Source organism: Mchenga conophoros, linkage group LG3, assembly GCF_057382185.1.
Source record: "Mchenga conophoros isolate Kocher_MC1m ecotype Shallow Benthic linkage group LG3, M_conophoros_male_GT1.1, whole genome shotgun sequence".
Lineage (NCBI taxonomy): Eukaryota > Metazoa > Chordata > Actinopteri > Cichliformes > Cichlidae > Mchenga > Mchenga conophoros.
The window spans coordinates 74,977,029-75,094,689 of NC_140528.1; the positions used below are offsets into that span (position 1 = coordinate 74,977,029).

Sequence of the window (117,661 nt, forward strand, 5' to 3'; positions counted from 1 at the left end):
GGGAAAAGGTACAAAACAAAAAGCAGTTACACACTGAGGCTAAACTAACCAGAACTAAACTGGGAACAACTAAATGCTAAACAGAAGAGACAAAGAACAAAACCTTGAACATGATAAAAACCTGAACATGAAAAAACCTGGAAATATGACGAGAACTCAACAGACAACCTGAGACCGAACAAAGGAAGACAGGACTTAAATACACAGAACGGTAATGAGGGAAGTGGAAACACATGAGGAACATAGCTGACACAAATTAACACAAGGGAAACAAAACTATACACACTGAACATGGAAACACGAGACTGTCAAAATAAAACAGCAAACATAATGAGACGAAAACTGTGACGACACGAGCTTGACAATATGACATGGAAAACACAGACATGAAAGGTATAACAGACTGGGGAGACAGAATGATACACAAGGAGAGGAACATGGAACCAGATAATGGGAACGAGGCACAGACATAACTAAAAATCACATTTAGAGGACAAGAGACTTACACAGGAAACAGAAAACAACAGAAGGGATCATGGATGAAACTTTAACTAAACAAAACCTAATTACACTGAAAAAAAGGCCATGTTGGATTTACTTGATTCAATAGTGGACATTGGTTGCACACAAACGTTTTGCTTTGGCAGAAACTTAAACAACTGAGTTAAATCAACACAACTTATTCATAGTCAATAAACCTGTGCATTTTGTGTTCATAAAACGTGATTGAAACATGTTTAGATTAAGTAAATTGAGCTCTTGGAATATTTTAATCCTTCACAATTTTGTCATTTTATTTCAACACTATTCAATAACCTTTACCACAGTACTACTTGATTACTTAAACACTACATGTTGTCTTCATATTACATAATGTTCAAAAAAGTCCAGAGTCTGGTTATCATAAAAGTTGAATGGATCTACAACAACTAACATCCTCCTGTCTTTTTCCTGGTTGCATTCACGGTGAATTTAGAATCACAATAAGTTAACTCTAATAACTGCATGACTTTTAACTGTGGGAGGACACCAGAATACCCAGAGACAAACCAGTGCAAACTAGCCAGATTGTGGATTTGAACCCAGGACCTGCTTACTGTGAAACAACGGCGCTAACCACCATGTCGCCAATCCAGGGTTGACAAAAGTAGGAAAGCTATGATTGCAAGGCTTGATGCAGAATTTTCTGTACGTTTTTGTCCTTGACAGGTTAAACCACAATAAAAAGCAATAGCATACACTTTGTGTGTGTGTAGTTGTCTGCCTCTTATTACTCCAGTGATTTTCCCGCAGTTAGAAATCTCATGTGATCTTGTTAATTTCATGAGTCCAGCAACTAACCACTCTTACTAGATTGTATCATGTCATCTCCACAAGAACAAATTAAGTTGTTGAATTTCGTACAGATCCTACATGATTTTATTACGTTCAAGATAGAAACATGAAAATTTTGTGTTCAAATTACAAAGTAGACTTTTTTAATGTAACAACCACCCAATTTACTTCTTTCGGTATACCAAAAAAAGTAGAGGTGGCTGTTCGACTTGACTGAGATGGATGCCTTCCTCAAACCACGATCCAAAGAGTGCAAGACTGAAATCCCGTGCAGTGTCGCGAGATTTAACATTGCTATATCATTGACTTACTTCACTCGAACATGATATGAACAATTTAATCTACCCGCTCTGCATATCATGTAGTTTTTACACTATATAGTTACACTTAACTTTAAACCATGAGGCAATTGTGTTAAATACACGCAAGTTGCTTACATAAATCCAAGAGCTGGCCAATCCCTTTTTTCAGTGTAAGACATGCTAATAATAACACTAGAACTTACCATTACTCTAATACATCATAAGAAATCAGGCATACAAAATAAACTCAAAATGCTGGGTCGCGCCCTGACAGTCACTAACTGTACCTCTTCAGAGCCCTGGAGGCCCTTGTACCAGGCTGTATCTCTATTTTATTTATTTTTTTAAAGGACAACCCACCATTTTTCAACAAAAGATGCCAAAATGGCATCACCGGCTTACTGTGACTCAAAGAGATTTGTTGTGCTTGATTTGAGTTGCATCAGCTTTGGTGACGTTATAGTTAATAATCCAACAGATTTATTAGCAATAGTGCTTACTGACCCAGTGCTTTACACTGCAATTTAGGCTACAAAGCTGAATAAGTAGAAGTAAACGTGTCAATATGTACTAGAGCTTTTAAGTAAAAAATGTGCTGGACAGCTAAGGTGTAAAGTTTGAAATGAACAAAAGACTCAAAAGCAAACTTTAATTTGTCAGAATCAGAATACTTTATTAATCCCGAAGGAAATTAGGGCTAAAAGCAAAGTCCAAAAAGGAACCAAAAGAAACCCACAATCTTCATAAGAAGCCAGAAAAAGAGAAAATTCACCTGGGAAGATACACTGATGCTATATGAAAAAGACTAAGAGGAAGGACAGGACTGTAAATACACACAGACGATACACTGGGGCTTGGAAATAAGACGGAAAGAGACAAAGTTTAAACTAATCAAGGCAATCTGACAATCTGGAAATAAAATTCAATACCAGAGAATAAAAGAAAAGATGTTACCAAACTAAAACATGAAACTAAAGACAGACAGTAGATGCAAACAAGAAACCCCAGATTAAACATGACTCAGAGAAACCCTGGGGAGGATCGAATAACAGAATCGAGGGAGAAAACAAAACGTAAAAATATTACAAACCTGAAGTGACTCACAAGACTGACAAAGCCCAAGCAGGAAGTCAAATCCTAAAGAGTGTTATAAAAAACCCAACTCAAATAAAGCAACAACAGATGTTAAGCAGAAAGTGACATACTAACAGCATTAAACAAGAATCCAGACCTCAAAAACACAACCAATCCCAGATCCCAGCTGTTACTGGGTAAACTTTAGGGTGTTTTTTTTTTAGTTGAAAAAAGTCAATATTACCCAAAAAATGAGGAAACCTAAGAGCTTGCCTGAGGCTCTTCAACTTCTAAGAGTGCATGAACAGTGGCTGGATCGTTCTGTTCTCTAAATATGCTAATATTATTAAACTGTGTGAGCCACGTAAGAGTCAAAAGCTGGCCATGATGCTTTTTGTGTTATTTTTTTACTTTTTTTTATTTTAAGGGTTTGGATGAGTTGCACCCTTTTGCAGCTTTCTAGCCTTAAGCTACAGTTTGTGACTGGTACTGGATAAACTACCTCTGAGTTAAGCTGATAAACCAAGGAGGCTAAATCCATTTTTTCCACCTTAACAACGCTTTTGACCGTAAGAAAGGTGTCTCAAAAACTGAATGTTGTGTTTTTGTGCAGTTTTTCAGTAAATTATGCCCCAAAGCAGGGATCCTGACTATCTTTGGTGACTAATTTCCACCGGCATCAGACTGGAGTTTTGCATCAGTCAATACTGACACTAAATCTGCTGAGTGCAGTCATGCTCCTAACATGGCTGATAATGGATGTCAGTGTTAGTGCTTCTGCGTGTGTCTTTTTAAGTTCATCTTGTTGTATCACAGTTTATACTAAGGCCTGGAACCTACTTGTGGGGGTTTGAGCACTACATGCTGAGCACAGAGCCTCAGGAAATTAACACCTGATCTGTAAGCAGAGAGTGCTTTAGGTAAAAGGTAAAAGTGATGAGGCCTTGAGACACGGCTGCATATCTATTATGCAAGAGTTCCTAATTTCTTGTGCACACGATGACATTGCAGATATACAGCAGGCCGAGCTGTGCAGCAGACACTCCAGTGATGTTATTGTCCTTTTAAACTCAGCTTGAATTTACATACCCTGATCCATTTCTGTCGCAAACCGATGAGGCCTCATCGCATTTCACCGTGGCACTAAAACGAGCAGAAACATTCAGTGGTCCTCCAGTACAACGGCAGCTACAACCAACCTCGGCAGGAAGAATCCTTTCTATCGCATCTGATTCTACACCTTGCATCTCTTGAGATCAGAGAGACTCGGGGGAGTCAAAGGAGGAATAGATGGAGGGATGGGAGTCAGGGGGAGGAGGGGGACTGAAGACTTGGGGAGATAGTACGGGAGACACGTTTTGCCTCAATGGAAGAGAGAAGAGCACACAGACTGACAGATAGACGGGCTAGGAGGAGAAATGAGACAAGTGGAGAGCTTGGGTGTGTGTCTGTGTGTAGGGTGGGGGGGGGAGGAGGTGGAAGAAAGAGTGAGCTAAAAAAGAGAGTAGGAGGTACACTCGGCTCTGAGAGATCGAAGAGAAACCGAGCGCGAAGAGGAGGGAAGGTGGTGGGGGGAGATGGAGTGACAAGTGGAGGGGAGGACTGAGGATGAGGAGAGGAAAGGACAGAGAGAAAAGGGAGGAGGACGGGTAAGGGGAGAAGGGCTGAGGGGAGAAATATAGCAGTTGTTCATTAGTGAGGATGTGTTAGGGACTGGAGGACTGAGCACGAGGAGAGACAGTGGAGTGGAGGGGTGAGTTATGGACACTGACTAATGAGAGGAGAGGAGGGAAGGGAGACACCAGGGGAGAGGAAAGGAGGGTAGAGGAGGTGGAAAGGGTGTAAATGAGACTGGAGAGGGAGGAAGAAGAGGGAGGGAGGAAGAAGAGGAGCAGGGGAGGGGAGGGGGGGTTAGAAAAGAGCGAAGCGAAACTGATGGGGGAGGGGAAGAATTTGCACGTACGCACACACAGAGTTGAAAACTGCAAGCGACATGAGAGGGAGACACAGGGGAGAGGAAGAGGGTAAGGAGGAGGCTGAAGAGAAGGAAGGAGGGGAAGGGAGAAAGACAGGAAAAGAGTCATTACTGGAAGGTAAAGGGGTGAGGAGGATGTGGAAGAGCAGAAGAGGGGAGGAAATGGAGAGAGGAAGGGGGAGAGGAAGGGAGAGGAAGGAGGAGAAAAAACAGGGAGGGGGCACAGAGAGAAGACAAGAGATGAGGGGGGAGGAGAAGGAGAATTAGGGCAGATATTTAGGAAGGAAGAGGGAGAGGGGGAGGAAGGAAGGCAGGAGAGAAAGGGGGTAAAGTAGTGAAGAAGAAACAGGAGCAAAAACAAGGAAATGGAAAAAGAGAGAGAGAGCAGCAGTGAGGAGATAAGGTGAGAAGTGAGAGGAGGAAGAGGAGGAGGAAGTGGTGATGCCACAGAGAAAGAAAGAAGAGAGAAAGAGCTGGAGGAGTTTGTAACAGGCTGTTACATGTCAGCAGCAGGCACTGGTGACGGGAGCAGTGGCTTCTGTGAGAGTGTTACTGCGAAGGTTAGTGGGTTTATTCCCAGCATCAGGTGAGAGAGCTCCTGCTAAAGCTAACACTGAAACATCCCCCATTCTGCTCACACACACACTCATCCACCTGTGAACTCACACGCGCACAGGCTCGTGCACACAAACACATCCAGGTCGCAACTCTTTGAACTGTTCTGTTTTAAATAAATAAATAAAAACGAGCACACTGAGGCTATTCATCTGAGTCACTGTCAGTTTATGCACAAAGTAACGCACGCGCCTGAAGACACGTTCGCATACTGACGTACTCGCGCGCGCACACGCACGAACACTCGTTTCAATTGTGCTCCGCTCCTGCCCTTTTCTCCACCAAGCAAGTCTGGACAGCCTGCCTCAGTACAGAGATGCACTGAATCCCTCCGCCGACACACTGGCAAGTAGTCCCTAATTTATGGGATTTTGATAGATAGCGGATTAAGACTCTCTAACACCTATTGTTTTACAAAATGAAATACCGACACGTTTCTCTTCCATTTAAAGGTCATTAACGATGTAATGATCAAGACGTGAATTATCAGGCAGGCATATTTAAAAGGCAAAATATTTTTAGGACAAAGATTTTAAGTATCGCGCACTGACGTGAGCACGCTTAAAAGTCAATTCACACACATGGCACATAAGGTAAAATCCAAAACCAAGACTGAGATAAAGTTAATAGTTAAGGGACTACTTCTTGTCAATCCAAACGGCTCCAAAGCTTGGGAGAGGCGAACGCATCCAAGCGGATGTCCACCTCACTTTTCTCCGGGTGTTGTCCGTCTCCCGGCGCACATACACACTCACAGCTTCCATCTATCCGTGCAGTTCTCATCATTGTAGTGTGACTGTGCTCATCAATTAGGCGAGAGTTCAGGCTTTTTAGACACACTAATTGCCTTTGAGCGCTTCGGAGGGGACTGCAAGCTGCAGACAGAGGCTCGGAGAAGTTTTGGCTGCGGGGAAGCGGAGAGAAGCGAAACACAGGTACAGTGTGACTATTATCTCCACTTCTAACTACTGGCGTTACTAATGTAACGCGAGGGTACTAGCCGCAAGCTAACTAGCTAACGTTAGCATCCCAGCGACCAACTAGGCTAGACTTAAATTGCACTTTGGTGATGAGGACAGATGTCATATATATATTTTCTAGTTTCCAGCCTTTTGGAATGACTTGGACCTTGGAAATTGCTACTATTTTTAGTTTAAGGACCCTAAACATACCGGCAAGTTGGGCAATTATGACATAAAGAGCGAGTTTTTTTTTTCACTCCAGGGCAGCAGCAGACAGTAGCGTTGGTAGTAACAGCAGCGTACGCGTGGGGAAAACAAAAGGACTTCAAAGTGAGACACAGCGTACAGATGACTGTACAACGAAGCTGTTAAAAATATTGATTTTTTTTAAAGCTAGTAAACGGGACTCAAATTTGAGAATCACCCGGTGCGAGTCCGTCGTCTCTTTTTATTTTTAGTGGTGGGATCTCAGGGTTTAACATATTATAAAACAGTCCGCCTATTACAATGTTAACTTTAACATGTAATGTCCCCCCCGCTTTAAGGTCATCCTGTGCTGACTCTTGCGAGCCATGAGCACCTGACTAGTCACTGTAGGAGTACTATTGTTTTTCCTTTTACCACTGTGAGTCAAAAAGTGTTCATCATCAGACTACCCACTTAAAAATTGCGGTGAAGAACCTAAATAGATTTTAGACATATTACCCAAAACGAAACGATCGAATTGCTCGTGGTATTGTTCACTACAGTGCAAAGCATATCTGATGACCCAATATTGTGTTTAAGTGAGGAAAAGTTTAGAAATCTGGCCATATGAGGGAAAAGGATGTAGAAGAGGAAAGCCTGCATGTGATCGCGTAGTTGAGTATTATGTATTACTACGAGTATCCAGTCCTTGTCGAGGTTATCAGTTAATATGTTGTAGTTATAGCTCTCGTTCTTGAAACGGTTGATAAATCTGCCAGTGATTGAGGCTACCGCGATAGAGGCTACCACAACACTCCCCCCACCCCCTTCCACCACGAAACTCGCTGAAAGTGAAGCGGGGCGGTCTCACGCAGCCAGTTCTCTTGTAGATAAGTAAACTTGAGTATATCGACAAAGACGAAGGGATGTGTTGAAGGTGGCGATGTTTCCAGTGAAGCCGGACGGGGGGCAGCCGCTGTAGTTTCCGAGGCCACCGGGAACAGCGATAGACAAAGACCACCAGAGAGCTTCAGACACTTGTATTGTCTGCTCGGAGTTTGGTGTGTATGGTTTTTAATCTCGAGGATCGTGAGGGTTGCGACTCGTTTCCCCGCAGAGGCTTGACTGGCTCAGTATGTTGTGCGGTGGTGGTGATGTGTATGCGGGGGTACGGTAACTACATCGGTCACCCAACTTCGAGTCCATGCTTTGTTCTGGCCGCGGTTCAAGTTGACAAGTGAAGTTGCGGGTGAGATGGTGAATGAAAGCACGCGCCTTTTAACGTGCGTTTGCACTGGGACTCGTGCCCGGTGTCGCCAGTCATTGTTTTAGGGGCTCTTATCGTTTGCGCTTGAGGAGGAAGAGGGAGTTTAGATAGGCTACTTTCTGCAATATTTCATTGGCCCAGAGATGTAGAGACATCGAGAAGACGACAAATATCATGTAATAGTATAGTAATGGCTGTGGATCACACTTCGTCTCTTAGAGGAGGGTCTTATTTATTTATTTGTTTGTAGATGTTTCTTCTCATCAGCGATTATATTCTTTGTTTACTGATGTTGACGTAGATCCCCACTGAACGGGTTTTACCTTTGCTTTGCCTTTGCTGTTGGAGGGGCTCATGTAATGGATTTCTCTTTATGTGTGATTACTTGCAATGTAGCAACCAGCGCCTTTCTGCACCAGCAGATGGGTGGTGTACTGGTATCAGCCAACAGCAGCCTTGTTGACTGATAGGAAAGTAAAATTTGCATCTCGGTGGATAATATTTACTTGTGTCAAATCAGTTTTTTAAATGTCTATTTGCATCCTTGTAGCAAAAATAAGATGCATAAAAGTTACAAAAAATAAACAAATATGTAAAATATTGGTACCAGCTATTATCAGCCTAACAAATAAGGGATTGGTATTGATATCAGTATTTTGTGCCAGTATTGAACTAAAATTTGGTTCACCCTTTTTTCTGTTTTTTTTTTTTTTTTTCTGAATAGACACAAAGGTAGGACCACATCTAGTTAATTACTCACTCATCTAATCATTATATGTTGGATTAAAGAAAGCTACTTTCAGCTTCTTCTTTGTCACAAGGTGTTGACACAGCAGGTAGCTCTGGATGTTTGAGTTGGCAGAGTTTTACAGCGGACTTTCTAAAAGGATTTGTTTTGTAAATGGCTCTAAAAATGTGACTTGTTAAACTTTTAGCTGAGAAATACTTGATTATGTTAACTGCAATCAAACTGATTTGATCAATTGCTTATTATTATTTATCTTTAATATTATTATTTATTTGAGCGTCATAAAGAAATTGTCAGATTTTGGTCCAGAGCTCAGTGCCGTGTCCTTGATGGCTCTTACAGAGCGACTGCGGTGAGATAACAGATGTTCATTTGGGAAAAAATGGGATGTTGACATGTCACTTGAACTGTAAACAGTGGGTAAAATAGGCCTCTGTTCTGTTTGTTTGTGGGTATTGCTCCACCCAGACAAGAAGACATCTTTAATCAGCTGGAGCGACAAAGGAAGACTCCGGTTAATCAGTCTGGCTCTTTTGTTGAAGATGAAGTTGTTCCTGTTGATTTAGTCGGGATTTGCTCTTGATAAGTCAGAACCTGAGCAGAAAACTTGCATTTAGAGATTCAATCGTAAGTAGTTGAGGTCTTGAATGAGTTGTTGTATAGAAAGCTGCTTTTTGGAAAATAAACTCAGCTCCAGGTAGATAATGGGATTCCCTCCAAGGTGGCAACATAAGGGCCCATTTTACTTTACAAGCGTGAGTTGGTTTTTATAGGGTTGCAAGTGGAAACAAATAGCAGCCAGTACACTAATGAAACAAGGCATAACTCATAGTTTAATAGGAGATTGAATCGCTTGGGGCAGAAATGTTGATGAATGGTGGATTTTTAACTAGTGACATGTTATGTGTGTGTCTGTGTGTGTGCAGTCATGCCCTCAGTGATGGAGCGCTCGGGGGCTGGGGTCCTGTCCAGGAGCAGAGCCAAAACCGTAACCAACGGGAATAGCCAGCCACACTCTGAGGAGGAGAGCAGCGATGAAGAGCATGCTCACGGTACACACGTACACACTTTTCGTTATAGTGTTTGATTTATCAGATATCACGGTAAACGTTCTAACATGGAGCATTAACCTACATCTGATACTTGCAGGCATTTTCTTGCCAGCTGTTCCTGTTGCATGCATTGCATTGCTGCAGTGCTCTCTGTCATCCCCTCTCTTCATCCTTGTCCTCTGCCCACATACGTCTCTCCTTCCTTCATTCTCTCCTTCACCCACTGACTTCCTGTTGATCTTTGAGGAGCCCATTTTAAGATAAGAAATGGCAGTTTTACACAACTAGTTTTCCTCTCTGTTACCTTTCTTCCCTCCTCTGTTCTTTCTATCAAGCATCCTTCTTCTTTATCATGCTCCTTCTGGCTCCATTCATTTCACCCATCTGCTCATGTTTCTATCATCCCCTTCTCCTCCCTTCCTGTCCTCTGTCCCAGAGGAACCTGTAATCTGTCTCTTCCTCCTTCAGGTTTGCTTCCCTGCATTTCTCACAGTCTCTTCACTCCTCGCTTTCCACATTCTCCAGCTTCCTAGTTTCCTGCTAGCTTTACCGCAGCGATAATTACCTGATGTCTGCCACCCATCGATGCTCTACCCGCTCGTCTTCATCGGGTGGTGAACAATATCAAAATGTTAAATGGCATTTCTGGATTATCTTATTTATTGTTTTTACTTAGTTATTAATGGAAGTTGTACATGGAAGTTTTTCTTTATTTAAATGTTTTCTTCATATACCAGTGTTTTCCCCCCACTTGTTTTTTACTGTATTTTTTACAAATGTAGTACAGTTTTGTTCTAATGGTTAATTAGAAAATATGTAGCTGACCTTATGTACGAATAGATTAATACATAATAAAATAAACAATAGATGCATTTAAAAACAAATTGGTTTGTTTTGAACATTAAGACTATATTTAAAAGTTAGATTTAGCCTGTGTGTCTAAAAAAATGAAACAAATACAAAAATGCCTGAATGAATTCTTTCTACTGCCCTGAAGACTCTTCTATGCCAAAAAGACACCTGGTTGTATGGAAGTTTATGCGAAAAGAGAAGTTCAGATTCCTCAGTAAACACGTTCTGAATGAATTTATGGTTACAGATGCTAGTTTGAAGTTTTAGTGACAACTGCGTGATGTTAGACAACTTGACCAGAAGGCATCTTTGTGAGATACGTGAAGCACTCTCCAATGACTGAGCTCCTCCTGTAAGGGAGAGCCCAGCCATCCTTTACATAAAGCTCATTTCCACCGTTTGCATCTGCGATCTCATTCTTTTGGTCAATACCCAGAGCTCGTAACCATAGGTGGGAGTAGGGACATAGATTGGCCAGTAAATCAAGAGGTTTGCATTTATGTTCAGTGGTGTGATCCACTTTGTTTAGTTTTGCAACTTGGAACCTTTTCTGGTGTGTTACACAAATGTTTTTGCCCTGCATTGCAGCTCTTGAAATATAAACTTATGTACGCTTGTCTCTGCAGACAGCATGATCAGAGTGGGAGGAGACTACCAGGCTCAGATCCCAGAGTTCAAACCAGGTGAGCTGGGAGGGAGAAAAGCTCAACAAAAGGAGACGACAGAGGGCATTAAAATTGACGATAAAAAGAGAGAGAGGGAGGGAATAACCTCTGTGTCTCCTTCCAAGAGGAGACACAGAGGTTGAAGAGAAGTGTGGAGGAGACTACGGATGAATGCAGATTAGTAGAGGAATGAAGGTCAAAAAGAGTTATTTTACAATAGAACAAAAAACAGGAAAATGAACAGAAGGCTGGAGGGGAAAACGAGGAGCTGTCATCTTTGTCCAGTAATGCAGACGTCAGAGTGACGCTTATTTGTCAGTGTTTTAGTGTTATTGAATGCAAAATCAGAAGGTTCAAAAACATTAAGTGTCCTCCATGAAAGAGCCCTTTTGCTTTGCTTGAGTAGATGAAAAATGTTTTGATGCTGAGGAAACAGTCGTCATAACCTTCACGGAGGAACGGCGGCATGCTTCAACAGCTTGTACCAAAGAAGGGGACAAGCAGGCAAACCAGCATAATCTGTTGTACGGAGTGCACAAATGTTGACTTCCCAAAGAGTTCAGCTGATGAAGAGGGAGCTTTAGCCAGATGGAAACATGCAAAGATGGGTAGATGGATAAGAAAAGAGAGATGCTGGGGATTGAGAGAGCTTAAGTGGTGGATAGGAGGGACATGGAGTTGACATGAACGAGTAAAAGAGGGATTGACAAATATGTATAACCTCAAAGTGTGGATTTAAGTGTTCGCTTTGTGTTGTTTGTTTCCATTTTCAGACAGCCCAGCCCGCTACAGTGAGAAGGACCAGAGGAGCATGTTGGTCTGGTGTCCCAACAGCCAGCTCTCTGATGCTATGTGTAAGCTCCACACACCTGCCTTACCTTGTATTCATGTGTGCGAGCTAAAAAACTTGACCTTCAGTTTAATGGATATATGCTGACTGGAGGGTGGCAATTAAAACTCTCGACTGTCTCTTCCTGTGCACTTATGGTCTTTCTCTCTCTTACCCTTTTCCTCTTCATCTCTCTGTTTTCTGTTATTATGCAACCCCCCTCCCCCCTATTCATTTTTTTAGTCTTCTCTTCATTCTCCTTCACCATCTTTAGATTATTATGTATTATTTTAACAGTTTTTCTATCTTCTTCCAGTGGACGAGTACATCCTCATGGCTAAGGAGAAACACGGATACAACATGGAGCAGGTAAGGGCATCAGAAACAAAAGCTCAGATGTTTATATTTCTTTCTGTCTTCTGACCTAAACTTTTCCTGGTTTCCTGACTTTTGGCTCCATCAGGCTCTGGGCATGTTATTGTGGCACAAACACGACGTGGAGCGCTCACTGGCCGACCTGGCAAACTTCACCCCCTTCCCGGATGAGTGGACAGTTGAAGATAAAGTGCTGTTCGAGCAGGCCTTCAGCTTCCACGGCAAGAGCTTCCACCGCATCCAGCAGATGGTGCGTGACTGAGAGAGACACACATGCACTTACCACCCTAAATATTTAAAACGAGTGATGAAAAGTAAATTTTCTTTTTTTCGTGTTTGTAGCTTCCAGACAAGCTGATCTCCAGCCTGGTAAAGTACTACTACAGCTGGAAGAAGACCAGAACCAGGACATCAGTCATGGACCGACAGGCCAGGAGGCTGATCAACAAGAGAGAGAAAGATGACAGGTTTGAGATGCCTTCACCAATCGTGGAGAAACAACTGCTCACCTGAGATCTGACATTTGGAGAACTTTTTTGTTAAATGACACTCAGTGAGCGCGGCATCTTGGGAAACTAGGCTCATGAATATAAATAAGACAGGCTGATATTATTTCTTGTCTTTTCAGCTGACATTTTAGAGCATTTCAGACGTGTGTTTGATGAAATTTCAACAATAAAACAGCACAAAGTTTAAACACTGGTGTGCTTTGTGTAATTTATGTTTTTTGTCTTGCAGTAATGATGAGATTGAAGAAGGAGAGCAGGCCAGTGACAGTGATTTTGAAATTGATGCCAAGAAAGAGGTGAGAAAGTGTGTGTGCGCACATTCAGAGAAACAACTTCTGTGAGGTGAGGACCGAGCTGCCTTGACACTTGAATGATATTTGTGATTCGATGTGCACACAGGCGGCAAAACAGAACGCGAGCAGCACCAGCTCTGACAAAGCCACGCCCAGCCGCTCCGGTCCAGTGAAGAAGGAGAACATCGGAGCTCAGTACAGACACCACCCGCTCAGAGCCCGCCGCAGGCCACCCAAAGGCATGCACCTGGAGCAGGCGGACATCATGTCTCTGTCGGCCTCTCACGATGCTGGAGTTCTAACCATTCGCCAGCTGGACACACAGCTGGTTTCACTCAAGAGACAGGTGCCAGGGTTTTCAGTGTGGATTTAATGATGTCTTTGGTCATCAGATTATAAATGCAAAGAGTAAATGCACATGAATGTTCTCAAAGCAGGTTTTAGCTGCAAGAACTACCAGCTAAAAAATAACCCTACCTCACTGCCCCTCCTCTGTCTCAGGTCCAGTCTATCAAACAGAACAACAGCAGTTTTAAGCAGAGCCTAGCTGAAGGTGTTGATGGCTCCAGACCTACAGACGTAAGTCTTGAAACTCCCCTCTCTATGCCCTTTCCCTCCTTTCCATATCCCTTATTTACTGCCTCATTTCTTGCCTGTATTCAATTTTCTCCTCCCCTGATCTCGCTCCAGTTTGTTCCTTTCCTCATCTATTCACGCGGCCCTTCCTCAACTCCCTCCAGACAGTATTTCACCCCTCGTGGGACTGACTCTAGTCTTAACCTGCTCATTGCTCTCTTACTGCCATCTTCCTCCCTCTCTCCCCCCCTTGTTTCCTACCACCTACCTCACTCTCATTCTAATCTCTAGTTCTTTCTCTCCTAGCCTGCCCCTAAGATGAACTCTCGTTGGACCACAGAGGAGCAGCTCCTTGCAGTGCAGGGTGAGTGAAGGCTGTAGCTTCCTCCCCCTCCAAGAGGCACCTCTTGTCATCAGCTCTCCTCTACCTGCCTCCCATTCACAGCCAGATGTCTTATTAGACATTCATATTGATATTCTGCACACACAGGAGCTGCCTGTACTCATGTGTTGGTACGGTACAAGCTCCTCGATTATTTCTCCAGGAGCTACTTTTGGATATTTTGCAATGGGCTGATGCTGGTGGGAGTTTTTGTCTTCAGGGATGGTAACGTTTAGAAAGCTTAATTTTGCCCCTAAAAGAGATTTTTTTTAATTTTTTTTATTTTGACATGAAAAGTGACGAAGTCCTATTGTGAAGCCTCTGGGTGTATTTGCCCTCATTATATTAGTTCTTTCAAAGACAGACATGAGTATGGGGTGATCTGACTGTGAGTGAAGCACTTACAAAAACTTATCATTAGCTCGTTCCCAAAGTGAGGGCCGAGGCCCCCTGGTGGATCGCAGTAATAACAGAAATTCAATTTGAAATTAGTGGTAATAGGAGGTAGTTGGGTTGTGATGTTACTCATTACTCTATCCTTGTGTTGAAGTCTTTGTCCCAGTGACAGGAGGGTCACACATTGACCTCATCACTTTGCATATAATATAATAATATTAGCCATGTATAGCCAACCGCCTGCACTGTTTGATTTTGGATCAAATTTCCTAGGAAATGCATCACTTCTGTTTTGTATTTTGATTAGCATGAAGGTTTAGGATTGGGTGGGCCTAGTGGGAATTTGTTTTTTAACTGGGCTGCACCACTCTTGACTTTGGGAATGGTTGTCCTGATTAATCTATAGCTTTGTCCTTGATGGAGACCATAACTTACAAAATTTGTCATTTTATTTGGTATGAAACAAGCATTTGAGCTCAAAGTCATTAAGAAAGTGCTCACTGAGGTCAAAGCGCAAGGGAACCAGGGACTGTTTCCCAGTATACCTCTAAGACCTAAAATGCCCTTTTTGCCCATAGATGAGTCCTCCTGCTGGTCATTAGACAGAATGCAAATTTAAGGCACTTCTAATCTACTCAGTTCTGACGTTTAACTCCATCACCAGTATACAGTCTATAGGGGGAGAGCCCTGTTTGTTTCAGTTTTTCATGACACGATGGAGCTACAGGGTGCAGTTGGACTGGAAAGTGCCGTAAACTTCAGGTCTGTTCATCGTGTGCATTATTTCAGCTTTAAAAGCGAGCACGAGGAGAGAAAATCAGAAGTTGTTAGGAGCGTATCAGCCACAAAAGTGGAAGGTAAAATTAGCAGCTGCAGCCCGTGTGCCTTTGAGCAAAACCTGTACCTCCATGTGGTACAGCTGCTCCAACAGAAAAAACAAAACAAAAACCCTGAAAGTGTGCAGTGAAGCAGGTCAGGGCGGGAAAAGAGCAGGTGCACTGAGCCAGCTGAGCTCAGATGGAGGTTAACTGTAAACATGCTCACCATACGTGACTCTTCCTGTCCCTCCTCTCACATCCTCTGCCACACACCCCTCACTGAGCGAGAGGAAGCTGGCTGACTCTGTTGCTTTTGATTGCTATATGCTGCTTGGTACAGGCAGGACATTAACCCGACTTCTCTTTTCCAGCTATCCGGCGTTATGGTAAAGACTTCACCGCCATCGCTGAAGTGATCGGGACTAAGACTCCGGCTCAGGTGAGCTTCCTCTTTCTCACATGTTGAAAGTGTGTGAAGACCACCTCTCGTCTTATTCTGACCTCACCCAGCAGTGCACTTGAGCGAGCTGCCTATCAGCTTTTCATCTCTTTTCCATTTTCCCTTTCATCCTCCGCCTAACGGTTTCCTCTATAGGATCTCTGTAATCTCCATTATCCCTGCTTTCATTTGTCTTCTCCCCTCTAACGTCCGCCTCTGTGTCCTTGAGATCGGCATCACTTTGTCCTCATTCTCTTCCTCGCCAACTCTCCATCTCTCCCCGGCTTGCTCAGGTGAGCTCGTTCTTCGTGAGCTACCGGCGCCGCTTCAACCTAGACGAAGTGCTAAGGGAGTGGGCGGCGGAGCAAGTGGCCACCAGCCGAGACCAGAGAGACCCCAGGAGGAGTGGTGAGGAGATGGCAACGGCTACAGATGGCGGCGTAGAGGAGGAGGAGGTGAGGACAGTTAATACCCAAGAGGTGCCTGTAAGAGTTTCAGATTTTGTTGTCACGTGAAATCTGTTTAAGAGAAGTTTTACATGAAACTGAAGCAGGTTGTAAGAATATTATTTGTATTTAATATAAAGCTGTCAGCATGTGAGTGCTGCACATGAATCTGTACACCTCTGTTCTATCTTAATTGCACCTTCTGCTTTTTAATAAAGGATTAAACACACGACAAAGGCTGTAAACAGATTTGTATCTCTGTAAATAATTATTAGTTTGATGGAACTACTTTCAGCGGTGGATTAACACGTGTGCTGCAGGAGAGCACATGACTGAGTGTAGGACATGTAGCTTCAGTAATATTTGGAAGTAGTAGGACTGGGAGCTTTGCCATCTCCACCAACCCTGTCCTGTGTCTCACTGACAGATTTAAAACGACAGACCTCGTAATGCAACTTTGAGTGATTCACAGTTCAAACTCATCCCTATGTATCTCACACTGGGTGTCGGTGTAACCCCTCTGTCCGACCCACCAGCAGGTGGGCGGGGCCTCTGTGCTCACAGACACACTATTTGCTCACTCGGTGACAGCACACAGAGCCAAACGCAGCATCCGATTGCAAAACGTAAAGTTTTTATCTGCCCACTGCTTTTGTTCCTCTCTACATCCTGTTTGCACCTCCTCCTGACGCTCCTCCATCTGTCTCTTTCCTCCCCCTTCAGGTCAAAATGGAGGACCCCCCCTCAGACGCCACAGGCAGCTCCTCTCCCCCCTCCTCCGCTCACGCCCCGTCCTCTTTCTCCCAGCCTCCCCCGCTGCTGCGTCCAGCTCCTCCTTCAGCACCCCCGAGCCTCCTCCGTCAGCCACCTCCTCTTCAGACGCGCCCGCTTCAGAACAGAGCTCCCCACAACCACCCCCCACCTCCGCTCATCCGGCCCGCAGTGACCGCCACCACCACCACCTCCTCCGGGAGTCTCAGGGGTTCTCCTCCCACCTCGTCCTCTTCCTCCGCTGCAGTTCAGATGCCTCCATCACTGGTCGGGCTTAAAGTGGAGCAGCCCAACTCACACTGATAGATACACGCAGCAGTAGGAGTAGACGCAGACACGCGCACACACATAAAAAACACACAAACACAAAGCTTCTCTTCCTTCACCCTGGGACCATCACACGCTCAGGTCCCCAGTGTGACATCAATCGTCATTAGTGACGTGAAGCTCCTTTACTGTACTGACAAACACCTACCTCCAACACAGTCCTCCAACACACACACACACACACACACACAGAGCTAGGAACTCCAAACACTACCTGCACACAACACACAGAAGAGACACTGGATCATGAAGCCGTTAAAGAAAGCCACAACCACAAGAGTGCAAATCCACCTGCACGTCTCCATGGCAACTCTTGAACATCTGGAGGACTGTGGATGAACACTATGTATATCTATATGCTGTAGTTGCATCGGTCTAGTCATCCACACAACCATCAGGAGAAAGAAAAGGAATAAATGAGGGAAAGGAAGAGTGGCCCACAGCTGAGCCAGACGTGCTGCTCCTGAGAGGGCGTCTGCGTCACACGCAGCATTTTGTTTTCTTCTTTCAGATTTAGACCCTCAAAGGGGAGCGGAGGTACTTCTGCAAAAGCTTTGTGATCAAAGCTGAATCTTTTAGTTTGGTTTTGAATTGTTGATTCTTTTCGTTCTGCGTTGGGCGAAATCTTCCCTCATAGCCATGTATTGCTAGTATTAACTGGAGTGGTGTTTTGGTTTTTTTTTTTTTGGTTCAACTAGAATTTTAAAAGGTGTGCCTGAGGTAGGCAGTTAGTTACTGTAAGTAGATTAGATGGTGTACTTTGATTACTGAGCGTAAAGGAGAAAAAGAGCCCGTTAACATGCTCCGTCTCACCTTTCTGGAGCTGTTCATTTGCTCAGTGTTCAAATCTTGTTACTTTGGAGGAATATTTGAAGTGATCAATCCCCAACATCTGCAGTGCAGCTCTAAACATCAGTCTGTGATGTTTCAATAATGGTGTTAATATTCTCTAAATAAGTGATGTTTGATCTTTGACAGCCGCGCCTGCCAAAGTGTATTGTTGCTTTAAACGCAGAGTTAGGCACGGAGCGTCAGAGAGGAGTCTGACATTTCACATGGTTGCATTGTTTCTTACACAGGAAGAGTTTGACATTTTTGGAAACACTCGTTTGTGCTCTCGCAGGGTCTCAGTCTCCGAGCGGCAGCCTCGATTACCACTTCAGAGTGGTATCTCTCTGCACTCGTCAAAATGCCAAACAAGTCATTTAAACCCAAAATAGTGCAAGTTGCGACTTTCGGTTAGTGTGTCTGAGTAATTTATAGAAGTGACTTTACAAAGAGGTGATGACTTTGTGTTCCCCCCCCCCCCCCCCAAGTCCAGATAAGGCAGCCTCGAGTCCTGTGCTGTCCTGGCGCAGAGGTCAAAGGAGATCTGGAAGACATCTTTGCTGCAGCGTCAGCCACTTGATTCATTTATCCAATAAACTGAGTGCTTCTGAGTTGTGCAACAGTGCAGTTTTCTGTTCATGGCTAGTGCTTCCAAAAGTGATGGTATGGCACAACCTGATGAACAAATGCAGATGATTGAAGCATCTGTCTGGATGACCTTTGTTGTTTATTTCTGTTGCTAGTCTTAGACTACTCTTATCCAGCTGTCTGCATCGCTGCCTTTTTATGCAGATCTGAGGTCAGTGGTTAAGCTTCCTTAAACTGTGGTGTTGCCCCAAGTGTAGCCTCAAATCACCTACTTTTGTTAGCAGAGGCCTTCAGCGTTCAGTTGAACGCGGCACTGAGGAGGAACGGAAACTGCATCGCTACGTTTGGCTTTAATAGAAGTTTTGCCTTTTTCACCTGTTTTGTTTGTTCCTCCAAAAAACCCTGCTTGTGTGTACTGTATGTACCAAGGTGTTTACATTGTGGAAACTGAACTGTTTGAGGCGTTTTTTCTTTTGAATAAACAAATGACCAAATTCTTCATGATGTCGGTTTTTGAAGACATTTCTCCAGCTAAGCTATATTTTCTGTCATAGATAGTTCAATATGAATAAAATTACTATTTGTTAACGCAAATCAGTGCATTTAGGCATGTTCAAGAAGTCCTGCTGAAGTTCAAACAGAATGGTGAAGGCAGGTGATTTAAGTAACTTTGAATGTGGCATGCTTTTGGTTCCAGACGGGACTGTCTGAGTGTTACAAAAAAATACTGCTCTACTAGGATTTACGATAGGGGCTTAGAATGATCCACAAGACGTGCAGGTAACAGTAACTCAAAACCACTTGTTATGACCAAGGTGTGCAGAAGAGAATCTCTGAATGTACACATCAAACCAGATGGGATACAGCAGCAGAAGACCACACTTGAGTGCCACTCCTGTCAACTAAAAGCAGGAAACTGAGGACAACTCTGAGCTCACCAAAAACTGGACAGTGAAACACTGGAAAATGCTTCCTCGTCTGAGTTTTGAATTCTGCTTCAACGTTTAGATGTTTAGGTCTGAATTTAGCATGAACAACATGAACGCATGGATCCCTCCCACCCTCCTGGTGGTGTCATGGTGCACGGGACGTTCCCTTGGCACATTTTTGGGCCCCTTAGGATCAAGAGGCTACCTGAGTGTGGTTGTTGACTATGCAAATCCTTTTTACCACAGTTTTCCCACCCCCTTTTTGGATGTGGTGCAATTGGAGAATCCCATCAAGACAAAAGTGCAGAAAGTCTGCCATCTAATCACTGGAATATGGAGTGTGCCACGAAGAATTGAGGCAGCTCTGAAAGCAAAAGGACATCCAAACTGGTGTATGTAATAAAGTGGCCAAAGTGCTGCAGGGGAGTTTCATGACTTCGTAATGCCAAATCATCAAAACCCTGTTTAGTTCTAACAGGTTGGATCACCTGCATTCATCACATGCAGGGCTGCAGACACCAGCCTGCTGAGCTTGACCTCTGTGACTTTCTGCAGAACGAGAAAGAAAACAAAGCATATTCTGATAAATATGCAAACTTGAACTTCAAAGCTTTCATAAAAATCATAATGAAAACCAAGATTCAGTCACGTTGGGAAGAGCCGAAAGAGAAAGAAGAAAAAAAAAAAGGTCTCACTCCTGTACAACATCCACTTGCCCAAGTTTGAACACAAACATCTGCTCAGGTGATGTGACATAGATTCACAGCGGCTACTACACTAAACCTCAACTGCTGCTCATATAATGGATTTTCAGAGTCCGGCTATCATTATATCATTGTTTTTATTACTATCATTGTAATTTTTCATCATTTTGTCTTTGCACAAAAAAAAAAAGAAAAGAAACAAAAAAACAAAACAAATAATACATTTTTCAGGAGTTGATCACCCCCTCCCAACCCCCCAAAAAACCCACCACTACAGTTACAGTTCGCTCAAAACACATTTAAATCAATGTAAATTACAGCAATGTAAAACGAAATAATGTCAAATAAAATCAACCCTGAAAGAGATAATATAACAGCAACAGCCAGAATAATTAGAATCCAATACCCAGCACCTTAATACAATGATCAACGTTTTAAAAGGAAAATCTGACGTATTAAAAACTGAAAGAACTAAAACAATAAAATTAAAATAAAAAAATAAAACGACAGTGTGTCATTGTGAGAGAAAGAAGGAAAAGTGTTCAGTTAGGTACAACCAGCTGACGGGCACCAGCCTTACTCCGACCCCTGCGTCTGTCCGTGCGTGTGTGTGTGTGTCTCTCTGTGTGTGGTTTCTTTTTCTGCACTGACAAAACCGGAGCATCAAACGCAACGAGAAAACGAGTTAAAGGAAGTGACTTCTTCTGCTTGTGGTTTCGAGAGTGAACGTGTGCTCTGAGAAGTCTTTCCTGCTTTTTTTTTTTCCCCCTTCCTTTTTCCTCTCTCTGCTCCAAACTACTCTGGACCAACGAGTCCTTTATATATATAAAAAAAGAAAACGAATTAAAATAAAATAAAAGGCCAAAAACGAACGAGCAGTAGTCGTCAACACCACCACCATCAACATCATTAAATACATCGACATGTCCTGCACCGGAGAGGAGGAGGGGGGCTGGGTTTGTCCGTGTGTTGAAGGTGCGCTTATACTTTGGGAGGGGGGGGGAGACAAAAAAAAAAAACTTTAAAAAAAGGCAGCGATGATGTGATCTGACAGTGAGCCTTCACTGCGCCCCAAATCTGTACAAACTCGACGACACAAAAATATATTATCAAATCAAAAGTAGAAGAAAATAATTCACCATTCTTCGTCAATGTCGTCCTTAATCGTTTTTGTTGCTTTTTAGTTTTTCCAGTGATCTCTTACAACAGTCTCGCACACATACCAACAACCACGACTTGTGTGTCTGCTCTTTGGGAACACCGGGCTGGGGCGGGGGGCGTATAAATGCGTCGGTACTGGGTTGACATTCTGGATATGAAGGCGTGATGCCAACCAAGAGGTACCAAAGAAAACCACAGGAAACCAGAAATCATCTGAGCGTTTATGTGCTGACAAATGGCAATGAAAACAAACGCCCAGATTTGATTCTTCAAAAGAAAGGCAACTTTAAAATGAAAAGAAAAATTCCATCATCATCAGTCCTCCCCTCTAATAAGATGCTGATCTTTTTCCAGTGCACAACTCTTTAAAAGCCGATAAAGAAATTCAGTTTAAAAAAAACAAAACAGAACTAAAAGTACGGACTTACAAAGCTGCAGCCCGCAGGATCAACTGACCTCCTCGGACGTGACTGTGTGAAAGATTTAAAAAAAAAAAAAAAAACATAATGGGGGGAGAAAGGGAGTGAAAAGGTGAGAAGATGGATGTGCTTGTGCTGACTTCAGTCTGAAGGCGGAGGAAGAGACAGCGAAGAGTGTGTGAGGGCAGGAGGGAGGTGGATGGATTAGATTTTTCTGTGTGTGTGTGTGGGGGGGGGGGGTGTCCTTTAATCTTTAACAGCAGAGTTTGTCCATCCAAAATCCGTGTGTGTGTGTGTGTGTGTGTGTGTGTGTGTGTGTGTGTGTTCTGGCTCAGGCTCTAGTCCACTCAGGTTTGGAGGAGAATCAGAGCAAAACTTCTTTTTGAGTTTTCCAGCAAAATAAGGCTCCACGATCCATTCTGAACTTTCTGTCAATCATTCAGAGCAAAGATCCCCCCCCCCCCCCCCCCCCACAGCATCCCTCTGTTTGCTTTGATCTCCCATCCACCCGCCTGACCCCACCCCACCCTGTCCCGTTCTGGCATCAGAACCGTGCAGAGAAAACGGAATAAATAGCAGGAAGAAATGATAGGAGTGGTCAAAGTGTGCCTCCTAAAAAACAGAGAAGAAGAAGATCGGACATGCAGAAGAGTGGAACGTCTAAGTAGAACGTGACAGAAACCCCTCACCCTACAGGGGGGTGGAGAAGAAGAAGACCGGCCTGTAAGTTCTTCACAACTCAGAGGAATTCGGCTCCGGTTCTCTAATCCGAGCGCCTCGGGGAACTTATGGAACAAACTTCTAAGGAAAAAAAAAAGTTTTCTAGTCTCAGAACTGGCAGCCCGACGTCAGACCTGACGTAACAATCGTGTCGTTTTTAAAGTGATCCCACCCCTTAGCTTACGTCCTAACCCAACCTACAGCATCATCACTCCTCTCGCCCTCATCCTTCACCCTTGCATCTCTTCTTCGCTGCTCCTCTGCGCTCACAGTTTGAGCTCGTTGGCGATCTTTGAGGCAATGTTCTTGAAGGCGATGGACGTGCCCGAGATCCGCTTGAAGCGCACACCGTTCAGGGAGAGTCGCGGCAGCTTGCACACCTCCATTTCCCACTGGACGAAGTCGTCGTGCGCCGGTTTCCCGGACATGCACAGCAGCATGTAGCGCTCGCGCAGCTCGTACTCGCAGCTGTTGGAGTCGAGCACCTTGCGGATCTCGCGCATCATCTCCGTGGGCTCCATGGACGACGTGGTCTTCATGGACCAGGTGAAGCGCAGCGAGCGCGGCTTGACAGGGTCCTTCTGGCTGGAGATGGCGGGAGGGGTGCCAGTGCCACCTGGAAGAGTGGAGAAGAAGAACAGTGAGAGGAGAAAGCAATAATGTCTAATTTAAAACCTCACTAACCCTGGAGAACCCATGGGGTCAAATTTGACCCCATGGGTTCTCCAGGGTTAAGACGATTGTCTACAAAGAAATGCTGACCTCAACAGCACCAGAGGTGGATTTAGTGTGCCTGAATGAGGAAACTTTAAAATCCTGGAGATGATCAATTTTCAGGAAATGTAGCAACTTATCGAGTCTGCCATATCTGATCTCAACAGCGCTCTCTAGTGGCCAAAAGTAGAGTTTCTCTTATAGCCCGTTTCCACGAGTACCTACTCAGCTTGTCTGGACTCTGTTTTTAGGGTTTTCCATTAAGTGGTAGCACCTGGTACCAGGTACTTTAGTTCCTGCTCGATCAGGGTTCCAAGCAAGCCGAGTTGATCTGAAAATGTGATGTAAACAGAGAGCATGCCGCCGATTGGCCACTCAATGGCATCACTCTGAGTCATGAGCTTGTCTCCTCCAGAAATATCAAACCTGCCATTTTTTAACCTTTGCAAAAAGGGAAGCGGCAGCAGAAAAAACACCACCCTGGTATACTATCGCCTAGATGTCCTCCATTGCTGTGTTGTGTATCTGTCACATATAAAATGACCAAAACTGAGTTGAGAAGAGTCAAATTGTCATGAACCCACCAGTGTTTCCAGATCCTGGAGACGAGTTGTTCTCATCGTTGTTAGAAGAGGAGGACAAACCACCGGACGTCTTCTCGGACTTGTCTACAGTACTGGTCAGCACAGGCCTGTGTGGAGCGATGGGAGGGTGGAGGAGGAGGAGATAGTGCGAGAGAGGAGGAAAGATAAAAGGGAAAAGAGAGGCCAGAGGGACAGATGGGGGAGGGGCAAGAGGGGTGGAGAAAAGGAAGGAAGGGGAGAAGGCAGGAAAAGGAGGGAGGATGGGCATAAGCAAAGAGAGAAAATGAGGATAAAAGTGTGAGAAATCAGAATTATTTAAAGAGCAGAGACAAAAAGGTGGAAGGAGGAGGAATGCAGAGGAAGGAAATAATGAGGATTGTGGAAATGAATGAAGACAAAAAGAAAAATTTGAGCACCCCTGTGTGCGTTTGTGCACGCGACTCGCCGGGCAGCACGCGGGTCGATCAGGCCCGAGTGCGCGTTTGCGTTTCGGGTGTGCGAGCGCACAAACGCACATCGGGGGCGCTTGGATTCTGATTTTCCCTTCACACACAGGCACCACCATGCAGCATCACCCTCCGCACCATCACTCTCAGTCTCTAAGATGCTACCATTCACCTCTCATCTCCCATCCCCTGATTGGTTAAACCGTTACCACCATCACCAACTAATTACACATCCACAGCTCGCCCCTCACCCCGGCCCCCACCATTCACAACAAGCTCAGATCATCTACTCATTTCTTCCACTCTACTGATTGGCAGGCGATTCGGTAGCGTCTGGGAGGTTTGTGGGAGGTTTTTTGTTTGTTCTGTATCTCACCTGCTCCCCTCATCATCACCCTCTCCCTCATATGGACCCCTCGAAAAAAAAAAAAAATCAACACAAGTTTAGTCTTTATATTTTTTTAAGGGCTTATGGCAACAAGTGGGCTCGTACACAGACAGGAAACCAGCTGGCTGAACACAGTCACGCCGCTCACCATGCCCGCCTCAACCTTCCAAGCCAACCACTTCAAGTGTGTGCCAAATATTGAATTCCACTCCAACTGCCTAAAAGGACTCCACAGCCCACAATGCATTGCTGTTGCAGGTGTTCCAGGTAATACCAGTCCACTGTGAGCAAACACTATCATAGTACCACCACTCAGTGGAATTTAACAAGTTCAATTCAGCTTATCTAAACAACGCCAAATCAAAACAGCAGTTGCCAATATAAATAGTTGTATAATGTAAGGCACAGACCCTACAATAAGACAGAAATCCCCAACAGTCAGACAGTGGGAAGGAAAAACTCCCTTTTAACAGGAAGGAACATGTGGAAGAACCTCGCTCATGTAGGGGAAGCCATCTGCTGCTGCCAACATTAACATGTATTTACTAACACTAAAAAAAACAACAACCCAACGACAACAAAAGATTCAATGCGTCACTATGGACTTGTTCAACCTGTTTTAATGTTAGAAAACTCTACCTAGAAAACACCCAAAGTTATAAGGTGGAATTTAAGGAACTGGTTCAACTCGCTCTGGGATGGATGAGAAAATGTTTGAGTCGAAATAAATTAAGAATGAAGCGAGTCCGAATGAAATAGCTAGACACAAATGGAACGGCTCACTGTGGACCAGAAAGGGGGTAATTTGAAGAGTATGGAACAGCACGGACTTTCACAGAATGGAACGGTGGGGTAACTGGTGTAACACTTTGGAGTGGAGTGGAATCCAACAAACATGGAAAGTTAGGAACACATCATGAAGTGGAACTGTTTAGATCCCAAACGGAATGGTTTGGAAGAGAATGGTCGGCATGGTGAGGGCGAGTCCTGTTGCTAGGAGGAGGTTAGGAGCATTAATAATCCCAGCACTGCGTTAAAACCTGTATTAGTAACACTTGATCTACACGAAAGCTGTTTACCTCTCTCTCTCACACACACACACACACTCCCTGTAAACAACACATGAACTTGCAGCCCATCTAACATTCGACATATGCACACGCATCCCCTCTCACACCTGCAAACAACAACGAACGCACACAAACGAGACTAAAGCAAGAAAAGCAGACGACAAACAGAAAAACACAGACAACAGCCAAACACGTGCAGACGATGCCTGGAAAGTGACACAAACATGGAAAAAATTCAACACATGATTTGCAATTCAGTTTGTTTCGGACAAAGACAAAATTCGTGTTTTACATTATTGAAAAGAAAATGGGGGGGTGGGGAAGAATGACCAGAAACACCATGTCAAATACCTTCTGCAAAAGAAGCCATGGTTAAAAATATAGCACAGTGGAAATGACGAGGAGGAGCGTGGGGTGTGGGGAGACCCCAAACAAACTGTAGATGAGGAATTCTGTAACAATGTAAAGTCATTGTGCCATTTTGCATCCCATTGCCATTTAACTTGATATGAAGGGATGCAAAATGGCTCCCAGAGTAGGAACACCGTGACCGTGATCAGTCTTTTGTTTTCCCGTGGAAGGGAAAACAAAAGACTGATCAGATGATTCATTGATTTTAAATACAGCTTACTCAGTCCCAACATACAGGTATGATAATCACTGGAAATATGTGACTACTATTTAGTCATGTGTTTAGCAGTGGCTTTAGATTTCACCCTATAGTTAGACATTTTCTACTATTACATTTTCAATTTGAAATATTTTTAGAGTCACTAAACAGCTTAGAGAAAACACAGCTATAATAATTTCACCGTGATAATAAAGTAACAGCTTTAAGCCAGCAGGTGGAGCAATGGTCCACTCTAAGACCTGCTGGTTAAAATCATCCAACACACTAATCAGGAGACATGTCCAGTCTGGTTGTGTACATACAGAAATGTAAAATGTGTCAACACGTGTCTTTCATTTAGACTAAATATGTAGATGGACATGGAAATAAGGTGTGTGTTTTTATCTTAATGTACACACACAGACACACTGAGCTCAGTGTGTCTGTGTGCGTACATGTGAAACAAATGTAATTGTGTTTATATATTCACAGCATTAAAAAAAAACAAAAAACAAACAGCTTCTTTTCCAGCCACTGTAGGTCAAAGCCATCCACTTGTGTTTCTGCTGCTGTTAGAGAGCCAGTGCTACAGTGAGAACAGAGCAATGAATGAGTGGAAAGAGTGCAGCCTCCAGGAAATAGTGCAGCCCCGTCCCTCCTGGGCCCTCTCCTCCTCCTCTCTGACTTCGTCCACAACTACAACCGTATGCTGACTTATTCCAAGCTACCTCCCCACTGGGATCTAACAACAGGACACCTTTAGCCTGCGTGGCTAAGGCAATTCAGATTACGGAGGCCAAACTAATGAAAGCAGGAAGGTGAAATGGGTGATGGTTTGGTTAGCTGGGATAATGGTTAGCCACACTTTAAAGAGACTACTGGTTCTATTGCTGTGCTTCTGTTATTTCTACACCGAGTTATTTATTGTAAACCGTGGTCAGCGACATGACACGTTTTAGTATTGCCTCACTAGTTTTACATTTTACTATGATCCAGAGTAATAACATGACTGGCACCTCAAGCTATGAACGGGTTAAATGAGGGAATGGATGAGTTTGATGATGGATTTGTCATGACCTAAATCTGGGACTCTACAGGGAGATGCAAGCTCACACACAATCTAACTGGAAAACAAATGTGGGGTGAGGATGAAGTAGAGGTGGGCGGGAGGGACGATGGAGGGACGAAGAGGAAGATGAGTGAGGTGTTAATGTGCCACGTGATGATGGAGTGAGTGAGTTAAGTGAGTGGATGGCTGGGTGAGGGAGGGGAGTTAGTAAAATGAAATACATTTTTAAAAAGAGAAAGAAAATGGACCAAAACACAGCACTCAAAATCAGAAGGCTCAAAAAACAAAGGGGCCAAACCACAGAGAAACAAAAAAAACAACAACGAAAAGGTGAAAAGATAAAGGCTCAAGGCACAAAAGGAAGATCTCAACAAAAAGCTGCACGAAACACCAAAAGGGGAGGAAGTATTTATATATATATGCATATATATATGTAAAATATATATAAAGAAGAGACGTGTGTTTATATAAATCAAGGGGTTATATTTAACGTTGGGGATGTTGCCTACCTTCTCGGAAACCTGAACGAGAGATTTCTACAAAAACAAAAGAGGGATAAAGAAAGAGAAAAAAAACGTATGTGTAAAACGCATATATCAATGACGTTCTTGTAAAAGACAAAGCTGCCCTCTGAGGAGCCAACTTCAACAGAAAAAAGAAAAATCAGTCCAGACTCACTTGGGATTGAAACGGCAAACAACACCACAGTTAACACAAAGAGAAGAAGGACAACAACAACAACAAAAAGAAGAAGTTACTGCACTGCTGTCGACGTGCAATCTGAACGTGTTTAGATGTACCCTTTATTGGTGTGAATGTGTGAACAAAAACACCTCAGAGGGATTTAACGGGCTCTCTCTGAACACACTCCCCTCCCTTACACAAAGATGTCCGGGATGATCCTGAAAAGAAGCGTTTGTGAGGTGAAAAGTTCAAATGTGATAAAACTTTAAAAAGAAAGAGAGAAGGCGAGAGAACGGCTGCTATAAAAAACACAAATCACACATGTACAAATGACAAAAAGAAAAGCAGACGTTAAGCAACAACTTTTATCTCCTTTAACACAGACAAACCATCGCTCTCCAGACCAGGGAGCTTATATGATACGGTAACAAAACACACAGATTTACCGTGTGTGTGTGTGTGTGTGTGTGTGTGTGTGTGTGTGTGTGTGTGTGTGTGTGTGTGTGTGTGTGTGTGTGTGTGCGCGCGCGCGAGAGAGAGACTGGTCAAAATGTACAAATGCAACACAATCTGTCTGCCTGCTGTGCTACAGGCACATAACTGTCTGTGTGTGTGTGAGCATGTGTATCAAGGTGTCCCCAGTAGCGGTATTTATAGTTGAGGGAAAAGTGATATCTCCGGAGTAACCATGGATACTGTCGCCACGGAGCTACAGTATCTCTGAGTGGGAGGCCTGGAGAGTGGCTGTGCCTGTACCCTACACACAGACAGACTCTACACCATGCACGTAGGCTACACATATGATCATTTTTTAAGCAGACAAAAACAACTAAAAATACAAGCAAACATATTCCCTCCGCACACACACACACACACACACACACACACACACACACGCAGGATAAAAGAACAAAAAAAACCTTATATGGTGGCTGTGGCACATTGCTCACTTGGAACTTTTCTCACTTTTGTCAGAGGTTTTCACTTCCTGTCCTGAGCACCTCTCATTCTAGCATTTGTTCTCACTGTGAGGTAGCTACATTAAAAACTCCTCTTATTAAGTATATGATATCTTAAATGTAACATCTTGATCAACTTTGCCGAGTGTAAAACAACCTGCAGGCCATGCATCTAAAATCAACTGTGTTCATGTGGTTTACGGTAGTTCACTGGAATGAGTCAGTCAACAAATCTTCTAAGACCAATAAAACCAATAATAAATCCACTAAAATCTGCATTATTTACTCAGAATGCTATTCTTCTTCCTATATGACAAACACTGACAGTGCAGTTCATTTGGAGTCAGGTCCAAAGTCCACATACGCAGACCTGCTGCTGGAAATGCTAAAGTAGGAAACATGCGTGAATACCCATCAAAACAACACTTTAGATCACATTAGCCTCATTATTTGATTACTTAAACATTTTTTAACATCAGCAACATCAAATTCTCCTGAAACTAAAACTTATTTATTTGACAAATGTAAAAATCAGTATCCTGTATTTACCCAGCAGAGTTAGACAGCCAGGAAAAGTTCACTTTACTTCCAGAGAAAGTTATAAATATCGAAATAAACAGTGCTGGCTTTTATTACAATCAGGTACCCTGATCAGCGGCTTCACTGCTGCAACCTGCACTACAAGACTGAGATGAAAACTAGGCCAGACTGGAACCACAACCAAAATTACTCCTCCGTCACCACTGCTCCAAGCAAAATTATAGAGGACGCACAGCTGTTCCCTTCCTCTCCCTTTCTGCTCTGAGCACAGTTACAGATCAGCGCGTGGTTAGTGACAGACGAGACCAGCCCCTTTAAAAAAGTACTCAGTGATGATACGGCCACAGAGTACAATGTTCCTCGGAGAACATCAAAATGACTTGTAATGGAAACTTAGTCATTTTCTGGTTCAAGCTGAAACCTCATAGACTTTAAACTGCACTGGTAACTGGATAATAAAGAGACTAGCTGTTATCACAACTGCTTTGCATTTACCAAACTCCACGCTTCCTCCTTCTACCACACGTCCTCTCCTGTACTTCAGGTTTTTCGACTTCCTTCCTTCCTTCCTTCCTCTCTAACGCTACAGAATCAAACATCAACTAACCAGTGTTTACTTTTTGTGTGCGGCTTACGCCCGTTACTCACTTGCGTACAAACTTGGATGTGAACTTGCTGAAAATCCCCGTGGCGCCATGTGTTCTTCGGGCCTGGCTGTTGCCATGCGACAGTGATGGAGAAGCAGGCCCGCCGGGGTAGGCGGAGCCATGCTGGTCCCGGGCACTACGCTGCTGACCTGCGTGGAACGTGCTGCGGATGCCCACCCCTCTGGAGAAATTGGTACGGTCTGACACGGCGGCGCTGCTGATGTTGTGGGCAGAAGGCGAGGCGCCGGGTGCCCGCTGCGCCGGGGCACTACAGGAGAGAAGGTGGAAAGACAAGAAGGAGAAAAAGAGAAGGAAGGATGGTAAAGAAAAGGCGACACAGAGGAAGGACAGCGGAGACGTGGTCATGAGGAGGAGGAAAGAAGTGCGAAACGTTTTTTGTGAGCAAGAAAAGGTTTGAAGGTGCGATAAGTAAAGAGGTGGGAACGAGGAGGTGAAAATGAAAAAGAATGGTGATGGATATGGGACAGGAGACAACAGAAGAGAGGAGATAAAGGAAACGCGGAAAGAGAAGGATGAAGGAGACGAAAGTGAAGTGTGGGAGGTGATGCAGGAGGAGAGAAAAGGGATGAAGAGAGAGGATTGCAGTGGAGAAGAGTGTGGGACAGGAACATAAAATTAGTCCAACAGTTAAAGATTAAAAATCACCTTCTGATGTGCTGTTAACTTCAGCGCAAGGTCGTGTTTCATCTAATCCCTCAAGTCAGTATTTAGAGCCACATGAGGTCAGTGGCCCGTGCACATGCACGCACACAGACACACACGAGAACGCTTTTAGCTCAGTGACTGGTTGCAGTCACTGAGCTAAAAGGCTGGATTTGCTTTGTAGGGATGTGCATCTTCCATGACAGTGTGTGGCTGCGGCACGCCTGCAGCAGATGGCAACAAACAAGCACAAATGCATGCACACACACACACACAGATAAACACCAACACAGAAGAGCAGCAATACAAAAATGAACACTTATTGGCAATGTAGCAAGTCCGCTCGGACGCTTCAGGTACCCATCTTAACAGTTGCCTACCAGCTGAAAGTTGTTGCCAGTAACTGGTATGATCACAGTCTAGCTCGAATGATTGCTGAGCTCTTATGAGAGCAGGTGGTGCTGATCAAAAATGCAGTTTCTCAAGTGCAACAGAAACCAAAGGGTTCTGCACAATCCCACTGACAGCTTCAAAATCAAGAAAAAAGACCAAAGAAGGGGCTCCATTCAAAGCACCAGTGAGACGAGCGAAAAACAGCTCGAGGGTGTCCTTTAATTTGATGTAGATGTGATCATGCTGTCCAGTAGATCAAAGGTATCCAACACACACACACACACACACACACACACACACACACACACACACACACACGCAAATTCAAGGAGAGAAAAGCTGGATGAGGCAGATTAGTAGGGACCAGTATCCAGTGTTTTAGTTGAAGATGATAAACTTAATCAGACTGGTTAATATTTCTGATTGGTTTCAACCTATTTTCCTTCTCATTGCACATTAAGTGAAGTAGTGGAGAAAAGGCTTATTCTAAGGTGGTTCAGGGTCATATTGTAGTCTGCTCCTACCCTATATACGTTTCAGCACCAACCTGCTTTATGGCAGTACTGTTATGAACACGTCACTCAGAAAGATTTCAGACTAGATGTATCAAACAGGAATGGATGTGAGTTAAGGGTACAGATTATGTTCTGGAAAAAAGGTGCCTAATCATCACTCAGGGTACAGTCTACGTGTTGAAGCGGTACCTTCTCTCCAGCGTTCCCAACCAGGTTCTGAACAGCCCAAGCTGACTGCTGAACGACGCATGCAACAGAACAAGACTTCAACATAGAGCAGACAAAACCACATACAGCCAAAAAGGGCCACCTTAACACGTGCATGGGTGGAATCAGTCAGACATTTAGCAGTCGTCTTTTTTTGTTTTAAAAAAGGGTCGAAAGCTATCAGAAAAATGGCTGGAGGGTCTGCAGACTGAAGTTAAGGTAGCTGAGGGACACATGCAGTCCTTCCACCTTGTTCTGTGAGACACGGCTGTCTGAACTAAAGCCAAAAAATGTTAAAGTAGCCCGTGAAACAAACACTGTGAAGCAGGGGAGCTAGCCAGCAGAGCAACATATACAGACAAACACACATGGCAAATACACACAGGCATTTCACACACATATGACCAGTAGGATCCTCGGGTCATTACTCCATTTCACTGACTCACAGAAACAATGTCAGAGCACAGTTAATGCTTAATAGATGAAAATGGGGTTTTCCCAGGCAAATTCATAACTGAAGGAGGATTACACATATCAGAAGGAGACTGTATGAGGGGAAAATCTTCCTCAAAGAGCCTTTGGGAACAAAACACTGAGGCTGGGAAACCTTAAAGGTGGATAAATTCCCACAAACAGCTGAAAAGCATTTCTACCAGCCGGGGAAAACCCTCATCAACAAACACAATGTGTGCCATAATATCAAATCGGGGACAAAGGGAAAATACCTATAGAGGACATGCAACAGATAACACAAAGGTGTTTTCACATAAACAAAGTAACACAGCTACATCTGTAATTTGTCTGGTTCTCCCCAGAGCAACTGCACATTCTTTTACTTCCTCTAAATGACACAACGCAGGGATTGTCCGCTCCTTCAGCTTTTCTATTTCATACGCTGGACTGAGAAAATAGATGTAGGATTATCAAACCAAGATTCTTATGCAATCTATTAAGGCTTCTGAGAATAGAGACATAATTCTTGTTAGTCCGCAGATGGTTTATGCTGCGAGGAAACAAAAACAAGTAGAAAAACAGCTCTGGCCTGTCAGAGGTACAGGACAGCTTAAAAAAATCAAAATAAAAAAAATGAACCTGCTCATCTTGTTCTCAAATCCTGCCTGCTCAGTTATGTCTCCACTGATAGATGAGAGCTTTGAATGTGAGTGACTGGCCAAAGACGAGCTATGTCAACATCTCCACAATTGTGCAGCTTTTCTGAGCTCCGCGATGTACTTCCTGGCCGTTGCTAAGTAACTGGTGAGCCTATGATTGCAAGCCTTAGAAATGTTGACCATCTCACTATGGTGATGTTATAGTGGAGAATGTATACATGCAGACAGTGCATATCACAGCAAGAATAGCAGCAGCAGAGCCTCACTTATGGCAGTGTTACTTAGTGTGTTTGCTGCTGCACGTTTCTTCACAGTTCTGCTTCGTCATGGGGGGAATAATTGTTACCATGAAGTTATACAGTGACCGTAAGCTTTATGCAGGATATCCATCATAAGAAAAAGAGGATTTTTTTCTGATTACTGTACACTTTACTGTTTTGTGATGTTTGGTCCTGTAATCAGCTGCATTTTTTTTTAGAAGCTTTTAATCAATTCTGCATTTAGTGTAGATGAGCAGGTGTAACACAATCTGAGGACCTTTCTTGGGATAAATCACTTTATCCCATCTTCATCTCTTCTTTTTCTTTTGTGTCCATTGCAGGAAAGATGATGATCTGAGCAGAGAGGTGTGTGTGTGTGTGTGTGTGAAAGACAAAAAGAGTGTGAGAGACTTGCCTGGGCCGTGGTGCGTGCAGGTCAGAGGGGCATGGATGATTGGAGGAGGACAGGGACTTGTGGTGGCGGGGACGCGAGGATGAGGAGGAGGAGGAGAGGACGGCAGCGGCTGAGGCAGTGGAGGCGCGGGAACCCGGAGTGTTTAGGCTGAGAGGAAGGACGGGGAGGAAGAGGAGGAGGAGGAGTGCCCCGCCCAACACACACACACACACACACACACACGTATATGCAAACACACCCACAAACGTGAGTAAGACAGGACAGGCACGCCAAACAGAGACACAATCAAACATCCACCCCAAAAAAAACAAACAAAAACAAAACACAAGCACACCGGGCGGGGTTTGTGTGTAGGTGGGCAGGGAGGTGAAGTGGAGTATGGTTAGAAGCAGCACTTATCATACACTGTAAGGGGGGGGGGGGGGAGGAGGGAGGAGGGAGAGAAGAGCAGAGAAAACAGGACACAAGAGGAAGAACAGAGGAAGTAGAAACAAAGAGCGACAGAAAACGCGCGCGCGCACACGCACACACACACAGGAACAAAGGAGGAGGGCCAGTGCGTTGCTGTGAACATTGCTTCATTGTGAAACCTCATTCAAAAGGCTGCCTGTCCCTTTAACTTTACATATAAAAATGTACGTGACACAGAGGGCAGAGCACAGGAGACCAGCTTCTTATCTCTCACACACAGCACAGCAAAAAGTCAAATTATGCGGATAAAGTCAATAAACACAGTAAAAACAAAGTTTTGCCTATAAATTAAAGAGATAAATAAAACAACCATCCGTGCCTTCATTTCGGTATAAAATCTGCCAGATCTTCCCTCCATGACAACGCGAGGCTTTAGTGTAATGTAGCTTCTATCTTTAGCGCAATGCCCCAAAGTCCGTTCTGACCACCTGCACTCGTGCATCTGTGAGTTCAACACAGACGTCAAACTGGCACCGAGAAGGCATCAGCCTGACAAAACCTCTGAACAGAGCGTTCAGCAGAGATTGGCCAAATTTCCCTTACGTGTATACATCACTGGGGAAAAACGAAAAACACACTCGAAAGCTCGACATCCTTTATGTACACAGTAAAATAACAAACAATATTTTTCCTGTTAAGTTCCCCCGTCAGTGGATAAATGTGCTTTGTTGCCTCTTTTAAGACAAATTTGCTTCGTTACATTCTCAAAATAAATACTACTGATAGAAGCAAAATGTGCTATATTAAGTCAATTCTGACAACAAACTGTTTCCTTTGCAAACAGTCATGCCAAAAATGCAGATTCCAGCAAATGATACGTTAACAAGTTTAGTTTCTTACAGTAAACCAGCTGGGTAGGAGATCAGAGCTTGCAGTTCCTGACTTACCACTTTCACATACCTCCTCAAATGTAAACAATCCAAACTTTTTCCATCTATTTTATCACCTACAAAGTTGCACAACTGACATTTCTTAAGAATTACTTAAGAAAACAAACAAACAAACACAAACAAACAAAATGCTGAGTTCCTCTTTGAACCCTCTGCTAATCAGGAGGCTGCTACAGCCTACAAAGCTCTGCACATTACCGACGGCGTTAACTTGACCTTATCCACATGCACAAGAGAAAACAAACACACACACACACACACACACACACACACACACAGAGTGTAAGGGACAGCGGAGAGTGGTACCGTGGAGAGACAAGAGATATCAAGAGAGTGTGGAAGAATGAACACAGAGAAAGAGGGACATTTACACAGAAAACAAGCACACAGCTGAGAGAAACACAGGGATTAGCATGGCTGGTGATGGAAAATATTAACTGGATAACCCAGTGTGTAGTGAGTGTGAGCGTGTATGACTCGTGTTGAAATTTGTGCATGCCCAGCCGCCTCTCTGCATGTGAGTGGATGTATTTGTGCATATGTAAGCCTATTAGGAGGTGAACGCGAGGACCATATAGTGCTACTAAGAGTTAATATTCCATCACAAGTCTCTAATCTCCTTAGAGAGAGGGGAGGAAAAGAAAGAAATAAGAAGAAAGATTAATATAAGGACAAGAAGAGCGGGGGAAAAGGAAGCTCGAATAAAGCAAAGGAAGGAGGTGCCAAGAAAATGTGAGCGACTCCAGAGGGAGGCTCAGCAGCAGATAAAAGAAGCCAAATTAAGGAAATTAGAAAAGGACAGAAAGGGGGGGTGGTGTGGGTAGGGTATAACAAGTATAAAAGCCCAAACTTCAAAGCATTAGTGATGATCAAATAAAGTAACTTTAAAATCAAAGCAGATGACAACCACTGAGTTAGCAGAGCCTACCATAGTTAACAGACCCACAGTACTAAAAAAAGCAATGCTGTCTCAAATGACCGTTTCCAACAGTGAACGCAGAGGAGACTTGATTTTACAGCCTCTACTTGGATTCAACTGAATCTGCCATACTGTAGGTGGTGCGCCACGTTGGGAACAATGGGGTCATTTGAGACGGACACATGAACAGGTAAACAAAGCAGTATGAACCATGACCATGAATGCTGCTTCCTATTAGGGATTATGGTTTGGTTTTATGTTTAATGCTCATGAAAAAGCCCACAAAGCACATGGCTGGGTTAAGCATGAGTGATGTGCGTATAGCTGTATGCGGGGACGTGTTATGAGCTGCTTGACACCAGAAGTTAGCACGCGCAGAACCGTCAGAGGGCAACAAGATTTGGACCGTTCTTTTAAAAACCGAAAGGGGATCCAGGATGAGAGGAGAGCCGGGAGGATGAATCACACGCAGAAAGTTTAAAATGAGAAATTAGAAAGTGGAAAATAGGGGGAATACTCCATAAAACTCCACAGTAGCTCGTTCCAGTGAACAAGGAGGGGGGAAAAAGATGGAAGCTTGACTTAAGGCTAAAGAAAATCAATTATTTAACTTAAATGCTGCTTTTAGCCATCTGTGATTTTATAGGATTAATGTCACTTCTGCACCTTCTTTTACCTGGGTGCAGCATGGGTGTGACACCTGAAGGGACTCTGGAGGGACTGGAGGTGTCACACTTCTATTGTGCGTTTTTATAGCATTTGAAGATCGCGTACGTAAACCTGCACACTTGGATGCTTCCACGTCAGGGCTTTCTCCCGGCCTCCATCAGGCCATCACGAGTAATCTGTAATCTTCTGGAGGTTTGGCCTAAATTCCCGAGAGAGAGCCCGATTTCCATGTCCAGCAGAGCTCACCCCACCCTGGGGGAAGGCTGCGGGCCTCCCTGAGCCAGCTGGCAGAGCTCTGGAGAGTACCAGCCAAGGTCTGGGATTCAGTCACTGAGACAGCTGTGGGGCTGCTTCATTCACAAACCATGGTGAGTGTGTGTTTGTATTATGTGTATATGAGTGAAGACGCGGCGCTGCCTCAAAGCAACTAGTTGGGCTTTGAATGACGAGAAAGAGTGCCTGTGAGAACGCCTGAGTGGCTGCGTTTGCCCTTGTCTTCTCTCATTTGTAATTCTGTGTGTGTATTTAGTGTGCGTGCGTTTGCGTACCTGTCTTTGCCGTTCTGAATGCTCTGGTCGAGAGTGGCTCTGTCGGTCAGAGGAGAATTCCGACTGCGGCCGGTACCGGTGGACAGGATGCTATTCTGAAAAGGAGGAGCATCAAAATAGAAATGTTAGAAAAAAGGGACAAAGGTTTGATTAAGGGTTGATGACCCCACCAAGGTATCCAGGGAACAGCCTTTCAGCAAACTTCTAAATGGAAAAAGGACAAGCAGCTTAAACAACCTAATATGAATGAAAAACCGCCGTAATTAGCGCTCAAGAGAATTTCCCGGATCAAATTAATTTTCATGCACCCTCGTCCAAATTATCTGTGAATGACACAAGAAAAAAAAACCCAATTCATTTTCACCTTGACATGTTGAATAGTCATTTGAAACCTCTCCACTCCCACGTGTGCACTTTCCATGAGAATGACAGTTAAGCTCTGCTTGAGGTTGGGCAGAGCTATAATACATGTCTGTTATGTCACCAAAGCCCACAGATAAATGATTAATAAATGTCTAAAGGCGTGTCGAGCTGACAGGTGCAACAAACCTCAAGAGAGAAGTCCATCGAGCAAAGTTTCTAAACACCCACACAGTCCTACCAAGAGGTCTGTCCAGGGGCTTTAAACCAAAACGGGTGGACATGAAATTTCCTAAAATATTTTTCATATGCACACTCGACCTTTACAGTTACGTTTTAGTTTAATGGTAGGCGTCAAATACAGATCCCTGTCAGGCACTTCCTGTGTCAGATGTTAAGGTTATAAGACTCCCTCAGGGTTCTGCCAATTGATGCCAACTGAGCAGATGAGAGCAGGTGACTGCACTTAAGGCATGTGACACGTGCTTATGTCGTTAAATGAACGAAGCTGTAACCAATGCGGGCGGATGTGCTGTGGAATGCATGTTCTCTTTGTTCAGGGTTGTGTGAGTAACCGGAAAGACGAGCTTCTGAGCTCTCGTTCTCGGAGGCCTGAGCCCGGCACAAGGCTGTGAAACATCGAGTTCTTCATCAGGTTTGTGGACGCTGCTCTCATCCCCGGTGAGACGTTTTGGGTGTACATAACTTAAAGATAAAGGCCTTATCTAACCATCTTCTAATGTAAAAGCAACTACATAGCACGGCAGTGTAACAGCTTCACACCCGCACAGTTTCACTTTCGCAGAGCAGTTAAGATGTTCATAGTTTAAAGGCCACTTGTTTTTATTTAGTTTGATAATTAACTAGGAATTATTTTGATCTTTGGACCACAGCATGTGAGTAATTATGGCTGATGACAGCATACACTAAAGGGCAAAAATTACAGCTCTGCAGACGCAGCAGTTACTTGTGCGCATGTTTGGGAATTTGTGTGTGTACCAAGCGATGACGCAAATACAACCCTTTGTGTTTTTGATACGGCTTAAATGCAAATATATCAGCAGCATGGGTATTAGGTCTCACGGTGGAGGGTGTGCCACTCTTCTTGCGGTCGGACGAGGCCAGAGGACTGGCCGGCACCTTGGTGGTGGAGCTGCCTGATGAACCCTTCCTCCCAGAATCCTCCCCTGCTGACCGGTTGTCTGTCTGACCTCCCCTTTTGGAGTAGGAGGAGCCTGGAAAAAAAAAAAAAAAAAAAAGGAAGACAGTGCGTCAGACCAGCACTTAATAGGCTTGAACCTTGGACCTTTCTTCTGCTTTGCCTGCTGGTTTGTCACTTCCTTTTTTACTTTAATCAATCAAGAAGCAGTCATAGCAAGCCCTCTACTCATGCACTCACTCTTCTACTTCCTTCGCTTAACCTTCTCTTCCTTGTTCATTCTCCTTGTTAACCTTTATTCCAGCCTAAATCTTATCCTCGTCTTGATCTTCCATGTCTACAACACAACTACAACTATGTCTCCAGTGTTCCCGTTCCCCTTCAACACACACCAATCTCACCCTGGTCGGTGGTTCGGCGGTTCTGAGGCTTCTGGTTGGATGACACGCTGCGCTGTACCTTAAAGAGAGAAAAGATACACAAAAGGTCAGAGCAGCATTTAACATGCTTAAATACACAATGGGATAGTTTAATGTAGAAGCCATGACCTATGTGTATGATTAAGAACCTCAAACATCAAGAGCTTTTGCTACATGTGTGTGGTCAAGTCAGTGTATCTGTGTCGCTTGCTGGAGTTGGGGAAACCTCATTAAGCGCTAGCTGAAGACATTATGTGTTCTCATTATACCTTATGAAGCGGGGGGGGAGCATTTATGTTGCTTACATCACTTCCCGGCCGAGGTTTGATGCCACCTTCATCAAGCTGAGGGAAAAACCAAAACAGACGTCTTAATACAAGAGAGAAAGAAACTGGTATAGGTCACGTAAACAGAAAGGACTAAAAAAAAAAAAAAAAAAATCATATACATATTATTAAAAAGAAGATATATAAAGATAGAGTCACTTCTTCATAAAGGACAGCTCAGCTCTGACAAACAGTACCTTGCATAGTTATTATGACTCTGGTATTACAGGGTGAAGCATGATTTAAAAAAAACCTGAGTAACCTCAGAGTTCCTATAGTCCAGAAGCAGGTATGTGGCCATCACGTCGTTGTACTTCTGGTTCACCAGCGAGTCCTGGATCTCCTCCTGAGAGAATCCCATCTGCAGCATGATGTCTGCACATACAGTAAAACCATGTTATAAATAGAACGGTGAGCTGACACCAACTTTATATAACTCCTAAAGATTAAAAAAGAAGACGAAGAGAAAGAGAGAATGTATACAGGCTTAGGTGTTGCTGTGTGTGATGAAGAAAAGGGGGTTTAGAGAGTCATCTTTTTTTCTTTTTTTTTTCTTGCCTACCTGTCCTCCTGGGGTCCTTATAATCTGGCTGAGGTTCGATGTAGGGTTTGAGTTCCTCTTCCTCATAGCCCACATTCATCCACCGGTCTCTCATTATCTGCTGCTGGTAGAAAGCCAAACAAACAGATAAAGGGAGGCATGAGTTGGCAAAAAGGACAAATGGGCAGAAAGGAGTGTGGGGAAGGATGAAAGATGAACAGAGTAGTAGTAGTTCACCCATACTTTTCTCCTGGGAAACTAACGGTGTCACAATTCAGATACTACACTGACAGAAGCATTTAGACTTTAAGGATGAAGCCCACAATATCGCTCATACGCTGCAGAGTCCACGATGATGAAAATGGACATTATATAAAGACTGTATGTCTGATAAAAGCTGAGCGCAATCACAGCAGGGTTCAGTTAAGAGTTATTGATCCACTGGCTTCTTAAAGCAGAATAGACTGTACGTTCATTGTTTGAGCGAGATGCACTTTGCCGATTGAAACAAGTGCGTACAATCTTAAGTGGGTTTAAACGAACAGGCACATGACTCATTTTTAAAAACATTAAACTGAATTTATGGGGTTGTTTTAGCATGACCAATCAAGGATCGGGAATAACTACATACGCTGACAAAACCTACAACCTGACAAGCCAATGCAAGCAGCAACACTTCCCCCCTCCCTGTCACCTTAGTAATATTTTTCATCCGAGCAAGTTACCTTCCATCCACATTCAGCGCAACCAAATTAAATTACTCTTAACAGGTATTTACTAAGTCTTTAAAAAGCACTTTGCACCTCAGCAACAAACTCACATATGGCTGATGAAGCAAGTCTAACTTTACAGTCTTATACGGGCTGTAAACACCATTCTTAGCAACGAGCTACATTCAAAACATCTGTAGGACTCACGCAGTTACATATAGGTGGCTGAAATGATCGTTTCATTCACAAGGAAACAAATGCAGTAACTGAATTAAAGGCATTTTGTGACTTGTGTGTGTGCGTGTGGCACTGCTGTGCGTTATACCTCGAGGCTGCCTCTTTTTGAAGGGTTCAGGATGAGGAACTTTTTGAGCAGGTTCTCACAGTCAGTGGACATATAGAAAGGAATCCTGTATTTACCACGTAGCACGCGCTCTCTCAGTTCCTGGAGATGGACAGGTATATGAAGAGTCAACAGTAAGCGCAAACAATCAGCAATTTTAAACACAAACACACACACAGCTTTGCTTTGAAAATAAATTTGGGCAAAGCAAAGCAACTAAACATCCAAAGGTTTATGTAAAGATTAAACACTTTATGATGCGAGTGAAGAGGAAATCTCATCAGTATTCTCCTACCTCAATCAGATATGGCTCCACATAGCCAAGCTAAACATTATCTATGCTTACAAATGAATTACAGTTTTATTAAACAAGAACCATATTCATATAAGCTGGTTAGCATTTCAAAAAGCTCTGATTCAATCAGAGCTGCAGCACAGGACGTGGGTGATATAAGCATTAAATGAAATTCACTGACTTGTGGGTATTTCTTTAGCTTTAATACGAGAACGCACTTCCAGTTCCCAGGCACAGAGTACCATCGCAATTTATTTATTTATTTATTTATTTTTTTTTTAAAATCACCACCGTTCAGCTCATTTATCAACTTTCATGTGCTCAGACACGGAGCAGGTTAATGCACGTAGTAACGCTTGTTAACTCAGCTGTAATGAATGTGCTTATTCTGTCAAGCACTGCATTTTCATAAAACTCAATAGGAGGTAGAGCAAAAGGCATGCTCAGCAAGCCTAGATTATATTTCTCTGGCATTTTAATATCAATACCATCACATTCAATGTCATATCGCCCACCCAAAATGTGTCTGCACTTCCAGAATGACTCATGTGGGTACTGACTGAATGCACAGTGTGATAGGTGGTGTGAATGATTGGTAGCAAAAGCAGTTCAGGAAACATTAAATCTCTCTTTAAACACCGAACACATATCATCAACGAATGCAAATTTGGAAAGTCAATACAGGCAGAGAGATAATAACTTTCACCCATTCTAGAGTTCAATTTCTGCATTCTGCAGGAAGAGGGAACAGAAACCAGCATGACAAATACTACAACCACCCACAGAATACAGACTTCCACTTATGTAATGCGTGCACACACACACACACACACACTCATCCTTCTGACCTTGAGGTTTTGTCCATCGAAGGGCAGCGAGCCGCTGACCAGTGTGTAGAGGATCACTCCGAGGCTCCAGACATCCACCTCAGGCCCGTCGTACTTCTTGCCCTGGAAGAGCTCTGGAGCTGCGTAGGGCGGGGAGCCACAGAACGTGTCCAGCTTGTTCCCCAGAGTAAATTCATTACTGAAGCCAAAGTCGGCTATTTTGATGTTCATGTCTGCGTCCAGCAGCAAGTTCTCTGCCTGCAGACAAACGGCGAGGAGAGAGGTCAGAAGAAGGGGCATTTACTATGTTCAAAATACAGGAGCGCAAATAAAGAGGAGGAAAGAAACCACGCCATACCAAATGTGCCAAAAAATGAAAAACACTTAAGATCTGCTTTGTGGGCTCATCAGATCAGAGGCACAAAAAGTATAAATCTGAGCTGCTGACAAAGTGGAATTAAGAAACTGACTAGCTTGGGATCAAATGTAACATGATCTGACATGCAAATGGCTTTGTAGGTAGCACATTCATGGTACAGATGGATTTCTAAAACACTTTTCTTTGGGTTAAAATAAACAGCTGTGTGGGAAAGAGAGCTTTCACAGGAATCGTCTGTGCCGTTCAAGCAGCGCACAATGGGTAAACGTGAGAGACCACAGTTTTTCCCTGCGTGTTTGTATCTTTAAGCTTGAAGTGAACCAGTGAGCAAGGAGGCTGGGGTTGCCTAGCAACAGGTCCGCTCTCCTTTTCACTTGCTCTGAATACTTTGCAGCTTCTGTGCGTTTGAGTGTGTGAGAGTGTGCATGCACACATTAAATACAATACGGACATCATCTCTAACCTCTGAGCTAAAAAAAATAAATAAAAAAAAAGGAAGATCACAGGTTTTTAATGATTTGTTGTTGATATTAATCACCTATTAGTCATCCACATCAACCTTATTATCTCTCATGAAAAGAAGCAGAGATACAGTAGAGCATGACATCAACGATACAGTATTCATTTATTTTTTTAAGTCTTGGCACTCAAATGGGGTCATTTTAGTCTCCGTGTGAAAATGCACACTCATCAAAATTTGCTCTCACTGTAAGACCAAACAGCAGCCCTGAAAAATGAAGCCATGGCATTAGTGCCTAAACCTGCAGTTCATCTTGTGGCCACTTGAGGCTGGCTCTAAAAGTAGGTCAATCTAAGTATGAGGGTCTAAGATCAACATGTTTACAACCTTGCCAACCAATTTCCTTATGGCCAAATATGGGTGATACCAGCAGGTCTACAGCCACCCTTTTGGAGCACTTCTTAGAAATAAGCCTGTGCTCGATTTTTATTTTATTTTACAACCCTCAGATCAACAGTGATTGTGTTAATGTGAAGGAAGGCAAGCGTTATGATAATCCTTCTGTCTCAACCAGAAACGGCTTACTTCTAAGCCTGCCTTTTATTGTGTGTGTGTGTTTTAAATGACAACCATTAGTAACTGTTATCCGTAGGAAATCCAACCTTGCTAAAAGCTGCTAAAATTTCATTAAAAACCCAAAATAGACTAGAAACAACTTTGAAATAGGAGGTTTCTGTCCCACTAATCATGATAATGTGTTGACTACAGGTCTGTCTGGTGGGACAATAAGAGGATTTACAACTTTGAATAATACTATGAACCAAACTGACCCAGAGGCCTTGGATCTGTGTGTGCATAATGTGCGCTTTGGTTTTTGGGATAATCTAAGATGAGCTGGCAGAAAGGAAAAAAATAACAAAAAACAACAAAACGATGACATAGGAGGAGAAATGTATACAATACATGTTTGCGTTTAACAGACTTTGTGAATATCGTCTGGGTGACTCGTTTGCAGAGGTGGGATTTCAGCTCAAAGAGCCAATTGTATGAAGATTAAATGTGGAGGTGAGGAGAGGGGAGGAGGTTGCTTTGACACCAACTCTAATTCAATAATGCCTTCGAGTGTGTTCTCACCTTGAGGTCTCTGTGTACTATACACTTCTGATGGCAATACTGCACAGCTGACACAATCTGGAGAGTGACAAAGTGAGCGAGAGAGAGGGAACGGGGAGAAGCAGGGGAGAGGAGGGATGACAGGATGGAGAGGTTCAAACAGTGAGCTCTTCATTAGGAGTTCATCCAAAAAGCAATTTCGGGATAGAGCTAGTGATGCAAGACTTAGTACAAACTGTACACTCTTAATATCAGTCCAAACTGGCTTGAAACATACGACGCTTACAAAGTTGGACTAGTTTCTGTGAAAGGAGGGGGGAAAAGCCGTTTTCAACCCAACACACCTGTCTGAATTTGGCACGGGCTTCCTTCTCCTTCATCCTGCCATGAGCCACCAAGTAATCAAAGACCTCTCCTGGGAGACGACAGAAAGAGGAGGAGAGCAGATTTAGTGCTGGAACTGGATACCTGCCTCCAGAATAAAGGGTCAGGAGTACTGAACTGAACGTTGTCGTTTAGGAGTTTATTACTGATACTCTGTTTTATTACAGACTTGACTTATAATGATACAACAGCAGTACCAAAATAAATAAATAAAAATCTGGTCATCACATTGACTCAATAACATAAATAGATTATTATAACAACATTTACAGTGGCATTCTTTTTCAGCAAATTTATCAATAATAAAGCTCTTTGCAAATGATCCTGCTTATAAAGGTCTTTATTTTTTTCCTTTACTTATGGTCTATCACAGAATGACAACTTTTAGGGGGAATCATTTCACAGTGACACGCACTTACCTCCACTAGCGTACTCCATTACCAGGTACAAAGTCTTCTCTGTTTCTATCACCTCAAAGAGCTTGACTGCAGGTGGAAAGAGAAAGGCAAAGCAAGAGGAATGGAGGAGGAGGGAGTGATGGGGCAAGGGAATAAGAAGAGAACAAAGGGAGAAGCAGAGCAAAGAGCAAGAATGAAAGCAAAAAGGGATAAAAAAACCAAAAACAAATAGCAGGATTAATATTATCTGGCTACATGGCCTTAAAAACACTGGCTCCCAGCAAGTGACGACACACTTGAACCTCATGTTTCAGGGTGACTCACCTATGTTGGGATGATTCAACATCTTCATGATCCTCACCTCCCGGAAGAGCTGTGAGAAACGAGACAGACCGTCAAACACGCCATCAGACTGCAGAGGGAGTTGTTCTTGTTGTGACACTCATTTATACGGTCATTTCTCCAGTGTAAATGTCTATCACTTGATTATGTGCATTTGCTCCAAATGACAGGGAGCGAAAACAAACGCCAGTATTGTAATTTCTGTGTGATTACAAAGACTCCAGAGTCTCTGTTTGTGGTAGGTAAATTGACACTGACACACAACCACTCACTTCCTGTTCAAGAGGAGGAAGGAAAACAAAAACAGTTAGTGATGATATACCAACAGAGATCAAAGTAACTCAGCTACCAATCTAAAGTCTGGTGCAATTTAGAATTGCATAATTGAACAGAAATGAGTTAAAGGCGACTATTTAGCGTTTTCTAGACAAGCACTTCCTGCAGGTAACATCTGAACATATCAGCTCAATAACTTTTCTGTTAAAGTCAGAACCGTAATCTTTCTAGATCAGACCCAATAACACTTCTGTCTGTTTCCGCACGGCCAAATTGACAGCTGCTGGTTCCAGATGTTTCTCAAAGTCTTTCATGTGAGTTTATTACATGCCTCCAGCATCGTGCAGCAGCAGTATCTATTCATAAGCTTCTCCAAAATGAGAGATTGTGTTCTCTACAGAGGCACAGTTTATAAGCTGTAATAACCTGCATTCCCATAAATGCATAAAGGGAGTATGGCCTTTTTAATAACCACAATAGCCAAGTATCAAAATACAGACCCCAAATTTTAAAAGGTTCTGAGTCCATGTATTAGACTGTAGTGTTAAATCGTGCATGTAGTATAAAACATTGCATATTTCATATCAGGAAAGGGCGTAAAGATGCGCTGCTCCCTGCTCATTATATTTCTTCTGAGTCAGCAGATAAGGTCAAGCGAGGCCGACTGAGCACTTTATGGGCACATTAACTATTTATCCATATAAAAACTATGCAAACCAGGAACTATTAAAGTTACCAACAGCCCTAAATGCACCACTAAAGCAGCATCTCAGTGTAAAATATTTATTGCTTTGTTACAAGTGTTACCTTCTTCAAAGACTGCTGTCCTTGAGCGTAATCTAAAAACGACATCAAAACATTAAAGCTGAGTTTATGCTTATGTTAACATGAAAGCGGCTACACTGTTGCACCTATTGTGTGCTATGCAGCTAGAAGAAAAAATACACAAAAATACAGCCTCTTAGTTTGGATTGCAATCCAAACTAACTTGTATTAACTGTTTGATAACCCAAATAAAACAGATAAATGAGCCACATTGCACTGGAGTGCAAACGTGTACTAATCCGCCACATTATATAGTCCACAGTAAACATATTTAAATCTTATGCTGAATGAAACTAAAACTGCTTGGCTTTTTTTTTTTTTTTAGATTTAGAGACTTGAGGCTTCAGACTGACGTATTCTTAGTTCGGCCTTTATATAAATCAATGTTTAAAAAAGAAAAAGAAAGAAAAAGACACTTCAAGATATGATAGCGTATTTTAACTAGCATTCCCTGCCAATTCCTGTTCTAACTTCCATGTGACCTTTTCCCTTCGTCTTTACATTTCCTTATCATCTGTGCGTCGGCGTTTATAGAAGTACATACTCTATGTTATGTTATGTTATAATATATATATATATATATGTCTGTGAAGTGGTTGGTGTGTGCATTCAGTGTGCACGTATACATGGTTAGACAGTGTGTGCGTGTAAGTGGACAGACCCCACCCTGCCACGATCAAAGGAAGTAATTGCAGCTTGTTTCCTGTAATTAAAACTCTCTCCGAAAACTAGACCACTTCAGAAAGCCAGAGAGAGCGAGGGAGAACGAGAGAAAAAGACACTTGGGGCAGGGAGAGTGGCTTAAAATGACTTCTGAGAAAAGGGATGAGAAGGACTGAGGTTTAAATTCTGTGCTGGGAGTGTGTGTGTGTGTGTGTGTGTGTGTGTGTGTGTGTGTGTGTGTGTGTGTGTGTGTGTGTGTGTGTGTGTGAGAGAGAAAGAAAGCAAGGTAACTCACCTTTTGCAAACTGGAGGAGTTGAGCTGTGTCTTATCTATGATCTTTACAGCCACCTAGAAGCAAGAATGTGCTCACTTGTCATTACACTTTGATTCATTTATTATGGCACATTTTGCTCACGCAAACCCACAAAACCACAGCCTGCGACAGCCACGCACAAACACAAATGTCCACACACTTCTCTCTTTTTGGGACACATCTCACACACACACACACACACACACACACACACACGATACAATTTCACAGCATTAAGTGATAAATACACAATCGCAGCAGGTGATAGTTGCATAATAGGATAGAAAATAGGAGAGAGGCACACACACTCTCAAGCTCAAGCATGCTTTTTATCCATGCCATTTTAAGGGCCTACAGCTCATAATCCAACAGCAGTCCCCAGCAAGGGAGACTGAAAAACAAAAAGCCATAAGGGCAAAGACAAATAATCAAAATAGCCGCAGAGGAAAAAAATATATATAAAGAGAGAAATGCACAGATGGGATGGATTCAAAGTGAGAGCTGTAGGAAAAAGAGGATGACGCAGAAAATGAGGAGAGAGGACATGAAGGCAGGGGGAACAAAGAATCGTGTCTTCAAAGGGACATGGGAAAGGGAGGGCTACTCCTCAGTCCAATTATTGTCTTTCCCTGTCAACTAACGTCTTTCTTTCACCGTTTCTGGTCGTGCTCGTCTATCTGACTCCTTCGTGCCCTCTGACTATCCCTTGTTTTCGTTTTGTGCGAGAGTGCGTGTGCGCCAGCCAGCAGGTCACATGGCATGTTATCAGGGTGTCAGGCACAGAGTTGTCACACATTGACAGAGCACGCCCACCCCACTCTCTCTCTCTCACACACACACACACACACACACACTCACAAACATGCACACACACACACAGTTGGAGAGCCGACTTGACTGGGCAACAGACAGAACCAAGCATGGGCTCACTGCAGTCCCAGCTTTTCCCTTAAAGGGACTGATCACCGGGTTACATCACATCTGGAATTCAAAGTAAACCGGAGACATTTAGGGCGTCTCTATTCAGGCTGACAATGGTGAACTAATCTCCTGCAGCAGATGCACTGTCTCCAAAGCCATGCAAGCCTCAGACCAAACTGTGTAGCACAGCATGAACCCTCCCCTACACTCAGCAACCAGGAAGACAGATTAACACTTAGCAGCCATTTTTCCTGCTTTTTACCATCTTTGCTAACTGGAAAGAAAAGGTTGAGGCTTCTTTTCTGTCAAAGTCTAATTACCAGGTATACTTGTATTGTCAATAAGTACACTATTATTACTATTTCTGTTATTATTACTATTACTACTATTATTATTGTTATTATTATCACCACCAGCAGTGATCATCAGGTTTCATCATCACAACATGACAGCATGTCTCAGCAGTTTCCCTAGCATAGCCTGTTTGTTATTGAAACACTGACGAGCCTGTTTCTGGTTAAATAAAGAGTCAATACTAGAGCATTTCTCCTGAATGTGATCGAAGCAGCTAAAAATAAAAGCCAAGTTCACAAAGTCAGAACGACTCTGTAAGTGGAACCGCAGGATAAGATTAAAGCGTACAGTCCAATCTAGCCTGTGTGTGTGTGTGTGTGGGCGCGTGCACTCATGCCTACCTCTTTTCCGGTGAGGACGTGTCGTGCCAGTTTGACCTTGGCAAAGTTGCCTTTGCCAATGGTTTTCAGTAACCGATAGTTACCGATGTGCGGCTGCTCGTCTGATGTGGTCGTGGCCACGGAGTTTCGACCTCGCGACGTACTGGAGCGGACAGATGATAACTTGGACTCCTGTGAAAGAGGGAGTACAGTTTAACCATAAAGACAATGTAATGACTTGTAAGCAAAAGGCTAAAGAAATTTAACTAAGAAACATGACAGAGCACAAATTACAGGGCATTTAAAAGGTTTGTGATTCGCTGACTTTTTAGTGCCACTGACCAGCCCTATTTCCTTAAAACTGCAAGAACACAGAATCAGTGATTATAAAAAAAAGAAAAAAAAAAGGACACGACTTTAAAGCATTTGGGTCAGTGATTATATAACAATTACCCAAGTGAAACAAAATAAGCATCACACACAAACACACGTTTTTTTCTGTGAACTTTTGGAGGAAGACAGTAATAACGCATTTTAAACCTAGAGATGTAATTGGAAACCGTCCTCATCCGACAGCTGTCACCATTATAGAGAAAACGCCACATCTGTTGCTTCAGATGTAAGAAAATCTGTAAATAGCTGGGAAGCAAATGCTGATTAAAAATACAGCAAGAAATGGAAACTCCCCTTTTTTCTCCTATTAAAACTTGTATAGGTTACCGGTTCTGCTGGTGGACTGCTCACATTACACCCTTTCTAACATTTAAGATTCAAATTCACAGTTTTCCCTGTAGCACCTACCACATTATGACAGTGCTTATTATTTAGGCATGTGTAGACGTCAGAGAACTGCTGAACTCTAAAACTAAGCTAACAGTCTGATAAACTGGTTCTCTTATGTACTGAGGATAGGCGCTACCACTGTGGGCTTAAGCCTCAATTATCCTCTGTTGTGGTCACAGGCAGCTGGAGACGTGACGGCCGAGTAGTCATTCCTGTTGCACTTCAGAGGTTTTCTTCAAGTCTGTTGCCTAGCAGGTACGCGGATATCCCCACAACACAAACCTGTGCGCTCAGTCTCAAGTTTACGTCACTAGGAAAAGCAGACCCTTAGAGGTTGGTTATAATCTAGACATGCTGACCCTGTTTTTAAGCAACAAGTTTTTAGTTACCAAGTAGATTTTTTTTCCTCAAAGCCAAATATTTTTCCCCAGTCTCAACATGTTTACATATTCTCAGCTTTTAACAATTTGGGGCCTTGTGTCCAACTGGTGACAGGTCTGGACTGTAGGGCACCCAGACCATTACGCTAGCCATACATGTGGTATACATTTAGCATGCTATTAGGACCCGATGACGTATGCAAGGCCTTCCCCAAAAAACCATGAACATCAGCATGTGGCACTGAAATTTGTAAATATGGTTCAGCATAAACTGTGCCTTACAAGACGTATGAGATAGTTGTGGCTTTTGCACTTATCACACAATATCATCACAGAAAATGGCAATTCTCTGCTTTACCCCAGAGTCATTTTAATTGCATTTACTCATACAGAGTAGAAAACCAGGAAATAAATACTGATCCATTTAATAAAGATGTTCCAAGTGTTTCTGAGCCGATCCATCGAGTTCGAGTACAGAAACATCATTTTTTAGTGCAGTCCCACATGAAGATCATCTAATATTAGGTTTTCGGATTTGTCTCTTGCATACTGAGATTTCACAAGCATGTTTACATATTACTAAAAGATTTAATGTAGCTGATGGACTTTATGAAACACTGTTTTTCAGCATATTTTCAGTGATTTAGGAAAAGTTTCTGAATTGTAACATTTGATATTTTGTGTAACTACTGTTTAACTCAGCTACTGGGCTTTTTTGGAAAAAAGCTTAGACATCATTTAAGTTCTTTGCACGACTCAGTCCAAGGTCAATGTGTACGTGTTAAGTCCTTTAACATGGTCGTACTGAGCCTTCGTTCATCTCAAAGCAGACAGTAAGTTGTTCGAATCAAACACATACACCCCCCAACATTTAAAAAAAAAGAAAAACACAACCTTGCTGTGCTGGCAAGTTTTGTATGGCTGGCAACTGCGATTGGATTTCAGCTCCAGGAAAGGGTCACAGCAATTGTGTGTCTGTGTGTGTGATCTGAGCAGACAGGTGACGGGGATCAGGGTCAGAGGAGAGAACGACTGGCTCCAGGGTGACGAGTCTCACACACACACACACACACACACACACACACACACACACACACACACACACACACACTAGAATACACACAAAGGTGAGGGTGTGAGTTGCACACATCTCACAGAGATTTGATACCAACAGAAGAAAGCGTCAGGTGAAATTCACACTGCTGGTAAAGAGTAAAGATGTCAGTACAAACTGACCCTTTCTTTCGTCGTCTCCCACTGACCGGTCATTTAATCACCCAATTATCTCCCCTTGGCTTGCGCGAATGAGAAGCTGCCGTTGGGTTGCAAAATACCCTCAGACCACGTTTTTATCAACACCGTCTTCACCGTTAGCAAATCTTGTGCCACGGGAAAGAAAGATAACCGTGATTACTTCACTATGGTTGCGTGTTCCTTGCTCCAGATGGTATGATCTAACGTCTGCGTCCCGACAAACCCCCGCGCACACATGCTCAAGCATCCTCATCCTGACAGTGCAGACCTCCAACACAATCGGGGGAATTGAGATAAAAAAAACAAATGACAGCTACATTAAGCCCAGAGGACAGGAGAAGGGGGCTTATGTGCACTTATGTGAGGGGCGAAGCAAATGATTTTTATTTTTGGAACATGTCGGAGAGGGAGACAGACAAAATGTCCAGTGTGGGCATTACTTGAGACAATGAGGCCCAATCTGACGGTGCAAAGCTTCTACATCAGTTGGGCTGTCCTCAGAGTTCGTAACACAACACATTATAAAAACCACAAAATTTAACAAATTAGCTCTACTATATATAAACAGCTCTAATTACAAATATCCCAGTATACGACATAAAATTGCTGTACTTCTCTTATACTGCAATAACGTTCCATGTGTACATAGGAAATCACATCATGGCTTTTTCTTCTCAGTGCACTTTCAGCTAGACAAGAAACTGTACATTTCCATGACTGAACTGTTTGCAGGAATCAGTGATGTGTGCTTTGACTTCACTGCAGCGGATATGACTGAAATGACAGTACCAGCCAGACTGACAGGTGAAGCTGTCGCTGTCAACAATGACTAAGAAAATAAATCAACCATTCTGTGTTAAATAAATAAAGACAACTGCACACAAACAGACCGCATTACAATACACGAGTGGCGATGGAGACACTGTAAATCATGGGAAGAGTCGAGACATTTCCAGTGAACCGAAACCTACTCAGCTGTCAGCCTCAGACTCTACAGCCAGATAGAGAGAAAAACAGACATCGCGATGTTCCACGTGTCAAATATTTGAATGCTTCAGAAAAGAAACACTATGAAGCGATCTAAGATTTCAGTGTGGACGCTAATCTTAGGATCAGGACTTTATCACACGGCAACAAAGAGTGACTAACCTTGTGTTGTGGATAAGGTCGTTTCAGGTGTTTTGTCTGTTTTCTGTCTACTTCCTGTCACATGATGGCATTTGCCTGCCTCTTATTAGGAACAATTTAACCCCCATCTTACATGTTCCCTAATGCGGTTATAACGGCCTAACCACAGCTCTGCAGCTACCACGAGGAAGTGCATCAGGTTATGTCAACTAACCAAACTTCAGTAATCCTCCACACATTGCATTACATTTTTATGTTTACTTGCATTAAAGTTATAGCAACGCTGCCTGTTTGAGGGCTGCTCTCTAGTCTCCAATCTGCATTTAAAAAAAATCCCCATCAGAGATACACTTCTGAAGATGCAGCAAGAGGAGATAAAGAGGAACAGCTCTGTGAATCCAGAAGAAACTGCATCGAGAGCACAGGTGCAGCACAGCACTGCCACTGTTCAGCTGTGCACGCTTTGGGGTCAATACAGTGACGGTGTAAAGTTGAGAACAGTTTGTAATCACGATTGCTGAGCAGTAAAGGAACTGTCAATTTGTGTCTGCCAGAGCGACAGCAGCAGGAGTCATTCACGCTGTTTAATTTCTGGGTGGCAACTTTAAAAATAAAAGACAAGCGTACACTGAACTGAGACTGCAAAAGTTTAGTCTGTGGGAGTGTGAATCCTTTAGTTTCCTGCTGAAGGAGAGGAAAATCTAGATGACTATAAGGTTAAGACTGGACAATTTGTCATTAGGATGCTTTCCCACACTTTAAGCCAATTTTTCACACGCGCGCTGAAGACCTGAACTCTTGCCCGATTGCTGGATGTTACACTTCTAGCTCCCTACCACAGTGCGATTGTCCATAAAAGCATGTTAGACTCCAGGGACAGCCCCTTTCTAAACACATAGTATTTCAGGTAACAACAAGGTTACTGAACAATATCTACATGTGAATGAGCAACTCTGCATAATCTTTGGGAGTTGTAAAGATGGTTCTATTTTTTGTATTAATTAACATTAGTTCATAAACAATGACTGAATGTAAATGTGAGAGACACTTCAAAGGGCTAATGCGTGCCTGCTGTCACAACGCAATTTGATACATTACATTAAAACAGAAACTGACACACGAAAACAGAAGCCAGAAGAACATTAAAGCATATTTAAAGTAAACGGGCTAACCGAGGCAGTGTAAAGTATGAAACTTCACTTCTGAGGGCGATACCATCTGAAATTCACACCCAGATGAAGAGAGAGAGTGCAGGGGCATTGTACCACTTCATCTAGTTCTCCCTTTTTTCGCCTGTTTACTGTATTTGTGGCCTTTTTCATGTGAAGTGCACAATTAGCTCGGCTTTTTAAACAGTATCGCATCCTCACTGACTCTGTGATAGCCGACTTTTCGCTCGGCCACTGGACTGTGGCTGCTCTAAACAGCTACAATCAGTGGAGATTCCTGCTGGGATAGCACGTCCTGCAAACTAGTTCTGAGGGCAAATACTGGTCTTTACAATTCAAGTGCGTTTCCTCCAAGTTCCTTCATGCTTCCTACACCTCTCTGCTCTTTAGTCTTCCTCCTCTCCTATCCTCTTTCATGTCTGACTATTTTTGTCGTCTGATTCTTCCTTCATTTTTGGGCAGCTGCAGACCATGCAAACCCCCTCCCCCAGTATACACACACATGCATACTCACTTCCCCCAGTTTTAATTATAGACGTGTCGGAGGACAATAAGTGACATCATTGTTTTCTACTCATATTACTCTGAAGTTGATTCTGACTCATGAATACCAACGTGGAACTGGTAATATACACAGTTTAGACAAGAGTTTAACCACACAAAGACTCAGCGTAATATACATTTTCATGTCCGTCAAGACCATCAGAGGTCATTGGAGAGTTGATCCTATTCTCAGTGGAAAAAGCTTAGGTAGTAAATTGGAGACAAAAATCCCAACAGATCTACGTAGCAACGCTAAAATAAGGACAGAAATTAAAGGCACAATTCTAAACCTTAGTTAATACCAGCACATTAATGAGGGACATTAAGGATGAAATTGAAAAAAAAAAAAAAAAAAAAAAAAAAACCTTTCCAGTGAAACCAGCTGCATGCTTTTAAGTCTTAATTTTCAAACTGAAATATTCAATTATGCTATCTCAGAGGTCTGAGAGTTAATTTAGTCCAGATTTTACAGACAACTTCAAGTCAACTCATTCTCGTGTCATCTCATGAAATAGTCACAACCTACAAAACTAATGATTAGAATTTTTGGACTTTAAACATCCCCCCCCATGCTCCTCAAGAAAGATTTACCACCATTTACTTTCGATGCCTGCACATGACTTCTCTTACATATACATGAACAACTGACGTTTTTCCACTTTCAAATAAAAAATTCTAACTACTACAAACCGAAAACCACACAAACCATCCATCAACCAGCCATCAGTGTGAACATTTGCACAATTTGGAGGTTCTGGTGGCAGAGATGGCTGTCTTACCAGAGACCAAAATTCAGGTCATTAATATCTCAGATTTTTATCATTTTTAAATACGCTAATAATTAAAATGCTGTTGCCTAATTAAGTTCTTGCATTATCCTAAAACAAATTAGTCATGTGTATGGAGTACAGAGGGCGTGTTTAGGTTTGAAAGTGAAAAACAAGTTGGTTATGTTTAGGCATCAAAAGCTGCTGGGTCAGGTTTACCAAACCACAAGCTTGGGTTAAAACTTACAACAGCTGCCACTTCTTTAAAAACTTCACTTTCTTGGTTGCCATGGTGACTCTTAACTTTCTCTGGACCAACTATGTGCTTCTGTTCCAAGACAGTACTTGGAGATTCATGTTGCTGACATGAAAAACAAAAAACGAGTCCAAATATGGACTGTAAAACTTTTATTTTTATTATCTCTTAGTTAAACACTCCTGTGGCGATTGCATTGCAGCATCTATAGAATGCTTAAAACCAAAACGTGCACATTGTGCACATGTCTTGACAGCTTTGTAAGCCACTTCCTTATAGTAAACACACAAACATTAACATGTTTACACAAGTTTCTGGTTTGTATAAAGTAATGAATTTTAAAGCAATACATGATACCATGGGGTTATTTTAATTATCTTCATACACTTTGCAACTTAAGACTGTGGGGACACTGTTAAGGCATACTAAAAGAAACTGTGTGCCTGTGCAGTAAGGGTGACACAGGACACTACTCAGATGTACCCTTTCCCCACTATAAATAAATGCCCATATTCAAAGTTATATTTAAATTTTAGTGAATTTACAGTTTAGTTCATTTGTAATTTGGCCGTTTCATATTGTTGTTACTTAATACAAGGTTGGCTGTGAAAGTTCACAAGGTTTACCAACCTGTTACACATCTGCAGTACAATGAAAAGGAAGATAAGCCACCCGCAAAACTCAGAGCCACACTTTTTTGGCTACCGCGTCTCAACTAATCTGCAGTGAGGACAGCCCTGTTCTAAAACAAATATAATGGCAGTATAGTGTTCAGACCCAGTCCAACTAAAACACACCTCCCAGCACACACTCAAGATGGAAAGTCACTGACAAGATGTTTGCAGCTTAAATCCACTCTCTGTTACACTGTAAGCACAAGCATTTGCAATTGACCACAACACAGACAAAGCAGTCGAGCTAATCTAAGGTACTGCCTGTGTTTTGACTTCCAATCACTGACCTTTACTAGTCTGAGTTCTGGGAGAAAGGCAATCAGATTCAGCCTTTTTTCTTTTAAATACAACAGTGCAGTTACGAAAGTAAGGGAGGGCTGCACAAGAAGTACGCGTTATGCACTAATAGTAGGACAGCCGAAACCAAATGTGAGATTGGCCTGTGTCAACTGACCTCAACAACAGAGGGCTAACCTAAGGTTTAAAAAACAGGGAACAGGTGAACTTTAAACACACCAAGAAAAATGATCATTACAAACTGAGCTAGGGTAAGAAATTAAAATTACCCAACTTGCAGCACATTAAGAGAAACAGACACTGTTCATTCTTTCCAGTTTACCACTACCAGACGCCAGTTAATTATCAACTATTAAACTGATTAAGTGTTAAGTGTACATTCAATTGTAATCACAACTGAAAGTTTTAGTTTTTATAAGAGAAACGGCCTGAAATTGGTATAGAAGGATTATTTTTGTTACATCTCTGTAGAGTGTAACAAACTGTGCGAGTTTAATTCTAAAAAAGCGGCATTATGACAAAGACATGTCAACTAATGCAATTACACACAATTAAAACCTTGCAACTTTGTTGCCAATGTTGGCAACAACTAACATGGTACACTGGCAGCTACTATTAGATGCTGTTTTTCTTTCCAAATTACATTTTTAAATTGCACATCCCAAACTGCTGTTAACAATTAAACATTCTCGCAATGTTCCCCCTCATTTGAAATGATTAACTAAAAATTTGTGACTCGTTTCATTCTTGTCTAAAGACAACTTCAGTTTGTTGTTGAAGGCTCAGAGAAAGCTTGAAACAACACACTGCACTGTAGTATTTCAGACTGAAAAGTAACTGATAAACAATTTTTTCATTTTTTTTTTTTTTAATGCATGAGTAATGAGCTGAGTTTCCTATTTGACAACACATCAATATCTGTAGTTTTACCCTAAAGCAAAAACCTACAAATCAGCTGATAATAAGCAGGGAGACAATCAGCTGTCTACACAACGAGCCATGTCCTCAGTGTTAACAAAAGTAGAAAACTAGTGCTACTTCATCGCTAGTTTTAATTGCTTATTTCTGTTCATTATATGTAGAATGCACTTTTATTTGCTTTGCAGTGAAGAGTAAAGAGCTGAGTATTTTCTTATTGACAGTATGGAGCATTTAAGTGATTTAGCCAAGAAATGTACCAAACCATGGCAGGTTTATACTGAACCGTGCTTTCTAGGTATCATTACTCCTTCATAAATTTGTAATGAATATAACCTTACAAATGAAGAAAACAACAGCTGATAATTAATCAAAAAATAAAGCTTATAACTTATAAAGAGGGCATGGAGCTGGACAATTTCCAATTAAATCCAGAGTTAAAACTCAGAATTTTCGCTTTTCTTCAATTTTAAAGACCGTTTACAACAATACTCAGCTGTAATTGAAAGCCTGTACATCCAAACAAGAAAAATGGAAAATTTTCAAGCCCAGCCAGATTCTCTGACTTCATTAAAAGAGCTGCTGCGATGTCAGTTACATGTGATCTTACTAACAGGCTTGTACGCTGCCTTCAAATAGCCAATTTACCATGTGAGGAAATCTGAGGTGGTCTGTAACGAGCCTCTTGCTGTAATTTGGCGGCAAGATGTGTAGTTGATGAGAGCAGTCCTCCTTAAATACACTTGTCCAAACTTAATCTTATTTAATAAAAATTAAATTGGGCTTAATCAAGTGCAGCCACGCTGCTATAAAAAGAAACAAAGTTATTAAGCTATAGTTTATTGCCCCCAATTGCTCACTACCAATGTCCTTGAATGCTGTGCAGTAAGCTAATGTCCTATCGGTAGGGCTGCAACGATTTGTCGTTGTAATCGATGATGTCGACGCTGAGTTATATCCTTAAGTCACATAAATGCGTTTTTGTAACCGCAATACACTACAGGAAGCTATGGGGTCAGTAACGCCTGTATCGTCTGTCAAGACCGCACGCAATACCAATGAAGAAGAACAAAGGACGGAAGAAAATGGAAACAAGATATATATATTTTTTTCTTTTTAAAAATGTGAAAGCATTTGACAGAAAACTAATTTAAAGCAGACTGTGCAACGTGGACATTTCCTTCCACGACAGCAGTGCTGCAGCACACGAGCATTTAAAACGTCATCACCCTGGAGCTGTGACGTTTCAGAATGAATAGTTAAATTAGTTTATGTTAATGTTTGTACAGTAGTGTTTATGTTAGCTTACCTGTCAGAAACTTGTCCGAATGATGTTTGCTAAGCGAACACCATTTCAATTTTGTTAGCTAGTAGTAAGCCATTAAACAGGAGTGGCTACAAATGGCTGAAGTCATGAGAGAGAGCATCGTTAGCATGTCCACTGTAATTGTAAACTCATGAACTTTCAAAGCTTTTTTTAGTTTCCCCATTTGTACATTAGCTTTTGCTTAAACATTACTAGCACTTTCATTTTTGCTATTTTTATTTATTTAATTTTTATTCTGACGGTCCTATTAAGTGATGTTAAAATACTTTTGACTATTTTCAAATTCACGTGTTTCCTGGGTCATTAATTTTATTGCCTGTGGGACCAGACAACAGGGTGATATTCACAGTTGGGCAGACTTGAGCAGGTGAGGTACTGGAACCTGGAACAGGAGGTTTGCCCACAGAAAGTGGTGATAACAGTTACTGAAATAATCATTGACTAATCAAAGAAAAATTTGGCAGATTAGTTGACTATCCAAAATAATCTTTTCTTGCAGCTCTCGCTACAGGTGATACTTAAAGCACAGTTTGTTTTTCATGGCATCAACACAGGCGCCCTGTGAAAAAGCAGCTGAAAGCAGCTGCTGGTCCCCATTCGTGTGCGATTTGAAAACGTTGATCATATTCCTATAAGCACTTTTTGGCATGCATATGCCACGTCAGTTTGCCAAGGGTTGGTCTAAATGCCAGCACCAGCAGCGTTCTTCATGAATAGAATTATGCGATGCTTCTACCAAGCGGTTATGTCAGCTTACTATGACACAGGCTACATACCACCTTTGGTTTTCTAGATCAAAACAGTGCAGAAATGTGCTGCTTTTCACAGCTGTAATCCATCACAACTTTCCACCTAGCAGAAATGCAGCTCCAATAGGAGGCTGCTGCAGAGCATCTTAAAGCCAGCAAATGATGCAACAAAAATAATCCTTCTATTCCAAAAAAGAATATTTAGTTTAACGAGCATTTCTGGTTCTGACTAGCAAAGGCAGCAATGTTTACATGTCTAGCTGACTAGTGCACATTTCTAATATGAAATTAGGTAATATGGGGACAACAGTTATAACTCAAGTCTTAAAGTCATAAAAACTTTGCTATTGCATCAAGGATTCAATCCCCCAACAACATTTGGACTCAATGTGCAAACTTACTTTACTACACACAGAACAACTACAGACAGAAGCTGCATTACTTCTACTTTCTGAGTGAGAGGGAACACACACACACACACGCACGCACGCACGCACACGCACACACACACACACACACACACAAACACACACACCAAGCTGAAGTCATGATGGCTGTGTTGTCATGGAGATTTGTCACTTCCTAAATCCTGCCATCTATCTTAATGCTGGTTTCTTCTTCATACTTCTTTTCTTTTATTACCCGTTGTGCTCTCTTCCTTCCCGTAATTCTTTTCTTCAACCCAAGATCAGAGCACATAAAAAGTGTACGTGACAAAGAGAGTTAATTGTCCTTAGATGGCAATATTTTGTGTATCATAACTGTCAGAAGTGTCAGAAAAAATCCATCTGAACAGAGCACACTGTTATTATCTAATCACCATAGTCAGGGTTTTCCTGGCTCAGAATGGGGCTTTGGTACTAAAGGCAACCAGCCTCCAATCAATCCTGGTTGTGTTATTTGACAGAAATCTATGCATTTCTTTGTTATTTGTGAATACTACAAAATAGATTAAACAAATTCTACATGATAAAACGCAAGGAGCTGTGGGCCATCTTAGACAAGGATTAATAAGGCTTCGTTATCAGCATTATGCATGACTTACAGGGCAAAAATAAACTGCTGTACAAGTGTAAGAGTTACATTTTACACTCATCCTCGTCAACCAAGCCTTCTGAACATCTGGCATTCGGTGAACTGGACCTAGGGCTGCTCAATTAATCGAATTTTAATCACGATTACGATCTGGGCTTTCAACGATCATTAAAAATGACTGAGCCGATTATTAGCCCCTCCCTCATTTATCCGCGACACCTTAAAGGCCGTCTGTGAAAATATTGTCGGGCATAAACCGTCCGTGGCGCAAAAAAGGGTGGAGACCGCTGATTAAGAGGACCCGAGGGAAGCTCGGAAAGCTAAGCAGGAGTTATTTGGAGAGTGACTGCCGTTGGTTGAAAAGAGTTTAAAAAAAAAAAAAAAAAACTTCAGTGGTGTTGCACACTATTTTATATTATTTTTTTAAAGTCATTGTTAACCCTTTAAAGCCGGTCAGAGCAGCACGCTCCGTTTTGCGTAACTATTGTTAAATCCCTGTAGAACCTGAACCGTGTAAGCTAGCGCAATAATTTGTTTTGCATATGAAACCGGAGGAGTTGTACTTACATCTGATGCCATCAGCTTGTCCTCGGTCACGGTTTCGTTCCACATATAGCTTTGCAAAAATTGCATAAAAAGCGCTTGCAGGAACAAAAACATAATATTCCAGAAACACGCTTTGCCGTTCCTATCAGCTGTTCGTAACACTTCCCACAGTGAAATGATGCACATGCTGTTTTCTTTGCAAATTTGCATCATAGGATTGTTTTTTGTTTTTCCTGCAGTATATAAAAATTGGTGTATCTCCAAAATAAAACTATGAAGACACTCAAAATAAATTTCCTGTGGTGGGAAACTATTTTTTTGCAACTTTATTGTATTTAAAGTTTTGAGGGATAAACCTCTTAAATTTTTCCAAGTAGAAATATATGTAAACAAAACAAAAGCGATTTTCAATTTTTTTTGTAGTTTATTGCACTTTTTTGCAATTTATGTAATTACTATGGACTTAATGCATACATATTATTAAAATATGGGCTATAACAGTTGTATTGATGTATAGCAACTTGAAATGCTCCCACAAATGGCACTACAGCATGTAAAAAAATAATATAAGCTCTGGTGGACTTGGTTCTATAGTAGGTCTTAAAGGGTTAAATAAATATCGTCAAATAATCGTGATCTCAATTTCAGTGAAAATAATCGTGATTATCATTTTTGCCATAATCGAGCAGCCCTAACTGGACCTTTATACACTTGGACTCATGTGAACAGGAATTTTATCAGACAGCTTCTTTGTTGCAAAATCAGGGCTTTAGCGGTGAAGTGGGTTAGAATAATAGCCTAGAAATTAGTCTTAGTGGGCGGCATGAAAAGAAAAGGAATATACAAAAGAACGGCTTTTGTTAAATGTTGCAAAAACAGTTCAGAAAGTTGGAGATCGGTAAATAGATTTAACGTTAGCTGCAGACAATTCTCATTCTAAACAGACTGACTTCCCTGCTGCTGTGGGGACATCGCTAATGGAAATAAAAGTTAATTCAAGTGGTCAATCGCTCAGATACTGGAGGGCATGATCTGGTGCTGAAATGTGGCACTTGACAACGCAAAGGCGTGCGTTTGTCTCTTACACACTCACACACACAAGGGTTGGCTACTCTGTAATAAACTACTGCTAAAGCCCCTGGGAGAGTCTGGGATTTAACAGAGTGCTTTCTGCTCAGCTTTCAGACCATGGACAGTATAAACATTTCATTTCTTAATATTAGTCTGAGAGAATCCGTATGCTTTATGCCTGAATGAGCAGCCTGGCCGTGTTTTTGTAACAGTCAATGACTGGAACGTTTACGTAAAACTTTCAAAGCAGCAGTATTACCTCATGCACACACAATACCCCGACAGCATGCATCTCTGGTGTCCACTTCTAATTTACAGTAAGATTGAAATATTAATCTACAATGAATTTTTGCTGTTCAAACTCCAGAAGAGGGATCTGTATCTCTGAGCCCATCAGCCAGCACCGAGCTCACACAGACTCACAAATCACTGATATGATATGTCTCAATGAAGTCACGAGGAAAAGAAGCAGGCCATGTCTGAATGGGAGACTTTTGCAGAATGTTGATGTTACATATCGAGTGTCTGAAAAATGCCTCACTTAAGAGCAGATATGAAAATGCACCGTTCATTTGATTAAAATAAATAAATAATGGACAGTTTTTAAAATACAGTTAGACGCCAACACAAAGGAGAAATAATTTTGATAGCAAGTGCCAAGAAATGTGCCAATGCATATCAGCTTGCACCTTCCTTCGGGTGTAGGGAACAATGACGTGATTAAGCAACATTTCAGCTGAAGCAGTAATTCATAAATCCAGGTGTAGCTCCATCTCAATTTGAATTCAGGACAAAAAGCGATTGTAATATTAGTACACTGGTTAATGTTGCTTCTTTGTCATGCCTTCTAAAATCCTGCAGGCTAACATGTTATGTACAGTACAGCTACTATATAGCCATACTAGCCAAACAAACTTGACACCCCGCATGAGGCCAAGTAAATCTTTGAGAGGCCTTAACTTTAACAAGGTGGTGTCACGCTCGATCTCAGTTTGCTGTCAATGTAGTGTTGTGTGTGTTCTCTTACACTGAAACTCCCTAGATAAGTGAATGTGTGTGTACATGTCAAATCAGTTCAGAGTTTGTGTTTGCACTACTGCTGTCACAGTTGGGACACACTGCATAACACTTCCTTGTGTGCCCTCCTCCTGCTGCTATGTAACACTGGGTGTGAGCAGTGTGTGCGAGCCACCAGAGTAAACAGGTCTGTGTAGCTCTCGCAGGGTGGAAAAGCTGAAGGTTACATGCGTGTTACATGCAGATGAAGCACCACGACCGGCCACCTCGCTTTGAACAAAGATGCTCTCTGACAACCCTGTAACACATTTACTTGCCCATTCTCAAAGCTCCACTGCAATACTTAGGTCACACAAATAAGTAACAACTGATACAAATGCACAATGTGGCAAAAGTCGACGAAATTTGTCGTGTGGGAATTTATTTTTCAAACAATCAGTCTCACAAACAGTCATTTGAACTTGCGGATCCAAACTAACAAATTAAACCAAAAACATAACCAATGCAGGCTGTAGACAGAGCAGCAAACTCACTCATCATGCAAAGTAAAATTACTGTCGATTGAGTTTGCTTTGATGATGGTGCATAACGGGTTTTTGATTGAAAGTAAAGGCCTAAAAATGTTCTTAATATAGCATACACTTAGAGAGATTGATTTTTTTTGTAGGTTACTAAAATCCATTTGTAGATCGCCTGGCTTCTGTGCTGGTCAGTACTCCATGATGCGGAGCGTACTGATTTCCATCGTTTTTTGGAAACACTGGATCAGAACCTCATACATGCCAACTCCAAAAACTTTGAACTATCCCCAACTGAGGGAGCCCAGTGACAGTTAAAGTTATTTACATTTTTATAGATCTCCAGGTTTTCTGAAAGACTTTCAAAGTTTTTCTTTGGATACTGGCTGCTGTTTAACTCACTTTCAGTCCTGTCCTTGTACTTGAATGATTTCTGGCCGCAGCACCCAGCCCTAAGCAGAGATGACGTCTCTCTAAGCCTATAACATAGCCTGAGCAGGTGCCTGACGCCGTTCCCAGCATTTAAACCTGTGCGGGCTGCAACAACACAGTCAAAATTCTAGGGAAGTGTCCATCAGGTTATGACACAGGTTACACTGTAAGGTTTTGGATGGGTTTGTGGTAACAATGTACCTGTAGTGTTTAATCCACACAAATGTTATAGTGATGAGTGCAGTATGAAGTTAAATATTAAGCTGGGCAACTAAAACCACTTTCAAAGACAGTCAAGTAGGCAAATCAAGTTCTGGCACAGCCCGTCTCAGCCTTGGGAAATATGTTTTGGATACTGAGCTGCACCACAACAGCATGAATGTAGTCAAGAGAGCAAAAACAATAGCACTTCGGATGCATGTTTGAAAGCCCTCGTTTTAAACTGAAACTAAGATGTTTGTTTTTTAAAGGTCAAACTACATAAATAGCTTTACTTCAGGAAACAATTATGAAGAAGTTAATACTCAAAAATGTGACAATTTAATGATGTTCTCAAGTTTTTAACTTTTCCTTGACACAAAAACCAGGCACACTGGATTACAGGAAGAAATCCAAGTATTCACAGCAAACTGATATCAAGCGACTGAATTACATTGAAGTGGTGAAAGAAACCCACACCTTCACCTAAATGACGTCAGGCTCTTCAAATCGCACATCTACAGTTGGCCGCCACACCTACCACTCTGCTCAACTGGTAGGGCCTGTTTTACCCTGTTCCCTCAAGACACAACACACACACACACACACACAGACTGAGCACTGAATTTCAGTGCATGTCGGTCAGATCCCTCGGTAGCACCTGCACCCGGACCTTCAGGTATAAATGCACTTGCAGTTGACTAACTGAACGTACCCAGTTGTAAGGGGAAAATGAGAGACTGCTTGTGCTCGTGTGTGTGTGTGTGTGTGTGTGTGTGTGTGTGTGTGTGTGTGTGTGTGTGTGTGTGTATAGGCAGGAGCAAATCCGAGTGTGAGGAAGTAAACGCTTGTGTGTGTAAGGCAGGTTCTCTGTTGCTAAGGCCCTGGCCAGCTTTGTCTCTCTGTTCATCTGCCTAGTGATGGCTCTAATAAGGAGCGGGAGAGACATGGTTTATGGTTTCCTGGGCATTACAGCAACTTGTGTGTGCATACATGTGTCCTATAGCTCCTTTACACGATGACTCATCCAAAAAGAGCATGAATGTAGAGATGAAAAAAAAAAAAAAGAAAGGTGAACACAGATCAAGTAAACACACTCACACGTTCAGTGCTCCTTTCTTATCTATATTACATTTCCAGCTCCCCAGCTTGGTGGGACATTCTTGCCTTCTTTCATACGCCTGAGGTATCGAGTGAAAAGCATCAAACTGTGCTCAGCTCTACTCCTATTTCCTTCATGTTTTCTGTTGTGACGCTCAACAGGATTTTGAATCTGCAAGCATCACTGTTTCAGTTCTCGTGGCGTTTACAAAGGTCAAGCTAAAATAGAAACTACTGCTGATGAACTGTAACAGTTCAAGTTATATTAACCATTTTATAAATCAATAAACTGATTTAGATCAATGAACTACCATGCACTTCATTCTAGGGCTGCTCAATTAATCGAATTTTAATCACGATTACGATCTGGGCTTTCAACGATCATTAAAAATGACTGAGCCGATTATTAGCCCCTCCCTCATTTATTCGCGACACCTTAAAGGCCGGTCCGTGAAAATATTGTCGGGCATAAACCGTCCGTGGCGCAAAAAAGGTTGGAGACCGCTGATTAAGAGGACCCGAGGGAAGCTCGGAAAGCTAAGCAGGAGTTATTTGGAGAGGAGAGTGACTGCTGTTGGTTGAAAAGAGGTAAAAAAAAAACAACTTCAGTGGTGTTGCACACTATGTTATATTATTTTTTAAAGTCATTGTTAACCCTTAAAATCCGGTCAGAGCAGCACGCTCCGTGTTGTGTAACTATTTTTAAATCCCTGTAGAACCTGAACCGTGTAAGCTAGCGCAATAATTTGTTTTGCATATGAAACCGGAGGAGTTGTACTTACATCTTATGCCATCAGCTTGTCCTCGGTCACGGTTTCCTTCCACATAAAGCTTTGCAAAAATTGCATAAAAAGCGCTTGCAGGAACAAAAACATAATATTCCAGAAACACGCTTTGCCGATCCATCAGCCGTTCGTAACACTTCCCACAGTGAAATGATGCACATGCTGTTTTCTTTGCAAATTTGCATCATAGGATTGTTTTTTGTTTTTCCTGCAGTATATAAAAACTGTATCTCCAAAATAAAACTATGAAGACACTCAAAATAAATTTCCTGTTGTTGTAAACTATTTTTTGCAACTTTATTGTATTTAAAGTTTTGAGGGATAAACCTCTTAAATTTCTCCAAGTAGAAATATATGTAAACAAAACAAAAGCGATTTTCAATTTTTTTTGTAGTTTATTGCACTTTTTTGCAATTTATGTAATTACTATGGACTTAATGCATACATATTATTAAAATATGGGCTATAACAGTTGTATTGATGTATAGCAACTTGAAATGCTCCCACAAATGGCACTACAGCATGTAAAAAAAATAATATAAGCTCTGGTGGACTTGGTTCTATAGTAGGTCTTAAAGGGTTAAATAAATATCGTCAAATAATCGTGATCTCAATTTCAGTGAAAATAATCGTGATTATCATTTTTGCCATAATCGAGCAGCCCTACTTCATTCAATGACTTTGTTTTTTGGTACACAAGTTACATTTTCCACTCACTAACTAGAAGTAACCTGGTGTCTGCCAGTGACCAATGTCAGGGTAAACTGCAACCCTGACCAACCTAAGCCTGGAGAGTTCCACATCGACTTTGTAGGTATATTGCTGGGAACCCCGAGTTCATGTTGATTATGGTTTCCACAGGTAAAAGGATCAAACTATCCATAAGATTTGGGGGGGTTGTTTACAAAACCTGAGCTACATTCGCATCTTTTCATCAGGATACTTTTAAACAGTTTTTAAGTAGTTAAAAAAGTATCCTGCTTGGAATAGTTAGTAACTATTAAAAACAGTCAAAAGTAACTATCTAATACAGTTTAACCCTCAGTTGTCAAGCTAATATCCATCCACTCAAGTTCACCAATTACCATAGGCTCAAGGCACTGCTGTCAAGACTGAAAGCAATGGCAGACGTGGTCGACGACCTTCAATCATTCACTAATTCGGTGAACTCCAATCAGTCTGATGCAAAATGACGTTGCACCAGTCTCAATCACACTAAGCGTCAGAAGGATGCTCAATGATTAACCCAGCACTGAAACACACTTGACAAAGGAGGTATGACGGGAGAAATGACGGTTCATAAAAAGGCTTACGAACTGCACTTGTCATTAATAGCCGTTTAAGATAAAGCATATGAACATGCCTTAAGTTTGAAATTTTCCATAGTCCTGTGTACACGACAAGAAAAGAAACCGATATACCGATGATGATATTCTGTACTGTAAAAATATCTGTCTGCCCCAGAGCAATATAGATATTTGTTTGCTTATCTTGTTGTTTATTCCTTTGTTTTTGCTTGAAAAAAACAAAACAATTTTAAATTCTTTCAGGAGCTAAAGTGGAAAAAGCCAGTGCAAAAGTGGAGTTACACAACAAATAAACAGACAACTAGATCACTATGTTCCATCCCATTGTGCGTGCCCACCACCTCATATCAACCACAGTGAGCTACACAAAACATGTTTATGTCTGATCCGAAGGTGAGGAAATTCTCCCCACACATTTTATAATGATTTTAATAGGAGTGTGTGAGGATGTAACATCTGTATGTACTGTTATATACATCTGGCTGGAGGTGGGCAAGTGCTTTATCTCCTATTGTGTTTTATTTCCTTGTTCCTTGTTGCAAGTCCTTTGGGAATAAAGACTTGTGTAAATAAACCTCATGAAAACTCAAAACCTCTAACGCCACTTCCAAATCTAGTTCAGTTAGTTTTACATTTTCTCCCAATGACCCAATAAGGAAATGTCTCAACTTTGACAAATTAATGGCTTGGCTCTATAATGTGCGGAAGATCCGGCATAGTGTGCAACCATCCAAACAAAGAAGGATGAACTGACAGACCTGAAGAGCCATACCAGTATTTCTAGCTATATTAGTGGGTCAGAAGACGTGGCTTAATGAATAGAGGGAGAGCACTGTAAAACAGGAAATCAGACAGTTCAGTGATCATGTCTAGGGAAGTGGACAAACTGTGCAAACTTGTTAACAAGATGACCTGTGCCAAAACCTATTTCAAACTGCACTCATGTAATATTTTAACACCAGGTAGTTTAAACACAAAAATACAACCTAACACGTAGTAAACATGCATTTATCCTGTTATTTAACACTGAAATGTTGTTACACTCATGTGGACCACAAATAAGTTCCTCAAACTAACAGCAGGCCTGAACCCTTGCACAACGTGAGAACGTGTCCGATCAAAGCCACTCAACATATCTGCCATTTCACACCGTCAGAAAGATGTCATAAGTCACTTCTCTGTATTTGACAGCTCTCTAATTATATGTGCGCAGCAACTGTTCATGATGACTGAATGGAAAACTGTGTTGGTCAGTAACTTTACTTCACAATCCCCCCAGACCTGTAGAACCATTAACTCACAGATTAGCTGGCAGTCATGTGTAAAGAAGGAAAAAAAGAAAAGCTTGCAAACTCTGAAGCCAAGTCAAGCAGCTCCCAATTAGGGTTCCTCAAAATATTAAAACAAACCACTGCAATCAAGCCGTCTTTAGCAGATACAAGCGGATCATAACCTGCTCGTGGGTTGAAAGGATCAGAACCTAGACTTAAATCTCTGACGGGCACAGAGAGACTCGTCAACACTTAGCCTGTCCTCATGCCCGGTGCCATTTTGTCCCGTATCTTGAGACCTGACACCAAAGGCTTTCTATACATGGCCTTTAAAGACAGACTGGACTTGTGTGGGAGTATTCATCCATGGCCTTTTGCCTACAAACCTAGTTAAGAATTTGCCATGACCCCAAACTTTTCTCTTTTTTTACCCCTCAAATCCAACCCTAAATCCTCACTGGATGCTGTGGGACGAGAATGGACGCATTCAGAACAACAGCAGGATTATTTCAAACCGACATAAGGTTAAGGCCGCACAAACAGCGTCCGACAACAAGTTCAGTTTGAGGGGTTATTAATCGCCAAGGTACCGCAGTTAGGTTTTACACTCTTATGAGCCTGACAAGATATCACAGGAGCACTTATCTCCCTTCCTGCTTTGTGTCTCCTGTGCTACAAACTAAACACTGCTCCATATTCTGCCTTCAAGTATTTGCCTATCAGAATGGGCAATGTTTGATTGTCCATTCTAGATCTGGCTAAAGTGGAGCCAGGTCTGACATTTTAATCAACCGCTTCTCTTTCGGCAAGGTCCTGTGCAGAAGCTGTCACACTGAACACAGTGAGGAAGCTTCTGCTCATGACTTTATACGTGTCTCTCTTACAGCAACATGTCCAAAAGCGCCCAGCTTTCACTATGACGTCAACTTTTAAGATCCCACTGGAGATGGAAATGCCCTGTCTGTTTGTACTGTGTGCGAAAGGCAGCTACAGTGGATGACTCTACTGCCTTACTGCTGACCTTTGTTCCCATAAGGGTGTAGCTGTGTACGCATGTCTCATTCTCACTGTGTCTACTTATTTGCCTACATATGAATATAAGTGTATGTCCACTTTTCTTTACACCCTGATGCTGTTTTTAAACAACAACTCAGAAAACAGGTGAAAAAGTCTAAAAGTTTTTGTTTGGGTGAAATCTGACTGATCATGTGGACTCATTAGGAAGCTGGTAGGTTAAAGACAGTTTGTCTGATCAGACATTTGCATTCTTGCACATATGTCCATCAGGTAATAAATAGAAGTTGTTTCCAGCTGCACTGCATGTGTAAGGAAAAAAAAAGTGGTTTAACAGAAGTGGCGACAGGCAGCGGTACACGTGCGTTGTATCTACTGGTAAACTTATGTCAGCATTTTGCTTTTATGGGAAGTAAAGACAGAAAAAAATATCTTTGAACCCTTCAGTGTTTACTACCAAGACACACTCCTATTGGCTAATAAAATAAGTTCTGTATTTTGGTAGGGCCATGCATCAGCAGTTCACACTTAAGTTTGGGGTTTTCGTCGTTTCTGTTTAGCTTGACAGAGTGCACTGTAGCACTCCCCTTATTGTGTTTCTTTTGTGTTACATAGCCACGCATCTAATTTTTCACAAAGGTTTCATTAAAAATACTTTGCACGTCGGAAACAATAGTTCTAGTTAAGTTCCCACGCTCGTCAAAACTGCTGATCAGCTGCTAAAAGCAAATCCTCACCACAGATGCATTCGTAGGACAGCACCGCAAAGTGGGTTTAGCTTCAAACGCTTGCTGACATCATCCAGTGGCTACACTGTCAATACCTAGACAATTTTCCTTCCCCATCAAACATTCAGAGATTTTAATGAGGAGGCAAATACCACGTGATGCTGAACATGGACTGCCCGAGTCACACTCTTCACTAGAAGCTATAATAGCTTTCATGTGAGCAAATGCGGCTTTCTCATAATGGAAAGATAAAACTGTCTGCAAGATTAAGACAGATGCTGCAGATATGGAAGCTTATTTCCAGCGATCTAGTATGGATTTGGAGCACATACCTCAAAGAACTACTAATCAAATGTATAGACAAAAAAGGGTTCTTGAAGCGGGAAACCATATCTGCACAGCCTCTGCAACTGATGAATCTCAATTTTTATTGGGATTTTTTGGAGCTCTTTCACATATGGATGGGGGTTAGCAGGCTTTTACTAGGTCAGAAGATGCGTATTGTTTGCACAGCCTGAGTGCCTTCAGTCACCCCCTATAGCCCTACTTGCAATCCAAGTTTTACTTTTTTCCCCTTGAACAATGATCTGCAAGGGTTTATTGTTAATAAACTGAGGATATATCCAAGCGCAAACCTCCTTGCAAGTTCCCATTTGAAATACAAATTCTTATTTCCATTTAAATGCCACTTCTTCTGTCTGATAGCTTTGTGACACATTTAAGGTTGTCAAATAAAGAGTGCAACAAGCAACTTTCTTCCAGAAGGACAGGTAAGTTGCAAATTAGCATAAATAAATAAAAAAGAAATCTACATGTCTTCATCAAACTTGGTGATAAAGAAATGTGTTGAAAACTGACTTTCAGCTTTATGATTGCCTGTATTGCAGAAGGTCAAAAGTGACAAAAAGTCAAGTGGGAGGACATGTCTAAACACAGACTAAACAGAAACCTAAATTTGCTCTGCTATCCTGTAAGGAGTGGGAAATCCAATGTGAGTGCGTAGGCAAGCTGGTGAATCACTGCTCTGTGGCAAAGACAACAGAGACACAGGAGAGGAAGGAGAGAGAAAAAAAGCAACCAGAGACAACCAAAGCCTGTAAAAGGCCAACAAAGGCCTCTCTCCCCAGCAGATGAGAACTTCAAGTAATTTTGTGGACAAATATCACAAATAATTACATTTTTAAGAGTCATTTACAAGGACATCTTACCTGCCCGGCCGAATTTTCAATTACTTGAACCAGTGGGGGCCTTGTTGACATTTTTGAAGGAGTCTGTGTTGCCAAAAAAATAAAAATTAAAAATGGAAAAAGGAACCTTGAAACTAGTACGATTCGTCAGTCTCTGCTGAGCATTTAAAACTTGTGTAGTTGATAGCTGAGGAAAATCTCCAACAGATGTCCAGTGCTAGCCAGCTAGCAGCGCGACAGACAGCCTGTGAATCAACAAGTTGAATCCCACCATCAGCGGCTAGCCGAGTTAGCCAGCTAGCTCGAAACTAGCTAGCAGCAGCAACCGCAGGTCTCATGTTTGTCAACAAGCAGAAAATGGGAAAAACTAATGTTTTCTTCAGCTCCGGCCTGGGTGTGAAGGCATTCAGTTCCCAGTTCAAGTTGATCTGCGTCGATAGCGAACAGTGAGGTATAGCACGGATGTAAGACGCGAGCTAACTACCTGCTGCTGTGACGTTTTGATCAGCTAGCTACTTATGCTAGCCTGAAGAAAAAGTTGGGCAATGGTTGTATTGAAAGAAGACAAGGTTCAGATAGGTGGCTATCGTGCTAACTTGTAAGGTTGCCAACTGAGGTTTGGGGAAACCAATGACCGCTTGCCAAAATTTACAGCAAATGTTGACACGGCGTCGTTTTCATCGCGCAGTGTCGCCGTTTGTCTTTCTCCTTTTGTGGCAGAGATGTTTCCTTTTAGGTCTTCAAACCAGCTCCGAGGTCTACAAACTTTCGGGCCAAAGTTATTTCCCGGCGAGGTCTCGACCTTCCCACCTCTCACAAAGCAAATTCAAATATTCCCAGTGAGTTATCCGGGGCCAGGGTATCCTAAAAATAAAAGCAGCACCTTGTGAAATGGTCACATGGCAGGTGAGAATCACAAATTAATTTGTTCCGCTAGCTAACTGGTCGACATTAGCCCATGTAGCTAGCTAATTCAGGATTTTTTGAGGTAAGGCTAGCTCGTTAGCTTATTCCCCAGCGACCGCAGTGGCGGTGACTGCCAGAGAGCAACCCACAGAGCTCAAAATCCACGGAAATCACCGGCGCTCTTCCTTGTGTTGCGTGATTGGAATAAGGTCGTTCACCAGTGCTGCACTGCAGTGTGGCGATATACCAGTTCGTCCTGTCGGTACACCGACTAATATTCCAGTCACCAGCCGACCGAAGGAGGAATCATCAAGTTGTAAAATCCATTATCAGCAAAGTGGGCTTTTCTTGCTCGGAGGTGCGTGTCACGGGGAGGGGGGAGAAAAGCGAGGAGCTGCGCCCGAATGCAGTCTATGCGCACGATCCTGCCCTCATACCGGAACAAGCTCGCGGCAACATGGCTGCTTGCTTGCACCACGACTTGAAAGGGGAGGGAGGGAGTTCTGAGTTCGGCTTCACTCGATTTTTTCCGAGCCTTTACTGCTGAATGACCGCAATTCCTCCATGCTGGTAAATGGCAGGTGCGGGAGACTGTAATTGTTCTCCTCAACCTGGCAAGAATGAAGGCTCAACTCCAGACATAATGGAAGAGAGAAACTTGGAGCCTCCGGGGTGCAAAAGTTCACCGGTCTTTCAGTTAATTTCCTCTTTTTTTTTGGTTTATTGATTTATTTAAGTATGCCGATGAATATTTTATCGGGCTCTTTGCCTCCTGCATTGTTAATATTGTGGCAAAGTCTTTTACAGAGCGCTCCTGACAAGTTAATGTGCATGTTTCTGCTTCCAGCTGTGATGGAATTTAACCCACCCAAGTAAGTCTACTATCTTACAAACATGAGAAGCTTTACTCGAGTATGTCGGATTTATGTGACTGTACTCCACTACATTTCAGAGGGAGCGATTGCACTTTTTTTACTACACTAATCTGCATTTAATGGTCATATTCAATACTTATAAATGTGCTGATTGGAGGAAGTTTCTGATCTTTACAGATATTACCAAAAAAAAAAAAAAAAAACCCAGAGAAGTGCCTACAGCATGAATGCACGTAGTCCCATGAACCCTTTCAGTAAAGCCAAAGAGAAGCTGGACTTTCGTTCAGTGAGTAACTAGTATTTCCTCATTATGTCTGCACAGATTCATTTAATCTGTAAACAGGCTTATGGACACACGCCTCTTTCTGCTCATCCCTGGAAGCTCCAGTTCTGCAGGCAACACATACAAGAGTTGCCAGATATTTTTACCACTGAGTCACATCCCTGTTTCCTTTCATCTGTCACACGTTTAGCTTATTCCCATCACACCTCTAAGAATTCCAGTGCTCATTTAGTGAGGCACACTGTTACAGTGCAGTGCAACACTTATGGAGAGCACATAAACACTTCGATCTTTAAGCCTAAAACTAGTCTATTGGCTAGGATTTGATATTTTGGACTAAAATAATAATACTTTGGTTGATATACAAATCCATTTGAAGACAGATTTTTTTTTTAAGCCAATTACAGAACAGTACCTCTTGGCAGCCACAGCTGTAAAAATAACATGTAACTAGAAACTCATGCCATCTTAAAATGTGAGATGCTGACTGCAGGTACAGACATTTTCAAGTTACTTAGCAACAGCCATAGACTGACAAAGGTAATATGACTTCCACTGGAAGTAGTGATGCCACAAGTCTGTCAGCTGGGAGGTCGGCAGAGGTGCAATATCAAAAAAAAATCATCATTTGAACAATGTGAGGATGTTGTGCAAAATAAAAAAGAAGAATTCAGGATATGAACGGGTATGAAAAGGTTGTTGGGGACGACCGGGAGAGCATCCAACTGGCAGGATTTCCCGATAAACGAAGGGGGGAAAAAATCACCCCCCTGATGATGGAGGGAGAGCACTCCAGGGTATGTGCACTGGGTATGTTCCAGGAAACACACACACCTGCTTTTAGCATATCAATCTACCCTCTATATATTTAATAATGAACCTTGTTAATGCAGAATCACTGCACCTTTCACTCAGTGCATAAACCTGGATCATGTCCAGTTTCATGGTGGATCAAAGTAGAGGGATGCCAGTTTGGGGGGGAAATGTCAGAAAGCTATAGCAAAACAGTAAATATGTAAACTCAGTGACACCACAGTCTTTTTTTAGACTGTACATGGACCATTTTAGCAGGAGACAAGCTGCTTACAGACAAATCTGTGCTGAAGTGTCGCCATCTGCAGGAGGCTTCCTTATATTACATCCATCCATCCATCCATTTGCACTGAAACGCATTTTCTGGCTGCAGTAGAGAAGAAACAACACTCTGTGTAGGAGGCTGAGTCGCAGACTGAATTGCACTAATCTAAGCATATTTTAAGTGTCACTGGAGGAACATTAAATAAAATATATCAGCCTTTGAGTCTCCAATTACTATTTCCATGTGCCAAATGTATGTGGTTGCTTTGAGGATGTAATATGTAACAGTTATTTTTGATATACAGTCAATAGTTTTCCCAGTAGAGCAGATAAAAAAACCCAAAAAAAAACCCCCCATGAGCACTTTGATCTGTGATCGTCACGCTTTTCCAGCAGTTGTGCTTTTCAGCAACTCCCCTCTGAAATCCACCTCAGCCTGGGTGTGTGTAAGTCAGTGGAAAAATACAGATCTTTACTACTACAGCACCTGATTAAAGCAGCACCCTTATTTAGTTATAAATCCACTGGAGCATGAGAAAAATCAAAATTTTAAGCAATTATTAACTATTTTATAATTTTGATATTTCAACACTGTTATATAACCAATGGCTCAAGTCACTGCATGCATGACATGCATGTATTTGGAGCTACTGATGTTGTAGTTTTGTGTCATACTTTATAATCTCCTGTTCTCTGACAAATTCAAGCATTATTAACACCCACATATGTTTCAAATAGTTCTAATTAACACCTGTATTGAGTGTAAAGGTATGCATGCTGGAGTGCTTTGGGCCATTAAAGTGTAATATTGCTTATCCACCATGTAGAAGATTAAATGAAGTATCACAGGGGTGGCTATAAAACAAATGGAGCAATCCAAGGAAGCCAGGAAAAGAGTGGAGGACACAAACATAAAATTAGTGATTCCCTTAGAACCATTATTCTTTCTTCAGCAGTCCGCTGGGTGAAAATCCTGCCCTTAACCTTAGCAATTTAGAAGCTGCTGACTCGCAGCGTGGGCAAAAGTAGTACGGAAAGAACCAAAGCCAAAAACCAGGCTTTTTATCCACACTGTGCTATAATCACAGTAAGTGCAACACCGTGTAATTAGATAAACGGATTGAAGCACATCACCGTTAGTTATGATGAACATAATAAAGACTTGTTTTGTGGCCCATTAAGCACGATGCATAGCAACACGTTTTGTTTTTTTTCCAACAGTCTGTGAAAATAATGAAGTGAGGACGGTTTTATATCCACAGGTATAAAATAAAATATGTTGAGGAAGTCGGGCTTTCCTTTGTATCGCCACAGGAAATACCATGGAGTAGGTGAAAGCAGTTTGATGGCCTCCAACTGATTGGGACCAGTTTGTTTTTGAGTTTTTAAGGTAGAAAAATTGCAAATGTCTGCCTCTCTCAGCAGATGTGCCGCCTTCCAAGAGACACTTTGACAAAGATATCTATAACATACTGAAGTCTTAATTGTATGTAAAATAAAGCAGAATTTTACTGTTGAAATATTCAGTTGGATGGTCATTAAACTAAAGGTTTGATGTACATGTAGCAGTCCTAGAACATCCTGTCTCAACGATGCTGAAAAGCTATTCAACGTGTTACTTCTAGGCTGAATTTATGTAATTGTTTATCAGGTTTCTCTAAAACAGGGGTGGGGAACTCCAGGCCTCAAGGGCCGGTGTCCTGCAGGTTTTAGATGTGTCCTTGATCCGACACAGCTGATTTAAATGGCTAAATTACATCCTCAACATGTCTTGAAGTTCTCCAGAAGCCTGTTAATGAACTAATAGTTTAATTCAGGTGTGTTGACCCAGGGCGATATCTAAAACCCGCAGGACACCAGTCCTTGAGGCCTGGAGTTCCCCACCTCTGCCCTAAAAGATCTCAGGAAAGCCTTCAGTTGATCCAAAACACTGCAGCAAGAATCCCGACAGGGACTAGAAATTGTGATGATATCACTCGTATATTAGTTTTTCAAGTCGCATGTGGTAGTTGGAGGTGTTAAGACTAAAGTACCATGTTAAACAAACAGAGCACTTCACTGTGAGAATTCAGGCTGACTAGAGTTTCTAAAACATGAATTAGAGGGAGTCTTCAGCTACCAGAATCCAGACAGCCTCTCTACTTTAAATATTAGGCTTCAAACTGTACTTTTTGATAAAGCTTATCGTTATGGCTGGATCAGCTGACTCTGGCATGTTCACCATTCATCACATATCAGATAAACATGCAAGTTTGCTAACTTTTGCATTAAATACATTTACAGCTGGGGATGATGTGGATCGCATTTCTTTTGCAGGTTATGTATTAAGGTACGTAGAACAGTTGGCCATGACGATGACGCACGCTTAAAACTCTTTCTTAGTGCTGTGAGAACGAATCTCTGTTTTAAATTAAGTGTGTATTTACTGACCTCTGTTAATCTCAAGTTACCCAACGTGGGGCTGTCTGTTTAATCCAGTGAAAAAAGTTCAAACACAGCCACAGTCATGACACCGTTATCAGGAACCGAGCGGATATGAACTTAATCCCTCCCACGCTCCATTAATCTTTTATTAAAAAGTCTCCATTTAGCTCTGGCTCTCTGAAGATAACAGTGTCACGCTGCAGGTCTCACGTTAGCTTGCGTTACTATCAAGTGACCACAGCAGCATGAACGGCCTTTTCTGTTTAAAGCTGTCAAACCTCTTTTAATTGATGTTGGTTTGATTTTGTATTCCCATGCAGTAATGCATAGACTGTACAGTCTACTCTACATACTATCCATGTAGAAAATAATATGCAAGTGGGTTTAACTTGATATAATGTTAATATTGAGCAGTTATTATGCAGCTGCGTACTTTCATTCTTGGGACTCTGCTAGAGTAGCTTTGCATGATTCATAGTTCAAAATAATCCTTGTTTATTTTATGTAGGGCGTCAGGTGCATCCATCAATTCATACTGTCTGATACAAGCCATTATAACTCCCTTTAAACCAGCTTCCACTGGCTGCAAGAAGTTTTACACGGCAGGTAGGTGGGGCATTCTGCCATAATGACCATATTAAGGATATCTGCTCTTTCTGACATCAAACTGATCCAAGAGGTAAAAAAAAACAAAACAAAATCTGAAGCTGAGTGTATATACATTGAACCAGTATATGCACAATCTAAAAAAAAAAAATATATATATATATAATAAGGGAAAATACAATAGTTAAACAATAATTACCTTTAAAAAGCAAAATGGTACAGCCCAGTGACATGAATGGAAAATTCCCCACCGCTGATAGTTTGAAGATGATGACAAATACAAACAAAAGCAGGAATAAACATTGTAAAAAATTCTGATGCACTTACATATATCTGCAAGAAAAAAATAAATAAATTCTGAACTAGCCTCAGTTTTTAAAAAACACAATCAATATAAACCAACATTTTAAAAAAAGTACCTGAGGAAAACAAACATATTTACATCATCAAATCTGCCCTTTAAAGCAGATATTGTTTTTATGAGTGGAGCTCCATAATGAGAGAAATCTTTCTTAATCCTGCTCAGATGTATCAAATAAAACCGGGAAACCTTTTAAAGCGAAAGAAGAAAGGAGACAGAAAGGGATAAAAACCCACAGGATTATAAATAACAAAGGGTGAGGGTGTTAAAATAGCTTTACATCCAGCGAGGCAGAGAGGATTCACCTCTGACTCGCTCTCTCTTTAAATAGCACCGAGCAGCTCCTCCACGGCGACAGTCGTCAGGTCGGAGTAGAAGTTGCCCTCGTTGTCGCCGCCTCCGAACACCAGCAGGGTTCTGCCGCCGTTCATATCCGCGTCTTCATCTTCCTCCGAGAAGCAGCGGTGACCGGCCGTCTCCATGGTGATGATGGAGTGCCCCGCCCTGGGTACAGACAGCTCAGGCGCGCTCACCTCTGTCCAGCTGTTGGTGTCTGAAACCGCAAAACAAAGGCACGAAATTTGTATTTTTCCGCTAATTCTCGTTTTTACACTTTATGTTCAGAATAAACTCAACAGTCAGGTGAAGGTGGCGGTTAACACATTGTTACTTATGTAAGCTACTTTATTGCTTATAGGTCTGTGGCTTTTATTTTAAATATTAAGGACGTGAAGGAGATATTTTTTGGGCACAGAACCAACCGGACCTACAGTATGGATTGTGCAGGAACAGTAGAATAAGCAGTGTCTCCTACCTAGTTTGGGAATTACGTTACCAAAACCCTAAAATAATTCTGTCTTGATCTTAAATCCTCTATCAGTCAGACTCTGTCATTAACAACAAAAAAAAAAAAAAGCTACTTTTCAGAAACCAAACCTCTGCTCACCTATATCAAAGACGAAGGCGTCACTGAGGGCATTGTTTCCGTTGTAACCACCGTGGATCAGGAACTTTGTGTCTGACAGCACAGCGCTGCCGTGCCAGCTGAAACACACGAGCACACAATGTTCACATTTAACTTCAAGTTGCTTAAAGGTTCTTAAAACGACTGCAGACGATATTGTAACAATCTCTGCTCTCATTTTAATCTCCTGTCTTATTAAAATCGTATTAAACCTTAATTTGAGGAACGTAAACGTCTCCATTTAGCCCCCATTTGTCCCTAAATGTTACTGCTTGTGTTATGTTTATAATACAGCTGTGCCTACATAAAAGAAAAGCAGCTGGTCTCAGAGGCTAAAGTGTGGAATTAACCGAGCTACCCACAAACATCATCGGTCTTTCCCCATCACAGTACATGATGTCCCCACCTGGGTAAAGACATCCATTATAGCACATGTTTCCAGATAGTTTGTAGTAAATTGCCTCAGTAACTACAGGCCAGAGGCTGTAACACTAAGAGACTGATCCTCAAATACATCAAGCACACTCCCACCTACTCTGGACCCACATCAGGATTTATACAGAACCAATAAGCCAACAGATGTTGCCATTTCCAGTGTCCTCCACACCACACTATACTGTACCACCATCTGCCCACTGACTCTAGCTTTCTTGAGAACCTGGCCAAAGTTGATCAGGATGGGTCCCCTACCACCCCTCCATCCTCTCCAAAGGAGCACCACAGGCTGTTTTGAGCCCTTGATACCATCTCACAACACAAATGGCACCATTAAGTTTGCAGACAACACAAAAAGAAGACAGGAATGATCACTGGAGGAGACACAAAGAGCTGTTCATTAGTTTCAGGAGAAATCAGAATGACCATCTGTCACTGAACATAAATGGAGAGGACGTGAAGAGTCTTTAGTTTTGGGTTTCTGGGATCAAAGAAGATTTCCATGGACACACAGAAGGCACTGCCTCATTTAGGGGGAAAAAAAGTCTGTTTTCTGAGAACTGAGGAAATTAAATCAGCCTCAAAACCTGGTGTCTTTCTACCTCTGCACAACTGAAAATGTCCTCACAGCATCCTGACACAGTACCCAAATGGCTCTGCAGCGGATAATAAAGCGCAGCTGCCTGCTCCTTAAGACACATAAAGAAAGTATCCCCAGAGGATGCCCATCAGCTGTTCATCAAAGCACGCGTAACACGATCAGATCCATCGTCACACTGAACTCAGCTCTGTCGTCTCACACGCTCACATAATATTTTGAAGTGTTATGTGCGATACCTTCGAGGAGAGGGGGGATTCCCAGTTGTTTTGACTGCAGAAAACTCCATCAGACCTAAGACATAAACACGTTGCATTTTAATAATGCAAGCATGGATGTGTAGTTGCACGTTTCCCCTGATTTAGATACTTTGTGTGTGTGTGTTGCTCACCAAGGTCCAACATGTACATGTCATTGTAGCATACAGGAGTGTCCCAGCCACCAAACACATAGATCTTCCTCTCCTGCATCACACATGCAGAATGACTGCAAGACAAAAACAACAAAGAGGAGGTTAAAAATATGGAGCAATTATATTTAAAAAGAAAAAAGTTAGAAAGTGTGCGTTAAATAAAGCTTTGGACTGAGCCGTGTTACCCTGAGCGGGGGGAGGGTTTGTCTCCGGTGACGATGGGCTGGTACCAGATGGAGAGGCGGGGGTCGAAGATATACAGAGAGTCGCTACAGCCATCGGGCTCTGGGTTGGGCCGAGGAAACACCCCTCCCAGCACGAACAGCTCACCCTGAAACATACTGCAGCTGTGGTAGGCCAGGGGAGGAACCTTACCCTGAGCCTGAAGAAGAAGAGCAGGAGGAAGTCATTTAAAAACAAAAACAGAAATAAAGCGAGCACAGCGTGTGGACACAGATCACCACGCACCTCTACCATGGTCCACTTCCAGCTCTGCGTGTCCAGGATGTGCACGTCATTGAACCACTTCTTGTTTTTAGAGCCCCCGAACACAAAGATCCTTCTTGAGTCGGGGTCGTAGATGGCTGTGTGGCCGATCCTGGCCTCAGGAGTCGGACCCTCAGCCAGAGTCTCCGCGGCCACCCAGGACACGTCCTCTGTTGCACACAGAACGTCCCCTTAAACACGGCTCTCACCTGAGCTGTAGTATCAACGAGAGTCTAAAATGCTGTTGAACTGACTGACCTGTGCAGAGCTTCCACATGGGATCTTTGCAGAACTGCATCCTGGCTCCCTGGCCTCCAATCAGAATTGCTGTTTGAGCATCGATGGGACATAACGTCTGACCCCAGCGACCTGACGGGCTGGCCAACGGAGCTGCAAGAAAACACGACATGTCATGTTCTGTTGGGAGTAGCCAGACATGATCATCACTCAGATCATGTTTCTGAAACACTCCCAGCAGCCTGCCTGTCACCAACAACCATGTCAAAGTCAGCTAATTCAACTGTATTCCCCATTCCAGCGCTTGGATGTTTATCATATAAATCCTGAGTACTACAAGCAGGATTGGGGGCTTAGTGACTTCACTTTAGTGTTACATTACTGGCTTACATCTCCATAGTAACCTGATTTGTAGAAATAACCTGCTCTGGACCTCCATGTGCAAGTTTTGTAGAGTCAGGGTCAAACTGACTGAGTTCTCAAGTGAGCTCGACCAGTTAAACCTGTATTTTTAAGGTGAAAAAAAAAACAACAAAAGCCCTAAAACTGTGTCCACACTGGCAGTGATGTGACAACCAGACACCACAGAAAGTGATATTCAATGACTTTAAGCAGCTGGAGGTGAAAAAGCCAGCAGCGATAACAAGTTGAGCGACTCACAGATAACAAATAAACTTTTCTCAACTACCAATGAGAGCACAGGAGACTGTTGACTGGCTTATGACTACATTAGATGTTTACCTAGACAACTTGACCCTGAAACTGGCTTCAGCTTTAAAGTGACATACGAATCATTTCCTGTGTGGATGCAGCTCTCATTTCAAGTTTGTGTAGTAATAGTGACATTGTATGGCCACACAGTAATGGTGACATAAAAAATGACTTGACTGCAATTTATTACACTTTGCATAGCCGTGCAGAGGGCTTGCTCTCGTCCCCTGGCCGCATGTTTGACGGCCCTGCTATATTCCCCCATTTGTGATGCCAGCTGCAAGCAGTTCTCATTAAGCAGACTAGGGCTGGGCGATATATCGAGGTTTTTAAAAATATCGATATATTTTCATACGAGATATAAGATGTGACAATATCGTTTATATCGATATAGTCTATGTTACGTTATAATTATACTTGTGGAGCCGCAGGTTTGCCTCTCTTTCGTCCACTTTTGTCTCTACTAGGGCTGAACGATATATCGCATTTGCGATAATATCGCGACATGATCAAGTGCAATTTTCTAACCGCAAAGGCTGCGATTATACTCTGGACATGTCCAAATTCATGGGCTGCATCCTCCTGAGGCCGCATTTGTAGACCGATTACGTCACAGCGACGCGCCGAAGGCTGTCCAAATTACTACCATATCCCAGAATTCATAGCGCGGCCCAGCCAAACTCCAGTTTCCAGCAATGGCGGCCGCTACTAAGTTTTAAAATTACTCATACTAATCTTTCTGGGTCACAAAATAAACTTTTAACATATTTTCAGGCGAGAAAGTAGTTGTGTAAACATCAAATATCTGCTCGGTTTATCAAGATATCCCATATTTGCAAAAGTGCTTCGACGTTTTCAGAGGCGTCTGCTACCCACCAGCTCGACAGCTAGCCGGGAGCTCGAGGGTTACTGATGCGGCCGAGAACGGCACAACTCCCGGCACATCATTTTCAGATCACCGCGGAGTTTCGCTGCTCGGGTTAAACGTAATATATAAGTCACTTAGACAACCTAAAAATGTTATTGTTGGGCTTTTTTCAGTGTTTTGTTTGTTCGTGAGTAAATCGGTTTGGCTGAGATTAAAGTTATTAGATTAGATAAAATAAAACTTTATTAATCTCCCGGGTGGGTTCCTCCTTGGTTTTCACACAGCTGACTAAACGTCAAACAGAAAACTTATTAAACAGAAGTATGAGACAGTCGAGAATTTACACCAGTGTCTGGTTATATTTTAGATAGCAAGAAGCAGACGGCCGAGTTTAATAAACTCCACCGAGACAGCGGTGACGCTAATCAGAAGGCTAGACCGTCCAATTTCACGCCTTTAAATTTTAAAGGCGTGTTTGTGTGTGTGTTTATACAATTGCTATTATGTTTGCACTTTATGTGTAATGTTACTGACTGCAGAGATCAGTAAGATGTGTGTATTTTTTATTTATTAGTTTTATTTATTTAATATTATTTTTTAATTGAATGACTGTCTAGTAGTTCACAGATGTCGAAAAACTGAGTGTGGTAAAGCCACTGATTTTGTTTATGTATATTTCTGCAATCTGCACATTGTACTGACTTTCATTTTAATGTTTACACCAGGGTTCCTTGTCAGCACTTTATGCTCAGATGTTTGTAAGCTAAAAATAAACTATTGTGTATGTTCAAATATACTGTTGTGATTGAAGAAGTTAAATAAAAATGTCAGTCATCAATTCATGCATCACCTTATGTCATCATAACAGAGGTCTGTCTTCCAGGAAAGAACAGTTTAAAATTAATGTAATATAGTATTGGCCATACTATATGATGTATTGCTTGTCTTTGTTTAATAATACAGAAGACAAAGACCTTAAAAAATAATCGCATATCGCATCGCAATCGCAATATTGGGGCAAAAAATCGCAATTAGATTATTTTCCATAATCGTTCAGCCCTAGTCTCTACGCAACGTTACTCGGCCTCGCCTCTCCTGCACTGAACACAACTCCGCCTCCCCCATAGCTTCACCTGCAGGCAATGACAAGATGAAAGCGGAAAATCTCCGTTAGCGAGTTACCGTGCCTGGGGCTGGATGGCGTCAACGTGTTAGCGAGCTAACCACGCTAACGACATGCAGCCCAGAGGGGCTGCACGGCCTAAAATCCTTTCATTTTCTCAAAAATCGACAGTGCGCCTTATGTATGAATTCTGGTTGTGCTTACTGACCGCGAACCGATTTTATGTGGTACACAGCGCTCAGCAATCTGTCAAAAAATGTTTTAATATGACTTTGCTAAGCTACGGAGCTGCACCGCTTGATGGATTGTCGGAGAATTACGGCTACAGAGGAGGAGCCTCGCGGAGTGATACGTACAGTGTGTGTATAAGGACCACAAACGGCACCTGTTCAGAGACGTGGAGCAGCTGTGAAATCTGTCTCTTTGTTATTGTGCTCAGCGTCTATTAGTTTACATTTTGACTGCACAATTGTGAGCTTTTTGTTATGCACAAAAACAACATTATTTTCTTTTATTTATGGACCATGATTATTTAATATATGCTGATAATTTATTTTTGAGTAATTTCTACGCTGTATGTAAATAAAAGTGCCCGTGTGACTAAGAACTCTCTTTTTGTTCTTAACTTATGGCTTTAAAAAGAAAAATCGAGATATATATCTTATATCGCCATCCAGCTAAAAAATATCGAGATATGAATTTTGGGTCATATCGCCCAGCCCTAAAGCAGACAGTCTCATTATTCTACAGACATATGGCAACATAGCCCTAAAACTGCAGAGCCTTGTTTGTAATTGCAAACAGGTCTCATATTTGTTGTTTATGTGCTCACACACAGTCTGACACCAGCACTTTACACTACAAGCCACATTCACATATTCGACTATAGCTGCATACGAGGTGCGATTGGTCACATGCTCCCAACATTGCCTCTTGAATGCAAACTCGCTCACTGCTTTACTGGGAAGGCCTGGTTTGACCTCTTGGTTTGATGGCCACCTTAGAGAGGCCAAATTCGAATTTCTGGCTGATGAAACACAGCAGCGCTTCAACATGCTGATAATAAAGTGAGAAACGCTGTCTAGATTAATAATTCCCCAAATGCTCTTCCAAGTGATTCATTTGTTTGACTTGCAGGAATACCGATACAACGCCAACAGCGCAATCTAAAAATCAAACAGTCGGAGGGAGCCGAGCCCCGCGTGAGTCACACGCCCAGGTTTATGTTACTTTCCTGCAAGTGAGCAGTGAATGGAAAACATCTATGCGTGAATGCGGGATGGGCTGTGTCAGCTGCTGGGACAGAAGAGGAAATAAATATGACAGAAAAAGGAAGAAGAAAAGAAACAGTACCAGTGTGTGTGGGAGCCTTGGCCTGCCTACTCTTCGTCCGGACTGCACTCTGAGGAGGCGTTCTTCCCACAGTCCCCTGCATCTCTGCTGCTGTGTAGTGAGGACAGAGAGAAAGCAGGTTTGATAGAAGAAATAGCACCTAAAGAAATTTTTTTTTTTTTTTTTTTTAAAACACAACGAAAAAAAAACAAAAAAAAAAAACACCTTTTCCACCTGCTCCCTTCAGCTTGGTGGTTTCGGCACCACTTGCAAACAGCTTTTGGCTGCCTTTGGCTTGACCTCTGACCTTGCGCACAGGTGTGGTCTTCTCAGTAGTTGCATTTGGACACGTGTTCTCTTCTTCTTCTCTTCTCTTTGTCCAGTCATTGCCTTCTTCTTCTTCTGCAGTTTGCTCTCTTTTCCTCTTGCCGTGGAGCTCTCGGGCTGCGGGTGGAGCAGCCGTGTCCTGAGATGCAGCACAATTGAAATAATGTCATTATCGCTATCTGCTTTCACCGACAGCAGCAACATTTCTTTGTGATATTATAAGACACAGTACATCCTTATCAGATTACCTTTGGAGTGTATTCCTTCACGGCCATGATGACTTCTGGTTCTGTTGACTAAAGAAAAAAAAGGGAGATTATATACATTAACCTGTGACATCTGTCCATATCTTAAAGTTTTAACTTAAGAAAATCCTAATGTTTTCATAAGCTCTTTAGATTTCCTTAGTATTTACCAGGTTTCCTCCCTCCAGAGAGACGTTCAGTGTCACACTGTCTATCCAGGTCTCCTCTTCCCACTGCTCCCATGACAAACATCTGAAGGTGAAATATGCATCATTCACAGAAAGGCTGTTAGAGTGCATTACAAAAAATAACAAAACGGATAAATAGGGCGAACCTACTTATTATAAGGAGTCAGTTTTCCAATAGTGATGGGCATCCGATCAGAATCGCTGAGCTCTGCGTTGACGCAGATCCGCTCCCCCCACCGGCCGCTGCTAAACAGCACCACCTGGCGGACGCTTGGTGGAACTGCAACACGGACCCTGCTAGAGCCTTCAGCGCTGACACGGCAAAACAAACGAAGAAACAAGCAAATAAAGGCACACTGCTCGATTTACATGCAGAAAAACGAGAGGCGAAAAGTATTTACTGTTTTAAAGAAAGAGAAGTTAAGCGACTGTGTGTAAACAGGTCTAATTCAAAGAGGCGCCAATGAGGAGCAATAAAAGTGTAGCGACAGAGCTGTTGAGCCCAGCAATTTTAGCTGAAGGCGACTGAGCTATTTAAAGACACATATGAGCGTCTCACGGGTACAAACGAAAAACAAATACATGACATTATGTGCGAGTCGAAAGCCTGCGTTACCTCAGCAGCTTCTGAGGCGGCCCGTTTACTCCGAAAACCGCATAAACTCCGAAATCATCCATCCTCGCGAAGTCCTCCTGAAAAACACAAACATCCACCCGGTTCCGACTATACTCTTTTATTTAAAAGTACGATTTTAAATATCTCAATAAATCACTCTTTACCCAATCTCCCGCCACCGCTGTTTGTACAGTATCTGAACTCCGCGCGAGCTCTGGGGTCAGTTTAGGTGCGCGTGTTTTGTCATCACAGTTTCTAGTAGACGCTGAAGGCTACACAGCAAACCAGTTCTCCGCCCGCACGGCAAACGCGGATAAGAATTTCAAGCAGACTCAGGGCTGCAACTTTGGGGGCTCCAAGCCAATCGCAGGCCTGATTTCGGAGGCGCTGCGAGACGCAACAGAAGCTGCGTTCAATAACACCTTCAACAAAACGGTGAATTCTACTTTAATTAAGGCATTACTTTTATTACTAAGTTAATTCTATTTACTAATTAAGAAAACCTATCCGGTATTTAGAAATTAAAACAGCAAATTAATAATAGAAACATAGACTATACAAATTATATACAGTGGGTGTACATAAATTACAACCTTTATGGGACCAAGTGGTGTGCAGGAAGAGTGTTTGCAATGATGATGGACAGGCTGACAGATGATGAAGGAGGAGTCTTTGTGGACTCTAATGCTTGCAGATGACATTATAATCTGTATTGAGAGCATGGAGCAGGTGGAAGAGAGCCTTGGGAGGCTGAGGTATGCAGAAGAGGAATGAAAGTCAGTAGAAGCAAAACAGAATGTGTGTGTGAATGAGAGTGAGACAGCTGTAACAGTGGAGATGCAAGGAGCAGACATAGTGAAGGTGGATGATTTTACATACCTGCGGTCAACCATTCAAAGGAATCGACAGTGCACAAAAGAGGTGAAGAAGAAGTGCCGGCAGGGTGGAGATGAGTGTCAGGGGTGATTTGTGACCGAAGGATAGCAGCAAGAGTGAAACTCAAGATGGTAGTGACCTTTGTGCTTTGGAGATGGTGGCTCTGACAAAAAGACAGGAAGCAAAGGTGGAGATGTTTTACTGGGAGTGAGAAGGATGGACAAAATTAGAAACATATACATCAGAGTAACGGCTAAGACTGAGTGGATTGGAGACAAAGTTAAAGAGGTAGGATGGTTTGGACATGTGCAGAGGCCGCGTATTTGACAACGAATGCTGAAGATTGAGCTTCTAGGCAGGAGGAAAAGAGGAAGACCTCGGAAGATCATTGGATGTAGTGAAGGAGGACAGAGGAGGATGCCAGGAATAGAGTGAGATGGAGATCTGCCACTGGGACCTCTAAATAAAGCAGCCAAACGAAGACGTTTATTGCATGCTGCTTATTTATTTATTTTAAACGAGACACTTTGATGCTGCAGATAAATAATTTACGCTCATATCACCAACACTTGTTTTATTTCAGTATCATAACATCCTGAAATAGTACATCTCAAATCGTTGATAAACTACTGCTGTTTGTTCTTGAACGTACCCCCACCAACAGCGCATGCTTTCGAAAAGCATTCTGGGATCCGATGCCGGTGGAAAGCTTCTCGAAAGAACTGCAAAGATGATGGTGAGTCAGCTAACATCATGCACCACACTCAACATCTAATCCATCTCCATCCTGTAGTTTATCAGAGAACATGGTCTCCCGGAGTGCGCCTGGTGTCGGTGACGGGCCGTTAGAAGTCTCGGAAAGCTCTTATTTTATGAAATAGCTTTTAAAAAGGTTATTATTTTTAGCCAGACAATGCTAGCATAGCCGCTATCAATGGGCGGATACGATGCTAACGGTGATGCTAAACGGCTTCCTATAAACTAGTGTTAAAATTTGAGCTAGCGTCGTGTAGTTACATATTTATCTACTTCACGTGGATTCGCTTTCAGCGTTTGAACATATTTGATTTTAATACCGCCCTCCACCTAGTTTGTGATGAGCTGAGCTGCTGTGTTTAGCCTCTTTGTACGGCTGAGGAGCTGCACCGGCTTGTGTGTTGTTCTGCTTTTAGCAGTAAAAATCTGAAAGCTAATGGCCCGGAAAATAATGCGAGCTGTACAAACCTACATGCATGCACTGACACCACTGACAAAAGCTATTGCTACAACGATGTCGTGTATAAATAACCTAGGCATTTGTACTTTGACACATTGTTCATCCTTATGAGTGCCTACAATGTGACATCAATCCTTCTGGCAATGTGGATGTACAATAGATGTTTGCGCATCGTCACTGTCACAGTGCTTTTGCAGGACTTTTTCCTCCTATTCTTGGATTTGTGTGATGTCAGAGTGTATATGTCTGTGTAGGTTCTCAGTCATCCGGGTCATGATCGTCTTAGGAGCTTAGAAAGGAGGCGAGTGGACTTCTTTAGGTTGGTTGAAGACATTTAGCCTCTTATCCAAGAGGCTTCTTCAGTTCTGAACTGAAAGTGAGAGGGGAAACATCACCAAATTTAAAGAAATCTGTTTGCCTGCTTTTTAAGCACCTGAGATCAGCATGCATGTACTTAAAATAGCACCAATGTGAGCAAATGAACCACAGCCACCTTCTATTTGTGAGGTACAGTCAGAAGAAATTTGAGACTGAAGTGTGTTAAAATGGTTTGTTCCAGATAGTGGACAGACTGAGAGGCTTTGTTGCAAAGCTCCTGTAGCGGAGTCCAAAAACACTAACGTTGTGCTGGAAACGAGCAGAATGATGGGATTTCTGAGGTGCCCAGTCATGATGGATGCTGCTGACAGGTGTGAGCAGATTATCAGTTTGCTTACCCTCTCTTCTTGTCTTCCTGTGTCTCCCTCTCTACTTCAGCCCACACCGGTTATTCTGCTTAAGGAGGGGACGGACACATCTCAGGGTATTCCCCAGCTCATCAGCAACATCAATGCCTGCCAGGTCAGAACAATAACTCATCTCTTTGTAGTTCTGTGTCTATTTTTCATTTGCTCTGAATTTAACTAAACATTCTTGAATTCCTCTAAATGTGCTGCTCGTGTTTCCTTCTGCAGGTGATTTCTGAGGCTGTCAGGACCACCCTGGGGCCCAGAGGGATGGACAAACTGATGGTGGACAGCAGAGGTGAGATGGATGGGGGGAAAAGAAGGCGTTATTGTTCCTAGATTGGTCTGCGGCACAGTCGGTGTAATGCAAATGTTTATTTTTCCAGGAAAGGCCACAATCTCCAATGATGGAGCCACCATCCTGAAACTGCTGGATGTGGTTCACCCTGCGGCCAAAACTCTGGTGGACATTGCTCGCTCCCAGGACGCTGAGGTGAGCTGTTTGAGGCCATTCGTGCATCAGAGTTTATGCTGTCAGGAATTTCAGATTGACACCGTCTTTCTCCTCAGGTTGGGGACGGCACCACCTCCGTCACCCTCCTGGCTGCAGAGTTCCTGAAGCAGCTGAAGTCGTACGTGGAGGAGGGTCTCCACCCGCAGACCATCATCAGAGCGTTCCGCACCGCCACCAATCTCGCCGTCGGCAAGATAAAGGAGATCGCCGTCTCTGTGAAAAAAGACGATAAGCAGTGAGTTCTCTGTTTGACTTGAGCAACTTTTGATGTTTCTCCGGTGAGCAGTACAGCTGACGACCTCTTTTCTGCTTCACTGCGCCAGAGAGCAGAGGGAGCTGTTGGAGAAATGTGCGGCCACAGCTCTAAACTCCAAGCTGATCGCCGGTCAGAAGGAATTCTTCTCCAAAATGGTTGTGGATGCAGTCATGTCACTGGAGGAGCTCATGTCTCTGAAAATGATCGGTATCAAGAAGGTCCAGGGAGGAGCTCTGGAGGTTGGTGCCAGGAAGTGTGATTTTCCTGTGTAAAATCTTTCAAAACAACAGTGTTAAAGAAGCAGATAATATATCATACATGGTCTTACCTCAGCATGTTGGTTTTTTAAATTGTTCAGGAGTCCCAGCTGGTCTCTGGCGTTGCGTTCAAGAAGACGTTCTCCTACGCCGGCTTTGAGATGCAGCCCAAACGCTACGAAAATCCAAAGATCGCTTTGCTCAATGTGGAGCTGGAACTGAAAGCCGAGAAGGACAACGCTGAAGTCCGTGTGAAATCTGTGGAGGTACGAATCAGCTGCCACAAAGCTGTTTGTGAAAGGGTTTTGTTTCCACGCTCCCTCTAACCTGAACCTTTGCTGCAGGACTACCAGGCCATCGTGGATGCAGAGTGGAACATCTTATACGACAAGCTGGAGAAGATCTACCAGTCAGGAGCCAAGGTGGTCCTGTCAAAGTTGCCCATCGGTGATGTGGCCACCCAGTTCTTCGCTGACAGAGACCTGTTCTGTGCTGGGCGGGTTCAGGAGGAAGACCTGAAGAGGACCATGATGGTGAGGCATTCACAAACTGTTAGTTTTTTGTTATGGATCAACCGGGACGCCAAAAATCCAAAATCAATCTTGGTAGTTGATTATTATGTTGAAAACTGCAGTTGGTCATTTAGCTTGAAGAATGACAGCTAGTTGGAGCCGACTTGGCTTTTAAAGTGCTGATGCTTGGACTGATTCTGAGGGTGAAAGCAGCTGACTGTGTAATGTAACCATTAGGCCTGCGGAGGCTCCATCCAGACGTCTGTAGGAGCGATGACCAACGATGTGCTGGGACAGTGTGAGCTCTTTGAAGAGGTCCAGGTCGGAGGAGAGAGGTGAGAGAGGCATCTATTGTGACCATACATAAGTGTAATGGCCAAACATATTATAATAATTATGCTACATTCAGTTTTGCATATTCTTCATCCCTCTGAGAGTTGTTTGTGGTGGGTTGCACTAGAGGTGACGAGATCAGCGGTGCTGTTATGAACCTCATCAAAACGGTTTCTTTCACTCCACCAGAGTTCATGTCTCAGTCACAGCTCCGCTTCTGTGCGTTGCAGCCCAGCACAAAAGCTCGAGAATAAAGCTGATATGGATGCATACTGGGCGTCTCCTGGGTGAGGTAGATCCAGGACACGCTAGAAAGATTATATTGCTCAAATGGTCTGGGTGGGGTTAAAGAGGTCTGGACTCCTCTGCTAACACGTGTATTATAATTCTGCATACATGCACCTCCCTGAGAAATCTAACTACATGTTGGTCGGATGCAGTTTAGGGATAAAAGGAGTTTCCGGTTACTATGCAGGTTAAAGTCTAAATCAACGTTAGGCCGCTGCCCCCTCGACCCCGGCCCAAGAGAAGCAGAAGAGGATTGATGGATGGATGAGATTTTAGTCAGTGTGAGAAAAGACAAAACTGTCACTGCAATGGCAAAATTGGTAAAGCAGCAACTTTAAAGTGACAAATTTGTGTTTTGTTGTGTATTTTTTTTCTGTGTAGGTACAATTTCTTTAAGGGCTGCCCGAAGGCAAAGACATGCACCATCATCCTGAGGGGCGGGGCCGAGCAGTTCACAGAGGAGACGGAGCGGTCGCTGCACGATGCCATCATGATCGTGCGCAGAGCCATCAAGGTCAGCTGCACAAGTTTTCAGATGCTGATTATTCCTGGTTGAGTTTAAAGAATCAGTCTCTGTTTTTATTTTGTGCACGTGGGAGGAAAAAACATTTGATTGTACTTAAAAGTGAGATTGTAATTGGATGATGATAAATTACATGCGTACTGGTTGCTTGACTTGAAACATGAGTAGAGCTTCAGCAATGCTTCATGAGGAGAAAGCAGCTTGTTTTTGAGTTGCTGTGACTCTTGTTTCCTGTAAGTTTGGTTTATCTTTGCTCGCCACTGTCATTGGTATATTTTGATTTCCAGTGTCTTAACTGTATCAACCCTCTTCCTAGAATGACTCTGTTGTAGCGGGTGGAGGAGCCATAGAGATGGAGCTGTCCAAGTACCTGCGGGACTACTCGAGGACCATCCCCGGAAAACAGCAGCTCCTGATTGGAGCATACGCCAAGGCCCTGGAGATCATCCCCAGACAGCTGTGCGACAATGCCGGCTTCGACGCCACAAACATCCTGAACAAACTGCGGGCGAAACACGCACAGGTAGAAAACAAACAAACACACACACACCTTTTAATCCCTGGTAGTATTTAAAGTGAAGGTGACTTTGTGCGCTTCATCCGTCACCTGTCAGGGGGGCATGTGGTACGGTGTGGACATCAACAACGAGGACATCGCAGACAACTTTGTCGCCTGCGTGTGGGAGCCGTCCATAGTGCGGATCAACGCCCTGACGGCGGCGTCAGAAGCAGCTTGTCTCATCCTGTCGGTCGACGAGACGATCAAGAACCCCCGCAGTACTGCGGACGGACCTCCAGGTGGCGCCGGCAGGGGCAGAGGCCGCGGGAGACCCCATGCTCACTAACGACGCGAAACAGCAAAACCCCATTTTAAACAAGGACTAAATCCAAACGCCAGAAAGAATGTGTCTCCTGTAGCGATGCAGACAAAGATTTGACATGTTTTACCCACGTTTGGATTTTAATTTTGGATAAAATGAGGTGTTGTAAGCAGTCAGACACACGGCAGATGTTACGTTTAGTCAAACAGCAGGGAGAAGAAGAACGACGGCTGATGTTTCTTGTTTTTTTGGGGGGTTTTTTTTGTCTGTAGGTTTTCTTACTAAAGCTTTCACACGGTAACATCCATTAAACATTTCAAGCACTGCATCTTTTCACACATTTTATGTTTTTTTACTGAGGAATGGTGAAGTGAAAGCAGACTGTCAGCAGCCCCCCTCTTTAGTAACACACTCCTGTGTCCTGTGATCTGAAGGAGTCGTTCCATAACTTCTAATTTGGTTTTGTGTTACGTGACAAACTGCTGTGTGACATGGAAAGTGAAGCACTGATGCAATGTCGAGCAGTTCTGAACCATTTGTTAGCCCCGCTGTGTGAAACTATTTATTGGAGCACTCTCATCAATAAATTCACAGCTGAAACCTGGACTGTTTGTTCTGACTAACGTCTGTCTCAGCACTCAGATCTTTATTAAAGAAGTGATCCAGACACAAGTGAAGTTCTGTGTTGTGTTCAACAGCGACGTGGATACAAATGCATCCCAGTTTAGACAACATATAAAAGATGCGGTCGGAATTATATTTATTCGTGTTAGGGTTATTACACAAATACACAAGAAGACAGTTACTGGTTTAAACATGAGGTCTGCGTGACCTTAGCTCCACACATATACCTGATTTTCTTTGTACAGGTACTCAGTACAAGGCTCCACTGATCAAATCTCGAGAATTATTAGATCTATAAAGTAACAATTACACAGTATTTATAAAAGATGGATGTCGCAACTATGATGTCAAGTACTTGGCAAAGTCATATTTTGTAACAACTCTGTAGTTGCCAGTTAGGCTTTCCACAGCTTTATCATCTCTTTCCTCCACAGTGGGGACCATCATTTACAACATACACATGTGCTGATTAAGACCTTTGACTTAGGTCTGAAGCTTATTAGACATAAGTTGTAACTAAGTGCATAGATCAGGTTAGCATTTTCTCATATATGTTGTACAAAACGACACACTCACTGCTTCATTAGTAACCAATGCTAGTACCGGGTTGGACCCCCTTTGACCTTCGTTCTTCGTGGCACAGATTCAACAAGATGCTGGAAACATTCCTCTGACATTTTGGTTTATGCTGACGTGACAGCATCACACAGTTACAACAGATTTGTTGTTGCAAATCTCCCATTCCACCACATCCCAAAGGCGCTCGACTGCACTGAGAAGTGTGGTGATTTGAGTTTGTGACATCGTGCCTTATCTGCTTGGACGCCAAATTCTGACGCTATCATTGAAACCTTGCAGCACAATTAAGAATGATCAAAGCATGCAACATTTTTCCAGTCTTGTCAGGTTTTGGTGAGCCCGTGTGAATTGCTGCTCGCTGGATGTTATCTAGTTTTCAGATCTTTATCTATAAACCCTAGAGATGGTTGTGTGTGACAATCCCAGTAGATAAGCAGTTTCTGAAATAGACCAGCACCTCTGGCACCAACAATCATTCTCCATTCAAGGTCACTTAAGTTGCCATTCGCTCCCATTCTGTTGCTCGGTTTGAACTTCAGCAGGTCATCATGACCATGTCTGCGTGCCTAAGTGTACCTAATGAAATGGCAGGAACGCAGGGTTAAGGAACTTCACAATAGATTTCAGTTTAAAGACATAAAGCTGCATCCATCTGCAGGTAGTGAGTGAGTTCTTATGTGCATGTGGTGCTTCATCTAGTGTTTCCAGTAGTAACGATGCATCTGTAGAGGGCTATTTCCTGCTGTGTACTGGATGAGAAAGTCCATATGTTAAAACAGGACATGTTAGCGACTAGCTGGTGGACATAGTGGGGCGTTTATCAGCTGATGAGCCAAATGTTTCCTGATGAATTATGAATTAAGCATTGGATTTAAATTAATAGTTTCCTCTCAAAATAAAAGCTCACAACTTTTAGAGGTCACGATAGGTTTATGAGCTTCGTCTTCAAATAGCACAACTTCTGTTCAAAGTGGTTTGAAACATTTTAAATGTTATAAAGCCACAGTTCTTTTCTTATAGTATGTGTTTTGACGGATTCCAAGGCAGTGTTGTAGGTCAGTCTCTGCACCGCTAGGGGGAGTGCTTTCACATTAGAGAAACAAGGCTGCGGTCCAGTCGGTGACGTTTTATCTGCAGCGTTGCGTTGGTTTAAATAAGGCATTGTTTATTACACGAGGCCCAAAGGTAAAAGTCTGTATATTTAACGATCAACATGAGCGAGTTTCACTCATTAGGTAGCATATTGTATTTCGTTAGAGTCACTGAGATAGTAAAGTCAGTTTGTGTCTCGCTCAGCTTTCATTCGTTTTCACAAAGTGTTTCTCTGACTGTTGGCGGGAAATGCTGCTGACGACATTATAAGGCGAGACATGGCGGACTTTGTCCCTCTTCAACTTCAAAGAGATTGAAGGACTTTGGTGTTTGTGAAGCGTGGATTCTCTCTTGATCTTCTTGCATCCTAAGTTGCTCCTAAGAATGCAGTGTTTTTCCAACAAAACATGTCGCCCACTCCCAAAGTACCGCTTTTTCTAAAATTATCATCCCTCCAATCAGCTAATGTGTGTTTTTGCATCCACGGCTCCACTTCCTGCTCCTCCTCAGTTAGACAGGAAGTCTATGGAAGCCCGGACGGAGCGGTTAGACATGACATCAACGGCCGTGACTTTAATCTCCGTGTCGCCAAACTGCATGGTCGCTCTGATTTCCCTTCTCTCTGGGGTTCCTGCTCCTGCTCCTCCCACCGCACCCGGTGGCGGTAACGGTTCGGGCAGGTCTAAGGTTATTGTGCCACACTTCCTGACTCCAGGGTCACAGATGTATGTGACGTCATCGGTGGCGGTGCAGTAGATGTTGATGATGATCTTCCGTTGGCCCAGACGAGCAGGCGTGTAGCTTCGCCTCACAACCTCGCCCAGGGCCACCGACTGGTCGACGGAGACGAAGCGATCGAGGATGTCCGTGCACCACTCACGACCGTCTTTGATGAGGAGTTTATCCCGTGGGTGGCGTCCCTCCACAAACCTGTTCAGGACACCAACACCATAGGTCAAAGGGCAACGACGCACTCGGACCTGTGACAGAGAGCGAGAGAGAACGATCGTAAGATAATGTGTCACATTACTACTCCGATACTTTCCGGTATTCCCGAACTCTCACCACGGTGGGATCCAACCCGAAGAGCACAGCGCCCTTCAGTATCGTAAGACCAACGTCGTGAGGAATGATGATGCGGCACGTCCTCCCCAGTGCCTTCTGGACGGCTTTTTGCAACATAGGGGATTCTGCAAAACCACCAACTAGGAAGAGGAAACGCACACCACGCACTTCTGGTTTTGTCATCAGCTCCTCTGTGACGAAAGAAGATATAAAGCTTCTTAAGTAATTTGTCTTTCCATTGAGAGAATTTCTGCCTTTTCCAGCAGCTGTCCCCGGTGTTTCTTCATGTCAAACCCTTTGTTGACTCCCAGTTTTCTTTTAATGACCACCAAATATTCATACTGGGAAACCATTCCATGGTTTTGAATGTACCACTGGCATGTGCTTGATTTGAAACAGACTGCATTTTTCTGGTTTTGTTCTCTTTTGAAAAGGTTGGAAAACATAAAAATGAAATCACAACCATCTTGAAAAGGGTCTCAAGGAAAGCCATTATGTTTTGATTGATTTGAGCTGTAATTTGTAGCTGTAGCAGCTTTTGTCCTTTTACATCTGAATAAGCACACTTCATGCTTTTGGCAGTCGATAATCTAGTAAGGTCAGGAGTTCAAGCAGTGTGCAAGAATCTAAGCAAACTCATGTCCCATCTTTAGTCCATGTAATCCGTTTTTTTTGTTATGTTTTTGTTTTGTGTTTTGGAAAAATCTGCATTAAAAAGTCACCAAATATTGGTCCTAAAAAAGACTATAACCTAACCAGGCTTTACGAATGATGGAAAATACATGGTCACAACTTGGTATAAAAATAGTGCAGCTAATTTCCTTCTGCATGACAACTGCATTTCATTACTGGGCCCCTAATAGAGCTGCTAGGATTCTGTTTAAATTTGTTTTTTTGTTTTTTTCAAAAGGTGGTGATTTAGTTTTGATGAGTTAAATTCTATTATTTCGTTAGTCAGTTACCTAGCACTAATTAGCTGAAATCTATTGCGCATGATTAACCCGTTATGCGCACTCACAGACAATAAATTGATGGACGTAGCTTCTGCGAAGCCAAAGCATCAGCGCGTGAAACCTACATTCCTTTCAACGGCCACCAGATGGCGATAGCTGTGATTACAAAAAGACTTCCTGTCTACGCGGAAAAAGCTCTCTGATTTGACACAGATAAACACTTCCCACATGCGTTTGTCACTTGTTTCGAATAAGATATTAATGTCGTTTGATTTCAGAAATGAGGATCATCCAGGTTAGGCTATTTGCAAGCAGTTTTACGCTCAGACACGCCCTCTCTCACATCCAGTTTCAACACAAAGATGGCAGAAATTCATCTCGCTCCAGGCTTCAAAATGGGATTAATGGGTGACTTCATGGTAGCTGCGTCTATTTTTTATGTTTTCAATGTGTGCACTTGAATTTTGCCACTGCTAACAAGCAACTCTACCCTGTTGTTGAAACACGGTCACTTCTGGTTCCAAAAAACCCTTAAAAATGTCGATAATTTCAAGGGCCTATTCTGCACAGGTTCATCTTGACGCCCGAGCACGGCGTTCGTTGAGCTTGAATACTAGTTTTATCTCGGAAAGCCTTTGCACTGGCTTTCTCCTGGGGTTGTTTTTCAGGTTTCTCCTAGTAGATTTACTGCAAAGTTAAACAGAAGAGTTATGTGAAAGTACACAAAACATAAGTGGGGAGTGGAAGGAAAAGGAAGTTTTTAAGTGCCCGGGTCTTTTATGTCAATCAGTACATTTTTGTGTATAGCATGTGCGCAGCAGCCCCCTTCTCTGGACATTTGTCTTTCTTACCAATGTGCTTCACAATCTTGCTGATGGTGGGCTGGAAGAGCTCATTCATGGCTTCCTGTGTCAGCCGCAGCATCCCCTGGGAGGACCACTTCACTATATTCATACTGCACACACAGAAGGAAGTAAAAAATCACTCTGTCATCTAAAGTTGCACGTACGCTCGTTGTTCACTCATCGCACCTCTCAGCCCACACTCACTTGCTCCTTCTCAGGGCAGCCTCCACACTCTGCCCTCTGTGCCTCTTGTAGTAGTCGATGAAAGAGAAAGGCAGGGAGATGTTGAGGGCGTTGGTCCTGCCCGGAGACGCTGTGCGTTTCCTCGCCTCAAACGCGATCATGAGGTCCACCCAGGCCGCTGGCCGCTTGGCTTTAAAGCTCTGGATGAAGTCCTCGCCAAAGATCTGGCACAGCATGGCTTCGAAGGCCAGGTCGACTCCGACGGCGCCGTAGGGACCGCCTGGCGGAAACACCGCAGCTATAGAAACTGTAGGAAATGTGTTTGCTTTTTTTGTCCTTTGTAAAAGGATGTACCTGAGGCCTTGTAGAGCTCTTTAAGAGTTCCCTGTGGCTGCTCAATCTGATGGACTGTCAGGTCAACTGTTCCTCCTCCGCAGTCTGCAACCACATATCTATCACCTGAACAGAGAGGGCACGGATGAACACATGCTGTTGTTTTGTTTGCATCCTAAGAACATTTTTTGCTTTTTCATACCTCATATTTCAGATTTTTTAAAGAAAAAAACACATATCAAGCACATCAAGCTTGTAGGAGGAAATCGTGGAAGATAACGTGTCTTCATTTTTGTGGACGATGCAAAAATGCGTGTGTGTATATTTGGTTTGTCTGCAGCTTCCCCAGAAACTCTTGAACACGCAGTGTTTTGAATGTAAACAACCTTGAGGCATCTGTGGTTGCTGCTCTTCCCCTGCTAGAGTGTATGTTTGTGATATGTCCGGTGATAAGGGTTAGTTTTCGTGTAGCTACCCTGACGACTGCACCCTAAACACGAGAGCTCATGAGACGTGTAGAAGCGAGTGAGGAAGAGAAAAGAAGGCGTGTGGTGGAAATGAACAGAAATAAAAATATAAGACAAGAGGAGGAATCAAAGGATGTTTGCAAGGCAGGAAGATAAGAGAGTCTCTTCTTCTTGTATCTGCCGTGCAGAGAGTCCCATGGGCTGGGTCCTTCCTGTGTGTGTGTGTGTGTGTGTGTGTTGACAGGGATGAGCGCACTAAGGGTCAGCAGGCGCACGTGGCTCCACAAAATGCAGTCATGCCTCAACAACAGAGTGAACAACTTTCATTTCATAACCCAGGAAAATGCAAAGTATGCAAAGTAATTGTTAATTTTCCATCATACATATTTACAGTAAAACAAACAAAAAAAAAGATCTTATTATTAAAACACATCAGGAAGCCATAATTAGATTATTTAAATCAGTTCAAATAGAACCTGCAAACATCAGGTTTGGGGTTTGTCCTCTATTAAAGTGGGCGGGTTTGTTCCTCAGAGTCTGCAGGCTGGGGTTAAAGGTCAAAGTCATCCATATCTCCCACATGTGGGGTCTGCCTGTCTCTTAGGCTCACATACGCACAGATGGCCTTACCAGTCTGCAGCTCTGACCACAGCTCTCCAGTTCCACTCTCCACCAGGAAGGTCCTGCTGTGTCTAGATCGCCTCAGCTGCTCCCTTGCTGTAACAGAACACACGCACAGAATGATTTATTTATTTATCTACTGTTTCTTTGCTATTCAGAGGCACGAGCCGGAACCTCTTCTGTCTTTCTGTGAGTCGAAAAAAAAAAAAAGTTGAGCATTGAGGTGAAAGTGATGCTTCTGATTACTAATTTTGGGAGAAAAACATGGAATCAAAGGGGAATTCTCGAAAACAGTTCATCATCTTCTCTGTCAAACACTGTTATCAGCTGTTTCCACAGCAGGTAGCTCTGCATGTTTGATTTGGCAGTTTTTTCACAGGATGCCCTGCAGATGCAACCCCAAGGGGAGTTTGTGTTACCAGCTGGAATCAAGCCAGAGACCTTTCACCTGCCAAGTGTTATCCATTACACCTTTGGAGGCGCTTGATCAGGTTAAAATCAGTAACATGAACATATTTATAGGCTGGTACAAAAACCAGTTTTGGTCTTTATGGTTAATTTAGCACTTTAGCCACTCTGAATGATGAGCAGCTGCCCCCGATCTTTGCTAATTTATGGCTTTTTGGACCATTTTAATATAAATGAAATATCTAACAAAATTAATGGCCTGCTGTGTGGCATTGATCACCCATGACTTTTGCACTTGAGCTTGGTTGATGAAATCCCAGCTTTTTCTTAGTGTGTTACTGAGCACTAATTAGCAAGTATCTCCATCTGTACATTTTCACATTTCGTGGATACAGCGTACTAACCAGGCTTGTTAGCCTAAACTGATAATTAAGCCCTCCACCCATCTGCTAACCTAAATATGTGACCCAGCAGTAGAAGAGCAGACCATGAACACACTAGAATCCCAGCTGTGCACAGAAACAGTATGCATCTCATCTTGTGCCATATAGGAGGCACTCAACGGCCTCCACAGTCACCAGATCTTAATCCAGTAGATGTGGTTAAAAAAGAGATTTGGATCATGGATGTGCAGCTGACAAATCTGGTGTCTGTTAGTAGGTCTGCCTCCTGAATTCTCCATTAGCCCTGCAGTCCAGTAATTTGACCGTCATTTATATGATCTGGAATAAAGAACTTATGATAAATATAACTGTTTGCCTCCAAGTGACCAAATAACTAATTGCAAGATTAATGCACTTAAAAAAAAGAAGGAATTTCTCTGGACTCTCTCCAGCTGCGAGCCCATAGAGTCATCACCACCGTTCACCACCATGCACCGCCTCGCCTGGATTCAAACAGTCTTTATCTCTCTGTATAAACACACTTGGTGCACGGTCAGACACTTAAGTTTGCTTCTGACTACTACTCCTCAATGCAAAGAGGTTCGAGCCAAAGCACAATCTTCCTCAACTTCAACCGGAGAGATAAATGTTTGTAATTTATGCTACATATGAGAGTTTATGGCATTTGTGCAGGACGAAGCATAAATCATCCGATCCAAGTTAAACAAGAAAACCGTGCGGTCATAATATTTTTATGTGACAGGAGCAATTTGTTGGAAATGAAGAATGCGCTCGAATTTCAACATTCTGTTTGTTCTCCACGTGTAAACTGTGAGAGTGGCGGGCTAAGTGGACGGATGGGGGAGGCCAACAAAAACACAGCAGGCTCACATGCAGCTGGCAAAAATACAGCATACCTGACAGGCTGTTTGACAGAGCAGATACACTATATATGCCTGCACACGTCAAGGTGAACACATGAAAGGAGACATAATGGTTCTGAGAACCAAATAGTTACAAATTAATGGAAAACTAGATGAGAAAGTTAAAATGTAAAAAATATATATATAGCACTAGTCATTTGGTAAACTGTGAGCCTGATGAAAGGCAAGCGTAAACATGTGTGTCATAGGCAGCGAGCACGGCTTTTGATGGAGGTTAGTGCTGGTGAAAGTGGTTTTTACATGGTTTTCTCAAACCGCATGAACACCACACACCACAATAATTAGAGTAATGGACGGGGGTTTGTGGGGGAATAAGAACAAAGGTTGGAGACTTATTGGGCAACACTGTGTCGAAAGCAAATATACACATACTGTTGTTTAAGGACCTTGGATGACACAGAAGGTAATGTATGTACCTCTGTGTGTGTGTGTTTGTGTGTGGTCGCACATAGTAAATAAGCTGAACGAAGAAAAGCACAATCACACAGGCCTTGATTTCGCCGGTGCCTGCGTGTATGTTTTACAGGGGTGACGGATGGAACGCAAGTCTGGAAACCATTTACATAAAACAGCAGAAAAAGAAAATGTGTGTGCGTTAACGACTCCCCGATGCTATCTTTGGAGATGAAATGAGGTGGAAGACGCGCTAAAGATAGTAAAAAAACACGACCGGGAGACCAAGTGTGTGTGTGTAAATACGTCTGTTTGCTCGAGTCCTCGGAAAGCGAGCGAAAAAGCGAAAGAGGTAGAGAAAGTCTGGGAGAATAAAGGGAAAAATGAAAGTGAGTGAAGGAGGGGGAGACTGACAGGCCAGGAGGGGGTGAGATCATAGTCTCGCTGCACCTTGTTCCAATTACAATATCCTGTGTTTAGTGTGTGTGAATGTGTGTGTGTGTGTCACTGACTGCATATGTATAAGTGGGCCTTTGCAGGGGATTTTGGTCAGCATATGCGCCCACTGAATTATGCATCACTCTTCTTTCTCCCCAGCTTGAAATGACTTTTCTTCATTGCTACATCTTCGTGGTATTTCCTTCATGTGGGCACGAAGGACACGCTCTTCTGTTTTGGAAGTTTTTTGTTGCATTTTGGCTTTTTGTTAAAGTTCTCACTTGTGTACTGGTTCTGGAGGTACTTTCCCGACTGTAAATCCCCATATTTGAATTTTCTTTTAAAGCTGCGCTCTGATCCAGATTTCTATAGCAACAGCGGCTCACATTACTATGTGTCATGTGAATGAAGTAATTTGTAGGCATACACTCACCGAGAAATGTTGCCTGAATTTATTTTCATTTCATTTGGCAAACTTTTGGGTCATAGCTTTGGATTTTCATGAATAAAACATGACTAAGTATTGATCTACTTAGTGTATCTATTGGCAACTACACTACAAACCCCCAAAATTGGTAGAACCAAAAAAAGGAACCAGATTTCCTTAATTTGTTTAAGCTGGTGACGTTTTTTCATCTTTTAATCTTTTAATTAAATTCCAAATGTAGTACATCACTTAGACAAATCAAAGTAATTATTAGTGACTTAACATATTCAGTTAATAGGACTTACTTACTAAGAGTTAAATGAGATCATTAATTATATGGTATGTTCGATGGAGAGTGACCTTTTTCTTCTAATGAACCCATGCTTACTAAGCCACAGGCCTCAGTGATGCCTTTGACATTGATGGCCATCCATACATGACTCAGATGCAGCCCTAAAATGGTTCAAATGATCTCTTATACCAAGAAACCTTGCTGTCTTTGTTCAAGGCTTTGTGTCTTTGAGTCCCACCAAGCTTGGTTCTTGGGCCCCTGTTATTCATTTGTCTCACATCTCTGGGACAGATTATAGAAAGTTTTAAAACAAGCTCATTTGTTACTTATTTGCTGATGATAGCCAGCTTTATTTCTCAAACCACATGAGGTCTGTAAGGTTATCAATGCTAATGCCAAAAATGCTAGCAGGGATTAGTAAAAATGGTAAAACTCTGCAGCTTGATGCTGATTTTGGTTCTGGTTGTTGTCCTCGTCATCAAGAATAATCTGGACTGTTGGCCTTTGCTGTTAATGTCAGTATGTGTAATTTAGAGGTTATCCTTGATCAACCCCTGTCCATGTTAAACAAATGTTTCCACCAGGGAAATATTTCACCGCTCCCTGTATTGACGTGTAATTTTCTGGTTTTTAATTTAGTAAATGTTTAACAGTATCACCCCACTATAATGTCTCTTCACTGGCCTCTTTTAACATCTATGATCCAGTTAAAAATCCTCTCCCTTGCTTACAGATCATTGTAAGGTCACGCTACCTTGCATGTCGTCGTGCTTCTTTAACTTTAGTGTTCAGCCAGCTCATTCAGGTCAAACAATCTGAAATGACTGTTTGCGCCATGTTATGATCTAAGGACATGCAATGATAGAGCCTTTGAGGCTTTGCGCTGCTCTTAGCCATGTTTAAATAATTACAATTTTGTTATATATTATTTTTTGTCTTTTTTAAATTTGTTTTTCAAATGTTCTTTTGTATTTTGTGTCATTTACCTGCTTTTTCTATTAGCTTAGATTATATTCTACAAAGCACTTGGTGAATCCTGTCCGTTAAAAACACTAATCTTAAGTATTTCTTCCTTGTGTATTTTAAAATTGTTATTTTTAACATGGACACACTGCACACTCCTGTTACTGACATTCAATAAACCAGTTACATGCTTCACTTATATTGTTACAGCATCACTGTTCTGACATTTTTCCTTCCCTCAGCCCCAACCAGCCATTGCAGATGGCTACTTCTTCTTGAACCTGGTTCTGCCCTCAGTTTCTTCCTGTTAAAAGGGAGTTTTTCCTTCCCACTTTTGCCAAGAGCCTGCTCATAGGGAGTCATCTGATTTATTCTCTGTATTATTGTAGGGCCTTAACAATATCTTACAATATAAAGCTCCTGTTTTTTTGTCAGTTGGCACTAACTGTAGCAGCCTTTAAGTACTATTTGAGTTCTATTTTCATTTAAAAAGTGTAAAATGGAGTAGAAATTCCAGCTTGTTCCTTTTTAAGAGTTTCATGTGATTTCTTATGAAATGTTAAGTGCTTGTGATCTACTGCCACAAACTTAACTAAACACTAAACACTTCTAAGGAAAAGCTTTTCTGGCACTGCGTAAAGTTAATTAAAGAGCTGATGTGTTAAATAGTTCCTTGCATCCTCTTCATGGGATTTCTGTGGTCTGTTTCCGATCAGACCCTATGGTCTATCCAAACACTTCATCGCACACACAACTGCAAAGTCATCTGAGCCATGAGTAGTATCTGTATTCAGATCGCTGTGCTTAGTGCGCTCTCTTTCTTTGTCTTTGACAGAGGCGCATTTAGCCTTTGAAAAAAAGACCCCACAACCCCCAAGTGAAATCAAAAAGCAGCATTTCCAGGAACACAGTGCGGTTTCACGCTCATGCTAATGGCAAAGTCAACAACAAGACCCCTGCTCAACAGAAATTACATGCACACATGCTCTCTGTTCTCTACCTTGTCTGAAGCTGGAATCAAAGGGCCGCGAGACATCCAATTCCAGGCCGTTTGTGATTGGCTGCATGCTCAGGTCAATCACCTGGTGGAGGCGGAGCTTCCGACAATAAATGGATGCAGCCTCGGGTTCAAGAGCAATGAGGAGCTGCTCAGGACAGTCAGGAGACACCAGACCAGCCTATAAAGGACACAGCAGAAGCTTTACCCATATTGTTGACTGACAGGCAACACTTTTTAGTACCTGGATGAAAATCCACCTTCAGCTGTTGCTTGTTTGTGAATCTTTGCGTCCTCAGTTTTGTTTTAGTAAGTGATTTAATAACTGTAGGTTAAGGATCAGGTGGTTGACTTGGTCTTTCTCTGGTATTATCCATTTGCACTGTGAAGTGTTGTATGAGTAGTTTTACAGCATTTGGCTGAATTCACCCTGATACTTCTTTTAGCAGTCACAACACCATTGAAGACTGATTCCACTGGCAGCATTAGATGCCCGTCCTGTAACATTGTCTCCACTATATGATGTGGTATGCTTCACATCAAGAGCTGTTCTTTTACGTCTCCATACGTTTTTCTTCCCATCTTTCTTTGTTTCATTGTCCAAAGGATCCCCCTCTTTTACAATATTTCTGGCAAATTTTAATTTGGCCTTTAAGTTCTTTAGTGTAACCAGTGGTTTGCACCTTGTATTTACATCCATGAACATATCTCTTGATCCTAGTTTTGCACATAGCACTTTGCTTTCAGACTTCTGGCCTGCTTGTGGTTCCTAGAGTAGAATGGGAGGCATAGTCTTCAGCTTTCAGCTTCCCAGCTTGGATTTGGGAGACAGTTTTAAGATTAGGCTTAAAACTTTCCTTTTTGATAAAGCGTATAGTTAGGGCTGGATCAGGTGACCCTGAATCCTCCCTTAATTTTGCTGCAATAGGTCTGGCAAGTTGCTGGGAGCTTCCTGTGATACACTGAATGTTTTTTCTTCACTCACCTTTTTTCACTCTCTATGTGTTTACACACCACTGTGCATTTTAATCCTTAGCTATTATTAATCTCTGGCTGTCTTCCACAGAGTGTCTTCTACCCTGTCATCCTCCCCTCACCCCCAACCAGCCGCAGCAGATGGCTGCCCGTTGCCGAGCCTGGTTCTGGAGGAGGTATTGTCTGCTAAAAGCAAGTTCATTCACTATTTCCCTAATATTTTGATCAAGAAAACTAGAATATGAAATCATGAATGTATTATGAATTTTAAAAATATAGCTAATGTAGGGAGAAAAAGAAAAATATTATAAAGTGAAATATTATAAAGTGAATGCATGAATGCATGTTGTAATAATAGAGATAATTAAAGGAGCCATTCATATATTTATAACTCAAATGTCAATGTTATTTAACACACACACACACACACACACACACACACACACACACACACACACACACACACACACACACACACTGTGGATACAAATAAATAGAAACAAACACACATGGTGAATGACAGCAATGGGAGCAAATTCACTGACAGTTGGGATAAAACGCTGAATAGAGTAGGAGAGGTGTATAAGCATAACTCATGATATATTGGGGGTAAAGTTGAGTGTCAATGTGTGTGTGTGCGTGCAGGGCGGGGGTCTAGTTTAAACTTCCTGTGTTTGTACGCCGGTCTCCCTCATTGTTTAGCCATGATGACATCATCACCAGCAGGAAGTGCACACGCCCCAAGAATCAAGCCAGGAGCCAGCTCAGGGTAAGTGTGTGTGTGTGTGTGTATGTATCAGTGTTAATATCAAAAAGTGTATGGATTCGACTATTCATGTCTGTACTAAAGTGACTAAATGGTAGATGGCAGATAAAAGTAAATAAATAATCACAGTGTTTGTTGCGTGTCATGATCCTGGGTCCTTTTGACCCAGCGTTTTGTGTTTTCTCTTCGATTTTGGTTCTGTTCTTCCTCTGGTTAGTGTTTACTCTGTTCTGCCCGTGTGTTCTGGTATCCAGTCCGCGTTTCTTAGTTTGTGTCCTTTCATGTGCAAGTTCCTGTTTTATTGTGAAGGTCTGCGTCTTATGTGAGTGTTTTCAGTTTGCCTCCCTAGTCTCGTCATGTTTATCACTCCCACCTGTGTGTAATCTCCCTGTGTTCTCTGAGTATATTTAAGTTGTATTTTCTGTCTTAGTAATTGCTGGTTCGTCTGTGTTGTTTCCCCTCGGTCTCCCTGCGTCTCTCCGTATGTATTTCCCCGGACCTCTGCATCTTCGTTTCTGGTTTGTTTTTGTTAGTTTTACCCAGTTTAGGTTTTCCTGTTTCACCTTCACCCACGCCATTGCTGTTTGTATTTTCTTTTGTTAATAAACACTCACCTGCTCCAGAGCTGCTGCCCTTTGGGTCCTTTTCTACATTCCACACGGCTTGCCCTGGCAATCCGTGACATTGCGTCAGTAAAGAAAGGGTGGCATTAAGAGTAAAAGGTTGTTGAGTCTTTCCCAGGCTGGTCCTTTCCCATTGATTTATACTGGGATAGGACCTCTTGCATTCTTGGGCTTGTACGTACACTTCCTACATCTTCTATGTACAGTTCATAGAGGACGGTGTGTGCATGGGTGGGAAGATGTGCAAAGAGGAAAAGAGCAGTGTGCATGTGCGTGTGTGTGTGTGTGTGTGTGTGTGTGTGTGTGTGTGTGTGTGAAAGAGATTGTAAATAATCCTCTGTGAGAACATCAGTCCTTATCTCATGCTTTATTCACTATCTTTCTTTCCACTGGCCCATTGTTCTTCCTATTCTTCCGATTCTCACACACACACACACACACACACACACACACACACTCCACAGTGATTCCCTGTGTATCCACATGTGCACAACACCGTGATACACTGTAAAAAATAAAAATAATTTTTAAAAATCAACAAAACAACAATGTGTTTTCATACCAGGTATGCTGCTTCTCTCATGAACTGTTTGGCAGGTTGTCTCCACACAGCAGGAACAGTAATCACCCATCTGATCTCATCTCCCTCCAGCACTGATGAAGACTGGTCTTTCACCTCCTAAAACAGGAGCCCCCACCCCCCCACAAAAAAATCATTTTCTTCTTGTACTCTGAAGTGAACCACACAGAGTGAAGTGATCTCCCAAGGGGTTTCATTTAAAAGTGCTAAACAAAGGTACACCAAATACACATTCACGTCCTATCCTAGAATATGAGAAAGTATTCAGTGTACTGCAGTGGTGAATGAAGTGATCTGAGGTGTACCTTCAGCGCGTGTTCCCTGAAGAAGCGAAGGGCATGAGCAAACACGTCTATGGCCCTGACCTTTTGACCGTTCACCGCCTCCAGTTCCGTCTCCATAGTGAGGTCCTGCAGCAAACACAATCACAACTGCTGAAAAAAACAAAACGCCGCACCAGGAAGTCTGCAGCACCAGTTAAAGCTTGTTACTTTCAACCACAGTTTTACTTCTCAGCTGTGGGCAGTGATATAAAAATCTCCCACTCTTGCACATGTCAGTGCACCATAATGTCCTTTAACACCGGGTACGAGATGTCCCTATTTTCACATCTGTTTCTTACACTTGTGCTGTGGATCCTCATTTTGAATTTGTCAAAGTAAAGCCAGTGCCGGGCCTCTTCTGGATCCAAGTCATGGTAGAAGTCTCGAGCGGCAAACCCAAAACTGTGGAACCGCAAATCTGGAGTGAGCAGCAGACACGTTGGGCTCTTCTGGTTGGCCACTCCAGGGTCGCCACCCTCCCACCGCCTGCATTTAGTGAAGAACCACTGTCAAAACTTCAAAATAAAAATACAGAGTATATAATTGATGAGAATACACACAGGCTCTTACTTCATCATGTGTATGGCTTCCGAGTCCTGTGTGAAGCTGAAAGCGTAGCCGCTGGAGGTCGTCCCAAAGTCTATAGCTATGACAACGGAGAATGGACAAGCCATCCGGGGCCTGACCTCCACCCTCTTAGAGAGCGATGAGAGACAGAGAGGTAAGAATGGATACGGTTTCTATCAGTAAACCTGGTGGTGTTTTTAAACTGACATTGCTAACATTAGTGGACAGAGTCAGAACAGAATTAATAAGCAGGCTTAGAAATCAGAAGCTATTTTTGATGGACCTCTACTTGCATACATTGGCGCCAAGTTGGTGTGTTTCTTTGCCACTAATTTCAGTCTCTCCGTAAGTTTTATACTGTAAGATAAATGTTATGGTAAACCACTAAGAGCAGTTAGAAGTGGATGTGGCATTGCAGGCCTCGTTTAAGGACTTTATATAAAGTTAAATGAGTAGTAAGAGAGGAATGAGTGTGTAGGAGTGCCTGTGGTGAGTGGCCGTGTGTGTGTGTGTGTGTGTGTGTGTGTGTGTGTGCGTGCAGTAGCTACCGGTGAGGGTGAGGGTGTGAGGGGAGTGATGCTGCAGTCATTTCTGGCTGTGGCAGGCGAAGATGGAGTGGATACGTTTTCACCTGGAAGACAAGGGAGGAGATGAAATGTGTGAATATGCAGTGGTGCTAACAGGGGATGTGGCTAATGAGGGAAGTGAAGGTGAATCCCCTCTCAAATATGAAAGTTTCTTTAAGTCTTAATATTGGAAAAGCACCACATGCACTCCCTGAGAACAAACATAAAGGTCATCCTGTCTGTTTAAGGAGATATGCAGTTATGGGAACACTATTATCATAAGAAAGGAGGTGGTTCTGAACTGTCCTCAGCTACTGATACTAACATGCTGAAAGTGCATTTGCTGAGTAACTGCAGAAAACACCTCATTTTTCACCGTGGATGTTAGAAGATTAGGTCAAATGTAAACACACTTGACCTCTCTAGATCAAAAAGTGATAATCGTAATGAAATGGAATCGTGGGAATGCCACTGGAATGTGAAGTGCGTAGTATACCCAAGTGGGAGAGGGACATGGAAAGGTCAGCATGTCCACGGTCCAACAGATAAAGAAGGAGAAGTCTATTTGGACAGGACTGCAATAGCAAACTAGTGTTGATGTGTGTGTGCGTGCGTGTCAGTGTTTGAGTGTGTATCTCACTTGGTATCTGCAGGCTGTTGGAGTCTGGCTGCAATACGTCAGCCATCTTTACAGGAGCCAGGGTCTGCAGAGAAACAAACCGATGATAACATGATGAATGGAAAACGATGTCTGTGGAAAACACTGCTGTAATACATATTATCACCTATTTGACTCTTAACACAAAGAAAAAGGACTTTACCCAAGTTTCATGATATATTTATAGGATACATTAGCTTTTTTTAAAGCAAGTCTTATCTGGCAGGCGCACTGGCAACACTGTTGCCTCAGAAAAAGAAGAAGGTCCTGGATTTGAGTACACTGGGCAGCAGAGATCTTTGTGTGGGGGGTTTGCATACTTCCCCTGTGCCAGCGTGGGTTCTCGCCTCCCACAGTCCAAACATATAAATGTTTGGTTATTTTGTGATTCCAAATTAGTTGCAGAGTGAGGTTGCTGAGTGCTGAGCCGCGTAGTGCGTAAAAGTCCGTTCCAAACCTCCTCTTGCACAAAAACTGTGCAGCAGACATGGGTTTAGACAGCATAGCAGCTCCTGTACTTTTGTCCATGTAGTTTATCATCTGCTGCAGATACAATGATTAAAACCTGACCTTTTTATTCACATGTTTCAACATAACAGCACACGGATATCATGGCTCCATCAATTCACTAGCAGGTGCACTTTTATGGCCTTCAGGGATACTTTTGGAAGTCATTGTCAGGATTATTATTAGTAATAACACTCCTGATCTTTGTGCCATCACAAAAACCAACGTGCCAGAGTCAAAGCATCACATTACGAGGTCTGTTCACCAAACAGCATGACGCAGACACTTCTTTGGAAGGCGCTACGTGCTGCATAAACATGTTGGAAAAATAGATATAGGAAGAAAATGGGGAGTTGTTTTGGACGAAGAAAAGTGACATTAATCAGCGAAGGAGGGGAGGTGAACAAAGCACACGCAAACCATCATTCACAGCTAACATCAGCATCAAACTTAAAGCTGTTAGAGCTGCACAGCAAAGATTATAACATGATATAAGTAAATGAGAGTTGATTAAAATAGTAAGATATGTTGTTATTATGTTGTTGCTGGAGTATATCTGCTCCATGCTCTGTACATATGCTGCATCTGCTGAACTGACTTATTTCTCCTAAAAAAAGCAAGTACTGTATGTGTGTGTGTGTGTGTGTTTTTTCCTATGGCCAGTGTGTGTGTGTGTCTCTATGTGTGTCTATGTGTGTATGTGTGTATGAGTATTGATTACAGCTCTGGGATTATACTGTGATCTGAGCCAGGAGTAAACTAAACAGATGAGTGCAATGAAACAAAGATGTGTTTGTTTAAATCTCTTTCTTGTGAGTGTGTGTGCGTAAGAGAGAGAGAGAGAGAGAGAGAGAGAATAAAGCGACCATAAGTTATCTTGACATCCTTTCTTTGCATACATGCATGCAACATCTGCGCGCATTTATCCGAGCCTGTGCCTGGGACACTGGAATATAATGTGTGTGTGCATCGCTCGCTTCCTTTCCCAGCAGCTGTCCTCACTATTTGATGTTAAAAACAGAAAGAGGATGAAACTCCCCAGCTACTCCCTGCCTTTTCGTTTTGCATATACCTGCCCCCTAAGTAATGTCATTCTTTTTCTCTCTGTCGTCTCATCATCTCCTAAGCCTAATGTGCGGTGGATGCTTCACACCCACCCGAGTCCCAGCCGTGGATCAGCAGAACATGCAACTAAAACTCCTGAGTGACAGATTTTGCAAAACGCTCCACTTTTGTGCACCATTAACAATAAGCTCTATCAGTTTCTAGACTGCACAAACAGGATTTTGCCATCTTAGACAAAAGTTTTTTAGCTCGGAATAGAAGGATTATTGCATTCCTCTTATGAGAGTAACCAACCTCATTATGCCAACAAGAGCTGGACTCCACAAAAAAGCCTGATCTTTTAAGTTAACTCACCCTTTAAGTGCTGCTTTCTCCTCTGTGCCCCCTGTTGTTTCAGCCGCTCCTGGCTGCAGCACAAAAATATTCCCAAACTCTGGAACTTGGCAAACTTGGAATCTATCTCCAGGGGTTTGCGATGGAGAGAAAAAGGGAAGAGGAGGAAACGAGAGGATGCTTTTCTAGGAATCCCGTGTTAAGAATGCAAGACTTCTTCCCAGCTGACTTGCAGGCAGATTCTCTGAAAGAATCGGAAGAAAACAATGGCTTGTGCAAGAAAAATGACAGGAAAACAAAGAAAATCCTTAGTTGCTTTCAAATGGATTTCTGAATTGGGTTTGCAGCTCAGCCTCTCTGCAGCTCAGCTCACCGTCTCCCTGCTCTGCACAGGAATGTCAGAGAAAAGTGGTGACACACACACACACATGCAAACACAGACACGCATACACCAGTTGCAGAAGTAGGAGGGCTATGACAGGGCACGGTGGGGGATTTACCCCAATGGGAAATTGCCGTTTGCGTTGGCGACTGAGGGTGGAGTCGTTTTGAACAGTTAAGTCATCTCGCCCTCTCGCCTCCCACCCGCTCCTCCACATCTATCCTTCCACAGTTTAATTAGCTCTTCCTGTCTCCCTTTTTGCTCTTCTTTTCATCTTTTTCTCTGTTTTTCCTTTTTACTATTTTCATTCTCAATCTCATATCTTTGCACTTTCACTGATATTGCAGCTGGCCTTCTTAACCTCTTCACACAGGCGTGCAGATCATACAGATACACAGATGCACAGAAAAAGCAAGAAGTGAGAAGGGAAAAATGGCCCCAGGTACATACGCACACATCCACATATACGCCCCTTATCCCGTCAGATTTCCAAATCAAATTAGAGTGTAGTCTTACTAGTGTGCAAGTGTGTGTGTGTCTGGAAACCATTACCTGGCACGCCTCCCCTTTGCTGCCCAAAAACCAAGAGGCCCCATACAGATCCTGCCATCACCTCTCTCTTTCTCTTTATTGCCTTTTTTCATGCACATGTCCCCCCCCCCCCCCCCCCCCCCCACACACACACACACATTTAAAGCAAACTCTTTCTTTGTTTAATCCCTTTCATTTGATCTCTTGCCCACGTTCATTTGCTCCTGCAAATTTTCTAATCATTTACATCAGCGGTAACATTTCAGATCTGCGCTTTTCATCATTTCGATTGTGTTTAGCAGTCGGCTTCATCCCGATCATCATCAAATCTACGAGAGGGGCCTCGCTCGGGTTCCGCTGCCCCTTTCGTCAGCCTCACCATTCTCCTCCGAGATTCAGACGGCGGAAACTGAGCGCGGGAAGTGATGGAGTCAGGTGACAGGAAGGAACCCCTGCGTGGCATTCCTCTCATGAATTCCACATTATCTCTGGAACCCTGGAAGTCCTCGAGCAAAGGAAACACACCCATAACACAAATTCTAAGACAGCTCCTCTAAATAGCTCACGGTCACAGACGCGGCCTGAATGAGAACCTGTTCCCTCCCAAGATAACATCAGACCATATAATGTTGATGCAGAAGAGCCACGTAACAACAGTTCCTTTCCTTCTTGGTCACAGCACCCAGCTAACTCAGGTTACTGATGACAGCAGGAAGAAAGCAGTAGTTAAAACTCCAGTAATACCCGATGTATAAATAACAACATTATTTTTTAACTAATGTGTTTCACTTTCGCTTATGACCTTTATCAAGGTCGCTGTGTTCTGTAAATGATACACTTTTATAGCACCTTTCTAATCAGCTGAACACAACAGCTCATTGCATTTAACCATGCAGTCATGGTCAAGACAACCTGCTGAAGTTCAAACCGTGCATCAAAATAGTGAAGAAAGGTGATTTTGAACATGGTATGGCTGTTGGTGCCAGACACATCAGAATATTTAAAAAACAAGTACTTAGTATCAAACAAGTATTGTATTAAAGCCATCTTTAGACGTCTGCTTCCATGGGATAACTTACCGTGCCAGAAAGTCCAGATCATCTCAACTTCTATTTTTTTAACTGTTAGAAGAAAATAATTTTCTAAATCTGGGATAAATTAAATCAGTCTTATATCTTATCTTATTAGCTCTTCTTAATGTTGCTAATTAGCATACTAAGTTTTATGATAAACTAAGTCACTGCTGATGGCATTACTGGCTTCAGTCTTATCAGTGTCTTTGATCAAACTGATTGTGCAGCATGAACATGCAAGACCTTTCCATTTAAAGAGAACATATTCTACTCATTTCCAGCTTCAAAGCTAGTAACTTTACTGATCCTTATTTATCATATACCTTTGTGCAGCCAACAGTTCCTTAACTGTCTAAAACAGGCTGTTTCTCTGCTATTAAAGCCAAGTTCCTGCTGACTGGCTGCCCCTTGTAAACAGAAGGTTTAAAAAAGCAGGTGGGTGGGGCTACTCTGCCAACATCTAGAGCAATGAAGCTTTAACCTCATTATTTGACACTTTAGCAGTGTGTATATGAGCTTCCAGGATTGTAAATAACAATGGCACAATACATAAACTATGGAAATCATAATAAATGTGAGCCAAAGTATATTCAGCAACCAAGAGGCCCCCGAATCTGAACACTTGAGGCCCACAGTGTAGAACACACGGGGGGAACTGGAGGGGGAGTGAAGCAGCAGTATTGGCAACGCCGTTTCTCATTCTTTCAAACTTTCAGGAACAAATGTACAACATGAGGATTTTTTTTAGTCATGCTTAAATTAAACACAGTGCATGCCTGTTGTTCATTGCAGTGCTAACAGAACCTTGGATCATAAGCACCTGCATGCAGGAATATTGCAAGAATTCTGAGTTTCTGCAGAAAAATAAAGGCCAGTATTAGAGTTTTGGGTGCTTTGCGTGTGTGTGCATTAACGAGTCATGTCCTGTTTGTCTGTGTGTGAGGGTGTGTCTGATGTTCCACAGTGTGTGCACAAACTGTACATGCAAATGTGTTTCTGTGTGCGAGCTACATCGGACTAAGTCACCGGTGCAGCCTGGGGTGGGGACCAAGAGCACAGGAAAGCCTGAAGTAGATGGAGTGGAAGACCCCCCCCCCCCCCCCCCCCCACACACACACACACACACACAAAAACACATTAAGCATGTCTGCCCTCTGACATAAAGTCTGCGCTATTGTGTAATAAAAAGTATAGGGAGCAGGGGATGGGGGGGTGGGGGTGTTACAGGATGTGTGTGTATGATTTATGATTCAATAGCAAAAGACAAGGGATGAAATTTATAGCAGAGGGAAGTGAGGGAAAGGGGGAAGAGGGAGGAGGATGTGGTGCAGCAGCAATGAAGAGGGGGAAAAAGGGGGAAAAGTCAGAGGGGAACATTTCTGCAAATGTGTGCGTACCTCGTTATTTTACCACAAACTCCTATAACAATATATGTGTGGATGTATGTGGTGTGCATCTATGCTCAGTTTTCCAAGTCCGTCTTGAAGCAACACTCTGGTACCCATGTGACCACTGAGACCGTTTTTGTTGGATGTAATCATTCGTTTCATAGCAGCCATTAAAAGATTGTTTCCCGATGGGGACTAAACCTGCATTCCTTGTTCTGAGTTGCAAAGTTTAGCTGAAACTTAGAAGTTTGAGTTAGTCAAACAAAAAGTGGTATGTTTAAAAGTTACAGCTTCTTTTGTGTTACTTTACCTCAACTGCTATTCATAGAAAGGCGTGTGCACAACACACAGAAGGAACCTGATCATAAGAAAAAAATCTTCTGGAAGATGTCCAGCTGATTTGATTAAATCAAACTAGTGGAAGAGCATTAAGATGTTTTTTTTTCTTTAGATCTTGAAAACTGTCAAGCCATCCTTTAAAATAACTGAAGCGCATGTCTTCTTTTAGTCAAAAACTAGAACTCGTTTTGCGTGCTGTTTGGATGCAGTTTTAGTTGTAGTTTTAGTCTTTAATCACAAGGACATGAACCATTTCTTTAACCCTTTGCATGTTTCCCACAGGAGAGATCGCTGCGGCTGCAGACAGATACATGCACACACATGAGTTTAAGCTGACACTATAGGGAACATCTGGTGCGCTTGAATGCTCATTTTATGTCTAGCATCTCCTTCTGAGCACACACACACACACACACACACACACGTCGGGTATTCATATCTTATGGGGGCATCTAATTGACATAATGCTTTCCCTAACCCCTTACCCCAACCCTAACCATGAAAAGTGAATGACTAACCCTAACCTTTACCCTAAACCTAACCATAACCCAATTGTAACCCTCACACTAAAACCACATTTTGAGTCTCAAAAATGCCTTCAAACTCGTGGGGACCAGGATTTTAGTCCCCACAAGTATAGTAAACTTCCAAATGTTGGTCCCCACAAAGATATGAATACACACTTAAACACACACACATGCATGTATTTGCATAAAGCTGAAATGCAGAAATAATGTAGCAGGTTTGGGATCTGTTAAAGTTAGGATTTATGGTGAAGTCCTGTTTCTCTGTGATTACAGTCAAAAGCAGTGATGTGGTGTATAAACCTGGCCTGTCTGTGCCAGAGAAATCAGACCTAAACCAGACCCTGACTTTGAACTCGGGCAATGTGTGTAAAAGAACACAAATCATGAGCACTGCACTGTTTTCAAAAGTCATAACCTGAATGATGGACTGTTACGTTTTTATGACTTTGCTCATTCTGTCATCTGGCACATTTTTGTGACTAAAGCTGTGTCCGCTTCCTTCAATAATTGCGGGAGGCTCATATTCCCTTTGTTCTGCTCTACTTGGATCCAAACTTACTTCATAATAATGATAATGTTCCTGTCGGAGGGCACGTCATACAGGCCAACAGCCACCCTGTGTGCAACAGTCGCCCTCCGCTGTGATGTCAGAGTAATGCACCCTTCCTACTGAAAGTTGCCAGGATTAAGAAATGTTGGCAGAGCACGGAGGCTGAATGTTATTCTGTTAAAAGGCTTTGCTTTCAGCCTCAGCAAGGTGTTAAGAGTGCCAAAAACCTAAGTGTTGAAACAATGCTGCTAACCAAAAATGTGTCTAAAAATAACCTGTGAATGACAACACTGACTCCTTATTTTCTATAATGTAGTTTCAAAGAATAAAAGAGAGAACGACAAAAACACTTTTATGAAGGATCTCAGTTTCCTTTGGAGACAGAGCTTCTCTGCTGATCTCTCAGTTGAGCCCACTGTTGCTGTGGACGCTCAGGTGCTTGTACTCCTCGACCACATCAACATCCTGTCGCAGGACAGACACCGGCCATGTAGCCGTCCTCCTCCTTCAGAAGTCGATCGCCAATTTCCCGGTCTTATTCGTGTTCAGAAGCAGATGACTCCTCCCACTACGTGTGGAAAAGTGATCCCTTTGACCTGAAGTTGCTATTTCAGTGTTTGTGTATGATGTCTCTGAGACTTGATATCCACATTATGGTCATCTCAGGCACACAGCTGTGGCTGTGAGTGCAGAAGCCCCGCCCACCTGATCAAATTCTATTTGTGAGTGGGAAAAAAGCAAAATCAGCTTATTTTAAACTAGTCATGCAAAGTTAGTTATTAATCCCTGAGGGCTAACTGCAGAAAAATCACACTAGCAGAAGATGGATTCAGCGCATCGCCTTCTGGCTAATTGGCCCAGCATGCTCTGGCTGCACCACTCTGCTTTCACTTAGATGGGATTCAAACCCACACCCTGGCTTACGAAGGCTGTATTAGGCCACCATGGCTGCTACCTAAGGCCCAGTATTGGGTAAATACGTTTTTTTTAAAAAACTGGGAAATAT

At 42.6% G+C, this 117,661-nt stretch overlaps 5 protein-coding genes across 13 annotated transcripts; 2 read left to right on the plus strand and 3 right to left on the minus strand.

Annotated features, from left to right (window-relative positions):
• The first annotated feature begins 6,007 nt into the window (after positions 1–6,007).
• rcor2 (REST corepressor 2) lies at positions 6,008–19,107 on the plus strand. Of its 2 annotated transcripts, none has more exons than XM_085267232.1 (14): positions 6,008–6,236; positions 9,391–9,516; positions 10,995–11,051; positions 11,807–11,887; positions 12,179–12,231; positions 12,326–12,487; positions 12,580–12,704; positions 12,976–13,042; positions 13,146–13,385; positions 13,541–13,618; positions 13,922–13,979; positions 15,583–15,650; positions 15,944–16,105; positions 16,820–19,107. In XM_085267232.1, exons 2-14 carry the CDS (start codon positions 9,393–9,395, stop codon positions 17,168–17,170), a joined length of 1,626 nt encoding a protein of 541 aa, XP_085123358.1. In that variant the 5' UTR covers positions 6,008–6,236; positions 9,391–9,392; the 3' UTR covers positions 17,171–19,107. The 2 variants fall into 2 exon arrangements, with proteins under 2 accessions (XP_085123358.1, XP_085123359.1); XM_085267233.1 differs by lacking the exon at positions 6,008–6,236 and adding an exon at positions 7,366–7,510.
• A 3,222-nt stretch (positions 19,108–22,329) lies between these two features.
• Positions 22,330–72,873, minus strand: mark2b (MAP/microtubule affinity-regulating kinase 2b). Of its 7 annotated transcripts, none has more exons than XM_085267234.1 (21): positions 71,522–72,873; positions 49,067–49,237; positions 47,432–47,485; positions 45,355–45,403; positions 45,052–45,117; positions 44,593–44,663; positions 44,270–44,326; positions 42,318–42,554; positions 41,157–41,276; positions 40,143–40,245; positions 39,843–39,955; positions 39,524–39,598; positions 39,237–39,294; positions 38,760–38,911; positions 37,317–37,411; positions 33,820–33,966; positions 30,256–30,522; positions 27,934–27,960; positions 24,664–24,702; positions 23,842–23,948; positions 22,330–23,159 (listed from the first exon to the last, which is right to left on the minus strand). In XM_085267234.1, exons 1-21 carry the CDS (start codon positions 71,570–71,572, stop codon positions 22,810–22,812), a joined length of 2,409 nt encoding a protein of 802 aa, XP_085123360.1. In that variant the 5' UTR covers positions 71,573–72,873; the 3' UTR covers positions 22,330–22,809. The 7 variants fall into 7 exon arrangements, with proteins under 7 accessions (XP_085123360.1, XP_085123361.1, XP_085123363.1 ...); XM_085267235.1 differs by having other exon boundaries at positions 40,143–40,242; positions 71,522–72,872; XM_085267237.1 differs by having other exon boundaries at positions 39,560–39,598; positions 71,522–72,872.
• A 4,670-nt stretch (positions 72,874–77,543) lies between these two features.
• krcp (kelch repeat-containing protein) lies at positions 77,544–86,873 on the minus strand. Of its 2 annotated transcripts, none has more exons than XM_085267243.1 (14): positions 86,739–86,873; positions 86,575–86,651; positions 86,109–86,270; positions 85,941–86,022; positions 85,774–85,821; positions 85,424–85,664; positions 85,220–85,306; positions 81,186–81,317; positions 80,910–81,097; positions 80,627–80,823; positions 80,421–80,515; positions 80,269–80,323; positions 78,979–79,076; positions 77,544–78,585 (listed from the first exon to the last, which is right to left on the minus strand). In XM_085267243.1, exons 2-14 carry the CDS (start codon positions 86,634–86,636, stop codon positions 78,356–78,358), a joined length of 1,677 nt encoding a protein of 558 aa, XP_085123369.1. In that variant the 5' UTR covers positions 86,637–86,651; positions 86,739–86,873; the 3' UTR covers positions 77,544–78,355. The 2 variants fall into 2 exon arrangements, with proteins under 2 accessions (XP_085123369.1, XP_085123368.1); XM_085267242.1 differs by having other exon boundaries at positions 85,220–85,309.
• Positions 86,874–88,102: 1,229 nt separating this feature from the next.
• cct7 (chaperonin containing TCP1, subunit 7 (eta)) lies at positions 88,103–93,501 on the plus strand. Its single transcript, XM_085267245.1, has 12 exons — positions 88,103–88,186; positions 89,423–89,506; positions 89,620–89,689; positions 89,778–89,884; positions 89,962–90,140; positions 90,229–90,400; positions 90,520–90,684; positions 90,763–90,951; positions 91,168–91,265; positions 91,933–92,065; positions 92,391–92,597; positions 92,689–93,501. Exons 1-12 carry the CDS (start codon positions 88,118–88,120, stop codon positions 92,917–92,919), a joined length of 1,704 nt encoding a protein of 567 aa, XP_085123371.1. The 5' UTR covers positions 88,103–88,117; the 3' UTR covers positions 92,920–93,501.
• Positions 93,502–93,638: 137 nt separating this feature from the next.
• Positions 93,639–112,423, minus strand: LOC146580477 (heat shock 70 kDa protein 12B-like). Its single transcript, XM_085267244.1, has 14 exons — positions 111,887–112,423; positions 109,943–110,006; positions 109,285–109,367; positions 108,740–108,864; positions 108,469–108,655; positions 108,152–108,256; positions 107,829–107,945; positions 104,906–105,083; positions 99,667–99,753; positions 98,591–98,695; positions 98,258–98,516; positions 98,060–98,163; positions 96,256–96,446; positions 93,639–96,170 (listed from the first exon to the last, which is right to left on the minus strand). Exons 2-14 carry the CDS (start codon positions 109,986–109,988, stop codon positions 95,697–95,699), a joined length of 2,061 nt encoding a protein of 686 aa, XP_085123370.1. The 5' UTR covers positions 109,989–110,006; positions 111,887–112,423; the 3' UTR covers positions 93,639–95,696.
• Positions 112,424–117,661: the final 5,238 nt, after the last annotated feature.

Coding starts and splice junctions, on each gene's coding strand:
- rcor2 (XM_085267232.1), top strand. CDS start 9,393: ATGCCCTCAGTGATGGAGCGCTCGGGGGCTGGGGTCCTGTCCAGGAGC. Junction 11,052..11,806: donor GATCCCAGAGTTCAAACCAG/GTGAGCTGGGAG, acceptor TTCCATTTTCAG/ACAGCCCAGCCCGCTACAGT. Junction 15,651..15,943: donor GGACTAAGACTCCGGCTCAG/GTGAGCTTCCTC, acceptor CGGCTTGCTCAG/GTGAGCTCGTTCTTCGTGAG.
- mark2b (XM_085267234.1), bottom strand. CDS start 71,572: ATGTCAACAAGGCCCCCACTGGTTCAAGTAATTGAAAATTCGGCCGGG. Junction 49,238..71,521: donor TTGAAAATTCGGCCGGGCAG/GTAAGATGTCCT, acceptor CCTCTTTCACAG/GAGTCCAAGTTATCATCTGT. Junction 27,961..30,255: donor ACATCCAAGTTTGTACGCAA/GTGAGTAACGGG, acceptor TTGTTTTTGTAG/AAATCTCTCGTTCAGGTTTC.
- krcp (XM_085267242.1), bottom strand. CDS start 86,636: ATGGATGATTTCGGAGTTTATGCGGTTTTCGGAGTAAACGGGCCGCCT. Junction 81,098..81,185: donor CATGTGGAAGCTCTGCACAG/GTCAGTCAGTTC, acceptor TGTGTGCAACAG/AGGACGTGTCCTGGGTGGCC. Junction 80,516..80,626: donor AAACCCTCCCCCCGCTCAGG/GTAACACGGCTC, acceptor TTTGTCTTGCAG/TCATTCTGCATGTGTGATGC.
- cct7 (XM_085267245.1), top strand. CDS start 88,118: ATGCTTTCGAAAAGCATTCTGGGATCCGATGCCGGTGGAAAGCTTCTC. Junction 88,187..89,422: donor AAAGAACTGCAAAGATGATG/GTGAGTCAGCTA, acceptor TCTCTACTTCAG/CCCACACCGGTTATTCTGCT. Junction 90,685..90,762: donor TCCGTGTGAAATCTGTGGAG/GTACGAATCAGC, acceptor CCTTTGCTGCAG/GACTACCAGGCCATCGTGGA.
- LOC146580477 (XM_085267244.1), bottom strand. CDS start 109,988: ATGGCTGACGTATTGCAGCCAGACTCCAACAGCCTGCAGATACCAA. Junction 108,257..108,468: donor TGAGGATCCACAGCACAAGT/GTAAGAAACAGA, acceptor TGTTTGCTGCAG/GACCTCACTATGGAGACGGA. Junction 98,164..98,257: donor GCTGCCCTGAGAAGGAGCAA/GTGAGTGTGGGC, acceptor CTGTGTGTGCAG/TATGAATATAGTGAAGTGGT.